Below are 144,179 nucleotides of genomic sequence, written 5' to 3'. Positions count from 1 at the left end.
GAGATACATGAGCACAAACTAGTGATCACAATCTCTAACCAATCTCAAATCAAATGTAAGCAAAAATGAACACCTAGGAAGATAACCAAGACCAAATCATAACCTGTATCGTGTCCTTCTACACACACATTTAGATGTAAACTATGCAAGTAAGATCTCTTCTATAAAACCCCAACCAAGAATCCTCAACAACACCCAAACCATACCATATAAATAATTATGGATGTAATACTCTCACAATAAGATCAAACTAATAAACCATTCCTAATCCAAGGAATATGTTTGGTACAAAACCATCTCCTAACTTAGCTAACATAAAAACATGTGCACATGGAGATAACCAATGCTAAAACATCTCTCAAATGAACCCTCCAGAACTAATTCATGTATTGTAGCTCAAGATCCATATACATGAAAAATAAGCATAAACATAATGCATCTGAGAGAAACAATGGGCTACACCTCTCAAGTAGAAAACTGTTGAGTAGAGTAAGAGTGGGGAATGAGAATTGTTCATCAAAATATCCAATTGTCCAACCAAGACTCGTCTAAGAACAATCTCCTCTCAATAGCATATCATGTGAATGCCCCTTAGACTTCTTACTGAAACCAAATAATTATCCTAACAAATAATTCTCTAATCCAAGAGAAATTAGCATCACCACCATCTCTAAGTATCCATGACCACTTGTAACCAATCAATTCATGCGAACTCCAAATGCAAAATAGCAATATCATGCAGTCTCCAACAAATGATCAATGTACTCAATACCAAGAAACTAAACCAAAATCAATTTCAAAGTTCCAACCATGGCCTTAGGAACATAAACATGACAACATGATCTTACCATCTCAACCAAAGAGATAACATGCTCCATATGAACACACCATGACATGTCAAAAAAATGCTAAACACATATCAAGAGTATACCATGACATCAAAATGAAACCATCCTACCACCAAGGATAACATGTCAAATGAAAGCATAAACCACACATTTTCCAAGAACCCTATGAGTCCTCTAGATGCAACCATCTCCACACACCATGAAGAAAAAACATCTCCACATACCATGAAGAACCATCTCCACACACCATAAAGATAACCAAGTGCACCATGCAAATATTAAAAATGCTTCTACCAATAGGATCTAAGACAAATCTCCAATATCTCCAAACACTCAATAAATATATCAATGTCAAAAAACTCTCACTCAACTGTGGTACCAAGTCACCTATGACATCATAAAATATATCTCCTACATGAAGATCCTCCAGGTCTACACTTACACAACCAAAGTGTCAACACTAAGTGAAACCAATATCTCCAAACCCAAGAAAATGCAAACCAAACCAAGAACTAATCTTGCACTACCACCTCATCACTATCACAAGCTCCCACTAAATTGTGTATCGAAGCTATCCATGACACCATGATGAAAAACCATCCTCTAACTATGAGAATCAACCAAGGCATTAAATCATCAAAGAACTCAAAGTGTACATCAGCTCCTCAAAAGAAACCAAATGACCATGATTCTCAATCAAGAAGATATACCACCATAACCAAATCAAAAATCCCAGCCAATGAACATCAACGATGTACCTGTATATCCAATCATATCATGCCAAAATCCATGGCATCATGATCACATCTATGAACCAAGCATATGACTCTCAATATGTCCAACCTGTCAACATAAAATAGTCAAACACAATCCTTCACCATGACTATACCTGGTAACAACATCTCATACCTTCCATATGAAGAAAATCAAAAAATCATGTGACTTAGGGCATAGACAACAAAAATCCAAGCCACTAATCTAAATATACATTAATAATGAAAGATCAATGGGCCAAGACAACCCATAACCAAGCTATAAATTTAACCTATAAGTACAAACCACTTACCACACTGCACAACTTGTAGACACAACAAGTCATCATACATATCAAAATCAAACATTGATAACCATATCATCATGAGACCAATCTGAAATATGAATTGAGTATACAATGATATCCAATCCAAATCTCCAAACATACAATGTCATAAACTCACAATGCTACCATAGTCAATATATACCATTAAATATTTAGATCAATATATCACCAAATAAACCATGTCAAACCTACACCAAATCTGAATCAATGTGTAGAGTTCTCCAAGAGCTTTCTGTTGACTACTCGAAGTCCAAAATCTGACTTTGTACGCCCAAGTTATACCCTAATCTATGCTCAAAATAAATAACATCTAATTTTTAAGCTCTTAAAACTTGACAAAATGTCAAAATCACATAACCAAACCTACACCAAGTTGTAGTGCTTTGAATTAGCTTTCCAATGCCTATAAGAAGTCTAAAAAGTGAAAGTTATGGTTGTTTTACTAAGACAATATTTTTACCATTTTCACTGCAATTTATTTTTTGTGACAAAAATTTTGACAGGATTAAATTTGATGGTCATCACGGGCTGAAACTAAAAACTCTTTCATTTTCTCTGAAACATGGCCAAGCTAGGGCATATTATATATCAAAACTTATGAAAATGTCAACCCGAATCTAATGGTGAAGTTTTTTTTTACTTAAGAGGTCATTTCTACAAGCTCCCCCTAAAACCCTCATTTAAATGAAACATCTGAAAAACCCTTTTGTCCAATAATTTCACATGGCCAAAAGCTACCAATATCCCATCATAACATCAAACTCAAAACCCTCAAATTTGCAATAAAAAAATCATCTATATTGCCCTTTCTTTTATCCTCTTATGCATTCTCATGGATTCAATCTAGGGTTACAATAATAAAACCATAGCTCTAATACCACTTGTAAGGAAACTTCCATCAAATAATATAACTATTTCCACACAACCCATAATAGATCTGAAATAAATATGCAATTAAAATCCACATGCAAGAGAATAGACAACATGCTCACAAACATTGTGATACAAGATATACCCTGGGAAACCCTCATTGAGAGAAAAAACCCAACCTCCAAAAGCATCCATAACCATGTATTATTTAGCAAAAATGTCATTGCAATACAACCATGGAAGTCTTCAAAGCCATAGCCACAACTAAACAATCTATGTGAACAAGCATGAATCCATACATCTCATGCCATGCTTTCAGCCTTCACAAATGCTCCCTTGGCTAACCTGTCAAGCCTTGTCCCATTCGACTCTTTCTCTTTTTCCCTTCTTCTTGTTCTCACCAATAACTATCCTTGTGGTTGCTTATATAGTAGCAAGTCCCACAAAACCACTAAGTAGTATTACATAAGCCATATTCTAAAACCATGTGCTACCTAACCATTGACCCCACATTTAATATTAGAAATTTAATTCTTTTTCCCAATATTAAATAATTACATGAAATATTATCACAATGTTACAATACAACGCATCAAGTATATCCCATGGGAATCTTTACATGTTGTGCGTCTAGTTAGGTGCAACATTACATAATAAAATAAAATAATACAATATAACAATATTATGTAATGTGTGCAACACCCACTATCTCAATAGGAAAAAAATCAAAGCTTCTATTGAGATAACTAGAAAAACATGTTCTAAGCCTTTTATGTAGCACCTCCATCTTAAGATCAAAATCCAACAAGTGAGTAGCTTGATCATATGTCTTTTCAATCTGTCATCAACCTTATCAATAACAATGGCACATAAGGCAGTGATATTGTTTTCTCTACTGATCCATTTATCCAAAATCTATCTTAAAGAACCTTGATAATACTCAATCTCACTCCAAATTCCTACTAGCTTTGACATTTCCAAATGAAATAAGGGCCAATTTATTCTAAAAACTAAGAACAAGATTGTATCCCTAACTCTATCCTCACATTGCAACTGCACATCTATCTGGGTTGCCTTAAGTTTAGCCTTCTCATTCAATTCATCTGTAGTATAGTGCTTTTGATGTTGAAGTGTATCTAGGTTATCAATAAAAGGCCCAGTGAGAGGAGGTGGAGTAGGGGATGTTGCAATCATAGGTTGACTTGGTCCTTCCAACATTTTCTTCTTCCCTTGTTACTTCTCTAATTTTTCAATGATTCACTCAATTTCATATATTTTCCTTCCCCTTTCATCATAGGCTTCTAGCGCCTTTTCAAACCTAGTTTTCAAATCAATGAATTTTTGCTTCTCTTTCCAAGCAACAACTAGGCTGAAATCAGATATTTCTTTGTTCATGAGTGCAAATTTTTTACCATCTACATCAGATTCTTTATACACTACAAGACTCCCTATATGAACTAAATCTAAGGCTTCTTAGAGTCTAGATTGGCCTCTCTTCTAAATTGACCACATTACAAGGGCATTATGATCATCACTATACTTTACCCCTTTATGGGCTTCCTTAACTACTTCCTCTGTATCAAACTCAATATATTTTCCCTCCTGATTACATCAAATGTCATTGCATTAGAAATATCCCATTCAAGGAGTATCAAAACGCCATCATCTTTAAGTAATTATCTTCCCCCTTCAGGGGTTATTTGATCAAAACTTTGGATCAACTCACTCTTAATCTCTTCCTCAATCTCAAAGTCATCTTTGTTAGGTTGCTCTGATTTTATTTTATTTTTATTTTTCCTCAAAATTGGAAATATTAGTTCTCCACCAAAATTTAATGAAGGCCCTAGACTTAACAAAATCATCATCATATGCAAATTTCTTAATAGCCTACTCTATGACAAGATCCATTTCTCTCCCTTTGTAATCCTCAATAGTGAGGTCTAAGAGTGGCATTAGGGGTTCTTGAGGCATTCCCTCTTCTATTTATGATGTTATCAAAACATCATCCTAATCTCCCATTTGTTTTAGTTGCTCCCTTAAAGAGTCCTCATTATCAAAATGTATGGGGGTCTAATAGGGTGAGTACCCTCCATCCTTGATGAAGATCCCACTTCTAACTATTGCTTCTTCATTGTTGGTTATGAAGATGGGCTTTCTGAATGCTGCCTTTGATAAACTGGCACTAGATGTGATCCTACATTTGTAGCAACTACATATCCAGCCTTTCTCTATAGGGTGTATTGTCCTAAACTGATAACAATTTTTCTTACTAGTCTTCTTTCCACCTCCTTGGCTTGATCTAGATATGCCTTTATTAATGCATATTTATTTTCATTCAATGTTTGCATTATTCCAGAAAAATGTGTCATCAATTTATTTACTTTGTCTCCCAAAAATTGTATATCACCCAAAGGATCATACTGACTATCTAATGCATTAATAAATTCAAGAACTCTACTAAAAAATCTCCATTTTTGCTTCTTTACTTCTTGTTCTTGTAAAGAAAACTCCTTTCTGATTATATCCTCATGATAGTAAAATATGTGATTATAAAATTTAGTCTTAGTTCTTTCCTTAAACATTTAATGAAGTCCCTTTGGGTCTATAAAATGAGAATGGGATTGAGCCATCAAATATCTATCCAAAAACTTACGTAGATGTCTCCATCCTCCCTTCATGATCACAAAATGGTGAGTGATTGTGAAGCTCAAATAATTGTTCCTCTGGATCTTCCCACCAATTATTTTTCTTCTAGCCCTCCAATTTTCCATATAAATTCAGCAACTCCTACCTTTAAGGGTACTTGGTAGGGAAAGACATCATGCTTCCCTTGGGATTCGTATACTCTAGAGACAATAGAGATAGAATATGGGATGATATCTCCCCAATTATGACTGACCTTTAGCATGATCTTTAGGTATGATCATCTCCAACAAAGGTTTAGGAATTTGAGGTTATCTTGAACTAATAGTGCTCTTATCTTTGATGCAAAGTATCGATCAAATCAAACAAAGCTAGCATCAGTAACTTCCCAAGTCATATTAGGAATCCATAATTGCGCTGGCATCTTTTCTCCGTCTCTCTCTTATTCCAATTTCATGTCTTTTCCAAAGATAGAAACACCTTTTAACAAGCACATGTACATGAGGAAAGAGTATTCGCTGAAGGGTTTGTCTACTGCCAAAAATTTTGTAGAGGGAAATATATAGAGCTTGTGCCCTAAGGTTGAAAAACTTCTTCATAAGGGGCTCTAGGGTAGAAGGTATCACTAGTGTCAGGTTCCTTACCTTTACAAAATACTCTTGCAATGGCCCTTCTCATAGATATACCCTTTGTGCATCATATTTGGCCTGCAAATCCTTGAAGTCACTCTTCTCATGCAGAGCGGTGTTAGGGTTTAACATTAAAACTTCTCTAATTTCTCCAGTTGTGACCTTATACAAATTATACCCAGAGTGCTTCTTTACTGTCCATAATATAGGGTCATATCTCTTGGCCATTGCAGTCAATAGGTTAACATCCATGAAAATTTTTGGTACAACCAGTTTCCCAACATCAAACTCCCATATGTTGTTGAGTGGTGTATCACGGTTCCTCTTTGAAAATCTTCTTTTGAAAATTTCTAACCCGTCATTAGATGTCTTTGCATCTCTTAACCAATTACCTCTATCATAGAAACCTTCCTCAATCTTCAATCTAGGGTCTTTTAGAACTAATTCCTTACCCTTTGCACTCTTGTTTGTTGAAGCATGCAAGTTCTCCTTTCTCCAAGAAATTTTCATGGACATTCCTATGTTGATAATCTATTTTCCTAGAAAAGTCCCCTCGAGGAGGCATTTTTACTACTTTAAAATTTTAAACAAAAAAAACTTTCTACAGAAATGTTCAATTACTTACTCGCAATCTTCGTACAACTTCTAATCACAGCGAATACCACCTTAATCACATCAATTCATAATTTGAAAACTTAGAACTCAAGCTTTGTGTGCTCTATCTCAATCTATCTTGCATTGTACCAAATGAGGAATGGCCTACACCTTTTATTATGAATTCATTTGCATGAGGAATGTCTTAATTCACCATTAATGTCTGCAATAGTTGAAGTGTGCATGCAACGCAAAAGAGTTTAAAACTTGGTCATTGATCTGAAAGAAATCTGATGGTTGTGATTCAAAACTGATCTTGAATCATCTTTTCATTTGGTGGGACACATGGAAGCTTCTTGTATTATCACAAGACTTAAAACTTGTGCATCTTAAATCAGCAAGATCGCAACAACCATTGATCACCAAATGATCAGACACTTAAGGATAACTATGATTCTTTTTGTATTTCTTCAGAGTGTGGGTCCACTAGGGACACATGTTGCAACGTTGTGTAGTCTCTAAGACTAAAATCCTTGCAACTTCAAATAGTGACATAATGATCACCATAGATTTACATTTGATCTTATGGATTCAAGAAAATAAATGCTCATACTAGCTTTGTATGGCCCACATGGACACCTATCTTCATCTCACTATATCATATATCTTAAAACATGAGCATATTTTTTCATTGCAACAAGATGACATCCATTTATCCATCTTTGATCTGATAGTCTAGAAGTATTTTAGTTGTCTCTTCACTATGACCCACCAAGACACGCATCACCATGTCGCATGGCTACTTTGGTTAATGGCCTTGCTACTCCTTAAGGTGACAAAGCAAGGATCATTAATCTCCCATTGAATCAATGGCTGGGAACAATTCCTAAAAAAATTCATAGAGTGAACCATGAGCAAACCATAATGTGCCACATGTTGCTTTCTGATGACATCATTACCTTTTAAAACTTGCAAGCCACATGGTCCCACCCTATCCATGTGTCATCCTGTTGCTTTCTTTTTTTTCTTAAATATCCTTCACCTTTCTTTCACGACTTAGCAACGAATGTAGATTTGTCTTTCATCTAACAGTTGATATTCCATACTGATATCATTGTACCCATGTAGACCCATTGTACACATTTCAAATGGTCATTTTGTCACATTATTTAAAAAGTATGCAGCATGAAATTGAGACAATACAATGATCATTGATCTTATTTCTGATCAATGGAAGAAGATTTTGCATATTTTACCATCCTTTTGGCACCTAGAGGAACACATGGAAGCTTCTGGTATTCTTGCATTGCTTAAAACCTAGGCACTTTTCAATGGCGAGAACATGACATCCGTGAATCTTCATCTGATCAATTGTCAAGAAAATATCTAAAAATTGCTCGGCCTAATTGATGAACCAACCATATCTTGACAATTTTCCTAAAATGACATGGTTTCCTTTGAAATTTTAGGGGCCTACCATATCCACATGTCATACGCTTGCTATGTCACAATAGTTAAAACATACAGTCGTCGAGCTCAGATGAATCAAAAGGTTGTAAAATAACTCGTCCCTTGGGCTATGAAAACACAATTTAACAAATACATAAACCAATTAGGACATAACCATGGGTAAAGTAAAACCAAGGAACTAAAAGGAATTGACCCCACCCTTCTTAAATTAAAACCTACAAAAGGAGCAACCTTAATGAAGGATTAAAATAATAAGAGGGTTTTCAAAACATTTACACCACATCTAGGGTTTATTTTAATCTTCCTACCCCAGACAATAAAGACATGACCATTGATTTTTTTAATTATTCAAAAAATCATGCTAAAACAAAGGGACTCAAAGAAAGGCTAACAGGTGTAAGGGAAATATTTCATCGCCCAAAAATGTATCTAGGGTATCTTGTCAATAAGGGTTATCTCGGTCTAGAGATGTTATTTTCGCATGCTTTTTTTTTTAGTTAGTTGGTCGTTGGAGCTCAAATTGTTTTAATTTATACCCTAGAGGTTCACTTTGGATATATTATCCTTCTTGTAAAGTTTCATTGCAAAATCAAGTCTAGTTTTGGATATATTTATAATTAAATGGTATAGATACCAGGGTACAAAAAGTTTGAAATTAGTTTGGAAGGCTTCAGAAGCTGCAAAAAGGGGGTCAAACCTCATCTAACTAAAGCTTACACCAATTAGACGGTTTTGAGAAGTTTGTTGAATTTCTGAAAATGGGTCATATTGGCCAATCAAATCAATTGGTGATGAGTTATGGCCTCCAAAAGTTGGGCTACCTGAAATGGAAGAAAAATAAATGTTTTTCAAAAAAATTTGAGTTTTGAGACTCATTGAGGCCCACTCTAATCTAATAACATGTAAATAGTAATATTTTATGATTGGTTGACCTCAAAGTTTAGGGTTATAATTTTTAGAACCTTCTTGGGTGGTTGTATAAGGCAGTCCTAAGGGATGTATATGGTGGCTCTCGCTTATAGAATATTGTAAGGAAAATTCTCATGTGGCTTTGCATGTCATGTTTTTAAATATTATAATTATATTCTAATGAAGAAAATAAGAAGCCAATTTTTGCTTCTTGAAATTTGTTGTTATTTCTCTATTTTTTATCTATTTGTGTTATTAAGGGGAGTACCCTTCATCGAGTGGTATTAGAGAAGTTCCTCAGTGTGTAGATTGGTTTTTGAATGTGAGATGGTTTGAACTAGGACTACGGTGGTGGGTTTGAGTGATAACTATGAAAATACCTCCAATAAGATATTGTGGTGGAAGATATGGAGGTGTGATAGAAGAGAGTTTCAGAGCCCTCCAAAGAAAATTGCAAGAGGATTTGTGTAAAGAAATGAATATTGTGGTGAGAGAATAGAGTGGTTCCAAAGAGCATGGTACACAATGAACTATCAGTCTTATCAGTATTGTATGATCTCCTTGGACAAATACCTCATTTATTGGTAAGGAACCTAGTACTGTTAGAAGAACAATGTTCTAGAGTGCAACGTGAACTACAGAGGCAATAAGTGCTACAGAAATTTTCTCAAAGGAGCCAATGAGACACAAAGGAGCGGTATACTTCATGACATAAAATGCCCAACCAAAAAAATAATTAATGCCCATAATCCCAAATAAAGACCCATGGAGATTAGAAGAAGAGGGAAGTAAGGGAGAAGTTCCATTACAGTGGGTTGTATGCATTACAAAGCAAGAGGAGAGTCATAATTGTCTAAGGGTACTTTGTGAGCTAGAATGAAGGAGTCAACCAAAGGAACCAATCTACTTTGAATCATAGGTGGAGAACTTGTTTGAAACTACCATAAGGGGAATAGAAACCTTGGCTATCTAAAAAGAACTAGAAACAAGGGATGAGTGGACAAACTCAAAAGCACTCACACAAAGAGAATATTGTTTAAGCCATGAAGGAAGCTCCACGTGAATAGAAGAAGAGGCACAAGGGAAGGGAGCATAAATAGCCTTGCCTATGGTAAATATACAAGGGAATACTTGATGGACTAGAATGGCCGAAATAGTAGAGAAATAAATACTTCTAAGATTTATAGGTGATGGGTGTGAGGATCTATCTTTTCATCGCAAGGCATGTATAACTAAATGGAAACAAAATAGATATAATGACCAGAATGAGTGGTTGAAAGCATTTTCAGCCACTCTGTGGGGGATTGATATCGATTGGTATACAAAGTTAGAGGATGACAAGAAAACATCATGGAAGGATCTTAGAACGTCTGTTGAAGAAGAATTTAGAATAAAATGGGATGATGATGAAATAGTCACATAAATACATAATGATATACAAGGAAAGAATGAATCATTACAAACCTACATTCAGAGACTAAAGGAATTAATATGCAAATTGGAGAATGAACTAGTTGATGGATTGAAAAAATGGTGGTTTATTGAAGGGATAACTCCATCCTTGTGGGAAAATATGAAGGTGGTACCACCATTCTCCTACACAAATGCTTGCACATGTGTCATAGACATTGAAAGTGAAAATAAGATTTCAAAGGGAAGAAAACATGGGAGCGACAATAACAGTACAGAAGGAGAGAATGGAGAAGAACCCAAGAAAATTAAAGCATTAAGAAGGGATGTGATGTGAATAATGAAGGAGATATCCATTGCCAAAGAAGGCACAAAAGAAGGAAAGGAACTCTGGTATACTAATTACCAGATGGAGGATCACACAAAGACCAACTATCTAAAGAAGACATTTTCTGACATATTCTTGGTACTAGAACATTCCATTAAGGAATGAACCTTAAAATTGAAGGAAAGAAGCACCAAGCTATTCTTCACTAAAGGCTAACAAGCCACGCCCCCTCCACACTACTAAGAAATACAAACATTGAGGCATTGCTAGGAGGATATTGCAACAATAGTTGAACGAGTAATAATAATAGCAATACCAATACACCAAGGAGCCACATTCAATATGATGCTTGGGGACACCTCATGATTCAATGTCAGATATGTAACAAATGGGATCATTTTGTATGTAATCGCCAAAGTGGAGGTCAAATTAGAGGGATCTTGTGCAAATGGTGTGGACATAAGAATCATGAAGATGCAAATTGTTGCAAACAGAAAAGCGTAAACATGATTAAGATTTTAGAACGAGGAAAGTATTAGCTATTACAAGAACACGAGATAGAAAAATCACATATCCATATGTGAGTATTGAGAAAGAGAAACTAAAGGAGACAAAAAAGACATCTTGGAAGCCATAACAAAAGAAGGGTGGATTGCAAACTCATTCCCAGTAAAGTCAACATCAGAAGCCAACATTATATCATACTAGTGAGGGTAGCAGATTTACTAGAAACCCTGCCACAAATAATTTTTTCTATTACAAAAGATGAAAGTAATGAGTTGGAGGATAAACCCAAGAGAGACTAAAAGAAGCAAATGAAGGGAGAAAAAGACATGAATACTCTATTCACAATAGTAGTGGGAAGGATACTTGTCATTGTAGAAATGGAAATAACATGCTTCAAATTAACAAACACTAATGTGGATGGAGGGTCTAGTGTGAACATCCTTCCTGAAGAGACTTGGAAACCCTTCAAAAAGCCAACCCTTTGGCCACCTACATTTCAGCTAGTCAGAGTAGATCAGCATGGAATCAAATCTTGTTGGAATGTTGATGGGACAGAAAATGGTGATTGGTACACAACAATTCTTCCTAGATTTTGTACTCATTGCTTTAGAAAAGAAAGGGTACAATGACCTTCTAGGGAGAGGATGGCTTATTATAGCCAAAGCTGGTCATAATTGGAAAATGAATACTCTGTCCATTGAAATAGAACGACAAGTGTATGTAATTGACATTTGAAGCCAAACTTCAAGCTAGGAGTTAGCCTCAAATTCAAAAGGTGAAGAATGGAACAAAAGTGAAGGAGTTGAACTTGATGAAGAAGGAATATTAAGATTTGAGAATCACTTGGAAGATGAAACTAGCTCCCTCAATGGGTTATTTCATTGGCAAATGGAAGATTGTGAGGTCTTCCAACCAGAATGCAATATGCTAAAAATTCATGAAATAGAAACTAAAGAAGCTTACCCTAGACATTATGAGCAGTACAAAGAAGGAACCACAAAAACAAATGACATTCTAGCCCGCAAATTTGAGAAGGACAAAGAAATGAAATATGAAGAACCTGATCTAAAATGAATGAACTTAGGGAAAGAAGACTATCCCAAATTAATCCTAGTTGGAGATTACTAGGACCCACTGTTAGAAGTAGCATTCAAAAAAAAAATGGAATGCAAGGTCATACTCACCTAGACTTATAAAGATCTAAAGGAGTACCACTAGAATTATGTGTCCACTAAACTCCCCTCAAACTAGAGCAAAGACAATACACAAAAAGTCATACCAAGTGAATAGAAACTACACAGCAAAGGTGCAAGAGGAGATTTTTAGGATATTGGATATTGACATCATCTATAAGGTACAAACTAGTGAAAGGATCTTACCTATTGTGATATCGTTGAAGAAAGAAGGTAATCAAATATGGATTTACGAAGATTTTAGATGCTCAAATGTTGTAACTAGGAAAGATCCCTTTCAGAATTCATTTAAAAATAGCATCTTGGAAGAAGTTGTGAGCCATGAAATTTACTCTTCCATGGATGGACTCTCGGGATATAACTATATTAGCATCATGTAAGAAGACCAGTTAAAAATAACATTTATCATGGATGATGGATTGTTAAATATTGTTTGGACTTTGTAACACACTAACCACATTACAAAGGATTATACTTGACATCTTGAATAATATGTGGATGGGGAACTTAAATATTTTTTGGATGATTGGTCAATCTATAGTGAGAAAGAGTGCCACCTCAAGGCCCTTAGAGAGTGCATGAAGTGATGTCAACAAACCAAGCTAGCACTAGATCCAAAAGAATGGTATTTCATGATACCATAAGGAAAACTATTGGGACATATAGTGTGCAAGGAAGGATTAAAAATGGCTCTAGATAAAACCAATGTCATCGTTCATATGGAGAGGCCTACAAATGTAACAAGTATCAAATAATTTTTGTGGCATGTGGGATACTACAAGATATTCATAAAAGGATTTACAGAGGTACCATTACCATTGGAAAGGCTAATAGGGAAAGGATAGTCATTCGCCTCACAAAAGGAGCGAGAGGAGGCATTCTACGAATTGAAGTCAAGGTTGGTAGGAGTTCCTATCTTCACATATCCAGACTAGAACAAAGAATTCCATGTCTCCTTAGATGCTTCCAACTATGTGATAGGGGCTACATTAGCACAAGTCGGGGTGGAAGTCTTGGATCATCTTATGTACTTTGCAAGCCGACTATTCTAAAAGAAAATAAAAATTACAATACTATGGAAAGACAGGCACTAGGTATGGCATATAATTAGGAAAACCTATGGAAGGGGGAGTAAATGAAGACTTTTTGGATGTACACCTATTTTGAATCACTGCAATACCCATGTGGTACGAGGAGATAGGCTAGTATTTGTCCACTTCCACTTTCCCAAGAAACATGTCAACTAATGAAAGGAGAATAGCATTGAAGAGTAAAGACTTCCAACTCATCAACAAACTATTGTATAAGATAGGACCAAATGATGGGCTAAGAAGATGTGTGATGCAATAAGTTCCAAGCATACTTAGATAATCCCATAAAGGACTGGTAAGAGGCCATATGGGGCCAGACACTACAACACATGGGGTCTTACTAGTTGGACTATGGGGGCAAACCTTACATACAGATGTTTGAGAATGGATATTAATTTTTCACACATACCAAAGAGTGGGAAAACCATTGAAGAGGGATCGTATGCATCTTTTTATGTCTTGACCACAAGAGTTAAATTGTGCAATGGTGATTGGAATGTATGGAAACTCTAAAGATGAGCAACATGTACAGATGCAAATACATAATAGTGGTGACAGAGTATCTTACAAAGTGGGCAGAACCTAGGGCTCTTCTAGATAATATGACACTAAGCATGGAAAGGTTTATGTATGAACAAATAGTAACTCATTTCATGATACCCATTCAGATTATCAGTGATAGGGGAGTACATTTTGTAAACCAGGTCATCTGAAAAATGACACTAGAGCTTAAGATATTTTTATAGGCTCTCTAGTTCATACTATCCATGGGCTAATGGACAAGCATAGGCCACAAGAAAAGTGTTGGTATCTATCTTTTTTAAGACATATGGGGTGGAACAAGATGATTGGGAAGAGAGACCATCGACGATGTTATGGGCATATTGTACCACTTATAAAGCCACAAAAACACAAAATCTATTCCAGTTAATGTACAAGAAGATCATAATGCTAGCCGAATACATTGTTCCAAACCTAAGGGTTGTAATTGGACATAGAGAGGGAGATGCAGAGATTGAAGGAGACACTCAATAAGATACAAAATCTTGATGAGAGACGGATGACATTACAATGGGCTACTAAGGTTATATAAAAGAGGTGAAATTTTTGGCATGACAAGCCCTTGCCAAGAATGAATTTTCAGCCGAGCCAATCGGTACTTAAATATAATGGTTGTAATGAACTCTGACCAGGAAAGTTCAGGGTTCGTTGATTGGGACCTTACATAATAAGGGAGGTCAGAGAAAATGCGGCATTAAAATTATCGGCACTAAATAGTAATCATTTAAGGAAAATAATATATAGATTGAAGCTAAAAATTTATAAAGAAAGACATCAAACTCTTCAAATTCATACATTGAAAGTACAAATGGGAAGTAGAGGACATGTTTCAAAGAAACAAAAGCAATTAGATAGGAAACGTTACATCATAAAGTACTTAAGGAAAATAAAAAGAAGAATAGAAAAAAGAGAGAAAAAAAAAAAGTGAAAATAATATAATACAAAAATTGAGGAAAAAATAGCTACACCCAAACATAGAAGAGCATTATAAAACCATACAAGGGCGAGCAAGCCGGCCCAGAAGAAATAGAAAAATGAGGATAATACAACAATAACATACACAAGGAAGCCTACAAAACCAACTGTACAAAACTTGTCATACGATCGAAAGGAGGAACTTATAGAACCAATTGTTCAAGACTTATCATAGAAGTGGAGGAATAGGAGGGATTGGTCGTACGAAAAAAGAAAGAAGAATAGTGTATGCATGATACCATACAATTGAAGAAGAATAGTGCTCATATGAAGGTCATACATCTATGAAAAGAGAAGTATGTCATATGATGAGAGGAAGAATATTTTGATCATACAAAAGGTTTTATGCAAAGAGGGAGTATGCAGCAACATACGATTGGACAAGTTATTGGAGTATTGAGTGGGATCACAAGAAAGAAAAGTATTATAGAAAGACACGTGGCTAAAAACCATTGGGAAGAGGAAACCATAAAAGCATCTAAAATATTTAAGAAGAGTAACAACATAGTGAAGACAAGTATGGGGAATCCAAGCAAAGGCACAATTACATACTTATAGCAAGAAAACGGAAATAATATGTTGCGGATAAAATACATGGCTTCCACCAAGAAGGGAAAGGGAATGGCAGTGAAGAAAGGATTGCAGTAGCAAGTATCACATTTGAGAGCCTCTCTGGAAGCATCATGCATGGTGAGAGAATTTCGAAGACAACCACGTGTTGAAGGATGTATTACGAAAAGTAAATGAAGACATAATCTTTTTCATGCCTAGTTATTAGTTGAAAGAATTTGAGCATGTGCTTAGAGAAATGATTATTAGGTATGATAAGAAAGGGCATAGGTCTATAAAATAATAATTGCAGAAAATGCTTACAATTTATTTTTCTCCAAAAGAAGTAAGCAAAGTATATGGAGTTCCAAATAGAGGGAAAGACACAGCTAAAACCCCATCTAAAATGTCAACAAAGGATAGAAAAAATGGATCTATTTGATTTATAGAGATGACCTTACAGAAAAAGAATGGGAAAGTATTTGGAGTAAGAATAATAGCATGGGTTTGAAAAAGGCTTCCATAGTTAATGCAAAGTGGAGATGCATTGTGGACTTCGTCAAGAGAAAAATCACAAATGGAAGTCAAGCCTCTAATATAGCCATATGGATGCTTCTCTAGGTAAATAGACTAATTATGGGAAGTATTTATAATTGTGCCCAACCTCTCTTTGAAAGAATGAAGGAATTTGTAGAACTAAGGCATAAGACCTTCTACATGACCCATCATGTTATAGCCATATTTTTAGAAGCTCTTCGTACACAAGTAGCTCCGGAGCATTAGGGGACATTCATTCCAACAAAAAAAGTAGAACTCTATAGATCAGCAATCAGTGACTAGTTGCATCTCAACACATTTGGTGCTAGGAGTGGGGAACCTAGGAAGAAAAGAATAAGGAAAGAAGTGTCTATGAACACACACAACATGGAGGAAGAAGAAGAAAGCTAAGAGGAAGAAGGGATAGTGGTAGAAGATATAGGTACAAAAGATACATCTTCAAGTTCAGAGGAAAATTAGTTTCGACTGTTGAATATCACAAGAAATGCTTTTAGAGGATCATCTAGAGATGTCACATTCTTACCAATTAAAGAGAGGCACCTACCAAGATTCGTGCCTAAACATGCAATGGAACTCAATAGAGAGAAGATTGTTCATCGTATAGAGGTAAGGGAGGAAGCTAGTTGTAGGGAAGATGACGTGGAGGAAGACCGTATGTTAGAAGGAAGGGAGGAACACAAGGTAGGAGGAGAGGATGGCATCCATACAAGAGATGATGCACATATAGCATTGGAAGGAGGCACTCATACAAAAGGATGCATCTATATGAAAGAATAAGGTAGCATCTGTACAGGAACCATGGAGAAAGGGATCTATAAAATAGCAAAAGCCATATGTATAACACATAGAATAGGACTAACATTCTCCAATTGGGGAGTGAAAAGGATTGCATTTTACGACATCATATATTTATTTAATAGCATAGTTAGTCCTCATGAAGTAGATATTGCATGCCAAGGTGATGGATATTAGACCACACTAAAAGGCACAATGCACCATCAAGATCACCACTTCATAGGGGATAGAAATAGATTAGCCTATTGCCCTTGTAGTTAAACCTGCATCGATGGAGACTAGTAGAAAAAGGACACAATAGGAGTGCCTACCATCCAGTAATCAAGAGAATAACTTTGGGCAAGGTGGTGAGGAGTGTACAATGGACGAAGCAGATATGTTATTGAAAATTCTCTAGATGGATGTAAAGGAAGTACCCCCATCCTCACCCACTCTAATGAAAATGGGAGACATAGGGAGGAGCTACCTTAGCAAACTAAGGGAATAGCAGCAGAAATCATACATCGAGAAAATAGGGAAGGGAAAATGATAGAAGGGGAAGTTATATCATTTGGAGATGAAGCAGAAAGGTTCTTAGTGGAACTAAATGTCATAACACAAGCTACCCAACAGATAATCAAAAAGGGAAAGGAGTCAAACATAGAAGTGGTAGTGCAGGCAACATAATCATTGATGAAATTTATGCAAAGTGGATGTCATAAGGAATTCAACACACTTTTTGGGGTTGGAGGAGAAGAAGAGAGGGAGAAGTGGAAGACAACCCAAGTAGTACAGACATACACCTCGATAGCACCTCCCATACGTATATAAGCACAGATAGAAGGGATAATCAGAACCACTATCATGGAGCTAGAACAAGTAAAGAGGGAATTGACAGAGATCAAAGATGAATGAGCCCTCCCAAAAATAAAACTACAAAAATTAGAAATAGAGTTGGAATTTGAGAAGTTTGCACATGCAAAAAAAACTAGTTGTAGCAGAGAAAGAGAAAATGGATGCTTTGAGATTACTGTTGATAGCTCGGACAAAGCAGCTAGCCACAGAAAAGGACTTGGAACTCCTAAAATAGTAACAATGAGCCACCATCCTAGGGACGTCCTAACACCCTTCTTGTTAGGAGAATTTGTAAATTGGCAAGTTCAATCTTGTCTTAGTCATCTATAAGACGACTACTTTTGGAGGGGAGGGAAGGGGGATAGTGCAGGTTGGTAATAAATCATTAGTATACATATTGTTAAAAGTTGTTAGGAGGGAGAGTTGGATAGTTAGTTGCAATGAAGGGATGTGTCTATTGGTTTACTTAACCAATAGTACAAAAGGACTAATTGAAGTGTTAAGGATATCATTATATGTATATTTGAATTCACAAATGTGATTTGGAATAGAACTTATTTAATTTCTATGTTTTTCAAGTTACTCTTTCAATGAATATACATATGATATAAAGAGACATGTCTCTTGTAAATAGCTCAACTCAAATTAGTTATTGGTTTAACATATATCACAAATAGTATTTGTTGTACGTATTATCATGATTATGGCTACACACACACACACACACAAAATAATTTATTATCAATAATAATAATAATAATGCTCTATGATGATGATAGTGAAGGATAGATATCAAATGTTTAAGACCAATAATCCATTCAAACATTTAATTTTTTATCAATTGGAATCATCTGACCGAAGCTACAACCATTTTCATTCCCTCTTAGCTAGGGAGGATTGTTTCTATCGAGATATTAACATAGTGTACTATTTTTACCTCACAATAACAATAGGAGTATGGTATGCCCAACAATATCAACCATAGCATAATCACCATATCTCTTCCCAATATCCACACTTACATCATTTCTCATTATGTCTACCAAAGAAGATATATGCTCATGGTCTCTCCATTGATACTATGTCTCAATATCTACACATGATTGATATATGCTTGTGGTTAACTTATAATCACAACAATTTGTATGTCTCGTCTAATAATTATTAATTCTTGCTAATATTATTTAATTGGTAAACATTATTACAAAGAACTAGTTATTCTCTTGATCAAACTTAAATCCGATTGAAGCTACAATGTAACACTTCCACTTAGCTAGGGAGGTTTTTGTAAGATGAATATATTGTACTCTCAAGTAATTTTGAATTAAAGAAAAAAACATAATTTAGATACTATCTTACGGTATCAATAAGTGTGATTCAACCAGGAATATCAACCATATGATATTTTTCATACTTATATTTTCATTGGTATGTGCACTGACATCAAATCTCATGATGTTTACCAAGAAAAATATATGTACATGGTGTCTCCAATACTATGTCTCATAGTATACAACATGTCATATCTCAATATGATAACTTCAAGAATTATCTATGAGAATATATACTATCATGATCTCCACATGCATTAACCGAATGATGTACATCATGATAGGAGGTTAAATTATTGTTAAGACCATCACCTTACAATAGTAACCATGTCAAAACATCAATAAAAGATTGTCACCTCTCATGATGTTTCCATAGAATCATGTAGTAACTCACATGATATCTTCCATGAAGCATATCAAAGGGTGAATCCACCATGGATATTCCCGAAGGGTGAAACAAGGGCTTTCACCTCAAACTTCTCTCTCACAGAGAAGAAAGCATTGCAAGAAATTTTACCTCGAACTTGTTCCTAATAGAGAAGAACTCATTAAGTAGATATCAATACGTCAACCTTTTCGTCCAAGATTGCTTATGATAAACTGTCAGACTCCTTGTGAATATGATATCAATCTTTTGATCTCTTGGTAGTAAGTTGTGTCATGCTCCTTGGCCCAACAAGTATCGATCTATCAAGGAATTTTATTGTCTAGATATTTGTATAAAGGTCTTCCAACCTATATATATGGAACTTCAGCTCATAAATCATAGCCCTCTAACTGCTACAGTTTCTTGATCACTAAAGAATTCATCTTGACATGATCTACTCCCTCTGAATCAATATGACCAAGATCCTCAAAAGTCAATTGAAGCATATCCTTTTATTTGCTCCCTCTATCACGAAAGCATACCTTGATTTATAGTAACATGAGTGAATGTACTAAACTATGGATTTATCCTCAGTTTTGACAACATGAAATATGAAGATAATGTGGTTCCCTTCTGAAGCTTCAAGTACATGCATCAACCTCGTAGCCTCTTTGTCCAAGGTTGCCTCTAATGAAATGGTAGGCTTCCTCTTGATATAAAAGGATACTCAACATCCTGATCATCTAAGATATCTTGTTTCAAAAGTCTCTTATTATGTGACAAGATTCATATGGGGTTGAAGGTGCTAGAGCCAATCCCACTTGGGAGCCACTATCATAAGATCAAGTCCTAGACCAAATAGTTATATGACCATCTCAACATTTGAACATAATCCCATAGCAATTTGCTCCCTCTCATTGGAAGATCCCCTTGTCTTGACTTAGTTCCATAATCCCAAATGTTATCACTCAAAAAAAAATGCCTCTGCAGCATTCTCAATGCCATTCTTCTCTTATTACAGGAACATCCTCAAGGAACAAAGAAAAGAACAAAGCAAATTGCTTGTATGGTACATATAGAAATACAAATAAGAGGTTGACTACAAAACAAATAAAGATAATATTGAAGGTATAATAATCATGAAATTTGTATCTCATTATTCAGGAGCAAACGCTTATCACCATCCTTCCTAATATAAGCTACTCCATTGACTGTCATATCAACTTGGAAACTTCAGACCAATCTAAAGTCACTTTCATTCATCTATAGTGGATGAATCCAATATAAGACATAATAACTAGTGACATGACAAAGGAAATTTGTGGCTTTGATCAAGAGGGCAACCTCAAGATGTCTTTATCCCTCTTAGTATTTTAGAATTTTCTTTTTTTTTAGTTCCATCCAATTTCAATGTTGTTGTTTGCACCTCACCCTTCAGGTTACGATTCTTGGTATCAAGAAGTTGAGTTCTTGGTATCAAGAAGTTGAGCTCTCCTTATAAGCTCTGTCATGGTCATTAAAGATGGCTCATCCTCACCTTTAGATGTATGCCACAAATAACGTTCAGTATCACAAAGGATCATAAAAGACCTTATAAGATCATCTTAAACCTAATTCACTATCATTGTCATAAATCCAAAAATAATCACTTTGCTTTTGTAGTTTGTTACATAGGTAGTTGTCCCATACAAGTTGACAAGTGTTTATATCGTACACTTTTGCACAAACAAACAAAAATGAGTATTAAATTGTATATTCACTACTCATTCAATAAGTTATGGATCTATTGATAATTTGCAATATCTGCAAGGTCCAATTTTGGGCTCTATCGGTAGAGGTACAAAATAGTAAAGGTTAAATCTTTTGCATCCATATACGATCCACTCCTACCTATACTGGATCCAATGCAATTTGACCAATCAGAATAGTTTCAGATAATAGTTACACAAGGTAGAGATTGCAATCATTCTACACGGCCCCAATCTAGAGTGGGCTAGTTTTGCAATTCCCTCGTGCACCCATCATGAATAAAGTCAAAACCACATCACAGTGGAAGATATATGTGAAGAATGTGACCTCAAAGCTCATTGACATCATAGATCAAATCTTCCAAATCAAGTGACACTCTTCCCCACCAGTGTGACTCTAACACACGCACATTACGGAATTGGGCTCAACCCCCATTGGTCCAACTGAAAGCCCAATGTGGAGTGAACATGACCCAACACAAAGTAAATAGAGCCTCGCTTGCATAGAGACAATGACTCGTCCATGCATCATTTAGCTCATTAAGCTACTAAACGATATGTTTGTTGTGGCCCACGCAATTCACAAGGTCTAAATACAATATCAGATGAAAGTCCTTGATGGTCTAACAGATACAGATGTCGTTCCAAAGGCTCCACTATCATATAGAATCTGGCCTTGCATCTACCAATGATTCCAAAGTCTTATTTTTTAGATAGATAGATAGATAAAATTTTAACGTCCACGAGGCTAAAAATAGCCTATAGGACAGCAAGACAACTCAAGCAGACTTAAGTAGCGTTGTTCGCCTCTTGTGTAGACTAATGATGAGCCCCCCCAATTGCTCAATGTACTCTTCGTTGAACAGGTTATGCCAAGAACTGTCACATATAGTATCCGCAAACTAGGTTATGAGACCGATTTGATCTATGGTGTTTTATTAGTGTCACATTTCACTAAGAGTTCCTACAGATCTCTTCAATGGATTTACTAGCCAATTGAGGAAAGTCTGTTGGAAACTAAGATGGTGAAAAGCACAATGATGGCAACTTTACTAATTCACCTAGTAGAGAATTTTTCCATTTGTGTACTCAATGAGGATATTAGATACCCAAGTAGTGAGCTTTGAGTTTCACAATGAACCGCCAATGGCTAGACATGTTACAGTTTCCTCCTCAAGACTTATTGATGGTTAAAGTTTGTGCTCATCTCAAACATCATATGTCTGATTATGGTGCTCACAACCTTCAACAATAACAAGTCACCACAAACACTCATCCTGCCACTCCACCAGATAAGGTATTTTACAACCTGAGCAAACAACACTTGCAATGTTGGCAATGTTTAGTATTCTTCAATGGCATGGCAAATTCAACAGAGGGTTTGCCTCAAACTTTGATGTTGTATTGCCCATCTCCAACAGTGTCATCTAGATGAAAAAGTGCATGAATATTAATATGATGTTTGTTTGACCAATGACATTATAGCCAACACACAAATATTAAGGGTGGAATATATTTGTTGTGAATTATTTCACCACAAATTTGAAGTACATATTACCCACAACAAATATTGTATACATATTTGTTGACTGGCAAAACCCAATAGATGGATCCAACCATTTAATCAAAATCTTAGGAAGTCAATACTATGATGCGTCTAAATAAACACAGTATCAATATAATTTAGGACCCACAAATATTAAGTGTCAATCTCTATAAGATGGTAGTTTCGAGCTTTCAATTTATTAAAGAGCCCTCTAATAATTATCGCAGTTATTTATGGAAACCGTTGACTAATTCAACTGTTTCTTGGATAATTGTTCCACGGCTTGTTTCACTTTTTGCGGCCAAAATATTTTTTTTAAAATTTAAAAAAAAAATTAGAAAATTGATAAATAAAATACTCAGAGTATCTTATCTTCCACACAAATAAGTTACTTCAAGATAACTTGGCTTTCTCAGAGCACATGGCACCTGTTGGTCCATCATGCTCCATACATAATCAACACATTCAAAGGCACCCCACTACACTCCCGACTCTTAAACATAATCTATTTGGGGGTCTTCCAATCTCTGTGGACCCATACTACAAAATTGATATGATATATATATATATATATATATATATATATATATATATATATATATATATATATATATATATATATATATGAATTAGTGTTCCACGGGGACGCGTCCCCTGTGGTTTTGCGGCCGCACCCGCCCCGGAAACGAAACGGGGACTATTGGCTGTCCCCTTTTTGGCAGGCAGTGGGCTAAAGGCAAAAAATCTCTTTTTTTTAATTTTTTGTTGTTTGCATGGGCCGCTAGTTGTCTTATTGATATGATATGAATGCCTAAGGTGAATAGTTTATTAATGTTATGGTATGCATATTTGAATTTTGTCTCTATATATAAGAAAATCCCTTTGTTTTGAATCACTGTCTCCTGAGGTTTCGTCCCCTAAATTTTAACTTCGACCCATACCCGTACCGGGAACAAGTCCCCGTCCCCTAAAACATCCCCATCCCAAAAAACTCCTAGAAACTCTGTGGAGCATATATATATATATATATATATATATATATATATATATATATATATATATATATATATATATATATATATATATATATATATATATATATATATATATATATATACCTACTTAATAATTTATTATCAATAATAATAATGGTCCATGATAATAATAGTGAAGAATAGATATCAAATGTTTAAGACTGATAATCCATTCAAACATCTGATTTCATCGATTGGAATCATCTGAAGCTACAATCATTAACAGGAAGTAATGTAAAGATAGATTATGTATGGACTATTTTGGAATCAATAGAACAAATCATTTCCTTTGCATTGCATGGTATTATGGTAATACATCTGTTGTATGTTGTAATTAATCCTGAGCATTGGTATGGTAGATATGTCATGCCCAATAAGTAAGGGGCAGTAACACACACTAAATTTTTATTTTTATTTTTGAGCAAAAGGAACTATAGTTAAATAAGATAACATGGGAGAGATAGTTTGGTGAACTTAACGTTTCTGAGACACTTAACTAGAGAAGTTAAACGACTAATCCCTTTTAAAATAAAGTCCAATCCCCCTTCAATTGTTTTAATGATTCTTTAATTTATCACCTTCTAAGGAAGACACTAGGTTATCACAACACTGAATCAATACGTTTAACTAACATGCTGACTGAATGACATCTATCTCTAAATGACATATTCTTGTTTTAACTATAATTTAACTATGAACAATATACCACCAACCTTATGATGAATTAATTAACTAGCCCCTTCTATATAACTTAATAATTGATCGCCATTACAATTTAGTCATTATCATTAAGACGAGTTGAAACTCTAAAAGATCAATTAAACTTAGCTACTCAATGCATACTATCTACGTTTTAATTTATAATACTCTCCAACCTACTTATAACATTCCAATTTATTAATCTATCGATTACAATTAAAATTGAAAACCTGAATCTATTCCAATTAAATCTATAAGTGCAACTAAACTTTATTCAATTATTACAAATTTAAGTCCACTATTTAAATGCCAATATTAAGATTTATCTAATCAACTCACAATAATAACAAAGACTAAATAATAATACGGAATAAGGTTCAACTATAACTAGAGGTGACCAAAAAAAAAATAACAAACTAATTTAGAATTAGCTTTATGATATTAACAAAACACAAACCACTACTACTAGCTTAATACTATCTTAAGTTAACACTAACATCTATACTAATGTCTATACTAACATAAAAACATTATACTAATTTCTAATAATATAAATTAACTATTGATCTCACATTAAACAAATCTATTACTAATTTAGCTTACAACTAAAACTAAACTATCTTAAATTTAAAATTATCGTGATACTAAACTAAGCTAACAACCTTTAACCCAAACTAAACTTACTTACTTAAGACTTAAAACATACAAGGTTGCTAATGTTCTTTTTAATTATCAACAATCATAGAAGCTAACCACTAAACTAGAACTAAAATCCTACTTAATACTAACTACCCCAAATATTGTGACTCTATGATCTAAGCACCTCATAAAAGATTGTCCCTAAAATTTGTATCTCTAAACTTTCATTAATGCCAACTATGCACTGTTCTCAACACAATATACTATTCTTCCCCCTTACCCAAACACCTATCCACCTTAACCCGCGTGCTAACAAACCTCCTTAACTTTTTCCCATGCGAAATTTGATCCCAAAACATGGTTTAGATTTAGCATTTTGTTATAAAGACTCTCACCTACTTCCAAGCTCGCACCCCATTCAAGATGGGACCTGACCCAAGGTTGGCGACTTAGGGGCAATGGTGACTAGACGCTTCCTGACCCATGTCAGGCTTAGACAACGCTAAATGCGCTTGGCAACTTGGGAGGCATGGGAGGAAATGATGGGGAGGTGGGTCCCCCATCCTCCCTCTTCCCATACAAGGTATTTAATAAACATGCATCATCTTGGTCGCCTAGTTTTCTAATAGGCAGCAACTTGATCAATGTTAGTTGTTTCTTTTTTTTTTGTTAAATATTTTATTGTTAAAAGTCCCATCCATATGCTGGCTCGACCTTCACTAGGAGAATTCATCATTAATTCTTTTTGACTCTAGATTGGAATGATAGTGAGTTGTACCTTAGGTGCTTACTTTAGATTGTTCATTTATGTTATGTCATACTTGTAAATTAGGTATTCTATTATTTTATTTAGAAGATACTACAGTATATTCTCTGATTATTATATTGGTCTGTATTAGTAGGTATTATTTCTACTTCTTCCATATAAAATCCAGAGAATAGTTTGTGTATCTACAACAAGCTTTAAGTTTTATACCTTATGACTTATCTATCCTCTATTTGTTTCTCTCTACTACCATAGTCTAAGGCATCACGATATCTATTGCAATGCTACATTAGAGAATCTTAAATTATGTTTGATAATCTAATTTTGATGATCTTTTTGCTCCATTTGGCCAATAGCCTCAACACTAACAACACATAAGAAGTCATGACAGAATTCTTATATGAAAGAGGTCTGACTATTCTCATCCAAGGATTTAGAAAATTGGAGATGCCTTATGTATATAGTTCACAAATTTTCAAATATCTTAACATTCAGAATAATATTCATAACATGACCATGAACCAGTTGCAAATTCATTATCTCAGCAATTTATTCTCTACAATAAAAAAAATTAACTCTTCACCTCTATACACTTATATTCAAGACATTGCAAACAACATTACCATTACATTGAATTTCTCTTACATGATACTCCTATAATACACCAAGGTGGTAAACTTAACATATCAATTAAAACCAATGGAAATACTTTTAACTACACTAGATTTCTTATAACCTTTCCATTGACAGTTAAACTATGCCATTAACATCTTCTCACAATACATATGCAAATTCTGAAAACACATAAGAGCATTACAAGGAGACTTTCATAATCAATTTCTTTCTCTATTATTCATCCTGGTTCAAGACTCCATCGGGAAAGAACCAATAAGAAAACCCGATGTCTTTGCCAGTACATCAAATTCAATTACAATTTACATAATATTACAATTCAAGGAGATTTCTTCAAGGGTTCCACAATAGAACTTTTATCAACTGACTTCATTGCATCAAGAGTAAACATGGAAGATACAAGAAACAACATGGAGATAATCATCACAAGGAGATAAGCAAAATGAACATACATTCCCACCCGGTTGCACAATAGGTCCAACAATGAACCAATATAAGGGAAAGGTAAATTTTCTCAATAGGAGAAGTCAATCACCATACCTTCACTTAGCCCTTTCGAGGCTTAAAACTTCAAGAATTCCCATTCTTTCTCAAGGCCCTTTCGAGGCTACATCCACAAGGATTTTCACTTTTTACCATATTCAAAAATTCTCAATAACAACAAGGTATGGGATGACAAGTAGGGGCCCATACACCCTACCCTTTCTCTCTCCTCTCTCCATGAGAGGAAACTCTACACTATTGAGGTCCAACTAATGCCCTTTCCCCAAGCATGGCCACTTCTTCCCTATCCAAAGGTGAGTGTTGCCAAATACATCCCCATGAAAATCTCTCAAAAAGCAATCAACACTCCAAGAAGGCATAAGAATAACATCAAAGAAAACAAGGTAAATCCCTCCCAATACCAGCCTCAACACACAAGCAAGGAATGCATATCTACACAATGTCTCCAACATGATTCAACAAGATTCAAAATATGAACACACACAAAGAACCATTCATGGAGTGAAGAACTCCTACCTTCATAAAAAGGTTATGGCAATGGTGGTTTGAGAAGAGCTTCCCTTTCTTCCTTCAATCTTCAAGACTTCCTCCAAAACTAAAGGATTGGGTGACAAAAAAAACTAAAGTTTCCCCAAAAGACCTCTAAGTATGGTCCTTAACCCCAATAGGATTCAAGTAACTCAAGATGGAGGTTGGTTTTACTAACCCAAGTAAAGGACAACCCATTTTCGAAATCAGCCTATAATAGGGGTTTTAAGAGACCCTAAGAGTCAACCTAGGAGGCTAGAGGGTTGGAAAGTACCCCCACCCATACCCTTATCCATAGGGGTGCCTAAATTTAATGTTGTTAAGCCTTTAAGGGCTCATTAGGAATAATTAAAAGTTAGTAGCACAGTAAGATCAAGTTACAACCTTTAAAGAATTACAATATAAAATTAGCACAAAATTAACAAGAAATTTAACTCCGTTTCTTCCATTGGGTTATCTTGGCTGATTTCTCTGCACACTCATTGCACACATCAGTAGGTCCAAAATCACGTGCATAATGTGAATTAACATGCTAAGGGAAATTATATATAATTTAAAGCATCTACTTCTTAATAAATAGTTGTTTATCTAATTCTACTCATATTTCTAGCCTTTCGACTTGCATAACCAAATGTGTTAGCTTGCATACATTTTCTTTCATCATTATACATATTTATAAGCATTAAATGGCAAAATCAACTAACTGAAGTAAGCATCACACATCGCAAAATAGCATAACAAAGTTCAGTGTATCCAATAATGTTCTGACATGTCAGCATGAGTATCAAAAATAACAATGTATCATAGGTGTTAGGATGGGTCGGGGTGAGGCTACACAAGATAGAAGTACTGGTAATAGTTACAGCAGACGTTCTTGGTATAACTCATCTAAACTGCCGTTGATTCAGCTGCTGAGAATTAATCTGTGAGGATTGATTGTTCACTTGTTGGTTCACAAGGAAGCTCTGTTCACTGACTCCATGGATACCACTTGCTTTGGGAGGATTCATACTCGTACTTTGTAAAGAACTCATGTCATTCCTAACTTGCTGTGTTCCATGTATTGCCAAATTCGCTGAACTATAAGCCCGATTACTGGCAGAAAAACCTGACATATTCTCAATATTTCGTAAAGATGGATTTAGCATTCCAACTGGACGCCCTCTACCTGGAGCCATATGTACTCGATCCCATGCTGTCTGGGTATTCACAGTCCCAGACCATATCTGATGTTCAATAATATTTCGAACACCAGGGAACTGTCCCATGCTGCCAACACCAGAGAGTGCATTGATATTAGTCAAATTAGGCATGACTCCCATGGATGCTGAAATGTTGTTTTTGCCTGTCATGGCCATACTCATTGTTCCACTCAGCCCAACCATATTATGATCATTCACAGGCATGCCAACACCACTCATGCTGTTGACACCTATATTCCCCACTCCAATAGTACCTAGGTTACTGCCCATGGTCCCCTGCAGAAACCCCTTCCTCTGCAATTGCTGCTTATGAAGCATCTGCATATTTATCTGATTTGCACTATTCCTGACTTTTGAATTCATTTGTTGATTTTGATTATAGCTTGCAGATTTTAACTGTGCCAGGTGATTGGGATTATTTGCAAGCTGCTGAAACCATTGTAGCTGTTGATGTGGATGTTGCTGCAGTTGGTGTTGTTGGTGCATATGATGCTGCTGGTGTTGCTGTTGTTGCATTGCTGCAAGCTCAGAAGCAGGATCAAGCTGTAGTGACTTTGACATACCCAATCCACTCTGCCAAAAACCTGAAAAAAGCTGCTGATTGGGAGTATTGCCTGGAGGAGGCATTTGGAGTGCAGCCAATGCATTACGAGATGATAGTGGCATTGAGCTTAGAGAAGGGATGCCACACACAGCAGCAGAACCTGCCATGTTCTGACTTGCCATTACATGAGGTAAAGATGGCAACTGATTCATATTGTTTCCCACTGTAGAAGCACCAGGAATCATGGACTGAGTAGTAGGAGATGCATTTTCAGGTAACACTTGTTGGTGCTGTTGAATGGGCTGAACTTGATCGTCAACCAATTTATACCCATCCTTCTCCATCTGGAATTGACAGATATAAAAGATGATATATCATAGAGAAGAATAATTCAAGATTTCATTAAAGAAAGGACAAATCAGTTGCCAAAATTACCAGAGCACTAAACTGCATAGCTAGCCTGTCCGCAAAATGCTGCACGATGCACACACCATGGAAGATATGAAGCAACATTTTTAATAAATCTTCAATGAATAAAATGTGAACAAGTTAGTTGCTACAAAATAACTATAAATATTTTAACTTACACTGTTCAACAACAAGGGTAAAACATCTTGAGGGCAAGAATTCAAAGATTCTTCATCTTGATCATCACCAAACTGCATGACAGCCTCCACCATTCCATCCTTAGTACATTCAGACATAAGTAATCTAACTCGACTTTTACGAATCAAAACTGGAACACTATTTCCTGCAGATAATAAAATACAGACAAATATTGAGTAAGCAATCAGACAAAGCATACAGAAACAGGTACAAATGAAAAAGAGTTTGAAAATAAGTCACAAATGAAAGAGAATTTGAAAATAGGTCCAACCGGGATAAATATGATCTGCAGATACAAAATTCATAGTTCGTGTTTTGGGAACATTTGCATCTCCCCAAACAAGTGAATTGGATAGATTTCTTTGTCCTTCAACATCTTTCTGATCTTCATTATTTGTAGCTTTATCAAGAGCCGCTACAAGCAACTGCCAAGAATGTGGATCCTTCTTTGGTTCATGCACTTCTTCCACACTGTTCTTTCTGATAGGAAGACCATGTCTAATTTTGCCAACATCAACAAAATAATCAGTGCTCCAAAAAACTCAGATAATAAATAGTTCCACATTTAAATTGAAAAAGTGTTCATCACTTTAACCATCAATCTGTAATATCCTGAGTAGTAACCAGGAAACAGTCTGATCCAGTAACGTAATTATGAAAAATAGTGTGTGCTGCTTGAGGGAAATGCAGCAGCAGATGAGTTAGCGTAAAATCCATTCTAACCACAGTGATACTATCCCTACCATAAAGTTTTTTTTTTTTTAATTAATGAAATTTGACTCCACAAGATCTGTGCAGTACTGTGACTTTTGCAACATGAGCTACATTCTATTTCCCACACTTTACTTCTATAATGTGCTATCAAAAAAAAAAGAACCCACCTTCTAATAGCATTTCACTCTATAAAGAAGAAATAAACAGAGCCCATACTTAAAAGGCCAGTTACAAATTACAATACTTAATTATTTCCACAAGATCTGTGCAGCACTGTGACTTTTGCAACATGAACCACATTCAGTTTCCCACACTTTACTCCTACAATGTGCTTTCAAAAAAAACAAATCTAAAATGGAACTTGCTCTAAAGAAAGTAAATCAGAAATAACAATTAGGAATATAAAAACTAAAGTGTGGCAATGCTATAGAAAAAACACATCCTTCCATATATTCCTCTAAAAAATGGATACAATGAAACACTATACCTATGAATCACTGACAGCAATGTTGATATAGTCTCAACCTGATTGCTTTGATCCTGGATGAAAGTAGAATGATCTGGCTTGGTTATTGAATTGGGCAAAGGTGCTATGCCAGTTGATGGACTGTTAACACAAGATGGTGTCATTAAATTTGTAACACTTCCTGGTGATGGAACTCCACTACAAGAGAGTTGCTTAGAAAGTGAGTTAGATTTGTGTCTGCTAAATGACACAGATTGCTGTGCCAATTGAAGTTGTGAATCAGTCTGAATTGAATTTACTGAAGTATCCGCATTCATAACAGTTGAGAGTCCTAGAGATTTCTCCTTCTCTTGTCCTGCAGATGCTTCCATATTGTTACATGATGGTCCAAGAGAGATACTGTTAACAGCTGTGGATTTCAGAGGTTGTGAAAACTCCCCAGATTTTGCCAATGATGGGTATTGAGGTACACTTCTCCCAACTCCTCCGATTTCCCTTGGACTTTGTACCAATTTCTTTTTAAGTAACAACTCATCCCTTTTATGATCATTTTCACTTGGTTGACCAAGAGGCTGCCATTGTAAAGATGGCTTAATGTGTTGCTTCTGTGAAAAGCCCTGAGAGGAAATTCGTGATGAACCTGACTGGTGATTATTTATTTCCATTAAATGCTGTGTCCCTTTATTTCTAGCAAAATCCTTGCTTTCTCTGTCAATACCAATCTCTGCCCGCTCAAATTCTAGGCATTCTTCATTAACCTTAAATACTAATGTACTCCTTGGATCTATATAAGATGAAAGGTTGGAATTTTGTGCAGACATTTCACCACCTGTAACTAATTGATCATCTGTTGTAACCTGTTGAGACAGACTATGGACAGACATGTCAGATATATGCATGCATTCATTGTTCTGATTTTGTTGCATGGGCATATCCTTTCTTTGTTGATCACTGGTAGGTTTTGTATCAAAATTTGGCCCAATATTCTGCTGTTGAAATTTGTCCATACAAGTCCGCTCTAGCTTTTGCTTTTTTAAATCTGGCTTGCCTGTTGAAGCTAAGTATTGTTCCCTCTTACCCAGCATGGGTACATACATTGAAGCTGATGCAAGGCTCACAGAAGTGACTGATGGAGACAGGTTTCCTGGACAAGGCAAAATTTTAGGACGATTAAATGCACCTTGCATTGGTAAAGAATTTGATGGTCCTTGTCCTCCAAGTCTGGACAAATTTTGCCCTGATTCTATGGGACATTTAATTCTTGATTGAGTTGCCATACTGCTAGAAATATCAGCTGTAGTAGGAGCAGAATTCTCTTGACTACAAGAAATACTGGAATCTTCAAATGCAGAAGTTGTTCCACCATTTCTTGTCTGAATTACTGCCTTCTCAATGTTTGCTTCAATAGAAACTGTTTTACTGTGAGAAAGATTGTTAGAAATTGCATTTACCAAAGGACAACCTCTCTGTTTTCTCTCACGTCGTGATGAAGGAAATCCCAAGTTGAGCTTCAAAACACAAACAAGAATCCAAAAAAACTATTAACTCTGCAATTGTGAGTCTTCAAGAAACCAAGACCCATAAAGAGCCATTTATGACTGGCAGATTATGACAACCACTACTAGTGGAATATTTTTTAAGTATATATGACTGCAGAATACAACATGGCATTAGAAGATATGAAAATGATGAACAGAATATCAGTGCACTAACACAAAATATTGATGCAAGATTTTACATTGTTTGGGTTGGAGTTCTCACATAGCCTCTCCAGCATTGGAGCAGGATCCAAACAAAGTTTTGGTTGCACTGCCTTTAATATCCGTGACTCTATTTCCTACAAGCACGAAACAAGGTTAAATAATAAGCAATAATAAGTTCTTCCCAAATGCTACACCTTCCAAATTCGATCCAAATATCAGAAAGAGTTTAAGCACTAACCATAAGATCATTGTAAGCCCAACTACAAGACTTTGCCATAGAAGAAATATCCTTTACAATATTCTCCATTGTAGGATGCAGAACAACTTTCTGAACTATTGGTAATCCTTCTAATGAAGAGACAGAACCACCTGAAGGTGGTGAAGCTTTGCGATAATCCCGGACCTGAACAAACAGAAACCGGTTGTTTTGAAATAATGAACGTGGAACTCATTCGATTTTTTTCTGTAGCAGCATAATAAAATATAGAAGACACAGTAAACAAAAGCATTAACACACAACAGACATGGTACAAATGCAGTTATTGCCAAGTTGCTGCAGCACTCAAAATCAAAAACCTAGAAAATACCCATTTCACAGAGATCTAATTTTAGCACTGAATCTAAAAGTTTGCAAAACACTCAAATACATGAGATGGCTGATCTAAGCACATTTCAATTTTAAGTCCATCTACACTTGTATCTCAAAAAAAACTTGCTGATGATTTGAACAACTAACAACAATGCAGAAATGTTAGCATAATGATTCCCCCAAAAGACAAGAGTTTAATACACAGTACTTAAACATCTATGCATTTGACTGGTTAAAGGAAGAGTTAATAACACAACGTTGTCTGTCTCATTTAAATTGAAAAATAGTTCACATTTTTAACATATTTGAAGCATCCTGGTGATGGATTATTGTATTCCAAAATGTTGATAAAAAAATTGACACAATTAGCTCCAGAAATCATCTTGAACATATTTGCAGCAGTTAGAATCTGACAATGTAGTTTTCATTTTACAGAACTAGTATAGAAAGCATAAAAACAGGTGTTGGAGTACTGTAGGTACAATAATTGTAATTTAAAATACATTTTCAATCCCTTGTCATCATGTTCTCGCATGGCTCTAAGGAAAAAATTTCAACGATAGCCTCCTCTCCATAGTAGTCTGCCTAAAATGTAAAAATGAAAGTAGAAATTTCAGAATGGTTATTTACAGGAAATTACATGAAGGAATTACATCTATTTCCAAGGACTTTCCAGCAGGAAATAACTGTTTCCTAAATATCTTTCTCTTTTTCTATTTTGATCATGCATGCATGCTGTGAATTAGGCTTTGACCTCATCATCTCTCAAGAGGGCAGATATTTTTTTCTCACACAGTTCTTGAAAGAACCAGCAGCACAGTCCATTTCCTTGCCTGGCATTCAAAGGTATCAAGAGCACTTTGATAAATCGTCATGAATTTCCCCCTGGCATAAAAATTATTCTCTCTTGAAAACAGAAGAATTCTCCTGTTTTTACATTTACTCTCAAAACTTCTATGGACAAACAATCAGAGAGAAATTATTAGGAGGAATTTAATTTTCATGAGTAAAGCTTCTAGGATTTTAATTAAGGAATCTACAAGCAAGGAAAAGGGGGTCTTTACATTCCCCTCCCTTTGCCATACCTTCTCATTCATGTTCTTTCAAGGTAAGATAAGATAAATTGATTAATGTCCAACAAGAGACCATAATGGTCTATGGGACTGAAAGTGTACAAAAAGGACAACTGCCAGCAGTGGGAGCACCAACCAGTGTCCACAAAAAAGAACAAAATAGGAAAGCAAAAGAACAAAACCAAGAGAGCCTAAATACTCATCACAAGCGAGAAGTAGTCCACAACCGAAGGGTACAGTCTAGGGCAAGGGTGTACCCTAGAGCATCTTGAGGAGCCGCTGGAGGTAGGGTGGTGCCACGTGTACCCTCTACAAGGCCTCATTGACCTGGTGTGGCCCAAGCATGGTAGAGGGACCGCTTCGACCCCCAGGCGAGAGACCTAGGGGCGAAGAAGGGAGTGACGAGCTAGTCTAAAGTCTGTGTTGATGGTAGTTGAATCTACAAAGTGTGGCCATGGAGCCAAAAAGCCTCCTAGAGATAAAGGGCAAGACACTATTGATCTGTGTATCCGAAGAAAAAAGAAAGAGACTTGCACTCTCTAAACATGCAGTAAAACCTCCCCCTGATCTCATAGAATATGGGACAACGGAAAATAAAATGGGTCTCAGAGTCAGTCTCCCCAAGCAGGTAGAGACGGCAAATCTTGTGCTCTCTATTGATCAGATGATCAGTTTGAATACATAACCGATGAGAACCCACTCTAAAAGAGCCCAAAGAGATGCAGAGGGCATGACTTTAGCAGCAAGTGAGGTACCAAGGGCACAAAATAAGCCCATCTTATATATCCATGTAGTGCTCAGCGTAGAAAGCCATCCTCGAGTGTAGCCCTCCTAGAGGATTACTCAATGTCATGATAATGTTCTACCTATAGATGTCAGTCCTGACATACTCATTCAAGTCTTGCTAAGAAGGAAGGAGGTAAGCGGGGGCATCAAGAGAGAATTGAAAGGGGGGATTGTTGGGTTTGAATATTCTACAAGTTGAGCACAAACTCATTAGCATATCAGACATTTGTCATTCTTTCTATGTAATCTTTACTACCAGTTGAGTTCTTATTGCTTATTACTATTCATGTTGGAATGAATTTCCCTCTTGGACATCAGTTATTGCCAATGCACTTACTTGCTACGAGGTATATGACTATAACTCTCAGGTTGCTATAATGACCAATATTCACGACAACTTAAGTTTGTTGGGTCTGTGGTTGCAATAACATCTCTCTCCAACCAAGATAATTGTTGGACAACTTGAGAGCCATACTCTACATCTAGCCGAGGAAGGTTAAGTGTGCATGTTGATCTAGTGGAGACTGCCAGCAGTGAGCCACGTGGGTTCGATAAGACATTCCGGCATCAGAAAGCACCAAGGAGACTTGCTTAGGGTAACACATGGTTACCACAAGGATAGCACCACTTATCAGAAATTGAACAGGTCTGACAGATATTTACTGTCATTACATAAAATCTTGATGTAGTCCAAACAATGATTTGCTTGTTGATAAGAGACAATTTACAAGATGTTTGACAAAATGCCCCTGGGGAATAAGAGAATGATTTAAACTAGTTATGTATATGCAAGTATTTAACAGATTGCCTCTGTTATGTATAGGGGAATTTGTGATATGAATTTGGGTCAAGAATAGAAGGGGACCTTCATTTTTGCCCTTTGATATATCAAGCTCTCTGAGAAATAGTTGCAGTCTAAATCAGCGAACTATTTAACAGATTCCTTGAAAGGAAGAGCGTTGTCATGGGGAAAATGCATGGCTTGGGAAAAATCAGAAAAGGTCTTGTTATGTTACAGCAGCAGACAGCTCAAAATTCCCAACCCGATAAAAGATCTAAAATACTCAACATGTATGATGAATATAACAAACGCCCTCCACAAGTTCAAAAAGATTTACCCTTCATTGATTAAATGGACTTTCATACAAGCTACAAAACAAGAAAAATATGATAAAGAAAAAGTACCATGAATTGGCCAAGGCACTTCTTGCAAAAGATAGGTGTAGAAATTTGTATGAGAAATTTTCAACAGAAAATAATCAGCGTAAAAGTGAGCCAAATTTCAAATAAGATTTAAAAGGCAAGGAAGACAAAAATACTACACAGGTTACAAGTGGTCTTGGAAAAGAGGAGCAATCAACTACCAATAATTTGTAACCTTCTCATGATCATGTAGAAGATGTTATATATGGCACACGTCTACCATTAGGTAGTATGGAGGTAGAAGTTTCTTGTGGAGCTGCCTACACTAGTGCTCTTGATGAGCAAGTTGGTAATGCATTGGAGAAGATGGTCCAATCAGTCAATGATGACAACTCTGCATCTATTTTGAGTGTTGATGTTGATTTTGATCCAGACTTAATGGTCTCCACATATGGTATAGATTCTTCTTTTGATGAATTTGTTCTTGAACATAATGTTGCTCCTAATTCCTCTCCATGGTTAGATATGAAAGATGACATTTACAACCTGGATATGTGCAATGAAACTCATTGTCCCACCACGTGCATTTGACTTCTCTCATACACCTACTAGCTCACTGAATTTGGAGTCAAATGAAAGTAACTGAAAATAAAATTGTTGCAGCTATGTCACATTTTGATAACATATATGAGACAGTTGAAAAGCATTTTTCGAGGGAACAATTAGAGAGAAGACAAAAATGACTCAAAGAGGAGTTCTCATATTTGTAGGTGATTAAGGAAGGGATGAAAACAATGAAATCAGATTTTCTACATCTTCTTTCAGATTATGAACATCTTCTTCGTCTCAATGAGATCTATTCTAAGGCGTCAAGAAATAAGGAAGAAGTGGATACCCTTACTTAATGAGCTCACAAATGGAAAGGACACCCTAGAGGCTACCTTAGTGACATTTCATGAAGCAGAAGATCAGATTATTGAGCTTAATCAAAAATTAAATGAGGCAGGCTCTACTTTAGCACAGCATTTAGTTATGGGTTGTGGAGGTTGTCAATGATTATAGCACAAGGGTTGATCAGGTTGAGCATGATCCATCTGTTGTAGTGGAGAGATTGTACTTTATGATGAGTCATTAACGGAGATTGGAGTTATTTATAGTGACTATATAGTGAGGAGTGCTCATTATTTTTCTTTTCATCCACTAATGGAGGTCTTGATGAGGCGCAGGAGTGGATTGGATCAGAGATTGCATCATCCATTGTGGGATGAAATTTTTTCATCTTCAAAAGATGGGATCCGAGGTTGCGAGTGCCTGGCTCAATTTTCCATCATAGCGATATGTATCTGAGCAAGTTGGTTAATTCTACATCACAAAGATCTCTTACAAATATAGGTTTACAGGGTGATTATAAAGTCACGCAAAGTTAGCACATACATGGGGGTCACACAAAGGTTGGATGTAGTTGTGAGGTTGCAGGTTCTTTCAGTGGTTTGCATCTCCTTATGTTTGATGGATGTGAGGGAAGTTCTCTTTGGGACCCACATATTGACAGAGTTAGCAATATAGCTTGGGTAGGTTCCACTTCTAGGTTGGTGAAGATGAGATCCGAGTTGAGCGACAAGAGTCTACTAATCTTCTTGGACCTATGTTGATTTTGATGGATTCCTCGTGTATGCAAGATTTGAATAGCTGGCATGGTATATACCACCCTTCTAAGATGAGTTGCTCTCTATTGAGATGTTCATCCCTATGACACAGACTATTGGATTATTCTTTATTCTAGCATTTGGCATGGAAATTGTATCAGTTGGGCAGGTATTATCATCTTCATTGGCATAGGTATTCCAAGAGTTAGTGCTCTTAGGGACATCACGCAAGTCTTCACTTGGGACCTGTTGATGTCAGTTTTTATACCACATAACATATTAGCAATTGAACATTTGATACGGAGTATCAAACACACAATTCCTCTCTTGAAAAGTTAATACTCATGGGACATGAGAATAACTCCAGTGTTCCTTACACCAGTGGATACTAACTCAGTATATCGATGTGATTTACTGGTAATCATGTAGGCGGCCTTACACTATTCATTCGAGGATGACTTGGGTTTTTGGTGAGATGGTGATGATTTTGTATGAGTGTCAGGTGATGTTGATGGTGACAGTGATGGTGGAGGGTGTAGCGCCAAATAATGTTGATTGCGCGAGGAGTCAATAATGCCTCTAATGACTTCTACCTTCCTAACTTTCTTAGAGTGAAATCCGACTACTCAACTACTTGCTATTCTACTCCTGCTCCTATGAATCGAAAGATTAGCAAATGGACGGGGATCGAATCTAATGAAAGCTAACCAGCGACTCCACCTCCATAGATGCAATGATTCAAAAGAAAAGAGAACTAGTTTACCACACAAGGCTCCTTAACTAGCGGCTAAGATGCTAGTGGCCTAGTTGTCAAACATTCACTAATCACCACCATACAATTAGCCATCTACTTCTACTCTAACAACATGAAATGAAATCCTACTTTAATTTGAGAGATGAGAAGAACCATGCAATACACCAAAATGATCATGTATATCCACCATGCAAGCCACAACAATGAATAGAGAACAATTTTGATAGTATCTTCGCAACAATTCTCCAACATAACTCCCCCACAAATGACAGCAAAATGGCGTTATATAGAAGCTCCAAAATACAATGAATAGCCGAGATTGAGAGGCAAAATCAAGGGCCAAGATTATATCTTACAAACCCTAATTAGGGTTACCATGATTCAACCAATTACATGAGGGCACCAACTTTGTGGGCCAATGAGAAAATTACAATAATTTGTCAACCAATGAGAACATAGGACACTTGGCATGATTTGATTGCATGCACATGAAAGTACCACCTCATCAACCTTATCTTATAAATCTATTCAATCCTTGAGACAAGGTGAAGCCTTGGATGCTCGAGCTTGTCCTTAGAAACTTTCTCATCACCACTTGAACTTGCTTGTACTTGATGTCCGGACTCTGAAAGGATGAGGTCTTCATGCACTTGGGGTAATCTTGCCTTGGCCTCGATGGCTTTCCTAGATGTGAACTTCTTTGCAACTTGAAAGCCTTACTCTTGGGCACTACCTTGAAACCAAACTTAATCTCCCCCATTATCCTTGCCTTCCTGGTCTTTCAACCTTCCATTCGAATTTGGTTTGCATAAATAGCAAAGCCTTGCCTAGCCTCAAATATTTTCAAATCACTTCCTTTGAATTTGCTCTTCTTTGAAATTCACTCTTCCTTGAGATTGCGAGGCTTCTTGAATCTCAATCTTCAATCAAATTCGCCCTTCACCCAATTTCATTCTTCACCAAAGCTCGCACTTCAACCTTTACCAGCTTGCAATCAACTAGAAAGGCTAGGACCCCATGTGGAATTGCTTCTAGTTTTGCACTGCACTAAGTTGTAATTCTAGATTTTAACTTATAATTCTAGCGCAATCAATTTTGCCCCTTCCATTTGCATACCTCCGGCTGAAAAGCACAATGAGATCTCCATACTCTGATTTGAAGTTTGCCACTGTAAGCTTTGATGACTTAGTTATGCCCTTCTTTCCCTTGTATAGCCAATCCTACTTTAGATGTGTGAATAGGCCTCCTGGTTATCTTGAAACGATTTGGCTACCGAACCCATCATCACTACTGTCATGCTCTTGTAATGGGGAATGTTAAATGTTTCTTTGATCGCTTCTCTGCGAATATTGGCCAACACCCTCTTCCCTTCATCAAAGATGATGGATTTACTGATCAGATCAAACCTAGATGCGCATTCCATAACCAAATCTGGACACGACAATGTAGGAGGAAAAGTTGTTGCGTGTACGATTCCGCTTCTATATATTTTCTTTGCCAAGGGGGATTATCCTTCACCGACATTGTATCGGTTATTCGCCTTATTTTCAAAAAGAAAGTTGTTTTGGGCATCATATCCTCTTTGTCTTTCTTAGTGTTTGTTCCCTTAGGGTTCTTGCTTGCATTAACATCTACCATCTTGTTAACCTATGATGCAATGGTGAAGTGGTGAATGATGAATGCGAGAAGAACCAAGGGAGACAATGTCTAGAGAAGAACGAAAGAGAGAAATCCGCTTTAGGACCCCTTTCAACTCTAAATGATTTGAAACTACCTTTACCAATAGCCGGGTCTTCTTCTTGGAATTTAGGATCAGACTTGAGAATTTCAAATCCCTTGCAAACCTTGATGCTCTAGCTGGAAAAATCAGAATTTTGTTCTCTCGGAATTGTCCATGCATGTGCCCAAAAAAATCAGATCTTTGATCACAATAACCTCCTCCAAATAAAATTGCCCAAATTAGGGCAGAAAACGCAGCTCTTTGGCAAAAACAGATTTTACAAAAAATCGCCTAACAATGGAAAGTTTCAAATCTGCCCTAGAGAAGCTGCCATGCATGAGAACTTTGCCCTTTAATCATGAAAAAATGCCAATATAAAGTGCAGATCTGCTCCACAAAGAAAATTGTTAAGCATAGGAGATCTCTACCATGAAGAAAAATCACCAAAAAGAATACCAATCTGCCCTTTCAAAATCGCTTAGAGGAGGCGAAAATCTGCCCTTAGTCAAACATCGCTTAAGCACCAAAGAGGAGTGAGGAATGAAGAAATAAAAGGGAAGAGCTTCCTCTTATACTCCACTTGCCTCTCCTTCCTAGCTGGCCAACTAGAACCCTAGGAGCAAAAAAATATTAATTAGAACACCAAAATTGGCCCCCAATTAAATGCTTAGCCAAAAATTAATTTTGCCAAGATGAAATTTACTTTTAAAAATTGCCAATTAAACCAAAATTGCAAAAAAAAGTAAATAATGCCCTAGACGTGCTAAATGTTTCCATTTAATGATGATTTAGCAATTAATATGTCATTAAAATCGGATTTTGGCTAGCCAAAAGCCATTTTTTCAATATTAAATTACCAATTTTATTAAAGGCTTAAAATTTTTCAAGGCAAATTTAATCCATTTAATGCCAATTTTTTGCAATTCAATTCAAATCGATTTTGCCAAGCAATTTCTAAAATCGATTTCGCAATTTCTAAAATCCATTTAATGCCAATTTTTTGCAATTCAATAAATTCATTTCTAGAGTCTAAAATCGATTTCGCAATTTGATTTCACCTTCACAAAAGAAAATTTTTCTCAACAAAGAAATTCAAGATTTTCCAAAAACCTAAATCTAACAAAATTTCACCTTTTGAAAATTATATAAATTTACACAATTATATCCAAATTGTCTAAGTGCAAAATCTACAATTTTATCCTACCTAAAGATGAAATTGGTTGTTCCGGAAAATCAAGTTGAAACCGAGTGAAATTAAATCTAACCTCTCTCTACTGGCCTGAAGGTGTCCAAGGTGTGAAATGTTCAAATTTGAAACCTCTGGACGGAAAAATTGCTAAGGCAACCAATACAAAAAGGGGGTCCCCAAAATTTTGGGCCGATGGTGTGAAAACCTCATAATAAGACCCAACTGGAGCATTCACATGGGTTATGGATCAGGGGCTTAGGAGTGATTTGTTGTGTTCCTTTCTTGATAGAGGTTGGTATACTATTGAACTTTTGTCACCTCTTAATCTAGTCTGAGATACTCAGTTGGGTAGAGAGCATTTTCTTTTATGATAACAATGCATGCAAGATGTCTTGGTTGAGTATACACCCGAGATATTTTGGCATCTTGGCACAAATTCCTTTTCAACCAATGACTTAGAGAATATCAAACATTATAACCATTATTTACAAACTAGTGCCAGAATGGAAAAAGAACTTGAGTGTGAAAGGACAGCTATTATGGAATTCAAGCACATGATTACACCAAGTGTCTGTGTCGATAACCTAGGAATGTTGATGTCCAAATTCTTTGCATTTAAATAAAGGAATCAAACATAGCCTATTCTAGGCAAAGGGCCATTAAATGCTTAGTGGGAATCTTGTCTCATTTAAGGGTGGACTTGGCCCACTCTCCTACTAGTGGGTGAACCATCTTATCACTGGTCCATGTGGACTACTTTATGGAAGGGAATCTCTCGATGGAAAAAAACTAATCACAGTCGATGTGGCAAAGTTTGGGTCATTAATTACGTTTTGATCTTAGTCATTCATTGTAGTTTGAAACTCTCCTCATTTGTAATAGAGGGAACTTTAGGTTTGTTTCTATAAGCTACTAGAATAAAAAAGTACCTCATTGAAGTTTGGTGATTACTTGCATTCTTGTTCCTCGATAGATTAGATTTGTTTCTGAGAAATTAGATGAATGAGATTGACAATATAGTTACGATGAAGTTGTTTACTCGTACCTTTTGCAATTAGATGATTTCTATGGGAAATCATCTAATTTTCATCTGAGGCTTTTATGTGTATGTTAAACTTTGATTATCAGATGTGCATTGTTTTTTTGATGGCATTCATTTGTTGTGTAGAAGTTCTTAGCACAACCTTTGATGACTGTGCATCCTCTATAGCAACGCAAATTGTGGTAGACTTCACCTAAGGAATCATTGTCTTTCAAGTTCTTAGGACTAGAATAGAATCCCTCAACCATCATGCTCTTTATTTTTAGTATATTTTCTTGAAACATCTTGAAGTACTCTCTTCATTGCCAAATCATTTGTGTTAAGTTGTAGCTTCTGTCGGATTGAATTGTCTTAGAGTTAATCCTTTCTATGGTTATTGTTAATCATTAATTATACATACTCTAATAGAGATATATATATATATATATATATATATATATATATATATATATATATATATATATATATATATATATTGTATGCTATATATTATATATAATATATTACTATATAATATAGATATTTTATAATTAATAATGTTTTAATTAATGATTAATTAACATATATAACCATAGAGACATGCCTCTTGAAGATATATTTATATATCTTGGAAATCTGCAATTGAAACACATAGAATTACAACAATGTTATTACATTTGCAGAGATCCTAAAACTAACATGGTATCAGAGCTAGACTGCAAATGATGAAGTTACTTATCTGTGTCGATATGTCTGGCAATGGTATATTATGTAGCCGTGTGTAACTTTAATTTTTACGTCGAAAAGGTTATTCGTCCATGTTGATTTTTGACTAGAATAACTAATAGTGGGCAGTGGAATGTTTTATTTCTAATGCATGCTGATATCTGAAAGCGAAGACTCTAGTTCAAGGTATTAAAATTTTAATGAAGTGGCTTAATAGCAGCAAAAGCTGACATGAAGTTTGGATGCCCAAACACGTCCTCTGTCTTGTTGCTAGTAAGAGTCTCTAGTCAGGAGACATAGCATTGACCACTCCATATTCTCTTATGGTTACGCTGAAGTGAGTACTAGAAACTGATTCGATTGGGAGGAGAACTCAGTGTCAGTGTCCATTACTACTTAAAGTTCTCTTGGAGATATACAGTAATTGCATGAATCGTGAAGCCTTTGTACACTTCCATGAATAATCTGTGTAGGGACTATACATAATTTTGTCATTGGTGGAAGATATAACAATGTTGATATGACAACAATATATATTCAGTAGTTACATTGAAGATTAGACATGTAAACAAAGAAAATGATATCATCAACTATAAGATGGAGGTAAATTTTATGGTGGTCAACATTGAGGAGAAGTGGAAGTGCGAAAAGTCCTCTAAATGCTACGTTGTGTAGTCCGATTGGAAGACCCATTCCAAAACATGCAGAACCAGAGAATACATCTACAATTGCAAAACCCTCTTCTCTAGGAGGGATAGCTTTATAACACATCGAGCCTTCTGTGATGCTCTTGCGAAGGAAAGTGTCCAAGAAAATATTAAATCCTCAAACATGGACAGGATGATTCATTCGGTGGGTGGACGAACTCATCTTGTCCTAACTCTGTACCAGATGTGAAGATTTCTTGCTTAAATCCAATACATGTGTGCCCAATTCCTTTAGCTGTGGCCACTATTAAGGAAATCTCATAATTAGAAGAGCGTAATAGGATAGATACAGAAAAGGGAGATACAGATAGTATGCCAAACAACCCTAAGAGAAACATTGATTACATTTACTATTCAATCCGAACTACAGTCTACAACCAGCAAAACATGAATTGAAGGGGCAAGGACCGATTGATATTACACTCTTTCCAGAATCATTATAAAGCGGGATGTATCACATCAACCATTTAAATAATAGGGAGAAGAGTGTGAAGATTAAAAGGAAGGAATTCTACCAGGCAATGCAAGTACATTATGGAGAAGTGCTATTTACTCATGGAAAATTATGGAGGAAAATAAGTCAAAGGTCATGCTTGGTTTGACTCACCAGTGTATAAAATCACAACTGGAATATATGTAAACAAAGGCATCCACATGTATGCGCAATATTTATAAATTCTACTAGCTATTCCAAAGGTAAGTTAAGGTAAAATTACATTTAAAACTTTCTTTTATATTATTGAGGTGAGGTAAATGAATATATATATAAATATACATAAATCTCATGTGAGGTTCCTCAATATTATTAAGTTTATGAATATATAATATGCCTCGTATTGAATAATGAGAATATATGAAACAAGTATATAAATACATATATAATATATATATATATGTGTGTGTGTGTGTGTGTGTGTGTGTGTATTTTTATATGTATGATTGCATTTGATGATAGTGGATATTTGATATAATGATTGTGAGAATAATATAGAGTATGAAAGGTTAAGTATTATGCGTTCTTACTTCTATTATTAAAATTATAAAATAAATATTACAATCATTTATGTTATTATTAGTACTAGGCAGGAGTTAAATTCTAATAGCCTAGTTAACATTTTTTATACTTCCTACGAGCTATATACCTTGATCTTTTCCTCCAAGAATGTTCTTGTAGGAAAAAAAGGGAGATTAAGATTCACTGGGAGCCTAACATCTCATTTGAGACAACCTTGAAAGAGAGGGTGTAAACCACGTTGTGCTGGATTCACCAATGATAGGAATACATAGATTGTAAGATATTCATTCATGTGACACAACCATACTAAATCAAGATATTGGTATATTGTGGACAAGCTTGAGAAAATGGAAGGACGTGTTTGATTCTAATGTTAAGCTAAATGAATGTTTGGGCCTTAAATGATCAAAAGAGCAAGTTGGAAATAAATTATCATAATTAATTCTAAATTTTTTAACAATATAAGAATGAGTGGAAATTTTACATTGAAAGGGGAATAAATAGGCAATGTTCCATTCCCACTTGATCCTTATTTAGAAAGGAAAAGTTCCAATCTCTAAAGACAATTCTTGAATCTTCATGTGCAGATAAGTAATCTTATATTAGTTTAACTTCTTGAACTCTCTCCCTTATTTGTAGTTCTAGATGTACTATATGAGCTAATTCCCTTGATCTTTTCCTTTCTAGATGATCTTGCAGGAAAAGTAGGATGGTACATTAGGCATATTGTGCAGACTCAATCTTATGAAGTAACTCCAAAGAAGTTGTGATCTACAATTCATTAGTCTTATGATGATCAAGTTGGATAATGTGAGGATCTTGAAACAAATATTCATAATGATTGAGATTATGAGTATCCTTCTTTATTAAGAGGGAGTCTAACATTTCTTCTAAGAGAACGTTTGAGCTCAAAAGATTTATAATCAGAGGGAGTCTAGAAATACATGTATATGACTTCGTGATTTTGATGGGCCTACTTCTATGTACATCATGAGGAAGTATTGACTTATCACCTGAAGGTTGAAAAGATTAAGACATTCAAAAGAAGTTCAAAAGTTTATATGGGTAACAAAATGATTTTAATGAGCCACACCTTGTGAACATCACAAGAAAATGAAAAGATCCTTAAATAACTTGCATGATCATACACTAAGTACTGAGTACGTAAAATTGTTTGATGATATAAAGGTTGGAATTTCACATTGTGGGGGGTAAATTTAATAAACAATGTTCAAATTCCCACTTGAAACCATCTTTAGAGAGGAGATTTAATGATTTGACATTTATGGATTGTCATAGAAAGATAAGTAATTCTTACTCTTGAGTATTATAGTTATCTACGGTTATAAACTTATATGTACTATAACAGTTAAATTGCATTGATCTTTTCCTTTATATCTTCAGATGTTCTTGTAGAAAAAGAAAGTTGGTACGTTTGCTACCAGGATTATTGTGCAGGCTCTAGAAGTGAACATCTTTATGATTAAGATTATGAAGAGGAAATTTGGCATTGCTTCAAATTAAGAGGGAGCAAATAAGAACATGATTCTATCAAATTTTTATTCAGAGGGAGTAGATCATATCACTTCAGAGGTAAACTTGACATTATTGTTTCTTATGCACTTATTGACTAACATCATATGGTTGATGATTATATGCATACAGTGATAAATCTACTCTTGTAGAAAATGCTCCATGTCATGTGACCTTGTGATACTGGTGCATTTATCACAAGGATGAGTTATATTAGTACAAATGAGCAAAGTGCTGATATTTTTACCAAGCCTCTTGCAAAGTTGAAATTGTGTACTTCAGAGGTAAAATTGATATGACTTTGTTGTAAATGCATTTATTAATATATATATATATTCATGAATATAAAATTATTTTTGCTTGCAAGCTTGTATTGTGAAAAGTGACGACTTTTCTTGTGAAAGGTGACGAACTTTCGTGTGTTTTGATCCTATTATAAAGTGACGACTTTATTTTAGTTGATCTATTTTCAAACAATGGTTGAATTTGGTGTTATCTTTCAGGCCGGATTTTGCCGAACACATTGATAACCTTCATGGGTCTTTTGGGCGATAGCCAGACACCATGAAAACCCATTGTTTTGAAAGTTTGGGTTATCTTTGTTCTTTGGGCTGGATCTTGCCGGACACATTGATAACCTTCATGGGTCTTTTGGGCGATAGCCGGACACCATGAAAATCCATTATGTTTTTCTTCCTCTCTCTTAGTTTAAAACATAATGATGATTACACCTTATTGTGCAAGTTAAACTTATTTCAATTTCCCTTTGCTTAAGAGGGAGTATTGAGGATTCTAGCCTCTTAGTGTGTTGAAGTAAATTCCATATGTTAATTTTACATATGTGTGTTGCTGAATTCATATTGTTATGATCATAATGAGATGATATCTCCTTATACTCAAGAACATAGTATGTTATATATCAATCTTCCCAAATAAAGAGAGAGTGTTGAGATAGCTTCGATTGTATCTAAGTCATAGCTATGGTAGAAAACAATTGATATACATATCATTGTTAGAATTAGATATTGTTGGCATGTTTGTTCTGACACATTTCGTGAAGCAATGCCTAATATAAAAAGATCTCACCTATGATATAGACTTCTTATTGAGACTTATATTATCAAAGGATAATGTATCTAGTGTGATATATATATTAAGGTCTTTAATATGACATTCTAAGATTATTGTGATAATGTATTCTATTACAATCCTCCTGAGCTAAGAGGGAGTGTTAAATTGCAGCTTCTGTCGGATTGAACTGTCTTAGAGCCAATCCTTTCTATGGTTATTGTTAATCATTAATTATACATACTCTAATAGTTCTATATATATATATATATATATATATATATATATATATATATATATATATATATATATATATATATAATGCTATATATATTATATATAATATATTTCTATATAATATAGATATGTTATAATTAATAATGTTTTAATTAATAATTAATTAACATATATAACCATAGAGACATGTCTCTTCACAAGACATGCCTCTTGAAGATATATTTATATATCTTGGAAATCTACAATTGAAACAAATGGAATTACAACAATGTTATTACATTTGCAGAGATCCTAAAACTAACAGTTTGATTAGTCAACAAAGCTAAAGTTGTCAAAGTCATCTTGAAAGACTTATGTAAGTCCCCCTTGAATTATCAACATACTGTTGTGAGGTTCTCACATCATCGCCCCAAAATTTTGCTGACCCCCTTTTTTTGGTCGCCTTGGCAAATTTTTTGAAGTTGTCCAAAAAAATTTGATTTGATTTTTGAAAATCTTAAGTCTTGGACACTTTCAGGCCAGCAAGGAGAGGGTTAGATTTATTTTCACCCAATTCCAATTTGATTTTCCAGAACAACCAATTTCATCCTTAGGCCGGACAAATTTTTTTTTCCTTTTTTTTTGAAGAAAGGGGTAAAAATTTATTCAGAAAAAACCAAATTACAAAGGCCTTAGGCCCAATCCATCAAACCAATACCCAAAAACTATTAAGTTCTATCTTTTTCCATTAAATGCTCAAAAATCCCCACATAATCAGCAGGAAGATCATCCCTATCGGAAATATCCCAGCCAGCTCCTTTCTCCGAAGCCCATTTAGCCAAGACATCAACAACCCCATTCCATTCCCTGGGAATATGACAAAATGAGATCTCATCTACAAAGCTACTCAAGTGAAGAATCTCTCTAACAAGAGAGGCAATAAGCCAGTTACAGTCCTCAATTCTCTAGTTACTTATCATGTCCACAACAATCTGAGAGTCTGATTCACACACTATTCTCCTCCATCCAAGAGAGCAAGCGCGCTCCATAGCTACCTTAATGGCTAAGGCTTCTATCACGTTATTGGAATGAACTCTTTTGTGAACCGAGAATATGAAACAAACCTTGCCATCTACATCTCTGCCAATCCCTCCCACACCAACCTGTCCAGGATTCCCACGGTCAAGCCGAACAAATTTCAAAGATAAACACTTGGCAAGATAAAATTGTAAATCTTGTACTTAAGACGATTTTTGTGAAAATTCGTATATAATTGTATAACTTTGAATAATTTTCAAAAAATGAAATTTTTGTTAGATTTGGGTTTTTTTGGAAAATCTTGAATTAATTTTTGGTGAAAAAGTTAATTTTGTGATGATGAAATCAGCTAAGAAAATCGATTTTAGACTCTAGAGAAATGATTTATTTTTGTCAAAAAAATTAAAATTGCATAGCAAAATCGAGTTGGATTAAATTGCAAAAATTGGCTTTAAATGAATTAAATTTGCCTTGAAGATTTTAAAATATTAAAGAAATTAGTAATTTAAAATTGAAAAGATCAATTTTGGCTAGCCAAAATCCGATCTTTAATGATATATTAATTACTAAATCATCATTAAATGAAAGCATTTAGCATCTCCAAGGCTTTTTTTACTTTATTTTTGCAATCTTGGTCTAACCGGCAATTTAAAAAAGTAAATTTCATCTTGGCAAAATTAATTTTTGGCTAAGCATTTAATTGGGGTCTAGATTTGCGTTCTAATTAATATTTTTTTTGCTCCCAGAATCCCAGTCGGCCAGCTAAGGAGTACAAGCAAATGGGGTATATGAGGAAGCCCTTTCCCCTTATCTCCTCACACCTTCTCTTCATGGTGCTTCGCGATTTAGACTAAAGAGCAGATTTTCTTGTGTTTGGGCGATTTTGAAAGGGCAGAATGGCAATATTTTTGGCAATTTTCTTCATGGTAGAAATCTCTCATGCTTGGCGATTTTCTTTGTGGGGCAGATCTGCACTCCATATTAGCAATTTCTCATGATTAAAAGCAAAATTCCCATGCTTGGCGATTTTCTCTAGAACGGATCAAACTTCCCATTCTTGGTGATTTGTTTTGGCAAAGGGGAACATTTTTAGAATTGCAAAGTTGGAGGGCAAATTTGTTATTGTTCGAGTCTGATTTTATATTTGCTAGAGGATTGCGATTTTTTTTCCTTGCCCTAGCCGATTTTTGAGGTCTGATTTTTCTAGCAAAGAGGCTGCAATTTCTCCCAAGGTTGGACAATTTTTGGTTGAAGAAGATAACAAGTGATGAAATCTGATTTGTAGCATGTGCATGGACAATTTCAAGTGGGCCAAATTCTAATTTTTCTAGCTAGGGCATCAAGATTTGCAAGGGATTTGAAATTCTTAAAATTGATCCTAAATTCCAAAAAAAGACCCAGCCATTGGTAAAGGTAAGTTCAATTCATTTAGAGTCGAAAGGGGTCCTTAAGCAAATTTCGCTCTTTTGCTCTTGTCTAGTTTAGTTTCCTTTGGATCTTCTTGCATTCATCATCCACCACTTCATCATCTCATCTTAGGTTGAAGATTGAAGATTGATAAGGGTAGAATCCATGATAGGACATTTGAAGGGGCAGAAATAAGCTAGACCACCCCAAGTTGAAGTTGCGAGATATAAATGTAGTCCATCCTAAGGTGATAGCGAGGCAGAAATAAGTGTTAGTCCCACCCAAGGTTGAAGATTGGAGATTGATAAATGTAGTGATAGGACTTGGCGAGTAATAAATAAGTGTAAATTCCATCGATAAAAAGAAGATTGGAGATCGATAAAGGTAGTTCATATCACTTAGAATGAAGGGGCAAAAATAAGTGTTTAAAATGGTAGATGTTAGTGCAAGCAAGAACTCTAAGGGAACAAATACTAAGAAAAACAAAGAGGATATGATGCCCAAAACAACTTTATTCTCGAAAATGAAGCGAATAACCGATACCAATGTCGATACAATAAATATGATATAGGTAAAAAACAAAGTAAAGGAAGGACAATCCCCCTTTGGCAAAGAAGATATACAGGAGTGGAATTGTACACGCAGCAGCTTTTCCTCTTACCATACCTTGTCCAAAGTTGGTTATGGAGTGCGCATCCAAGTTTGATCTAATCAATAAATCCATAATTTTTTATGAAAGGAAGAGGGTGTTGGCCAATATTGCCAGACAAGCAATCGAAGAAGCATTTAACATTCCCCAATACAAGAGCATGACAGTGGTGATGATGAATCAAACAGCCAAATCATTTCAGGATAACCAGGAAGCTTATTTTAGACATCTAAAGTAGGATTGACTACACAAGGGAAAGAAAGGAGTAACCAGATCATTGAGGCTCACAGTGGCAAATTTCAAATCAGACTATGGCGATCTCATTGTACTTCTCAACCGGATCATGGGCCTAGCTCAAGGTATGCAATTCGAAAACTAGATATACTTCTTTATTGATGAAATTGAAAAAGGAAAAAGAAGATTTGATTGAGCTAGGATCATAAGTGAGAATCTAGAGTTGCAACTTAGAACCGTACAAAACCAAAAACAATTCTACATGGGATCCTATCTATTTTACCTAATTGCTAGATTGTATAAAAGTCTATGACTTAAGGCCTTAGGAGAAATTGGCAGTGGACCAGGGCAATATTTGGTGCATAAATACTATCCACAGCTTCATTTGCACAACAAGGATTACAAAATGTTCTGTGATGCCTTTGCCATGAAGACAGTGAGGGTATTACAAGGGACGCTTGCTAAGAGACTCTCATCAAAAGCGGAAGCAGAGATATAGAAATATGGGAGTTGGTTTATCCAATTTTCGCAATTCACCTACATTAGAGTAGCAGGAAGCACAATTTGTCCTAAGAGGCTTCCAAGATACCCACCCGACAAGGTAGTTCTGATGGAATTGGCTAGGCAACTTGAGCATTATGATAAAACAATGAGAAACGAAGGTAAGATAGGGATTACTTTCTCATTCGGAATTGGCAATGATAGTTGGCCCAATCAGGTCGCCTTTGCAGCTACAGAGAAGAAATTGGAATGGTATCATCTAGGATGGTACAGAGCAAGGCAGGGATTCGATTCTAATGGTCTTATCAAGGTATCTCATGGAAATGTATTTAAACATGTTCCCACTAGAGAGGACTTTTGGGCCAATGCCAAGGACGACTTTCATGTGAGAAAGTTAGCTTTCTCAAGATTGTCGGTGAACATAATGAGAGATATCAAATGGAGAGGCCTTGATATTCCTGATCAACTTGAAAATGATGGAAATGTGTTGAGAGAAGATTATGATACAGTAGAAGGAACAGAGTTGAATCCAATCGATTGGGGTGATCATCAGGATCCTTCCTTGGAGGCAGTTACAAAAGCAGTTGATTTGCATACTGACTAATGGAACAATGAAAGATTAAGGAAGCAACAAAGTCAAAGGATTCCCCTTACTTATGAGAAGATGAAGCCAAAAGGAGGTCCAACAGAATCAGTCGAACAGAAGGGTGAAGGAAGTAGCTGGCAACAAAAAACAATTAGCGGCAAGAAGAGAGCTTTGGAAGTTGAAAAAAACAAAGAACATCCGAAACCTCTAGCGAACAGGTAGCAAGCAACATGATGAAATCGGCTGAGCTCAAGGTAAAACATACACCTTGCCCTCCCATGGAGGAAGTCAACAAAAGGCTAGCTAGGTTCATTGCCTTAGCTAAAAGAATGAAAGAAAAAGGGAGATTTATATCAAAAGATCATTTGATGTAAGCCCAAGTGGCAATTTCTCTTTCTTCTAGGGTAGGACAAGTGTCTAATTCTGATTGGCCACCATTTTGGTGCCTTCTCATTGGTTTGTACTTTTTCACGTTTTCTATTGGTCCATTGACGAGGTGGCATCTTCTCATTGACTGATGAGGTGGCAACTCTAATTAGGGTTTCTTGGATTCAATCTAGATCATCTGTTTTGCCTCTTTATCTCTGTCGTCGGTTGTACATTTTGGCCTCTATATAAGGCCATTTGCTCTCATTTGTAATGGTTGGAGAAAATTGTTGCAAAGATAATGCCAAAAATTCGACTTTCTTTCTCATTGTTGTGACTTGCATGGTGATTAAGAGCCTTTGGTATTGTTGCATGTTTTCTACTTTGAAATAGTTAGAATAAAAAAAAAATTCAAGTTGTTAAAGTGGATTGCATCTCACGTTGTTAAGTAAAGAGCAAAGTAGATGAATAGTTGCATGGTAGAATTGGTGGATATTTGATAGAGATCAATACTAGGCCACTAGCATCTTAGCGGCTTGTTGGGAAGCCTTGTGTGGTAAACTAGTTTTTTTTCCTTTGAATTATTGCATCTATGGAGGTGGAGCCGCTAGTTAACTTTCATTAGGTTCGATCCTTGTCCATTTGCTTATCTTTCATTCATAGGAGTAGGAGTAGAATAGCAAATAGTTTAGGAGTTAGAATTTTGAAGAAGAGAGTTAGAAAGGCCCAAGTCATAAGAACCATTCATCCTCCATCACCATCACCTTCTCCACCAACATCATCTAGCATTCATACCTAATCACCATCACCATCATTCCATCAAAGTCTAAGTCATCCTCAAACAAACAGCATAAGGCCGCCTACGTGATTACCAACAAATCACATCGATATACTGAGTTAGTATCCACAGGTGTAAGGAACATTGGAGTTATTCTCATGTCTTCATGAGTACTAACTTTTCAAGAGAGGAATTGAGGACTTGATATTCCATATCAAGTGTTTAATTGCTAATATGTTATGTGGTATAAAAACTGACATCAACACATACATCAAACCAAATGAGCTCATATCCATCATAAAGTTGCATGTTCACAGTAGGAACCCTGGAGTCACCTCTCCAATCTTTGCAATCTTAGTATAAAAGGGGTCTTTGTTCAAGAGAGAATAGGATGTCCATTGTCACTTTATTTTGTGTTGGTTTGGTCATAAAACACCCATCAACAATGGCCCAATTCCTTAATATTTGACACTATGTAACAGGTTTACTTTCTTGTTCCCTCAAGACAGTTCTTCACCTTAAACTTATGCTCCTATTATTTGGGAAGGATCATTTCTTTCCTTGCTTTTGTTAACCTCCACTTGATGGTTTTTGATGCTCCACTAAACCAATAGTTAACACGTTCTAGTATGAACAATCACAAACATATGTTGGAATCCTTACACTACATTTTCCATAATATTTGCTAAAACTATTCTTCTTTGTCCTTTAGTTTTTCATTTTGAGCATCAAACTCTCATATTCACAGTTTGTGCTTTGTAAGAATTTGCCTAAAGGCAAAATTCACCCAGGAACTAAGAACTCAAACACAAGCACACAGTAGACCAAAGAGAGAAAGTATGATCAGAATGACAATGTATTCAATATGTCATGATTAAGAGTACACTAGGAGTGCCTGTATATAAAGGCCTCTCGAGAAGCACCTAGAATGTCTCTAGAAACAACCAGAAAATAAAACAACTAAGCACCTTATCCAACATTCTAGATGAATGGATAAGAATGACAAAGTGTCATATGTGTGTAGAAGATTCCTGTGTTGTAAACAACATGTGCTTAAAAGAGGTGCGGACCCCCTGTGATGTCAACATGACAACTCACAAGAGTGCCCAAACTCCTAAGTGTCTCACTAATAAAATAATGCAAAATAAATAAATAATGCATTAACCTAAGTAAACTTAAGTGTAATAAGTAAATACTTATTTACACCAACATGCTTTCTTATCAAAAAAAATCTTTACTAATGTATAATTTCTTCCAATTACATTCAATTTCTTTTCATTGCCATTTTTGTAAAGTTTCTACAAAATTCTGATTTGAATCAAACTCAGATAATACCTTCTAAATGCTGGTTGTAGATAATCTTCAATGTTCAGTCTTGAATGAATTGAGAGATATAAATCTAGAAATGTTTTTCACTTCTGCAAGTCGCCTTAGGACAATATTGATTAAGGAGCAAACTTTATTGTTTCTTGTGTGTCCTTAGACTTCAACCACACCCTTATTAAATATATAGATCAAGGAGCATGTCCTTACAAAGGAAATGTTCCTTCCAAAGTCTCCTTTGAATCATCTTTTTGAAGTCGGCAATTTCATGCAAATATTAGTTTAGAATCTAAACTAACCAAGGGTGATCAGTATGTCTTCAAACTAGTACTCCATGATAGGTGCTGATATCCTAAGAGGATAATACAATAACTTCAAACCTATTTAATGCAAGAGCAGATCAGTATGCTCTGTACTCAGACCAGCATGATTGAAAGTTATGGATTTAAAACTCCCTCTTAACTTGATAATCATACTGAGAGATATCATATCTGGCAACATCAATTAAGATGAACAAACAAGGATTGATACTCTATATCTATCTGAATCTTCTTATCATGTGGTATCATTGAACACATGATACAATGTCATATTACTAAACCTGTGATATGACATATCACTGATACTAGTGATAATAGTATTGCAAAGAATACAATATACAAGATAAATCCAGAGAGTAATTAATTTCTTCATTTATCCAAGTTGTGACTCATAGGTACTGGTATTCCTATTTCACAACATAATCTTGAGTTTAAGATCTACCAAAACACAAGATAAACTCCGAAGAATAATAAAATTCTTCTTTTATCCAAATTACGATTTATGAACATAGCAATGTCCTCTTCACAATGTGATCTTGAACTCATTTGGATCTTACAGTAGAACTCTACTGTTTAGCACATTATCTAAGAAATCATCATCTCTCATCATGTCATTCATACAAGTGTTCATTATCTCAAAGATCATCGCCTCTAAAATAATGAATACAAATGGTGGAGCCCATAACAGTCAGTAGCCTGACAATAAAATTATTCTATTAATAATTTAAAGAATACAAATGAATTACAATTCAACCATACCAAGTCTTTTCCTAAAGTGATCTATCTTGACTCTAGAGAGAGGTTTGGTGAGAATATCTACTATCTGATCTGCAGTGCAAATGTATTCTAATTTTACAGTATTCTTGTCTACCATATCTCTTACATAATGATAAGGAATTTCGATATGCTTGGACTTGTCATGGAAAACTAGATTCTTCGAAAGTTTGATGGAACTCTGATTATCACAATGAATAATCATAAGATTGATGCCTTGACCAAATAATCACACAAGTAACTTTCTAAGCCAAACTGCTTCCCGAGAGGCCATCGCTGCTACAATGTATTCAGCTTCTATGGAACTTTGTGCTACTGAAGACTGTTTTCTACATATCCAAAATATCATTGCTAATCCTAAACTGAAACAGCATCTTGAAGTACTTTTTCTATCCATAACACTTCCACTCCAATCTGAGTCAATGAATCCATATAAATCCAAGTCAACTTTCTCATATTTGAGCCTAAGGTTAAGAGTGCCTTGTAAGTATCTCATAATGTGTTTGACTGCAACTAGGTGAATCTCCTTTGGCTCACACATAAACTAACTTAAGGCATTAACAGCATAGCATATATCAGGTCTTGTATTTACCAACTACATAAGGGACCCAATCATTTGTCTGTAGAGACTAGAATCTATGGAAGATGATTCTGCTGCTACTTCTTTAAGTTTATGTAGATTAGTCTCCATTGGAGAAAACACAGACTTGCAATTCCACATTCAAAATCTCTTCAAAATATCTAATGTATACTTCCTTTGATTAAGTATAATGCTGTCAAAATTATGTCATACTTCCAGTCCTACGAAGTAATGAAGGGGTCCCAAGTCTTTCATCTTGAATTCTCTAATTAGTTCTTGCTTGCATTGATCTATGAGATGATCATCACCTATTATTAATAAATCATCAACATACAGTATCAAAATTACCATATCATCTTTATCCCTTTTATAATATAGATTTGGATAGGCTTCATTTTTAGAAAATCCTAAGCTGGTGAGATACTTATCAATTATTTCATGCCAAACTTTTGGAGCCTATTTAAACACATAGAGAGCTTTCTTGACCCAACAAACAAAAATGTTAGAATTATGAGTTTCAAATCCTTCAGGTTGCTCTAAATATACCTTTTCTGTAATCTTTCCATTCAAAAATGTTGTTTTTACATCTATCTAATGTACTTTCCATCCCTTCAATGCTTCAATAGCTAGGACTGCTCTTACAGAGGTGTATCTGGCAACAGAAGAAAAGGTTTCTTCATAATCAATCCCTTCTTTCTAACAGAATCCCCGGGCTACAAATCCACTTGGAAGAGACAACAGATTTTCCTTCAGGCTAGGAAATATTTTCCAAACATCATTCTTCATAATGGATTGGTATTCTTCCGTCATAGCACCCTTCCAAGATGTATGTTTAATAGCATTTGAAACATTGGTTGGTTCTGTCTAGACAAATCATTCATATTTGTTGTACAACTAGAAAATCTTTTGGGTCTTTTGCTTTCTCTGATTGTTCCGGATGGTGCAGTGAAGTCTTGTGCTTCCTCTACTGTCTTAATGGCCCAAAGTTGTCTTTTCTTAGAATTTTGAGTTTCTTCAAGGTTAAGATTTTGAATTTCCTCTTCAATTTAGTCAATGTTCTCCCTTTGAAGCTCAAATTCAATATTTCTTTCAGAATTAGGTAAAGGAGAGGGTTCTTCAGAACTTAGGGCTCTTTTGAATGCTAAATCTTCTTCAAAAATTATATCCCTACCAAGTTCAATATTTTTCTGACCAGGTATGAAAATCCTATATGCTTTAGATGTTTCACTATACTCTACAAAAATACCTTTCCTCCTTGAGGGTTCTAACTTAGTTCTTTTTTCTTTTGGAACATGAATATATACCGGGCACCCAAAAATCCTAAGATGACTTATATTGGGTTTAACCTTAGTAAAGACTTCTTCGGGAGTTTTATCTATAAGGTAGGAGTGAGGACTTCTGTTTTGAATATAGACAACAGTACAAGAGGCTTCTACCCAAAGATAATATTCTAGAGTTTGATCAAATATCATAGCTCTTGCAGCTTCTATAATTCTTCTATTCTTCCTTTCTGCTACCCCGTTTTGTTGCAGGTTATAAGAAATAGTATACTCCATCTTAATTCATGTTTCTTTACAAAACCTTTTAAACAAATCTGAGGTGTATTCCCCTCCATTATCAGTCCGAAGAGTTTTAATTTTATGTCCTAATAAGTTTTCAATTAAGGTTTTAAATTCTTTAAATCTCTTTAGGATTTCTTCTAATTCTTTGCATTTTAAGAAGTAAATCCAAGTTTTCCTAGAGAAATCATCTATAAAAAGTATATAGTACCAAAATCCTCCAAGAGAAGGAACAAACATAGATCCACATAAATCTGAGTGTATTAATTCCAAAACATAAATCTGAGTGTATTAATTCCAAAACATTGTTAATTTTTCTAGTGCTATCATGAAATGGACTTTTGGTGTTCTTACCCAAAGCGCATCCTTTGCATATGCTTGAGTGATCTTTATTTAGTTTAGGTAAACCAGTAACCATCTTCTCCATAGTTGATAAGGTTTTGAAATTTAGATGTCCTAAACTTCTGTGTCATATTTCATTTATATCAGCAGCTTCATGAATTAAGGCAAAGGCATGAATAGGTCAACTAGGTTATGAATTTAATTCATACAAAAACCCTTTTCTTTGACCAATTAATTTTGCTTTCTTAAATGAGTTCTTAGCCCAAGTTATGACTTTACCGTCCATGAATGCAACATTATGTCCATCATCTTCAAGTGTTGTGACTGAGATTAGATTCATTTTTATTCCTGGTACATAGAGCACCCCTTTGAGAAGAAGAAAACTATCCGACTTAAGTTTCAAGGTGCAATTTCCAATTCCTTTGACGAAATGTGTTGAATTATTACCGATGGTGACTTCGCCATTAACTTTTTCTAATATAGAATCTAATGCTTCTTTGTATCTTGTAATATGTCAAGATGATCCACTATTAACCACCCATGCTTTACTTGAGACTTCATTTGATAGAGCTGAATACAATACACGATTCTTAGAATCATGGTGATCTTCTTCCCTAGTAATGTTTCTACAGTTCACTTGCTGTTTAGAATTCTCAGGGCAATTAGATCTGTAGTGTCCAAACTTTTCGCATATGAAGCATTTTATTTTGAGTAGATCTTTCTTAGATTCGTCATTCTTTTGATTACCCATTTTCTTCTTAAAATGCTTCTTCTTGCCTTTATAGGAATTTGTATTAAGAACATGAAGTTCTTCATCTTTTGTTTTCAATTTTCCTCCTTTCTTAAGTTTTCTAGATTCTTCCTGAAGACAATCTCCCTTACGTCTATTGAAGTCAGGAAGATTATCTTTGGCACTTACTCCTTGTGCAAATATTTCCCATGAATCTGGTAATCCACCTATAGCCATCAATGTTAGTTTCGTGTCATTAATGGTTCCTATACTTACAAGTTCATCTCTTAGGCTGGCAACCCTTAGAAAGTAAGAATTCATTGATTCTCCCTTCTTTATTTACATGTGATTTAGTTGCCTTTTTAGTGCAAGAACTCTAGTTGCATTGTTAACCTCATATGCATTTAATAATGCATTCATCATATCAAATGTTGTTTGATGTTTCGTTAGCAAGGGTACAATATCATTTTGCACTCCATCTAATATGATCTAAATGGCTTTTCTATTTCCTTCACTCCAAATAGTTTTATGAGGTTCAACAGTAGGTTGTTTGGATGCTGAATCAACAAATTGTTTTACATCATTTTCTTCAAGAATCATCGTGATTCTGAATTTCCAAGCATCAAAGTATTCTTTACCCTCTAAGTGTATGCTATTGAAGATAGGAGAATGATGCTAGATATATATATCGAGTCTGATTAAATAATTTTTAGAGCCTAGGTTTGACTACTAGAGCTCTAATACCATGTAAAGTTTCTGCAAAATTCTGATTTGAATCAAACTTAGATTATACCTTCTAAATGCTTGCTGTAGATAATCTTCAATGTTCAATCTTCAATGAATTGAGAGATATAAATCTAGAAATGTTTTTCACTTCTGCAAGTCGTCTTAGGGAAGTATTGGTTAAGGAGCAATCTGTATCGTTTCTTGTGTGTCCTTAGATTTCAACCACACCCTTATTAAATATATAGGTCAAGGGGCATGTCCTTACAAAGGACATGTCCCTTCCAAAGTCTCCTTTGAATCATCTTCTTGAAGTTGGCGACTTTTCATGCAAATATTAGTTTAAAATCTAAACTAACCAAGGGTGATTAGTAAGTCTTCAAACTAGTATTCCATGATAGGCGCCGATATCCTAAGAGGATAATACAATAACTTCAGACCTATTTAATGCAAGATCAGATCAGTATGATCTGTACTCAGACCAACATGATTGAAAGTTATGGATTTAACAATTTTATTTCTGAAAAGTAACTCTGTTCTAAAATCGACTTTCTTTGATAGTCAGTCTTAGTATTTTTATAATGAGCACTAGTTTCTTTATCTATTTTCCATAATCCATTTGCAGAATATTACCATTTTAAAATTTTAACTTCATCTGCAAAAGTGTTATCTAACAATTGAACCACATCCAGCATTCCCCTGTTGCCATTTATAATAGTCTTCTTTCCATTATTTATTACTGGTTAGTTCTCTCAAATTTTGGGCATCCATATGCCATTTGTTTCTTTCTTTTGTAAATGCAAATTCTAATTTTTCAAATGCAACTTTCTATATGCCAATTTTGATCTTTGGACCAATCCAACCACTTGATTGCACACTTCTGTTAAGTCACAAGTTCTAGGTTTGCCTCATCTTCTGTAATGTCAGTCTTAAATGGTATTCCCCATTCAGACAATGTGGGATTCAGTTGCAGTTCAGTTCACCACCAAAACTAGCTGGTTTGGAAATCAAATATATAAATGAGTGCAATCTTTCAATGTTGGCAGTTTTCTATTAACCACTACAGTTCCACTGATCCATGTTGTATTTTACCTTGATTGTGTAGACGATCAGTTCCAAATCCTTCTTGGCAACTTATGTCGCTTCCTCCTCAACCTCTAATTATGCTTTCCACACTTCTCTATGATCTTATGACAAGTTTATCTCAGCTAAAATGGAGATACAGCCTTTACCAATATCGGCTTGATGTTCTCTTCTCCGGAACCTCAACTAACTTCTTAGGTTTCTTACCCTCTGCTTGGTTGTTTGCCTATGCTAAGATGATATATCACTGCCTTGAGACTTAGAATTACTGTTTGAAATTGAAAATATAAATTTCTTTATGCTGCTATGGCAGGTTCCATCAATGTTAACATACATATACCTTGAGTGTCTGAAAGCTAAGAGAATTGAAAAGAGAGAGGATATTACTTCATTTTCAAATTGTCAACTTTTGCCCACATAAAAAGAAACCAAAGGAAAAAATTTACACCAAAGATGCTCTGCCACTCAGTCTTGATCATTGAGATAACATGGTTTCTGCCTACCACAAATAATATTTTACCTGCTAGTGGATGGTAATAAGTCTCCCTTTCAAGTAAGCAATCTAATTTGACCACCAGCTTCAAAGATCTTAAACTGATAATGAAAGTAAGAACATCTTACAAAAAAGATCAACATACTAAGAACACTGCCCTTCATCTAAACTAACCGGTTTGATCAACTTTCTGAAAATCAAAACATCTCTACCTAACAACCAGTCTAATTGAACCATCAGATTCAAGACACTAAATATAAAATACTTGGAGAAATCAAATGCCCATTAACTCAGTCCAGAGCTAGCTCAACACTGTTCATTACCTCGCACATAACGCTGCCATTAACATACTTGCATGGTATTTCTTCAAGAATATCCTCAGGTAGCCAACCATCAGTGATTGCCTGGAAAATTTGAGAACCATTATGTCCTAGATTAACATTAGTAGAAGAATATAAGCATAAACTATAGCTACACAAGAGAAACAGTTTTAATTTAGTATGTTGAAAAGAATTAAAAAGAGACCCATAAAGAAATATGTTTGTATGCCCAGTGCCATCGCTGTGCTCTTAAACTAGAATTTATCAAATAATGAACCAAGCATATGTATGTCTTTGCAATTAGCAAGCTTCTGTGTAATTTTAAATAGACCATAACTTCATACATTATCAAAAAGAATCATGGGTAAATCAACTTTATAATTCTTGCTCAATATCAACATAATGAATGAAACTGCTAATATTGGTACAACATTTCAATAATTTACAAAAGGGAAGGCAGCATCTAATGATGTTTAAAGAGCCAATTATGGATGTACATGAACATATAGCATTAGCATTTGACCACTCTCACATTAAAGTTTTTCTCAGATGTACATGAACATCTATAACATCAGCATTTGACCACTCTCACATTAAAGTCTTTCTGATATGCAGAGAAAGTTATTCAAAATGCCATGTAGATCATTATGCAAAGCCTGGAATCAGTGGGGCCTCATAGTTCTTCTTAGTGAGAGAGGTGTCTCTTACGTAACCTAGAATCAACACTATCAAACTCAGCCAACTCAATTGACACAACTGATGGAGGCGAAATAGGCATATGTCCTTCGTTACACATCAATGCAAAGAGAAGAAAGTTTTCCACATTGAACATGCTCAAGAAGTGAATATGGGAAATAATCAACAAAGTATTTCAAGAGAGTCGTGCTAAATGAAAACAAAAAATTGTCAATCCAGTATCTCTTCTCACGTGATACAGCATACATCGGAAGTAGAGTAGATTTTACATCTTAGTCGGAAAGTTTAATACAGCAATATAACAACTACAAATGAATTGAACTAATAACCTGTTCTAGCTTGACAACCACCTAAAATGCAATGTGAGTATGTGTAGATAAGGTTAGCCTCAAGGATAGCAACATTAGGTGTCTTTTCAATATAGCAGCTAAGCAAGAATATGTTAAGCAGCTTATTTAAATCCAGTTTACTTGGTGCTATGACTAAATACACCCACATACTGCTTAAAATATAGCTCCCACAAACAGGGCAGGAACCTGACTGTTGAAGCAAAACATTTTCTTAGGAATAACATAGCAAACCAAAATATAAAGAATGTAATTCATTTCTACATTTAAAGCCAAATTAATAGCATAGAGTGTGAGTGTGCACACGTGTGCATGTGTATGTGTGTGATAGAGAGACATGTACACAATGAATTTTGCAATATAAGCTTCTCCATTAAATTTGGCAATACCAATTACAGTGCATACTGAATACTGCAGAGTATATGACTACATAGTTCGACTTTGAAGCCAAACCTGAAAATCAATTTGAACTATACAAAATCAACTTACAAACTATAAATCAACACAAAGTGGATGGGGACAATGAAGCTAGCTGCTATGAAATTTGACTCACTGGAAAGCTGCAGCTCATGAAGATGAAGGTCTAGCATTCACATTTGTGCTTATATGATTAGGGCATACAAAAGCTTTAAAAATCTAAGTTACCAGTTCCGGTATGGGTGTGAAAACCCAATATGTGGGTATGTGAAAATTGTTTTTAGGGGTTTAGTTACATATGGGTTTGTGTGTGTAAGCATTATATACACAAAAATAAGAGAAATATACAAAATTGTAAAACTAAATCATTTTATAGTATGATGCTTTATCATTGATCAATGCCAAATGCCAAAGATACCTAGTTTTACATATCACCTAACATGTAATACCTAGTTTTACATATCACCTAACTCGTGATATGAGGAATTACCTAACATGTGATACCCAGTTTTAGCTATCATCTCAATATGATATCAGAGATATGGCTTGACCAAGAATATCAAGTCTCATAATATTCACCATAACTCAAAATTGCTCAAAAGTAATGTGCAAATACCATATGAACATTCATAATCTATTGTGATCGGTTTCAGCCATCACACGATGTTTATCACAATCTAGAAGGTCATGATCTGTTTAAGGCACTGAATCCACCATGCTAGAAATCAACTATCCTGATTTATTCCAGCTGTCGCATCCCAAATTTTGCCCTAATTTTTAAATTTGATCATAAACGTTGGTTTAACGAATTTCCTTTTTCCTGATCATGTGAAACAAGTTAGTTAATTATATACGTTGTATCAATTGTTAACAAATTATTTCTTTCTTGACCATGTGAAACAACTTAGTTAATTATATACATTGTACCAATTGATAACGAATTATTTCTTTCATGATCATGTGAAATGAATTAGTTATTATAAAAGATGAAAATAATCAAGTAACCTATAACTGTCATTAGATGATTGACAATTGTTTGATTGGAATTAATGATCAATATATTTTTGAATTAATGTCTTGGCGAGAATGTTTTGCTTCGGTGATTGCAGAAAGAAGATTGAAGAGAGGGGAAGCATTGCTAAATGGGATCATCGAAAGGGGATGGTCGATTGGTTCAGTCATTAGGATCGGCAGGTATGACCTAAGACTACTTTGGAAAAGATACAAAGACTTGACCACAAGTTACATTATGGGACCGCGTGAGCTATTAGGAAAACAATACTATAAAAAAAACTTAAAATAATTTAAATTAAATACAATTCATACCTTTCAAGATTTATTATTGAATTTTCTTATTTAATCATTATTATAAACCCTTAAATATGAACACATTTATAAAAATGAAGTGGCACCAATAAATTATAATTATATAATCTAATGATGTCACCTCATCCATGTACATATATGAACATACATAAGAGCATATAATAATAATAAAATAAAATTTAAAATCTTCAACTTTTTATTTCTTTTCACTCTTTATTCTTTCCTTTTTAAATTCAAATTTATGAAAGTATCCGAATAGCCTTCTTGATAACCGATGGTAGCCAAAAGGTCACAGTTGACCATTAAAAAGAACATCTTGAATCGATTTGAGACACCCCTTCTTCCTTTCTACATTTTCTCTATTCTCTCCCCAATCTGCTACGTCTTGATATCAAGCCCAGTGAACAATGTTTTCAACATATAACCATTCCTAGCTCCAAAACCCAATTCCATTTCCGATTTTCCTCTAATTCCAACTGCGTTAGGATTTCCAAACAGAGCAATATACAGCAGAAGGTCAAGAATACCCGCCAGCGAAAAAAGACACCCGAGCCAGCATTCAGGTCATGTGAATTCCTTCTTGTCTAAGTTCAGTCGGCTTTCATACTTTTTATTCTGAATATCAGCAGTGCTTTGTAGGAATCGTTTACCATTAAATTACTTCTTGTTGTTGAATATTATGAACAGAGAACTGTATAGAAGGTGTAGTGGGATACATAACTCCCATCCATAATCAGTTATATAAACAGACCGATATCTTGTTTCTTTGTTTAAAATCGAATAACATTGAGATTACTTCAATTTTGGATTTAGAAGGTAGAGAACTCACTTGAGTTGCAATATTTACGCATGTGAATATCATCTTTTTTCCAAACATTCTTCAGAGGTGAAAATAATATCATAATGATTAAACACCAAGGAATTCACCGACGAAGAAGCCATGAAGGGTGAAGAAGTGTAAATAAAATAGAAAGGATAAGACCTTTCAAGCACCTAGGATTCACCAACAAAGAAGCCATGAATGGTGAAGAGGTGGAAGTAACCTGCAAGAACCAAGAACAAAATCAGAGTTATATATAACTAAGTAATGAAAACACATAATAGCTCATGCATGTCCTGATAATGAAATGTGTTGTCAAGTCGAGTGGTGGAGATCTGGTTTACAAACCCAATTTGAAATCCTTGGTCAAAGTAGTTACAGGCATATGAGCCAATCATGAGATCTTTTTTGTTTGTCCATAAGCTTCAGTTATTTAGGAAACACTGATGGGGCACACAAACCACCAGGTAACTCGGATGGATGGACTTAAGAACATACCAAGCCTGATCCCGAGGTAGGGAGGGCCATTCTATTAAGTTAGGATGTGTGGCGATAAGTATGGTCCAAGGTTGGGAGGTTAAGTCTATGTCAATGTTTCTCCTCTCACCAGTGTCGAGGCTTGAACAACACGACAAAGGGATTCCTCCAATATTTCCATATGTTTCAGAGTTGCATGGACACGAGTACAGTATCGGATACGGGTACGGTATCGGGTACAAGTACGGCCAGTTTTTGAGACCTCTTATTTGGTAACGACAAATACAACATTCTTAAAACATATATATATATAATTATATATACAAACAAATTTTCAAAGTCATTAATGAAGTTTTTCATTATAATGAAAGCAATATGAACACATAATTGCGACATAATCCAAAATACTATAGTTAGATATAGTTTTATTATTAAAACGAAATTCAAATAGAGAAATAGTTTGGTAGAATCACGTGCTATCAAAAATATCATCACTATTCTCTTGAAACTCAAAATCTAGATCATCAAGATTCTCTAAAGAGTTAGGATAGTTGGATTGAGTACAACCACCACCTAGACTCTCAAAACCCATTGACGATTCAGCAAAGGGTCCTCTGACCATGTCAGAATTCTCAACATTGAGGTTGAGATGTGTCAATGCATTTATGGATACATCATTGTCACTTATCTCAAGTTGTACATTCCATAGTCTATTAGGTCCTTTGATGTAGTCTGTGGAGGAATGTGACAATAGACAAAGATTAGAGTGCACATAGACAAGGTCCTCTGCTTTGCTGGCTGCCAACCTATTTCATTTCACACAATGGATAAAGCCATATGTACTCGAAATCCTCTCAAATGCATAAGAACTAGAAACCTACAATAAAAGAGTTTTATATTATAATTTATAAGTTACAATTACAAAGACAAACAATCAAAAACATTTAAAATAAGAAATAATTCTTCTTAGAATGATCAGTATAAAATCAAACTTGTGATAGAAGCTTGATTGCTAGCTTTTGCAAATGTGTAGTCATGGCACCATGGAAGTTCCACCACTTTATAGGATCCATTTCTTTTTTATCTGCCATTGCATCAACATCTGCATAAGTTCCATCAGAGGAAGCAAATGTCCCAAACTCATCTCGAATCTCCACAGCAACTCTAGGATCTATAAACATTTTCATGAAAGCTTTTTTATATCCTTCAACAACCTCAACATCCCTATTTGGTGCTGTCCTATTTGGCAATGCTAACATATCAGCAGGGTAGTTCTTAGGATTTAAAGCATATGCAAAAATTTGCAATGGAGTTGTCATTTTATCCCATCTTTTTTTTATTACATCATATATTTGCTTATAAAAAAATTCAGAGGGATCTTGCTCTTTTTCTATAATAATATCTCTAACTTGCTCCACCATTGTATCTATGCAATCATAGATGTCGCCTAATATTGGCTTATCAGTATCACACCGACGGATCAAGGTGTATATTGGCTCAGTGAAAGTAAATAATCTATTTGAGCCCACCAATCCTCATCAAGAATTAACCTCCTGACATTATTTGCTCTATCTGTTTGTGATTGTCTCCATATTGCCCAAATATCACTAATCACCATACTTTTCAAAGCTTGTTTGACATCAACAAGCCTTTTGAGAACAATGTAGTGTGTGGTAAAGCGTGTCTCAACCACCTTCAATAAATTTAAAAAAAACATTTTAAAACCTTATAAATCTTAAATACATTTCAATAAAAAAACAAATTGAATATTTTTGAGACAAGACATTTACCCTTAACAACTCTAGCTTAGCGAATTGTCTGTAAATGGCCTATGCCATGTGATGATTACAAATAAACATCTAAATCTCTTTGGCTTCTTCATAAATCTTTTGTATCCCAATATGCCTGCCACATTCACCATCAAGACTTGATCCTCTGAATATATTTTCCACACTCTGCTCCATCCAACCACCATGTTAATACCTTTCCCGTGATTGGAGTCCTTGTGGAGTGTTCATTATGAGAGTTTAATTTCTTCCGCCTTTCCTATTTTTTTTATAGGAAATCATTATATTTTTTCTAAAATCCTCATTCATTGATATGCTTCTGAGGTCGAGATCGGGATTTTCTTGCTCAAGTGTGTGTGCTAGATCGATGTCGATTAATCTCACTCACCAATGTATGCCACCAATGCTCGTATGCCCACTCTCTGATATCTTTTCAAGAAATGCAATATAGTGGCACAAGTCAACAACTGTCAAAGGTGATGAGTCAAATCACACTCAAAGATAGAACCCATGTGCTAGTTGGATCAAATCAGTCACACAGATCTTATTAGTGTTGTGGAAATGGAGGCGCAAAAGAGCTTGCAACACACATAGAGAAAACGAGTTGGAAGGGCCCGAGTCAGATCTAAGAGCTCAGTTGCTTGAAGATCACAAAGGATCACATAGATCAGAGCTCACACTAATCGGATTGTGAGTTGATCGGCTTGGTGTCACTGAAAAATGGCAGTCTATGGATTCAATTACTGCAATTTGAAAGTATTTGATTTGTCTTTTCATTTTCTCCTTCATATTGTCGATGTTGAGAACACTTCTGAATTGTTGCGTAACTATACACACATTCGCAGCCTGGCTCTGATACCATGTTAATGTTTTCCAAATCTGCTGCAAATGTAATAGTACTACCATTGTATTTGGTATGTACTTTCCAAATGGCAGCCATCTCTCTAATATAGGATGGAGTATGGATAGACATGTCTCTTCACGAGACATGTCTATTCATTAGAATGTAATTAATATAATAAATATCTCATATGTTTAATATATATATATATATATATATCTCACACTTATATATAATATATATAATATATGTTTGCACTATAGTTTATCCAACTAAAGCTACCAATTATTAACACTATGAGCGACACGAATGTTTCCTCCTACATCAAAAAATCGTCGTTGAACCCAAGCAAAAACAGCATCTTGAAGTACTCTTCCTATCAAACACACACCCAGCCCACAATTTGAATTAGAGAACTCATGTAAATTCGTCTCAACATCTAAAGAATAATTTAAACCATAGCCCACTGTACCGCGAACATATCTCAAAATATGTTTGTCTTCCATAAGATGAATCTATCTTGGTTCACACAAAAACTGACTCAATGTATTTACACATAACATAAATCAAGTCTTGGTGTTAACTAAATACATTGAAGAACCAATTAGCTGCCTATATAGAGTAGGATCGACCAAATATGAAACAATTGCATCCTCATGTAATTTTTTCAGATTGCTTCCATAGGAGGGACTATAGATTTACAATCTAGCATACCAAAACTTTTCAAGATATCTATCAGATATTTTCCTTGACTTAAAATAATTTCATGTAATCTCTGCCATACCTCAAGCCCAAAAAAATAATGCAACAATCCAAAATCTTTCATTTCAAATTCTGAAGTAAGCTAATTCTTACACTTAACAATAAGATCATCATCACTAGTTAGAAATAAATCGTCAACATAGCACAAGGATCAGCACTTTCTTTTATCGTTTACCTTAAAGATTTGGATTTCTGTCATTGTTTTGAAAGCATAAACTTAGAAGATAGTTATCAATTCTCTCATACCAAGCATGAGGGGCTTTCTAAAGACCATACAAAGCCTTTTTCAGCTTGTACACGACTTTCTGTCATAAATTGCAAGCCCTTCAAGCTGGCCAGAAAACTATCTCTTCAATTACTCCATTTAAGGATGTTGTTTTTACATCCATTTGATGAAGTTTTCAACCCTTCACAATTGTGATACCAATGATTGTCCTAATAGAAGTACAACGTGCTATAGGTGCAAAAGTTTCTTCATAATCTATACCCTTTTTTTGTGAGAAACTTCTTGCTACAAATATGGCCTTATATTTCTCTATACTACCATCAATGGCATGTTTAATCTTAAATAACCATTTGGAAGAAACCACATGTTTACCTTTGGTCTTGGAACAATATCTCATACATCATTTGAAGGATAGATTGATACTCTTCCATCATTGCATCCTTCTGCACTTGCTAATTTGAAGCTTCTTCAACACTGGTAGGTTCAAATGCAATTATGTAACTCATTAATGCAACATAACCAGCAAACTTTGAGGCCTTTTTACTTTATTTGAAATTACCATGATTATCTGAATCTGCATTCTCCCTTCAAATCTCTGAAGGTGGATCTGGATTAGTCATTATTGAATTTTAAGGATGCACAAAAATTTAATCATTCTTTTCAACATTAGATTCTTTGGATAACTTGCAAGCTACATCTTCATCAAATGTATCATCCATACTGATTTCAATTCATTTATGCCCTAGCATATATATTCTATATGCTTTCGAAGAATCCCTATAATCAACAAAGATGCCTTTCTTTCCTAAAAGATCCACTTTTTCTCTTTTGGAATGTGAATATAAATTGGACATCAACAAATTCTGAAGTAACTAATGTCAGATTTGATACCTGAAAATGCTTCTTTTGATGTCATGTTGTCAAGAATTTGATGAGGACTACGAGTTTGAATGTGGATTGTTGTCCTACAAGATTCAGCCCCATAGAAATGTTTGAAGGCTATGATCATGAATCATTGCCTTCGCCACCTTAACAACTGTCTTATTTTTTCTTTCAGCCACACCGTTTTGTTGAGTATTATAGGGAACACAGAAGTATTATAGGGAACACAGAACTCCCTCTTAATCCTAGATTCAACAAAATAATTATGAAAAATGTTGAATGAATATCCTCCATCATTATCAGATCTTGAAATCTTAATCCTTTTGTTAGACAAATTTTCAAACAATGCTTTGAATTCTTTAAAACAGTACAGCAACTCACCAGATTCCTTAGATTTAAGAAAATATATCCAACACTCACTGAAAAAATCAGATATGGATGTAATAACATACCAAAAACCACTAAGAGATGCAACAGACAAGGGACCACATAAATCTGAATGAATTGATTCTATTATATCTTTAGCTCTAGATTCCCTACCATGAAAAGTGCTCTCAATATTCTTACATCGAGCACATCCCTTGCAAACTCCTCCATGATTCTGATTCAGCTTTGGAAGATCAACTACAACCTTCTCCATAGTGGCTAAAGTTCTGAAATTTGAATGCCCAAACCTCTTGTGCCATAGTTCATTCAAATCTGAACTAGCATGAGTAAGTGTATGGATAGGATGAGCTGAAAGCCCAATTTCACGAGTTGATTGAAAATCATAATTCTTTTTCCATGTCAAGACTATAACATCAGCAAAGGCAACATGATAGCCTCTCTTCTCAAGCTGATATAAAAATCAGATTTCTTTATGCTAGATACATATAATACATCACTTAAGTGCAAGGGAATACCAAAATCCAATTTGAAAGATATAGAACCAGCACCATTCACTGAGGTAACTTGCATCATAACCAATAATGTCTTGTAAATGTGAATTGTTTTCCTTCAAATTAAATAAATGTTCTTTGTACCCAGTAATGTGACAAGACGCACCACTATCAACAACCATATATCTCATCTCTATTTGTGGCAACACTGCTAGAAGTGCAAAGATGAATAGGATTCCTTCAAAATTATCACTAGACTCTCTTTGACGAGAAGAATTCTCAACCTTTAGAACAGCAGCAACATAAGGCTTGGCTTGCAAAATGACCAGATTTATCACATTTGAAACACTAATCTCGAGAGAGGTCTCTACTCTTTTTCTTGAAGTCAAGTACTGACTAAAGCTCGTCTCTGAACCTCTTAAAGTTCGCCTTCTTCCCCTTTTCTTTGGTAGTATGAACTGCAAATACGTGATCATCCTCATAATGATTTCTTTAACCATTCCCTCTTGCTTCCAATCTGCACTCTTCTTGAACACAATCTGCCCTTAATCTATCAAATTTTGGACACTCGTCTATTTCATCAACACCCTGAATGAAGGATTCTCAAGAATGGGTTAGTCCATTCATAGCAAGCATAACTAAATCTTTGTCTAAAATTGTTTCACCTAATGCACTAAGTTAATCCTTCAACTCTATAATATTCATTAAGAATGAAACTAAAGATTCACTCATTGCGATCTTCACATGCAGTTGTTGACATCTCAAATCAAGAACTCTAGTGGTATTATTAAACTCATCCAAATCCTTGAAAGTCTTGAGCGACAGGAATCAAATGATCCTTGATTGAATTGATCATAATATTTTTAGCCATAATCATGTTCTTCCACTGACTTTTTCTAACATCATTAGATGGCTTTGCAGCATCAAAATTTGCATCATCCAAAAGATCATTCTCTTCCAAAACATTGGGCTTCCATAAAGCAAAATTTTTTAAGTCAACTAATTTATCTTCAATTTTCAAGCCATTCACCATCTTCACACACTAAGAATGCTAATTGAAAGAGAAACAAAGAACACAAATGTAGAATACTTCTGGTTCTGGATCAAATTTTTTCAGACCTGCTCTCATACCATGTTAAACTTTTAACTAGAAGTATAGTAATCAAAATTAATACAAATTCAAAGCAAATAAATCACACATTAGAAGACAATTATCCTGGGAAAAACCCTCCTCAGCGAGGGAAACAACCCAGCACACCAAAAATTGAAACTTTATTGCAATCTTCAAATCAAAATTACAAAGTCTCTGCTCAAAACAAAAATTGGTCCACTCTCAATGATCATATATTGATCAAAGATTAATTACCCATTACACAGATATACTGCTCATACACAATCATCAAAGTAACAAATGCCTTACAAAACTAAGAAAATATCTTTGAATCTGAATCCAAATAGAGAACAATAGAATGTTTTGATTAAGTAAAAGCAAGTTTTAAAGGACCCGAAACCTTTTTACAAAAAGTCTACCTCGATACAGAGAGAGCAGTTAAAAGCAAACACGAAACAGACCTCCAAGAAGAACAAAGAAGAGATCTCAAAGAGATCTACCAAAAACGACAGCAAAAAAATAGCAAAAAGGTAGCAAAAGAGATAGCAAAGAGCCAGCTAAGTAGCCTTGATCAGGTCCAACGCTTGGTCCGCCAGAATCTACATGTTTTCAACCACTACCTTCACCTCGTCCTTTTTGCCCGTGTCCTCAATCTTCTTACAGTGAGCCCTAGTACGTTTGTTGGAACCTTGACTGTCAATAGCCTGAGGATAGTCCTGACCTTTCACCATCTCCAATTTCTTCAGCAAAGTACTCACATTCTCAGCCATTTGTTTAATCAATTTCTCTAGGTTGCTCATCTTGGTTTCCATCTTTGTGATCTTTCCTTGGTTGGCAGTAGAATCTTTGTCCATTGCCCTATTCTTACCCTCCAGCTACGGGATCTTCTGCATTAGGTTTTTAACATCTTCAGCACTCCCGACCACCTCCATTAATCTATCAATATGTTGCCCAAAAGTGCGTTCTCTGCAAGCAATTCTGCTGGCATGCCCAACTTCCATCCTTAAAGCTTGCATATCCCTACCAAGCGTCTGAATTTGATTTTTCATAACCCCAATTTCTTTCAGGATAGCCCCAGGGTTACCATACATCCTTTTTAAAGCCCTTGGAGTACCAACATACTTCTCACCAAAATCAAGGTGGATCCCCTGTTCTTGAGAATCCTCATCTCCCGACTCTCCTTTATATCCAAAATACTTCTCCAGCCATCTTGAAGGAAATCTTTTCCTTTCCAACCTGCAAGCTAAGGTCTCATCATCCGAGGGTGAAGAAGCCCTCCCGAATGAATTGCCCTTAATCTGCTTACCCTTAATCTCACTTTTTGATTTATAATCCCTCACCAATTCTTCTACAAAATTACTCTCCTTCTCTGAATCAGAGTGAACAACCCCTCTTTTCCTCTTCTTTGAACTGCCCCCAGTGCCCTTTTTCATATTTTCCTCACCCCCTTCAGCTTCATCCTGGGTTGCAGTGTCATAACCCTTCTCCTGGATGCTCCCTTCCATTTCATAATCAGCATCCTTAATGTGGCCTCTACTCCTTACTATCCTCTTAGACTTTAAAACATTCATGATGAGAACCATGAGACCCTCATCGCAAACATGTTCGCCATTCGGGTCTTTCTGAATGGCTTGAACAGAAATACTAAGAGACTGCTTCAAATAGTAAGGAAAATTAATCTCCACACTGTGCCTAAACTGGTTGTCCAGCATAAAATGATACCCATAACATTTCGTAAATCTCCCATCCAAGGTCAAATACTATATAATCACAAACAAAACAAAGCGCCATGGGCGCAAGACAGAGGCCGAATTGATATAGGACTTACCAATTTTAACCAGGCAACTCTTCTCATGTTCGGATTCCATGAATTCCTCAATAGCTCTGTCAAAAAGTTTCCGCTCCCTATAGAAATTGATACCCTCGAGCTCCAAGCCCGTGGCCTCCGAAATCTCCATACGTTGGTTGCCTACCATAACAGAACCCTTCTTCCAAGTTTTGATAAACTATTGCGTAATGGTCGGGTTATTGCCGTTAAGCCTCTCCATATATTCAGTAAAATTACCCCGCCTCAGAATATCCCACACCTCATCCTCCTTCATCCACTCCATACAACTCACTAGTTCCACCCTTTTCCTCTTTCCTCTCATTTTCCTATCACCAAAAGACCAAAGCTTCTTCGTCTACAACCCCCAAACGAAAAGAGTCTCCCAAAAAAAAAAGAGAAGAATGGCACAAAAGACCTAGAATCCGTACGAAACAAAGCACAAATCAGTGGAAATAAAAGCCCAAATCCCACAGCCACTTAACTCCACATAATAACCCAGTACTGGCCCTGTCATAATTAAAAAACCTTTTGCAGAGACCTCCATTTATCATGATTAAAAAGTTGGCGACCATCCAGAGGTAATGGATCATGAGTTCCCCAAATGATAGTGTGATCATTTCTACATGCCACATTCGCTGCCCAGTCAACAGCACCATTAGCTTCTCTAAAAATATGAGTAATAATACAAGTATCAAAGGAATTTATGATATGGATAGCCTCATTAATAATATTACTAATTGTCCATGAAGGTATAGTTACTTTGTTAAGACAATTAATACTATTGAATGAATCCCCCTCCACCCAAATATTATTCAATTTCATTTTCTTAGCATAAATAAGACCATGAAGAGCAACCGAGGCTTCAGCAACATGATTGGTTTGATTTCCAATTGGTATAGCCATACTTCTCATATTATCTCCATTGGAATTTCTTATCACAATACCACACCCTGCTTTGCCCAAGTTTCCTTTCGAGGCCCCATCAAAGTTTATCTTAAACCAATTGTCAAGAGGACAATCCCATCTTGCATGTTCTCTAGGATTAGGTCTATGAACACCCATACTCATACTTTTCAAATTCTAATTATGAAGAACATTGTCTTCCCAATCATTACAAGGTTGCTATTCAGATCCCAAAGTTTTAATATTCTCTATCACAAGAATCTTTATCTTATGGAAGACTTGAGTCGGACTGGATTCCACATCTCTAAAGACCCTATCATTACGCTCCTTCCAAATACCCCAACCCACATACGGAAGAATGAAGTCCCACAATTTAACAATCAGAGTATTCCTTGAAGGAGCCTTCCAACTGGTAAAGAATAGCTGAATAGTGGAAGGGAACACCCATTCAACATTCAATAAGCAGCATATTTTATCCCAAATCTTCTTAGAGAAAGGACAATGCAAAGTGATGTGATCAACCAATTCCCCATCATTCTTGCAGAGAACACATCTATTAATAATAATAATCCCTCTCTTTTTAAGATTATCCAGAGTGAGAACTTTATTCTGCAACAGGATCCAAAAGAAAATATTGACTTTGGGAGTCATAACCTTCATCCAAGCCTTAGCCCAACATGGTTCTTCAACAACATCAAAGGAATCAACATAGGCTAAAGCAATAGAAAAAACACCACTGGAATCATTTTTCCAAATCAGCTCATCCTCATTTTGGTTTAAGAAGAAAGCATTTAGGCACTTACTGAGTTCAACCAAGTTGGAATCCACTCTATTGAGGTTCACCCATTCATCCTCTTTCCAGTAATCCACCACAAGAGTTCCAAACTGAGTCTTACAAAGCTCCATATACTTGTTCCATCTTGGGTCATCCCACAGAGGGTGATCCAAAATCCAAATGTCCTCCCAAAAAAGAACTCTCCTACCATTACCAACCTTCCATTTAACCCCTTTTCTAATTATATGTTTAAGTTTCTGAAAATTCTTCCGAATCATAGATCCCCCTTGATCCATATTACTATTAAGGAAGTGGTAAAACTCAAAGGTATCTATGTTATATTTATCAATCCAAATAATCTTCCATTCCCCAACCTCTTTATGCCATCTCCATAAAAGTTTTGCCATTAATAAATCATTCATACAAGTAACCCTTCGTAAACCAAGCCCTCCCTTCTTTTGAGGCATACAAACATTTTCCCAAGCAATGAAAGGGAATTTTTTTTTATTCTCCATACGCGTCCACAAGAAAGTTTTCTAGATCTTTTCAATAGCAAAAGCATATTTTCTAGAAATTTTGAAAAGTGTCAACGCATAAAGCGGGACACTTTGCAAGATAGATTTCAAAACAACCAACTTACCTACCTAACTAAAAAGGGATCCTTTCCAGCCCACAAGTTTCGAATGGATTTTATCAATCAATGAGTTCCAGAAACTATTAGGAGGGGATAACCCCAAAGGTAAACCCAGATAAGAACCAGGCAAAGATCCAATCTCACAGCCAACAATCTTTTTAATCTTCAATTGTCTTGCAATGCTGACATTCATAAAATAGATCAGACTTTTATTCCAATTAATAATTTGACCAGTAGCATTACCATAGTCCACCAGAGCCTTCTTAATTTTCCTAGCATTCTTCACTGAAGCTTCTCCCATAACAATAGTCATCAACAAATTGTTGGTGAGAACATACTAGAGCCAACGAGGAAGGATTAAGGCCCACAAAGTCCCCTTTGTGAACCATATTATCTACAAAACTCCCCAAACATTCAGCCAAAATGATAAAAAGAATGGGAGAAATAGGGTCAACTTGTCTGAGGCCCTTGGAAGCCTTGAAAAAAGAGGTAGGAGAACCATTCACCAACACCGAAAAAGACACTGACAACACCAACATAAAGATAAGATCCCGAAATCTCTTATTAAAGCCAAAAGCTTCAAGGACACGGAGAAGAAAGTGCCAGTGCACTCTTTCATAAGCTTTAGAGAGGTCAAGCTTGAGCAAAAAACCTTCCTTTTTAGACACCGAGAGAGAACGAAGATTTTCATGCACAGTAATAATGGAGCCCACAATCTGTCTGCCAGGGACAAACCCGTTTTGCTGACTAGAAATAATGAGAGGAAGAAGAGACAGAATCCTAAGGGTAAGAACCTTAGAAAAAATCTTATGGAACGAATTACACAAACTGATAGGCCTGAACAAATCCATACCGTCCACACCTGGCTTTTTAGGAATAAGAGCAAGGAAGGTACCATTCAGCTCTTTAAGGATGTTCCTAGACCCAAAAAATTCAATAGAATGTTGTTTTCAATTACAAGACAATATTCAACTAAGAAATAACCACTCTCAATGATCATATTTTGATCAGAGATTTATTACCCAATACACAGATATACTACTCACAAACAATCATCAAAGTAACAAATGCCTTACAAAACTGAGAAAATATCTTTGAATCTAAATCCAAACAAAGAACAACAAAATGTTGTTTTCAATACAAGAAGTCAATCTTCAACTGAGAAATAACCACACAAATCTCAAAGGTCTGAAAGAAGATTTTAATGACGCATACAGCCAATAATATGTCCTTCCTTTCAAACTAGACAAATAAAATAATGTAGACTTAATATATAGGACTATTCGATTAATATGACTCTTCAATGTTCTAAAGCTCAATCAACTAGCGCCTTTATTAAAACCAAACCATAGAAAATAATATTATTGATGATAAACGAACGACAGCCCAAAATGGGAAGTGAAGAAGTTTGCAAAGCAATGAATGGAATAAGTGCAAGTAAAGCTTTTAGAAACTGATAACCATTAAACCAAAGATCATTGGTTATAAATGACACGAGCCCAATAACTTTGGCATACAATCACACGATAACGGAGATGCTAGGTCAGCGTTCTATTTGGTAGTAGCTGACAACGAATGAACATGTCAAGAGAAGCTACATAACAAATAAAGAGTACTAGCAATAATACTTACATTAAAGATGCCATGTCCAATAACAAGAGCGAATTCTAGTACGAGCACAAAAAGATAAATATCAGCGGAAGGGTAGATATAAAATCAAAGATAAATAGATTATAGAGTAGTGAAGCTTCTCATGACATAAATACAGATGATATCGGGTAAGCAAGATCTCTTTCACAGCTACATATTTCAAACCTAAAAATTTAAATACATTAATCTATGTTCCAATTCTAATGAAAATGATTACATTGAACTACTTAATTACAAAATGAGAATGTAGTTCATGACAATGTTCAAAGTTCATCAATCATCATAGGGATCATCAAAGCAATCGTCATCTATGCGATTTTCAGCGGCTACAAGTTGATCTTCATCGTCATTAGAACCCAAAGTGGTTCCACTAGCACTAGATGCACCATGTGTTACATCATCATCATCACCATCCACATCAACCATAATGGTTCTAGCAAGATCCTGAATGGTTGCATCCAAGTCAATACACTTGGGTGCTACATCCCAAAACTTCTTTGCCACCTTCTTGCATTGTGGATCCTTACTTGACAGGAGATGCAAATTAGTATGAATATACACCAAGTCTTCAACTTTTTTTTTCAGCCCACTGGTTACAACTCACTAAGTAGATAAACGAGTATGTACTCTAATTTTGCTTTGTAGTAGAAGAGCTTGCAACCTAGAGAGAAAACCAACAAAATTCAAAATTCAAATTACAAGACATTCAAGAATGTTATGTATTAAATTCAACAATACAAGTGGCCAAAGAAAAATTGTGAGAGAATCTTGATTGCAACACACTAGAGGTACATATAATCTTGACAATAGAGGTACCACCATGTAATAACATCCATTTTGATTTGGTCATTGATAGGACAAAGGGAAAGATTTTTTCCTAAGATAATCCAAATTCTTTTGCAACACTTGACTCCACATTTGGATCACTTAAGAGTCTACTAAATGTCCTCTTTCACCCATTAGCAATGTCAAAATCTCTATATGATGGCACTCTACAAGGGATAGAAAGTACTTGTGAGCTATTACTTGGATGATAAAGCATATGCAAGGAGGTGCAACGGTGTGGTCATCTTGTTCCAATGATGTAGAACAATGGCTTCCACTCTTCTGAAATTCTTCCCTCAAGATCATTCTCTCTCATGTGTATTACCAATTTTATTTTCTCCAACATTATGTCCATGTTATAGTAGATATCCCCAAAGCATGGTTCATCTGGATCAACAAACCGAAAGCATAGACATGAAAGGTTCAATGAATTCCAATATATATTCCACACAAATGTAATATCCCCAATCGATATTATACCAATTTTTTCCTCAAACAATTTTCAAAATATAAACATATATCTTATGCAAATAAACCAACACAATAAACCAGCAAATAACCATTAAATAACCAACAAATGCTCTTTTAAACTTCAGAACACATTATTGCATTATACATCAACAATACAATAACAATCAAGTCCAATCTTAAATACAAAAATACAATCAAATTGGAAGTAAACAATAAAATGTACCTAAAAGCCCAATGTGAATTCTCATGTGAATCCACCACAAAGATGAATTGAGACTACGTCCAATCCACCCAAGAAGAGCTCAAAGGTTTCCGTCTTCAAGATCCTCAACAAGAGAAAGCTATCAACTTCCCAAAGTTCTCCAAAGAGCAACCCGATAATCAATCTCAAATCCAAGCATAGCCGAAAATGAACAAGACTCCCTCTTTTAATGCTCAACGATGACTCTTCAACTGCCTTCTGTCGTTTTGTCTTATTTGCTTTGTCACCTTTAGCCCCACATTATAATATTAATTTAGTCATTTTATAAATTTGCATTAAGCTCCCTTAAGCCAAAATTAATATTTTATGGATTGAACTTAGGATTTCTAATGTCCCAAAAAGGGGACATTACAAGCCCTCCATCCTCGAGATTGCTTTTCGTCAAGCAATTGGTACTAGGATCCTATATAAATCTACAAGTGGCTCTGTAGCCCATCCTAAAAACATATCCTGAAACATGGTGAAACAAAGTATCCAACTCCAACTCTTTAGCCAATAAATTCCTAGATCCCAAGTCAACCCCTAATACTCCGTTGTGTTCGTAGGCTACGTGACTTTGATCATAAACCTCCCATAATGCAAAGCACACCTTGTGTTGACCCCTAGGTCCCAAACCAACCTATCAACATGATCCTAGGTGTAAAAATAGATGATGAAGAATTCCAAACCTCCTAAATCAGCCAACTAGATAAATAGATGCCCATCACACTGCCCATGTACAAGGAAACCAATTCAACATGACTCAAGATGTCACTATCATAACTCGGATCAGCATCACGAATGATAATGCTATCACCAATATGTCGTGAAACTAGAAGGCTAAACACCTCATATGGAATATATTGCAACATGTGTAGTTCCCATTCATCTGCAAGCAACTCACTAACCCCTATAGGCCAAGCCAGATCTGAAAATATAGTAATAGTCCAAGCAGGACAGCCACTGATAACCAAGGTTTGCATGAAGATAAAATTACCAATCAATAAGTAGGCAGCTACCATATCATAAGAATTTGGTGATAAATCTCTATGTAAACTGTAAAAACCCTCAGGGCACACTAAGGAAAACTCTGAATTCTCTGCTTCACCATAAGTATCATCGCTAAAATAAAAATCTCCATCAATAAAATGATCACTTCCACACATAGTTTTTGAAATGAAGTCACATGATTGATCTTCTACTTCATGATATGGAGAGATCATGTTACTGTTGTTGTGAAAATCAGAATGTATGTATTTGACTTTTTGCTGATCCTTATGGTCTTCATTAGCAAAATGTGCCTCATTAGGATGGGGAATGGTGGAAATATTGTTTTGGTTTTTATGCCCACAATGATACTGATACCTTTAGCAATTTCTGCTCTCCATTGTTATATGTTTAAGTTCATCTTCCTTGTGAATGGCTGCAATAGAGATTTGGTTTTCAGCCTGGTATAAGGAGTAATTGTCATACTTAGCTGAAGACAAAGTTCATCTACCTCCTTTTCTTTATCTTCTGCATGTTTGATGGCTATGTCTCTATCTTTTAGCAATTTCAAGTAATCTGATTTGATCATTTCCAATGCCTTCTTCAGTGTATGCAATAGTCCACTATTAACTCTATTCATTGTCCCTTTTCCCTTTCCTCCATTTGAACTTCCCACAACGCCTCTCCAATGCTCTTATTGGTGTTATCAAAGTGCACTGAGGCTGCAATAACCATATCATCTGATACTTTCAGCTTATCCTCCAAATTATATGCTCTGCAATCATCAACTAGAATTGGGATTTATGATTGGTTCTTCAAATCAGCCCCTATGGTAACATCAAATTGCTCTGGTTCTTGGATACTAGATTCATTTTCAGCTGCACCAATTTTGGGATTGTTATCCATCTCAAGATTTATTGGCTCATAACCTATGATATTATGGATTTCAAAAAGTTCATTCTCATGGAGAGGTTCATTTTCATTTTTCAAAATATATTGTACATAGACAATCTCACGAAAAGGCTTGTCAATAAACACTTCCAATTCACCAAATAAAATGCTCGTATAATCCTTACCATTATCCATAGTTGGTTTTCTCTCATGGTTTTCATCATGTTGAAGTTGGACTATGGAGTTCTCAACTTCCTCAATGCTGATCTAAACTTCTTGAGCTGACTCTTCCTCCTTGTTACCCTCACAAGTGTGACCAAGTGACCAAAATTGTCTACAAGTAAAACAGATCTGCTCTTTCCTCATTTGGTTCTTGCTCAATTTATGATATTCTATAACCTGTAATTCCCTTGCCTTTGGTTCTTGTTTAGCCCGTTGTTGTTTGTACTTCTTAATTTTTTGGCTAACATTGTTTTGAGCACCTTGTTGGCCAGCTTATAAGCACTTTGGGAAGCCTTTTGTTTTCAATCTGAAATTGCTAACAACATTTGAAGTAGTGGCTGGAAATGAGCATCACTCTCATTAATTGTTATAAACATAATGTTTTCCATGGCTGCAATTACATCTGCATCATGTTCTTTCGTGATTGTGCCCTAATAGATTTTGAAACATGGTATGTATTAAATTATACAATCCCATGTCAAGCATAAGATTGCATAACCTGATTTCTACAAATGACTTCAGTATAGCAGCCCTTTTAGGAAAATGATGACTACTACTATCCCCAAGATCTTGAAAACTATCAACAATGAGTTGTACTACCTTCTTTATGATGTCTTCTTCATAAGGTTCTTGCAGTGCCAAAATTCTCATAACCTCCACCAAACAAGAAGTAACCAACAAGCCTACTTCATTGTTTGACTGCTTCAGCCATTTGTGTGGAATCAATGCACTCACTATAGGAGTAAGAGTGATTTGCAGTAATTCAGAGGATGGTTGGTCGACCATGCTTAAGCACCTCTCCAATTTAATCAAGGTGATGAGAATATGTTCATTTGTTTGTGATTCCCACTCCAACTTGCTACCAATTTCATAAAGTATTTTTGCCAACCCTCTTTTTGATGCCATTTTTTGGAACTTGTGAATTTGCTAGTGCTAGAATAGTTCAGCCTGTACTTGTTTCAGGATAGGCATTAACTGTCCTCTTCTTATGTTGTACCACTGAAAACTCTATATTGCAATCATTCTCTAATTCTCAACGACCAATTGGTGGTAACAACTCCCAATCCCCGGATACTTGAAGCACCCAGCAGTCAAGAAAAAAATGGTTGCCAAAGGTATATTGTTATTGCCTGTGAAATGCTTCCAGAGTATACAGAAATTTCTGCAACTTCACCATAGGACTTCTAATCTTTCTTATTGCCCGTGCAGTACTGCATTCTTCACCTATGACCCAACCATCTAAAAATTGACAAAACTATGTGTACTACTTTCAATTCACCAAGGCCTCGATACACGGTGGAGTTTCACACTGCATGTATATCTGCTAATATTTTTCATGCCCTATTGCTTACCAACCCACCTTGACAGCCTCAAGTCACCAGGCTACTAACTGAATCTTCCATCTGGAGATTTGGCCAGTTTGAACTTGCTAACTTCAGAATATTCGATTCCAATATTTTCTATCATTCTCTTTTAATTTTTTGAAGAGCACACGAATATACTAAGAGGGGGGGGGTGAATCAATATATTAATGGTTTTTGCCAATTTTAAAACTTTTATCCAAATAATTATTTTAGATACAGAAATCAACAATTATGCACTTGAACACAATAACACAATTTTACGTGGAAACCCAATGCAAGAGAAAACCATGGAAAATAATTGCTTTTATATAACTTTGAATCTTTTTACAATATGATTGTAAGCTCCGACCTACAAGAGACTCCAACCTCGATTTTATGAGCACCAACCCACTGCAAATTACAACTCACACAGTTCGTAGGTTTAACCCACTGGAAGCACCTACTCCCACTTCTGATGTTAAATCTGAGACTCTGCCTTTTATATGGTTGCTTGCTCAACCTATTGATGGATATAATTTGTTTCTTAATTCTGAAAACATACTCCCCCTTTTGTCAGCCTTTAACTCTGCAAAAATGTCTTATTTTATATCCCTCTTACTGCCTTAGTATTCTGATATATATATTTCAGATTTAAAAATCTGAATCTATATTTCTTTCTTTAGGCACTTACTTCTTATTCAATCTGCTGACTTACTTTTCACAAATGAAATAACTCATATATATACCCTGTCTTGCTAGAAGACATGACTCTTCATAATGAAAGGTCATTATTCCTTCCTCTTTTTATTTTAAAATAAATGATGCCCTTTTTAATATAATAGCACCATAATATTAATTAAAGAGAACAAATTTCCACAATCCATTATATTGTACTAGTATGTTTCTGGATTCGATTGTGTTAAGATTTATACCATCAACGTTTCTCCTCTCCGTCTGCCTTGTTGGTGGTGGTTGTACCTTTGGGTCTCTTCTTTTCTCGTTGGCTCTTGCTTTTAGCTTGGCTCTCTTTGACCATGTGGGGTAGTCTTTTTGAGGCGTCCTGGTCCTAATGGGCGTAGAGCAGCAGCCTTAGATCCTAGGGGTACACTTCTCATTCACCACCTTTCGGTGGGCTTGGGGCAGGGGTGTTCTACTGGGGTCTTAGTCTCTTTTGTTGGTGTTCCCTTCTGGCTTGTTTCTTTCTTTTCTTGTCCTCCTCGTCTCTCCTTTCCTCATCCTTGTCCCTTTGTGGTGGTCCTTTTTCAGCTTGGGTTTTCTTGTCTTTAGTGGCGTTCACTTGCATATAAGCAGTCTTATATATATATCCACGTCTGCACATTTATTTCCTATTTCTTACCTAATTTATTTAGCTGATTCTTTTACTTTCGTAGATACCATATATATATATATATATATATATATATATATCCACTCCCGCACATATTTATTCCTCATTTATATATTTTTTAGTTGGTTTATTTATAATTTTTGCTTTATATTGATTCTTGTATATGTATATATATTCACATACTCTTTCGCACACACTCATAGTTATATAATAATGCATTGTTTATATATATATATATAGTCGACCCTTTCAATATTCAAACACACACATTGGCACAATAAATCTTACACACTCCTATTGGTTTGGCCTCTCTTCTATACATTTTGTCACATAGTTATCAGCTAGAGCGTATTTCTTCCTCGACCATTACTTGTCTCTTACTTATGTTATTCTGATTGTTCTCTTTTTTATTCCCGTCATATTGAGTCCTAATTTTGAGGCGCGCTCTTAGTCTTTTCATATTTGGGGGTTCCCTCTATTTCCTTTCTTTTCTCTTCCCGTGTCTTTTCTCACCATTCTTTCCTTTATTCCTTTGTCGCCTTTATTTATCTTCTAATCTATCCTCGGGAGTCTTCCCTTATTGACCCCCTTGTCCTTCGGTCCTTTCCCCCCCCCCCTTTTTTAATGTTTCTTTTATTTTATTTATATTTATATTTTATTTATTTTCTTTCTTCAACCTCGGAGAGTGTGCTATCTTTCTTGGCCTATTCCCTTTATATCTTTCTTGAGTCATCCATTATCTGCAATATACTTTTGTGCTTCTCTCGCTCTTCATCCTGATGATGGATCACGTAGTGTGATTCGAAACGTTCATGGTATAAATCTTAACACAATCGAATCCAGAAACATACTAGTACACCATAATATTAGTTTAGGACTTATGCTTTGTTTTAATTATTTGAAACTAACTTATCGTGGCTTTAAGCATAGCATGTCTCTCCCCTTTTTATTATCAAGACAAGCATCTCACTTGTAATGCCTTCTATATTACTCCCGAATATCTTCATGGTATATAAATCCATAACTGATATGAAAGTCTTTATTAATGTTGCACTATCTGCCTTCACCATCTCCCGGTCTTGCCCGATACTCAGAGATGTATTTTTGTTTTGATTTTCTTTAGATTGTTTGTACATGTTGACATGCTCTTGCCATCTCCCATAGACACCTACGTTTCTAATGTCTGAACGCTGGTCCAGGTTTGACTATTGTTTATGATTGCCAGTTTGTTATACATGGCTTCGCATTTCACCGAGACATGTTTATTCTCGAATTCGATGCCCTTGGATAATACAAATTGTGCTTTGTAGTATGCATCAAAGTTTTTGCTCTCATAATTAGTTATTGATCTCAGACTTCTATAAGGTTTGAATGGATAATTTTGCATCATTTCCTTACACAATTCAACTGCACCTGTACAACTTCCCGTCAATCCTTACGGATTTATCACTGCTTGCATATTACTCCATCAGGTCCTCCCTAAGATATGATCGCTGTATGACATAGAACTGCCTTTTGATGTTGGACACTTCCTTAAGTCATATTGACCAACATGTTGAATCCACCGTGACTCCTTGATAACCGCTCGCTGCTTTCTTTCTTCTTGTCCCTGATTTCTCCAAGACTGGGCTTCTCATCACCATCTTCCAATACTTTGAAAGTTTTTATTATATTTGTCTGTTCTCGGATGCAGCCGGCATACTTATGATTGCCGTCTAAAGATGTGAAATATCTTTGCAACTTAGAATCCATTTGATTTTTTAATCTTCCAGTAACAAGCTCCTGAATATGTTAATTTGTGAATTCACTGTCAGATTATATTTGCTGACTTTTATTCCTTCTATAGTATTGATGCCGCTATCTTATTAAGTTACTGAATGCTATCATTGCTTGTAACTTTATCAAATAAGGATCGCAGGCTTGTGTGGTTTGGGCTTTGCTGTATAAACTTTTGAACATTCATATGCTTATTTTTTTCTGATATAATAGCATACCAGTATGTAGCACTATTCTGGCTAATGTCAAAAAATATAAGGATATGTCATGAAATATAATCATAGTCCTTTGTTTTATGTGTCTTTACTATATGTCAACCACAAATATTTGTGCTGCTATCATAATTGACTTGCTGCTGGAAATATTATTTCCAGAGTTACCGGAAATGCAACCCCCCAACCTCTGACACGCATATTGCCATATCCGATACAGATACGGAGACGAAACGGAGCAAATAAAAGGGAAAATCATTTCCGCCTGTTTTTGGAAAGATGCCATTTTTAAACCTGTGCCAAAAACGGTGAAAACAGATTTCCAAAAAATTGGAGCTGAATTTCTTATAGAATGTCATTTTTTCATGTTGATTTAAAGAAATATCCACCAAACTGCAGTTAGACTGACGTAAGCACTGGAAAAAATCAAAAAATATGCCATAATCGCCGGGAAAAATCAAAAACTATGCAGTTATAAATAAACCCCTCAGGCCTCAAGCAATTGATAGATCAAACGTTCAAATGACTTTCTGATTATGGGCATTTTGTGTCTGCTCCAGCTTGATTTCTCCTGCGCGTGGCCTCCATCATTCTTAGCACTGTTCATCGCAATACATCAATACAAAATCCGTAACTCGTAATTGTTTTAAGTTTGATTTTTTTTAATGTTTGTTCAATGTTTATATGTTAATGATTTTTTTTATATAGTTCAAATTAAATTTACTAAAAGGACATTAGGTGGATGGAAGGCTTTCTACGCTCTTCAGAATAGGTGCCGTGAAGCGGAGTTGTGGGATTGGAAAACTATTCAAACCTTGTTTGGTCTTCTTGTGCTGCCAGTTGTTCTTTATGGGTGTGAATTATGGGCCAGCAGCACTACTATAGCACAATGGAAACAAATCGAAGGAATCCAAAAGCGCTTGATTACAAGCAAGTTTAAAATTAAAAGCACTGTTCCATATGACATCATGCTAAGTGAAATGGGGGCTGCGCCTATTGAGGCACTTGCTATGGTTCGCCTTTTAAGCTATCTAAAAAGAATCGAAAAAATGGAAGAGGATAGATGGCCGAAAGTTGTCTTTAGTGACACACTATGTAAGCGAAAAAGGACATGGATGCAACAAAACATCAAGTGGATGAGTAAATGGAATATTCATTTCAATATGTGCCCCACAAGTAATAAAGAAATAAAGGTCTTTGTTATGGAGAAATTCTATAAGAGAAATTGGGGAAGCGAGATTGGGAGGAAGAAACTATATTATATAAATGAGTTCAACCCCACTTGTGATCAACTCGAAAAAGTGTACATAGGAGCCAACATTTCTTGGAGAGCTAAAATTCTTATTGCTCAGCTGAGAACCAACTCTCACCAACTTCGTTGTGAGACTGGGCGTTGGAAGAGGCCAAAGGAGGCTTGGGAAGAGAGAATTTGCAGATTTTGCAATTCTGGGAAAGTGGAAACTGAACAGCACTTTATTCTAGAATGTGAGGCCTACAAGGATAGCAGGGATAAGTTTGCGGATACTATATGTGACAGTTCTTGGCATAACCTGTTCAACGAAGAGTACATTGAGCAATTGGGGGGGCTCATCATTAGTCTACACAAGAGGCGAACAACACTACTTAAGTTTGCTTGAGTTGTCTTGCTGTCCCATAGGCTATTTTTGGCCTCGTGGACGTTAAAATTTTATCTGTCTATTTCTAAGATTTATTTTACAAATATCAAGAAAATTGAATAAATAAATATAAAATTTAATAGTTTAACTTTAATAAATTAATATTATTTAGTTTTTAAAATAAATTATAATTACAATTATAATTATTAAAGTTTAAACTAATTTTATATTTTTTTTTATTTTTTATTTTTTTTAATTTAAACTTTGTAAAAATTAATAAATATTAAATAGTATTATCAATTATAGTGATAATATTTAATAATTCATAAAACCTAATAATTGTTTTAGACTGTAGAGTTACCATTAGAATATTAAATTTATATTTCGATGAAATTAATTAATATTATGAGTATATTTAATTTATTTTTAATTAATAAATAATTTAGATTTAAGTTTCAAACTTATATTCTTGTAGAATTACATTTGAAATAAAAATTATTGCACATATATTTAATTTAATCATTATAAATTATTATATTAATTTTAAATTTGTGCTTTATAGCTTAATGTAAATTTGTTTTGATTTCATAATTTTACTAATTTTTTATTTTTTTTAGCAACCTAATCATGGCATCACTGCTAGCAGATGTTAGAGCATCAGAAAATGACAAGTGGATCAAACCAAATGCTAAATATCCATTATGGAAACATGTAACCATCATCGAGAAATTTCAAGGCGGTGGAGGTTTTAAATGGAGGTGTCATGAGTGTCTGATTGATTATAATGGTTCTTATACTAGGGTTCATGGACAACTCTTGTCACATAAAAGGTACAAGATGTGAAGTGTGTCCTAGTCCAAAGGTTGATGGTCAACTAGGGAAGGGATTGTCACGTGAGAAGATTGCAAAGTACCAAAAAGAAGAGGATGAAACTAAGAGTCAAGTTCTAAAGTCAACACAAAGGTCAAGTCTCAATAGAGCTCCTTTGCATCCAACTTCAAGAACATTTGCTGGTGACAAGAGGCGTAATTTAGGACCTCTTGAAAAGGCATTTAATTTGCAAAGTCGAGAGGATACAGATCAGAGTATTGCACATTGTCTATATGTGAATGGAATTTCATTTAATGTGGTTCGCTCGCCATATTGACAAAAGATGGTTAGGTCTATTAATGAAGCTCCAAAAGGATACAAAAGCATAAGGTATGAGAAGGTTCATACTACTCTTTTGATTAAAGAAAAAGAGATTATTGATAGACAATTGCAAGTGATTCAAGATTCATGGAAAATTTCAGGAGTTTCCATCATTTGTGACGGATGGAAGGATGCAAGAAATAGGCCACTAATCAATGTGGTTGCAATGAGCCCAAAGGGGGCAATGTTTTCCAGAGCAGTGGAATGCAATACTGAAGAGAAAGATACACAGTTTATTGCCAACATTCTAATTGAAGCAATTGAATCTATGGGGCCAGAAAGTGTTGTTCAAGTGATCACAGATAATGCAGAAGTATGCAAAGCAGTTGGGTTGGTCGTGGAGGCAAGATATCCAAAAATTTGATGGACTCCTTGTGTAGTTCATTCTTTGAATTTGATGCTACAAAAAATTGGCAACATTCAATGGATACAATAGATTTATGAAGAAGCCAAAGAGATTTAGATGTTTATTTGCAATCATCACATGTCACAGGCCATTTACAGACAATTTGTTAAGCTAGAGTTGTTAAGGGTAAATGTCTTGTCTCAAAAATATTCAATTTGTTTTTTTATTGAAATGTATTTAAGATTTATATGGTTTTAAAATGTTTTGTTTTTTTATTGAAGGTGGTTGAGACATGCTTTGCCACACACAACATTGTTCTCAAAAGGCTTGTTGATGTCAAACAAGCTTTGAAAAGTATGGTGATCAGTGACATTTGGGCAGTATGGAGACAATCACAAACAGATAGAGCAAATAATGCCAGGAGGTTAATTCTTGATGAGGATTGGTTGGCTCAAATAGATTATTTACAATCTTTCACTGAGCCAATATACACCCTGATTTGTCGATGTGATACTAATAAGCCAATATTAGGTGACATCTATCATTGCATAGATACAATGATGGAGCAAGTTAAGAGATATTATTATAAAAAAAAGCAAGATCCCTCTGAATTTTTTTATAAGCAAATATATGATGCAATAAAAAAATGATGGGATAAAATGACAACTCCATTGCGACTTTTGGCATATGCTTTAAACCCTAAGTAATACCATGCTGATATGTTAGCATTGCCAAATAGGACAGCACCAAATAGGGATGTTGAGGTTGTTGAAGGATATAAAAAAGCTTTCCAGAAAATGTTTACAGATCCTAGAGTTGTTGCGGAGATTCAAGATGAGTTTGGGACATTTGCTTCCTCTGATGGAACTTATGCAGATGTTGATGCAATGGCAAATAAAAAAGAAATGGATCCTATAGAGTGGAACTTCCATGGTGCCATGAATACACATTTGCAAAAGCTAGCAATCAAGCTTCTACCATAGGTTTGATTTTATACTGATTATTCTAATAAGAATTATTTCTTATTTCAAATGTTTTTGATTGTTTGTCTTTGTAATTGTGACTTATAAATTATAATATAAAACTCTTTTATTGCAGGTTTCTAATACCTCTGCATCTGAGAGGAATTGGAGTACATATGGCTTTATCCATTCTGTGAAACGAAATAGGTTGGCAGCCAGCAAAGCAGAGGACCTTGTCTATGTGCAATCTAATCTTTGTCTATTGTCACATTCCTCCACAGACTACATCAAAGGACCTAATAGACTTTGGAATGTACAACCTGAGATAAGTGACATTGATGTATCCATAAATGCATTGACACATCTCAACCTCAATGTTGAGAATTCTGACATGGTCAAAGGACCCTTTGCTAAATCGTCAATGGGTTCTGAGAGTCTGGGTGGTGGTCATATTCAATCCAGCTATCGTAACTCTTTAGAGAATCTTGATGATCTAGATCTCGAGTTTTTGGAGAACAGTGATGATATTTTTGATAGCATGTAATTCTACCAAACTATTTCTATATTTGAATTTCGTTTTAATAATAAAACTATATTTAACTATAGTATTTTGGAATATGTCGCAATTATGTGTTCATATTGCTTTCATTATAATGAAAAACTTCTTTAATGACTCTGAAAATTTGTTTATATATATATATATATATGTTTTAAGAATGTTGTATTTGTCGTTCCCAAATAAGATGTCTCAAAAACTGGTCGTAACCGTACCCATATCCGATACCATACCTGTGTCCATGCAACTCTGATTATTTCAGATGTTCTAAACCAAAACATGCTAGCATACCGACATCAATGACAAATATTCATCATTTTTCTCACAGAGCAATTTGTCAGATAGATTGCAAAAAGGTATTTATGTCTAATAACAATATTCAAACGATCTAGCAATCATGCACAGATGTAAACCAGATGGCACATTTGCTTAGTCCCAAATTCCAAGCAAGGGATCAATATTCGATCAGACACAGTTGTTGTAGGTTAACTCACAATTATATATATACTATAGCAAAGAACTATCCTTCTCTATACCACAATCTGCACTACTTCCATCAATAGAGCTATGGTGAGCAATTTACCAACCCATTGTCGAGTATGGCGGTTGTATATTTCTTTGCACCTGTATGTTTGACCATTATGCAGATAAGTGCTATAAGTCTAAAATGTGGAGCCTGTAAATACTTTTGTTTCTTAGCGATTGGTTGCTTATTGAGACCTAGTCTCAGCAGATTTGATGGTGATTATCACTGCCAGATACATGAATATGGTACCTGATAGTCCTTGAATTTGTACAACCAAAAGTATTATGCCAGGATGCCTATTTAACCAAACTTGATATGGGGTGTGTCCCATGTAGTCGACATGTGCTAAAGAATCAACTCCAGTGTTCATGCCAAGTATGAACATTCAGGAAACACTTCACGCAAAATTCTTCTGCAATACTAGTTGCAATTTCCGTGTAATATCTATTTAAAATAGAAGTGTAGGAAATGATATTTACCTGCCCTATATGATTCTGGATGCAAAAAGAAACTTCTACAACTTTATCTACAGGTCACTTATTTGATGGAATGTTTTGGTTTATTGGGAAACCTGTTGAAATAAGTAAACAAATGGAAGCATCGAATATCCAACTGCTCTAATGGCTGTCTACAAGTAATAGATTAATGTAATGCCCTTCTGACAAACTATCGGCAATAGGTAACTGGTGTCTGTTACACTATTATTTCTATACAGCACAGTCGGTAACTTGCATCCAGATAAATCCCTTGCACTAGCAATTATATCTCCCAGACTGAAACTCTTGCATTGAACCCTGATGGCTCACTATCATTGTCGTTGTCGTTACCAAGTCCAAATAAAAATATCTTCTTGAACTATAGTCTCCTACTATATTCCGCTTCAAATTTCTACCTCAACAATGGCTCGACTTGTGAGAAGAATCATTATGAATATTTAATCTCTCATACAATAGTCCCCACAAATTAAAATATTAATTTTAATACTGTTGGACAATGTTATTGGTATGGTAGATTAATACAATCACTTACTCCACTTTATAACCTTCAAAAATATTCGGACGACTTTTAATTTTTCCAACAAATAATAACTCCCAATAACCACATATGGGCCGCATGAAATATAAAAGGATTTCACCTTGTAATATTCTTGAAGTTGTAACTATTATCTGGCTTGAAGAAAAATTTATTTAGGCCAAAATGACCCCACAAACCTTCATGAAAAAGAATTATATAAGTATCAATTTGTTTTAATATTTAAACCAACGACAATTGGAAACAAAGCCACTGTTTGATTTTAGGAAATGCTATCAACCCCGTTTGATTAATTTGAACTCCTTCGTGGCCGATTTAAAACACCAACGCTTCCAAACTTTAGCTTGAGATATATCACCTATTACAATATAAACATTCATTCACCAGACTAAGGCATAATAAAATTTACGATGAGCGTTGGGAATATTTTTGCTCCTTATAATATTTCGGCCCCTGTGAACACCAAACTGCAAAAAATTTAAACCAGTCAAATTCACGACTCACTCCTAAGACGGATTGATTCAATCAATTTATATTGCACATACTTCTCAATTTCGGTTTCACCAGACACAACCTGACGATATATTAGCAGAGCTTGGAAAATATTTGCTTGCCCAAATAAATGCTACTTCTGTAGTCTCCAATAGTATTATTAAGACCGATGAAAATATTTCCCAGTCTATAACAATGCCAAAACTTAGCAGAAATACCTTGTTGCTTCCTCACCAAACTTTTATTTGCCACCAGACTAAAGCCTTAATAGCTGTGACTGCAGAAAAATATTTCCATTATTTGAAAACTCACCAGCTCTTACAATATTCCTAGAATTATCCATCCAAAAATAAACAATTGTGTAAGTATTCTATGTGCAGAAAATACATTTTTGGGATTCTCCAACTTTAATAGAAATTTCAGAACTACAAATACCTTCACTCCATTTGTATATCTGCAACTATGTTCTAATCGAACCTTTGACTATACCCAACAAGATGGCAAGTTCGATATATTGATACCACTGTAATATCCCTAATGGTGCATCATACAGTAGCAGTACAACAACAATCAAGTCCAATCTTAAATATAGAAATACAATTACATTGGAAGTAAACAATAAAATGCACCTAAAAGCCCAAAGATGAATTGGGGCTACGTCCAATCCACCCAAGAAGAGCCCGAAGGTTTCCGTCCTCAAGAGCCTCAACAAGAGAAAGTTAGTGGCTTCCCAAAGTTCTCCAAAGAGAAACCAGAAATTCAATCTCAAATCGAAGCATAGCCGAAAATGAATAAGACTCCCTCTTTTAATGCCCAACGGTGACTCTTCAACTGCCTTCTGTCTTTTTGTCTTATTTTCTTTGTCATCTTTAACCCCACTTTATAATATTAATTTGGCCATTTTCTAAATTTGCATTAAGCTCCCTTAAGCCAAAATTAATATTTTATAGATTGGACTTAGGATTTCTAAAGTCCCAAAAAGGGGACATTACAACAAACCCTCTAATCATCATCCAATATCAATGCCTTCACCTTTTGGACCCTATCTGAATTTGATTGCTTCGTAGTACCCTATTGGTTGCTAATAACCATCTAACCCAATGCCTCTTTCATCTTCACAAGTCTTCTAAAAACAATTGTGTGAGATGTCAATCAGATCTCGACAACCTAAGAACATGTTAATAGTAAGTTAATAACACATTTAAAATATGTCATTCAATTTTTTTTAAACATGACAAAATGAAAAATGAAACTAAATAAATTAAATTTTAAAGTTTACCTTCATTAACTCCAAATTTGAAAAGTTGTAAAAATTGCTTGTGACATATGATGGATTCTCACAAAGACCTGCATCTCCTCAGACTTCAAGTATATCTCTTTCATCCACTTTATTTGGGTGTTTGCATCACCATATTGAGCAAGTGTACAGTGCATAGCGTCCAAAGGATGTAATCATACCTAGCCTCTACCAAAGCACATGCAACCCTACAAACCCTTTTGCATTGTCCGTAATTACTTGGACAACATTATCATGACCCACCATCTCTATGGCATCAATGAGAACCCTGAAAATGAACTCTACATCTTTCACTTCACCTTTGTAGTCAACCACCCCAACATTGCACCCTTCAAGTACACTACAATAATATTTATCAATGAACAATTTCTGAAATCTTTCCATCCATCTAAGGCAATAGATACAAAACCCAAGAATCTCTAATTGGTTTTAGTTGGGCCTCAACAAATTTTCTCTTTTGGCAATAAAATGCTACACACCTTTCAAATTCAAGACATCTCCCTCTAATATACAATTGTAGGCAGCAATATGCCATGAATAGTTGACAAGACTTTTGTTGGTTAATAAAACATTGTTTCAAGGGGTGTCAATTGTGTGTCAGTTGATGACTGTTGGAGACTTAACCAATTGTATCAAGTCTATTTGGATGGAATCGAGAACAAGTGAGGGGGTGATGAATGTTGGTATGGATGTTGGACTTTGGTACAATCCATAAAGTAATATTCTGCCATTCTTGTGTGTTGTCCATGATATTGTTATTATTTATATTGTTCCTTTGTTAATTATAGATTTGTTACATTAGTACATAGTCACATTGATAATACTACTTCCATATCTGGCATGTAACAATGTCACTTCCATATCCGGCACATGTTTATGGCATCGTTACCTAGTATGAACCTAGAGGTCTCAAGGTGATAGGTGAAAGGATGGAGGTCTAATGGGTCGTCCTATTGACCAGCAAGTATTAATAATGAACAGTGACATCAAGGAGGAAGTGACCTGAGAGGATCAACTAACAGAGGACCTCGTACAGGCATGGGATATCGCAGTAGACTAGTAAGTACAGCAAGAGGCAAAGCAAAGGGCTGTCCCCACTGGTATAAGATGGGTCGAATTCACAGTGAACAAAGCAGTGTATGATCTCCTTGGTAGCCTTCTAAGGATATTGGCACGTAGGTTGTTGTTAGTAGGAGAGCAAGAGGTTGTCCAAAGAGAACAGCTAAGGCAACAAATACAATGATACGAGGAAAGGAACTAGCAAGAGGAGGAAACCCGCGACACAAACAAGCGCAATATGTTCAATATTCCAACAATTAATGTCTCTCTTGCCAAATAAGGACAGAAGACATCATAAGAAGGAGATACAACTGGAGGAAAACAAAGCAAGAGTGACACAATCCCTACAAATCCAGCGGCAAATAGAAAGACAATGAAGGTTGCAACATCTTTCTGAAGGGTACCTCAACCCTAACAAACCAAGTGAGAACCATAAAGAGGAGTTGTCATTTAGTATTGCTCCCAAGGAAAAATTGCTATTAGGTACTACCCTAAACGAGGGAGACACAAATAGTTAGGGAAGTAACACCACAGAAGCTAGTGATGAAGAAAGAAATGGGAAGGAGATTTAGCCGACCTATTCGAGAATACGGTACACCGTATAAAAGGACTGGCCATATTTGACGAAGTAAGAATAGGGCAAATAGAGCTAAAGAACTCGAGGAGGGAGTATCAGTACCACCAAGGTATATGCGGCGAAGGTCAGAGAAGGGAAGACTCAGGGGAAAGTATCGAGGGGGGGGGGGGGGGGGCATGGAGAAATAGCCAACCCACTTAGCTTCTAGAATGCACAAGGTACCAATCAAAGGAGAAAGATGTCAAACCCCTCGGACATATAGAAACTTCCCAAGTTTATTGGTGATGGGACGGCAGATTTGGCAAGGCATTGCAAGAAATGTGTGACTATTTGGGAGGCAATTGGGAAGGAAGACGAGGATTATTGGTTGAAGGCCTTTCTAGACACCCTACGAGGTATGGCGATTGATTGGTACACTAACATTCCAGCCACCAAGAGGACAACGTGGAACAATTTGAAAAGAGCCTTTGAGATAGAGTTCAGGCTGTTACGAGATGACAACAAGGTAGTAGTCAAAATATACAATACACACCAAGGAAAGAACCAGATTGTCTAGGCCTACCATCATAGGCTGAAGGAGTTGCTATGAAAGTTGGAAAATCAAACAATGGATGGATTAAAAAAGAGACAGTTCATAGACCGTCTAACTCCTTTCATTCGAAAGAAAATGAATGTGTCTCCCTCCACATACAAGGAGGTCTGTGATTAGGCAATGGATATTGAAAGTGAGAACAAAATGTCAAGAAATAAAAAGAAAGCAACAATAGTAGCAATGAAAATAAGGAAGAGGAATCCTGAACAATCCAAGCACTATGCAAAGACACAATGTGGATGAAGAACTAGGGGGGAAATACAGGTCAAAGAAAACAAAGTATTATGGTGTACAAAATGCAGAAATGAGGAGCATACAAGAGCCAATTGTCTAAAAAATCATTTTGCGACATCTATCAAGGACTAGGACACTCACTCAAAGAGTGCCCACACAATTTAAAAGTAAGGAGTACTCAACTAACAATCGAACAAACCAACCCCACCTAACACACCACCAAGAGCTTCCACCTCAAATGCCTCCCCAAGAGGCTACCAAAACAATAGGCGTGGAGGCAACAACACAACATTACGCCGTGAAGCCGCATCAAGAACGATGCAAAGGGGGGCCAATGATACAATGCAAGAGATGTAATGAATGGGGTCACTTCGCACAGGAATGTCAAAGCAAGGCAGTATGTTGTTGAAATGGTGTGTTGGCGAACCTAAAGATACTGATTGTCCTAAGGGGAAGATCATGAACGTGATAGCAGTAACAAATCCGATGGAGGAAGCTTTAGCAATCACTAGATCCCAATGTGGAGGAAAGGTTGAAGGAAGCTAGAAGGGAAATGGAGATGGCAATGCGAAAAGAACACGGACAAACTCAAGAGGCCACAAGTACCCCGACTCGGTCAACATCTGAGACTAACATCATAAAATAAATATCTCAAGCCGTTGTACCAGTACAGGTAGCAGACCTACTAGAAACATTGAAGCAATTAAAAGTGGCAATCGCCAACATGGAAGACACCAAAGCAGCCAAGGGAAGGACAAGAACACGGATGACAGAAGTGGGAGGAGAAACACCCAAGAGGGCCCCATACTGACGGAACCAATATTGCTCACAATTGGTTGTAGGAAGGATCCCTGTTGTAGTCGAAATGGAGATCATGGGACACACTCACCAATACCATTATAGATGGAAGATTGGGAGTAAATGTACTCACCGAAGAGACATGGAAGGTACAGAGAAAACTGACACTTTGGCCACCAACATTGCAATTAGTAGGAGCAAACCAACATGAAATAGAGCCACTAGGGACACGCATGGCACAAAAAGTGATCGTGACACAACAATCTTTTCTTGACTTTGTGGAGATTACTGTGGAGAAGAAGGGATACAATGCGTTGGTCAATAGAGGTTGGCTCATCACGGCAAAAGTCAACCATAAATTAAAAAATAACACACTATCTATTAAGAGTGAGGGGAAGAAATACATCATTAACCTTAGAAGCAAGACAGTAAGCCAACAGTTGGCATCCAATTCTAAATCAAGGAAGGGAGAGTACGGCAAGAATGGAGGTATAGAGCTAGATGACAAAGGCATCCTAGGATTGGGAAGCTACTTCAAAGATGAAACCAATTCGCTTAACAGGTTATTCTACTAGTGGATGGAGGATTGTGAGGTATTCCAACCCAGTTGCCAAATGCTAGAAATAACGAAGAAAGAGGGGCATGAGCATACACACCCAACCGATTAAGGAGTACAAAGGAGTGGCCAATGTGGATGACACCTTGCCTATTGATTCGGAAAGGATGAGAAAGTGAAATATGCGAAACCAAGTATAAGAAAACTAAACTTGGAAAAAACAGGAAAACTCAAAGGTGATCCTAGTGGGGGATGAGGGAGACCCTGTACAGAAGGCTAGGGCATTTAAGATAACCCTACTAAAAGGATATAAAGAACTCGCACGAGAGATCGAAAAGATGTATAACACTTCCACAAGGATTGGTACAAAGGATAAAGGAGATCAACCAAGCAAGGAGACAGTAAACAGCACAACTTGTACCAGAGACCAAAAGAAGTCAATATCAAGTCGTATGACCTAAATGGAAACCCTCACCAAGTTTGCATAGTCTATACAACCAGTGCACAAAAAGGAGTATACATACAAGGGCGAAGGTATTTGTGCAAGGATGGATGTATCCATATGAGGGTACAGAGGAAGGATCCATGCGAGGGCTCCTACGAACGAGAAGACCTAACATACAAGTGTTTCATGTATGACATCTAGGTGGAGTTCATACACGTACAGTACAAACAAAGACAACACATACAGTACAGAATCTTCCACAAATCCTTATGGCACAAAGAAAGACAACAGCGTGCACAATAGGAATAGATACAAGTCTATATGTCTGGTGCAGTATGTACAAAGGAAAGGAATGCTAATACCGCTGAAATCACTCGTACAACAAGAGGAGAAATCTGTATGCTCAAGAGGGAAGTCCAACAATTAACAGAATCGGTTGGCACGTTTAAAAAGAAGCTAAGGTAGAAAGTAGTACAGATGGGAGTTGTACAAAGCAAAAAGATGGCAGGACGTAGTCGGATGAATTTTGACAAAGGAGAGATGGCATCAGAAAAAAATCAATTAAATGATGTGCATTGCCCCTCAATCATCCAACGGGTGCAGCCCCAAAACCCTGCAAGGGACACAACCCCTTGAACCTGAACCCTTTGGAGGTGTTTCCCCTAGACCCCCTTTTTTAACTTTTGAACTACACTACAACTATAAGTTTATCCACCACAAGCCTATATCTACACTTTTGTCATTGGTCCTCTTGGATATTACTTGATATATACTTGTCTAGAAGACGACTTTTTCTTTTTGGGGGGATAATATAGGCGGCAATTATGCCATGAATAGTTAATAAGACTTTTGTTAGTTAATAAAACATTGTTCTAAAGGGGTGTCAAGTGTGTCGTCAGTTGGTGACAGGTGGAGACTTAACCAACCATGTTGAGTCTATTTGTATGAAATCAAGAACAAGTGAGGGGGTCATGAATGTTGGTATAAAAGTTAATGTAAGACTTTGGTAGAATCCATAAAGTAATATTTTACCTTTGTCGTGTGTTCTCCATGATATTGTTATTTATATTGTTCCTCTATTAATCATAGCTTTGGTGCATTAGTACATAGTCACACTGATAATACTACTTCCATAACTAGCATGTAACAACATCTCTTCCATATCTGGCACATAACAACAATCTCGCCAATTTGAATAAAAGACCATTCGCAATTTTTTCAATAACAATATTTCTTGCCACATATTTAAATGCCTTCTCTAATGGACCTCTCTTGCAGGTGGAAGTTTGTGGTTCTACATCTTCATCCTTTGCTAAGGCATAAGAAGGGATGTCTAGAGGCCATAACTGGTTGAGAAGGTGGTGTTACTATTTTTTTTCCCAAAACTATAACCACTTTGTTTTCATTTTGCAACCAATTTGTCAACATCTTCTTGTACTTTTATTAGTGTTATTTGTGCAATTGACACCCCGTTCTTATTTAGCCTTATGCCCTCACAAATATTAATCCCTTTACCCCCACAGTGCAAAAAGAATAAGTTTCAATTTGTAATAGGAGATATTATGTACATTGCAAAAATTACATTTCCAAAGAACTCCAAGAAGTTGTGAAATTCATGTAGTATGTCTCATAAGGAGACCCTTCAAATATTTCAGAAGTGCATTCTTTCCCATTATCTGATCTTAGAATCTTAATTTTCCTTTATGAGTTTTCAATGATAGTTTTGAATTTTTTTAATTTAGAAAGAATTTCTTCAGATTCTTTACACTTAAGGAAGTATATCCATGTCTTCCTTGAAAAATCATCAAAAAATATCTCACAATACAAGAACCCTCCTATGGATGGTGTAGATATGGGTCCGCATAGGTCTAAGTGCACTAGTTCTAACGCATTTTTAGTTTTGCTCAAACTATGAGGAAATGACTTTTTTGTGATTTTCCCCAAGGCACAACCTTTGTAGGATTCATTTTGAATTTGACTTAATTTGGGCATACCAATTACCAACTTCCCCATAGTGTTAAGAGCACGAGAGTTGATATGGCCTAATCTTATATGCCAGATTTCATTTGAATCTAAAGTCTCATGAACAAGTGCAAGACTAGTCTTAATGCAAAGCTCATATAATAGCCCTTGTCTTACTCCTATTGTTTGGGCCTTCTTTATGGTTGAATTCTTTGCCCATGCCAACACTTTGCCTTCCATGAAAGTAATTCTATAACCATCATCTTCAAATAGTGATATAGATATTAAATTTCTTTTAATACCTAGTACATATAAAACTCCAGAAAGCTTAATAGATTTTCCGGATTTTAATTTGATGGTGCAAGTCCCAATTCCTTTTACAGAATGTGTAGAATCATCCCCAATTGTAACTTCTTCATTTGTTTCTATTTGCATGCTTTGTTAGGTTATCTTGATATCCAGTGATGTGTCTTGAAGATCTGCTATTAACTATCCAAGTGTTGGACTTGGTTGATATTTGACTAGACAAGGCTAAGAAGAAGGCATATTTCTCAGAATCTTGATCTTCAATTGATTTATCAATTGAAGCAAATGATGCTTGAAGTTTTGATCGATCAGGACAATTTAGTGCATAATGTCCATATTGATCACATCTAAAACATTGAATTTTAGAAAAGTCTTTCTTTTGTTTTGATTGTCCTTTTCCATGAAAGTTTCTTTTCCTCTTTGTGTTCTTCTTCTTACCCTTTTTATAAGAATTGGTGTTAAGAACATGAATGTCTTCATCTAAGGTTTTATGTCTTCCTTTAGTCATTAATCTTGACTCTTCTTGAAGACAATCAGATCTTAATCAGTCTAGTTTTGGAATTTTAGATCTTGCACTTATACTTTGTACAAATGACTTCCGAGAATTCGGTAGTGCTCCTAATGCTATAGGGAAAATTCTTGGTTGTCAATCTCATAACTGACAAAAGATAATTGATCTCTCAATTCTATGATTCTCATGAAGAAGGCATTTACTGCTTCTCCTTTATTTATGCTAATGTTATTCATTTGTCTTTTAAGAGCAAGTTTTCTACCAATGTTATTTACTATGAATACATTTTCAAGAGTTTTAAAGATGTGATATGTTGTTGCATGTTTTGTCACAATAGGCACTATGTGATCTGAAACAACATCCACTATTATTTCCATGGCCTTCTCATTATTCTCAATCCATAGAGTTTTCTCTGGATCATCTTTAGGTTCTTCCTTTTCTTCTTTTACAAAGGAATCTAATTTGTTCTCTTTTAATAGCATCATTATACGAAGTTTCCAGGATTCGAAATTGTCAGCACTTGTAAGGTGGTGTTCGAATCTAAACATGTTTGTCATTGTAAAGAATAATGAGTGACTACAACTTAATGTGAAATCTGATCTCTTAAACTTAATGAGATCTCTCGTTAACAAGGCTCTGATACCATGTAAAGTTTCTTACTAGATTTCAATATGAGGTTGACTAATGCACAACTCTGATTGTAGGTTTGACCACTGATGTCAATGAATTTGATTTGCTCCAGAATTTGTATATGTTAGTACAGAAATAACAAAGATAACAAAGATGTTCTTGAACTTGAGATGCTAACAATCCTTTGATATGCTTGCATTAATTGATTTTGATGCCTTGCAATATCGGGCAGATTGAATGTATATAAAACAAGGAGGGGTGTGAGAGTGAATGGGCATGTCTCCGAATAGAGACATGTCCATTCACTATCACACCTATTTGGAGTTTGTTACCATACCCATTCAGGGTGGGTTAGACTTAACACAAGTCTAATCATATATTACTGATCACAATGAACTCGATTCATATGCAGCCTGATAATGATATTTATTCAAATCGATTATGATCTTAAATCAAAGGGATCGAATAATCTTACGATCATGAAACAGATATGATCTCATATAAAATATATATATGTTCAATCGGTTTCAACTACAACGATCATTTGCAGAATGACAGTTCAAGATGTATGTATGTATGTATGTATGTATAACAGTATGTAAATCATACTGGTATATATATATATATATATATATATATATATATATATCTTGAACACAATCATTGTCAAACAGAAGCTACATGCTTTAACAATATCATATCAGAAAATTGCAATGTAATCGGTTAAATTTGAAATATTTTTCTTTTATACGAATTATATTGATCAAAGTGTGTGTTCACCATTTTTAACAAAATGTCACGATTTCTTGAAAAAAATTGCCAAGCATAACAAGTAGAGATTTCTTGTGATCAATCAATGCCAAAACAATTTATGATTCTATACTATCAACTAGCACCAATGTCGATTAATTTTTCCATCCCTGACCTGCTCAACACTTTGTTCTTCATTGCATCAGCATTCATGTGTGTGACAGATCATGTGTAATGATCTTCACCATTCTAAATCTTAATCATCTTGAGGGAAATACTCCTTGAGTAAATTTGTTATTGTTGCTTCTCTTTCAATGCTACTCTACTATTATTGTCACTTCTCTCTCCAATGCCTCGAGATCTTGAGCAGTATGCATTAAATATAAACAACATTTTCCAGGGACATGTCGCTGGGAGTTTTTTGCCACATGCCTAATGTTGGGTACATACAGAGGATGCAAGGTCAACTCAGTAACAATCCCAATCAAAAAAGTTTCCCAAGTCAACCCAGAAACGTGGGGACTGCACATGGACAGCTGGGCCTCCCTAATATATCTAGGGATGTCAATGATGTGACTTATCTGTCCTAGAGATGGCTGGCCATCCCCACATGTTTATGTTTATTTTTTCTTTTTCACAAAATACCCAGAATCAACTAAAAAATCTTTAATGGGTTTTAACTGTCAGTGTTTCAGCAGATTCAGTCATTCCAAGGCAAAATATCAACTGTTATTAATGTAGTCATATCAGTGAATTCGCAGAGGTATTTTCGTATTTGTTTCTGAAATAAATATTGGACAGCAGCATTCCTTGCATTAGATTCGTGACAGACGTATAAGGGTTTACTCATCAATTTCATAACTTCATTAAAAAAAACAGCAGCTCTTCATATATCCTAGAGTTTCAAAGATGCAATTTCATTTTCAAATTGTCACTACTCCAACAATTTTAGTGCTAGGTACTCAAAAAAAACTGGTAAAGGACATGTCAAAGTGCAAGAATTGGAATTGGAGGAAAAAATAAAAATGTGTAACATAGTCAAGTTACCAGTCCTCGCACTGGTTCAGGTTCAGGTTTGAGGGTTCAGTTCGCAGGTTCAGTCAAAAAATATTCCAAGGTTCATTTTATCCATGCAAAAACATACAAAAATCAGAAATATATACATATTTGCAGCAGTAGTTAAGTTCAAAATACAACACACATAGTATCTTATATTATATAATAAATAAAAGCACCAAATTAAGAGCCAAAATTTAGTCCGACTCGAGTCTAGTGATATATATTGAAGTTAAAAAAATAAAGTCAAGCGTCAACAATACACCATCAATGATCAAAAATCATATGGATTTTCAAACATCAAGATATAAAAAGGAAAGTTGACAAGAAAAGTCATAACTTGACATTTGTAAAGACAGATGCCTCACCTGGAAAAGAGTCTCACTTGTACGGTTATAGGGGTGCAGAGAGCACATTAACTCTTTTGCTGATGGTGCTTGCTTTCCTTGCTAAATAATAGAATGTAACAAAGAAATAAGATTCACAGCTAAATCAGTCATTTGCAAATTATCCATTATAGATGCACACAAACAATTGTACAATCACCCATTGTTTGTTTGCAAACCTCTGTGGGCTTTCCAACAGAAAATCCATCATGGAACAGATTTACAGAAAAAGAAGCCTCTTGCTCTGCCAAAGAACAATCAAATGGACAAATAAATTTTCTGCACAAATTAAAGCCTCAAACCTATCAACTTACAATTAACAAGACATGATATTGATTATGCAATGGCAACCTAAACAAGGTGATCATGGCTCAACCCACCAGATGTTTTTGGAGAGCCTTTGGAGGTGGTTGATAAAATTGAATGTGTTTTGTGATTGGCGTGGATCTTTGGCAAAGCAACCTGCACAAGTACATAATTTTGGCATCCCGTCAAAATTAGTGATCACAAGGGAAATACAATTTGATACAACTACAATTCCTTTTAGATACAAAATAGTAAAATAGAAGACAGGACAACAATCTTACACATGTCACGAATGAGCAAAGTGGATTCATTAGCCTTGAAAGCACAGCAAGTTATAATAACAAATAGGATCTATAATGGAACTTCAAGATTGGAAAAAGTAATTAACACAAACAATACAAGGCAAACTGATGGCGACATCTCAAAAATTCGAAAAAGATAAAGCCATTTAATTCAAGTAAACATAGCCATATGAAAGAAAGTTCAATGAACAAGCAGAGGGAATTGACAGAGACATTAGGGGAGATCTAAGTTGTCTCTAGTTTGTATCAAAGTTCAAAGTTAAAGGGCTGATAACTTCTCCATCTGCTGCTGTACACAGGACAAAATAGGATCTAATGATGCCCATAGAAGGAAATGATGGGCTAAGAGAGGCTGTGTAGACAATCCTACAAAGCAGAGTACTACACCTAGTTCCTTTCACAACATCCATTATTAACAATCCTCCAAAAGTAGAGATAAATAGTAGCAACTTCAACTTATAACCTAGATTATAAGCAATAAAACGTAAATGCCCTTGATGCTGAGGAGTGCTGTGACCTTTTCACACAATTGCCCCATTACAAATGGAGACCCCAATTTTTTGCTCCTAGTCGTTAGGCTTCGAGTTCGACACTTTAAGTGACAAAAGGATTAAGTGTGGTTGAGTAATCAAGTTGTCAAGTTACAAATACAAATTGGAATGTTCAGATTAAGGTTTAAATCAAGTTGCAATGGGTTGGGATAAAAATTCTAAGTGCAAAATAATTTTGGCTGGTCAAATAGTCCAAATATATTATAAATGCATTTTTTATGCACAAGGGCCTTAAAACCCTTAAGAAAGTTGATTTCCCATTCTTAAAATTTGTAAAATCCTAAATAAAATCAGTTTTAACTTCTTCTTTTTTATAAAATGCGTAAAATCTGGAAGGAAATAGAATTTCCCCACTTAAATGACAAAAGTTGATTTTCCACTTGGACTTAGAAAATTTTAAGGCAATTACTTTGTCCAAATGGGTATGGATTTCAACTTTGTCTAGATGAAGATAATTTTCCCCCTTTTCAACACTTCAAAAATTTTGAGCTTGAATTACAGGAAATCTGGATCAAGAATGAGATCCTCCTTTGTCCAGAATGAAATCCTCCTTTGTCCAGATGAACATAGAAATCCCCCAAATCCATATGAAGGTTAATTCTCCACTTGAAGGCTAATGAAGATAAGTGAAAAATTCCCAAGTAAGTAGATTATTAATATCCAGATGAGGGTCAATTGCCCACACATGGTTAATTGAGGTGAAACGAATGGAAATCCTTATGGGGATCGAATTTCTCCTTTTACAGACAAATCAAGATTAAAATGACAAAGTATAAAATTGGGAACTTATCCTTACGGGGATCGAATTTCCCCGCTTAAACAAGGAAAGTAAATGAGGATGAATCCCAATGTGGTTCAAATTTGCCCCTTTAAGGATGGTAGAGAGTTGACTTAGGAATTAAAAATTTATGTATGCAACCTTTATGAGTCAATTTCCCTTAGAAGAATACAATATAAGGGAAATAGATTAAATGATGGTTGCATAAAATTTCAATGTTAATTGTTTTAGTCACAAATTGGTTGTGTGGGTGAAACTACTATAATATTTTTTGTATCCTAGGTTCTTGCTATATTTAGCTCATTCTATTAAAACCTTAGTTAATAGTCACTTAGGCTTTCTTTTGAGTTCTCTTAAGCAATTCTATTTTTAAACGTTGTCTTTATTTAGAGAACTTTGCATTTTACTTTGCACTATTTATAGCCTTTGTAAACTCTATTTAGGAATGTGTATTGATAATCAAATCTAATCCGTTTTTAAAAGTTTCATGATATCAAGTGAATTTTCAAGGAGATTAATTTTTATGTAATTCGTGTTTGGAAAAAACATGAGGAAAAGTAAATTAGAATTTATCTATGTGAGCAATATTTGTTTGAGGAAGCCCATGCCTACAGTTTGCTTAAAATCCAAAGTTCATCTAGTCTATTTTGTTTCTTAAGTTTCAGCCTTTCCAGCATGTTTTTTATTGCAATTTGTGCAAAATTTACCTCAGTTTTCGTGTCTTCACAAGGTTGATCAGCAACCTTCATTCCAATGATGGCATCTTTGACCAGCATTATGCTGGAAGGGAATCAACAGTCTAATGGCCACAATTATAACATCTAGAAGCAGAGTGCATGATGATGATATTTAAATATCATTGTCTTGTTAAGATAGTTCAGGTATAGAGGCACATCCTACTCAAGCTCAATCAGATCAGGATAAATGGGATGAACGTAATAGAAAGGTTGTCATACTGATCAAACTTTCACTTACAATTACAAATGATGAACACCCTCAGGTGCCTTCTGCCAAATCAGCTCAAGAAACCTAGGACATCTCGAAGAATCTCCATGAGACATCTAACAAAAGAAGTGCTTTCTTTCGAAAGAATATGCTATTTTCTATCATGGTGGATGAGAAGGCATCTCTCCAAACACTTCTTACGAAAATCAAGGACCTACGTTACTAGTTAGAGGATGTTGGTCACTAGATAAAGGAAGAAGTCATGGTAGTGATCATGTGGAAAAGCCGACCTCAATCCTACGAGCATGTCATAGAGATGCTCAATATTACTTCTACTAGTGTTTCTCTAAAGTTCTCTAATCTCTACATCAAGCTTTTGTAGCAATATAGATGGAAGCAATAATTTGAAAGTTATGCAAGTTCCTCCTCTTCTGAACAAGCAGCCTTCCCAGCGCAAGCCTCAAACAAAACAAGGTACACCTTATTTCTCCCATCAAAAAATAATTAGGTCAACCTCCAGCATCTTCAAAGAAGAAGAGTGTTCAATGCAATTATTGTCACAAGCTTGGTTACATGAAAAAAGATTGCAAGAAACAATTAGCAATGGCGAAATCTTCACAAAACGGGTCATAGTAGAAGGCCCCAGTTGCTCTGCATTTAGATGAAGAGTTTGCCTCCTATAAATTCTGATAAGATCATCTTATAGGAGGGTTTTTATTTTTTGCTCAAAAATTATTTGCTAGGTTTGGATAACTTTTCCTCAAAAATTATCAGTTGGATTTTAATAGTTTTTCCTCAAAAATTGTTCGTTGCATTTTAAAAAAGAAATTCCTCAAAATCATTTGGCTCATATCCTCCAATCTGTGTCTCGCATTCTATGTCTGATTTTGATCAAATTTTCACCTCAAAAATTGTGTTTGGTTTTGATCAATTTTCACCTCAAAATTTGTTTTTCGTTTTGATCAATTTTTCACCTCAAAAATTGTGCTTGGTTTTGATCAATTTTTCTCCTCATTATTCATTTCTGGTTTCTATAGTTACTAATTTGCAAAGTTCACATGAGATTTTATGTTAGGTGTTCCTGTTTCTAGGGTTTCTACTTTTTTCCACACAAATGATGCTTTGTAGACTTCAAATCATGGTATCTTGCAATCAATGTTGGGGTATCATCTGCAATAGTTTGAAGGGATTGTCAATTTTTCGAATTTTCCTCAAAATCATGACAACTGTTCTTAGAGTGGATCCTTGTTTCCAGGGAAGGACAATTCAATTATCCAACACCAGGTTGGACATTTTTTGGATGCTTTCAACTTAGAGTTTTTGTAGATTCTAGAAGAGTTTGTGACAGACTCATGTCAATGGCGTCTTGGTGGCAAAGTCAATGGCAGGTTCTTGGCTCTTGTTGCAGACCATTCTGAAGAAGATAACCTTCTTTCTTTTTTTTCTGGGCTACTCTTGGTTATTGACATTCTGCAGGTCCAGGGAGGGTCTCAACAATAGCAAAATGTTCTTAAGGATTTGTAACTACTAGACATCTATTGTCTTTTGTAGGGTATTTGATAGAATGACCACAAATGGAGGATATTAGAATATTGTAATAGCCTAGGTTCTTGCTATGTTTAGCAAGTTCTTCTATAACCTTAGTTAATGGTCAATTTAGGCTTTCTTTGGACTTCCCTTAATCAGTTCTATTTTTAGGTGGTATTTATTTAGCTTTGCTTTTTACTTAACATTTTTTATAGCATCTTTATATTCTATTTAAGTGTGTATTGTTAATAAAATATATTTCATTTTTTGTTTCAGAAACACCACTCAAAATTACTTTAAAAGGGAATGCAACAGCAATATAAGAATGCAAATGGTCAAAAAATCGCCTTAGGCTAGGAGGGTCAAAAAAATTAACCAAGGAGTGGAGAGAAGCACGACAATATTAAGATTTTAAAGTCCGAGAATTAATCCATGAAGGTCGATTTTGGCAGTAAACCTGGAAATTTTCCCAATTCACCAAACCATATCAGATTTGATTGCAGGGATTTTGGAAACAAAAAATTAAATTTTGAGACCATTAGGTATCAAAGGGGCTGTAGGTGAGGAATCTGCAGACCAAGTCTCTGAATTCTTCCATGAAGTCAGTTTTGGCAAAATCCCTAAGTTTATTTCATTAACCAAATCAAGTAAACTTGGTTGCAGATTGATTAATAGGCAATTTCTGATTTTTTGTGCCCAATTTGGACGCAAGAAAGGGATGTAGGAGAGAGATCTGCACACAAATTCCAGAAATACTCTGTGGTGCGATTATTTTGTAAAATCATAGAAAAATCACAAGCAAGAAAATCCATCCAAGTTTGATTACAGGTTGTTTGGGAAGCAAGAACTTGGATTTGAAGACCAAATTGAGGCATCCAAAGGACTGAAATGAGTTGGTTTTTAAACTATGTCTGAAAATTTTGTCAAAAACTTCAATATTTATTGGAGAATTTCTAGGATATTTGTGATTATTAAATCTGATCCACATTATTGGCAAACCTTATTGATCAATTATGTACAATTTGCAAGGTCGCTCAAGGGACTGAAAATACTTTCGTCTTCAGACTTTTTAAAACTTCCTAGGCGGGGCTGATTTTTGGGAAAACCACAATAAATTCATAGCTTGCCCGATCATCCTAATGATTACTGCTCAGTATTGGGAAAATATTCTTGCACAAAAAATACCAAGTTGGAGGGTTAAACTCATCCTAAAAAGGAAAGTTTCAGATTTGCCCCTCAAAAGGTAAAAGTCAGTTTGCCTTCATATTGGGTTTTTTTATCTGATCTCTTATTCGTATTAAAACATTATCATGATGAGCAAGAAATGGTGGAGCGGCGGAGGAAACCGGGGTTTGCAGACTATGTCAGTAGACAGTGATTGCAGCTTGGCAGGGGCTCTCGAAGTGGGGTTCAGCTTCCTTGGAAGCCCCCACGCAACCAACCAAGACCCTGGGGAGGGTTTGTGGAGTGGAATCGGCAAGGAGTGTATCGGAATAGGGTTGAGGATTTTGCACCTCGAAGAGATGAACAAGCTATCCCTCAAGATAGAGCGGCTAGTAATAACCAAAAATGGGTTAGGCATGAGAAGGAGCGCCAGTTGAATGTGGCCTCTCTCACGAAGGACTTCCCGACGACCATGGATAACAATGCGATTAATATCCGAGTAGATTCGAAAGAATGGAAGGCTACGGTGTCATTGTTGAGGGATAGGGCTCTCTTCATGAAATGGGGGGGAGGATGGTCTTCCCTGATCAAAATGAGAAGGTGGGTTGAAGATAACTAGGGGCCGAAACCCACAATCAAAACTTTAACAAATGGTTTTTTTTCCTAATCATAATGGACTCAAAACAGGAAAAAACAAAGGTAATGTTTAACAGACCTTTTCTAATGGATGGAATGGGATTCTAAATTAAAGATTGGGTTCCAAACTTTAACCCTAAACAAATCAAGGTGGAAGAGGTTCCTATATGGATCAGGTTGTAAAATCGTCCTCATGCATACTGGAATAAGGACATTTTAAAGATGATAGGTGATAAACTAGGGCAGTTTATCAAGGCAAATGAAGCAATAGAAAAGAAAGATTTCAATCAATATGCAAGGATTTGCATTATGTGGAAGCCACATCCCTTGCTTCCACATGCAATAGAGATAAGAACAGCTGAGGGATATTGGTGGCAGGAGATAGAGGTTGAGGAATCTATTAGTTGTAAAAACTGCAAAATTTGGGGGCACACATCGAAGGACTGTACTGTGAAAAATAAGGGCAAGGAAAAGGTTGTGGATGGAGGTTGTGAAAATTTTTGGGATTCAGGACCATCAAAAACTGTAGTTACAGAGGTACCCATGGCAGATGGAGGAAATACTGGGATCAGTATGGACTTTCAACTGGCAACTATCACGGAGCCCCCTCAGGGAAAGGAAGATGAAAATAGAGTTGACACTTCAGAGGAGGACCCTAATAGCCTCGACCACCAAGACTATAGCAAGGGATTATAGTTACGGCAACAAAAGAGAATCTCAAAAGGGCATTGGAGGGCAAGGTAGAAGATACCAGTGAATTCATAAAGGGACTACATGCAAGATACTTGGGAAATGATTTTATGAGGGAGTTAAAGATAACAAAACAACAAAAGCACCATGAAGAAGAGGAAGGGGAAGTTGACCTTCCTGCATCTCCCTTAAAATTGATGGTTTCTTACTTGGGGGGGATTCCAGAGATAAAGGAACTACTAGAAGATTGTGTATGAGTTGAAGAGGATGGGATTGGAATCCCAGATCAACGCACTATCTCCCAAACAAAGTCAAATAAGGAAAAAAAGAAAAAACAAGAAGGATCACAAAAGACAAGAGGAAGGAAATTTAAGAAGAAATTGCTATAGGACACGGGAAACATGCAAGGTCAAACCCATTTGAGATCTGGGAGGGACATCGTCCCTCCTGGGCAGCTATGAAGTTCCTTACATGGAATGTCAGGGGCTACAATGCCCCTGACAAAAGGCACTTGATTGAGAGAACTCTTGATCAAGCGAAAGCAGAAGTAGTTTGCATTCAGGAAACCAAGATGGAAGTTGAGGAAGTAGCAAAGGTTTTAGGTGTTAGGTAGAGATGGTCATTTTTTTTGTGGAGGTTGTAGGGGTTTCGAGAGGGTTGGGTAGTTATAGAACCCAAGGCTCCTCAAGGGTGAGACCATCATTAAGAAAAGGTACTGGCAAGCTCTTCATTTCTCTTCTTTAACAGTAAATTTCTCAGGGGTTCTGATTAATGTGCATGGACCCACTAAATTTGAAGAGAAAAAGGTTATCTGGGGTGAGATATCTTCCTTATTAGCCTCGTTGGGGAACGAATTAAAGGTGATTATAGAAGATTTCAACGCCACTCTGAATACGGCAGATAAGAGGGGGGGAGTCCGTTCCCTAGGCACTGTTTAGACGGATTTCCAACACTTTGTACAGAATAACCTACTTTGGGAAGTGCCTACCAAGGGAGGCCACTTCATGTGGACAAATAGGAGGAAGGGATTCTCTCATATTGAGGAGAAATTAGACAAGATTTTTCTAGCAGGAGAGTGGCAATGTTTACCTGTCCTCTTTGAAGGAAGAATATTGGCACTATCAGGCTTCAACCACTTTCCAGCTTCCTTGGTGGTTCAGCAAGATGGAATCCCAATTAGGTGTCCTTTTAAATTTGAAATGATGTGGTTCAGGGAGGAACGGTTCTAGGAAAAGGTGACGGACTGGTGGAATAATGCGCTAGTAGTAAACAGTAATGAAGCTTTTCTGTTTTTTTCAAAACTTAAGCATCTCAAACAAAAGCTTAAGGAGTGGAATAAATTCCACTTTGGGACTATCTTCCAATTGAAAGTTGGGTTAGAGGCAGACCTTGCTACACTAAATAACAAAGTTTTGGAGCATGGGATGGATGGGCTAAACTTTCAAACTGAGCAAGACTTGATGGGGAAGTACATGGAAGTTTTAAAGAGGAAAGAGATTTTTTCAAGCAGAAATCAAGAGAGAATTGGTTGAAGGTTGGTGATAGGAACACAATTTTTCCACAGTTCGATGAAAATTAGGCACAATGTTAACTGTATCTTGTCTATTGAGAACAAAAATGGAGTTCATGCAGAGGACATGGACAGCATAAACAAAGAAGCAGTGGAGTTTTTCTCTAGACTATGGCAGGAGGAATAGGTGGACAGGAGAAAGGCTCAAGATAAGATCTTGGGATTTATTACACGCATTGTTACAGAAGAGGACAACAAAATGTTCTTAGAAACTATTAAGATGAGTGAACTCAAGATAGCAATGTTTGGCTTGGGTGGTGACAATGCTCCAGGGCTGGATGGATTCCAAGCTTTCTTCTATCAGAAATTCTAGGAGCTCCTGAAGTAGGACTTGCTGAAAGTGGTGGAAGAATCAAGGAGAGAGAGCTTTATCCCAAAGAAAGAACATCCGTCAAGGTATGAGGAATTTAGATCTATCTCTCTCTACAATATAGTTTATAAAATTATTACAAAGATTGCCACAAATAGGTTGAAAGTTCCGCTAGACTCAATTATTTCTCCAAAACAAAGTGATTTTATGTCTAATAGAAGTATAGTAGATGGCATCATTGTAGCACATGAGGCAATACATACAACCAGTAAGAGAAAAGATAGAAAAATGATGCTTAAATTGGATATTTGTAAAGCTTATGATAGGATTGATAGGGGCTTCTTGATAGAAGTGATGAGGAAATTTGGTTTTGGGGAAGGGTGGCTGAAGTGGATCAAGAGCATAACTTCTGATTTCAGTGCATCAGTGCTAGTGAATGGTAGTCCTCAGGGTTTTTTTAGTACAAGCAAAGGCATCAAGCAAGGAGACCCCGTATCGCCATTCCTGTTCATCATCTTGGCAGAGGTGCTGGGTAGATCAATTTCAAGAAAGAGAGTATTGGGGTCATGGAAAGGCATCTTGATTGCGAACAAGATTGAAGCTTCCACTCACTCTCAATTTGCAAATGAAACTTGTCTCTTAAGGGAGGCTTCGATGGCTGAGGCAAAAGTCATGAAGCATGTCTTGGATGATTACAGCATGGCTTCTGGACAGTCAGTCAATTGGGACAAGTCTGAAATTTATTTTTTCAAAACAGAAGTGGGATCGCAAAGGATGATAACCAATTTTTTTGGGGTAAGAATCGGAAAACTCCCAAGTAGATTCCTTGGTACACCACTGTATGGAGCAAGGAAAGGCCCCATATGGAGAAACTTGGTAGAGGACTGCAGAAAAGGGATGGATAGCTAGAAAGGACAGTGGCTCACATTGGCAAGTAGGATAGCAATGCTTCGTGCAGTCATATCGGCTCTGCCAATCTACTCCATGGCATGCTTCAAAATACCAAAGAAAGAAATTCAATTAATCCAATGAAGCACTGTGGAATGGCTCGCAGGAGGGGGATAAGAATTGGATACTACTAAATATGGCCCTTGGTGCCAAATTAGTTTGGCAGGTGTTCAACGCATAGAATCAAAGATGGGTAAAGATCCTTAGAGCCAAATATTTAAACAGCATGCAGTATGAACGCATATTGACCATGGCTGGCCCTCCTCAGGGATTGCCAATTTGGAACTTTATGGTGAGCTGCAGAGACTTAATTTCAAATCACTTGACCTAGAAGATTGCGGATGGTGACAAGGCAAATTTCTGGAGAGACTCATGGGATGGGGGTTAGCAGTTGGATAAATTAGGGGTCTCTAAAAATCTAATTACAACAACGTAGCAGCAATGGGGTTTCAAAGTGAGAGATTATATTAAAAAGGTGAATTTTGTAAGAGGCATTCCAGGAAAATGGAAAAAGACCTCTACCCTAAATTTGAATGCTAAAGATAAGGCAAGAATAGAATAGATACTGAAGGAACGAATGTTAGTTTCTTCTGATACCAGGGACCAATTGATTTGGAGTGGATCCAAAAGTGGAAATTACATCGTTAAGATTGGCTATCAACTCCTGGAGGGTATCCATTATAAAGTATTGTGGGAGCAGAATCTGTGTTGGGATAGTTCGTGCTTACCTAAGGCAGGAGCATTCACTTGGCTGGCAAGCAATGGTAAAATTTTGACTAGGCAAAGATTGAAAAAGATGGGCTTTCAGGGACCCTTCAGATGCCCTCTGTGCAGAAATGGGGAAGAAACTATAGAAGATCTTCTACTCCACTACAGTTTTTCTCAAGAGGTATGGGGGATGATTAGAACAAAAGTAGGATGGGCCAGCCCACTAACAGAAACATTGCAGGGTTGGCTGAAAGCGTGGCCAGCTAAGAAAAACAAACATGGTTTTGCATCTGCATGGAGGGTAATACCGACAATAACACTTTGTGAGCTTTGAAAAGAAAGGAACAAGAGAATTTTCCAGGACAAGGAGGAATGGTCGTGCTTTGGACAGCAACTAGAATGAGCCATTGCAGAAGCAATATTATCTACATCATTCTCAACAAGCTCTCAGAATGCAAAATTTACAAGGCAAGTCTCCCAAATATAGTCAAGCTTCCCAACTATCAAATTTTGGCCCATTAATGGGTCTTTAAGGGTTAATCCTAAACAGAAAAAGGAAAAGGTGTGTTGGCTACCACCAAAGGAAGGATGGGTAAAAATCAACTTTGATGGGGTAGCTCGAGGAAATCCGAGGGTCTTTGGTTGTGGATGTATAGCAAGAGATCACCAAGGCAATACCCTTGCTTTTGTGGTCAAATGGCTAAGGGACGAAACGAATAATGTGACAGAATGTGAAACGGCTAAAGAGGCTTTAGTTTTAGGTGTTAAATTGGACATCTGTTGAGTGCATCTGGAAGGAGATTCAGAGATTATCACTAACGGAATTACGAAAGCGAAGTTGGATGTGTGGCATCTTGACAAGCACATAAAGTAGATTAGATGCCTGTTACTGGAGTTTGAGGACTATAAGGTTTCCCATGTATATAGAGAAGCAAATAAGGTGGCAGACAAACTAGATAACATGGGTGCAAATGCAGCTTTGGGGATTCAGAACGAAGTTTTTGAACACCTTAGGCTTCTCAACTCAAAGTAAAGATTGGAAAACAAAAATGAAGGGACCAAAAAAGTGTTTTATCCGTTTATTATGGGAGTACAGCTCAATCATAAATTAATACTCCTGGCAACATTCAGGAAATACCAATCCCTCGCACGTGACAAAGATTGTAATCACTAAATGGCACCGCGTAGAGAGAGCTTCCACACTATTCAACTGTGTGATTTTAAGGAGGAAGGGAAGGGCATTTCACAGGGTTTTCAGCAAAGAGACAAATATGGAGGCTAACTTTGCGCTTGAATCAAACAACGAAACGCAATCATATGAAGGGACGATTACAATAAGACGCATGAAGAACATTTTCTTGTTTGAAGACCAAGAGTTCTTGGATGGCATTCAGCAAATGTATGGAATGGAATATCTAGAATCCTATTGGAGGAGACGCTCCAATTTGGACGTTGCTTAACTCTTTGTGATGTTGGCTCTGCTAGTTGGCAAGACCAAGGAGGAAGTCTGTAGGGTTGTGGCAGCATGCGTTGACCTACATTGGCTGCGGGGGCTAAAGGATATTGTGGACAGAGTTGTCTTGGGTGTGGGTTTGGAAATGGGACAAGAACCATGGAGGTTGATCAAGGGAGGGGATTCCTCGGTTCAACCCCTGATTGTTTGGTCATCGGCAAATCCACAAGGGGTGCAAGTACCACAGACAGCAAAAGGGTGGAAGAAGATTGTCAAATGTTCGCAAGAGAAGATCTAGGTTTCGATCAAGGAGAGGCGGGGATTCATGAAGACGGTGCCTCGTAAGAGTGTGACGACACCAGGTTTTCTCTTGCGACCCCAAATTGAGAGGGGAGTTTAGAATGATGTTGGGGATTCCACGGTGAAAGGAATGTGGCTGGACATCTCATTGATCGAAGAGGCGGGCAAAAGTGAAATGGGCAAAAAGCATCGCCAAGGAACCAAGCCTCTCGGTATGCAAAGGTCAATTCAGGACGACCATGCCATTCCAAATTTCATGAGGGAGGATGCAACACAATGGTTTAGGGATTAAGCAAAGGTGGTTGTTGGTGATTGATTGTGTCATTATTTTTGGCATCTACTACTTCTCTTTTTTGTGGGATGGGGTGGTGTTGTTTTTTGATTGGGTGTTAATGCCCTTTCCTTTTTAATATCTATATATGTCTGTGGGGTAGAGAAGATAGAAGTTTGTAAAGCTTTTGGCCATCTTATGCAAATGGCAATCCAATGTAACACCTCTTTTATTATTAATCAAAAATCAAAAATGTTACCAATCAAAAAAAACACTGGATCATGATTCAAAATGAATTTAACAAAGCGAGACTGATTTGAAGATGTTTTCAAACTAACCATAGTTAGTTCTATACTTCCATGGCAAGGCCTGATTTTTTTCATTCTAATGGGTAATTTTGACCATTTAAGAGAGTACTTGCAAAGACTAGAAGTCAGGCCATACATGGTTGCATACTCAATCTGAAAACTAAGTTCTCAAACTTAGTTTTCAGACTTTGTCATTAGAATTTAAGGAATTCAAAGCCTGTTTTTTATAAAATCAATGCATCTAAGGTTAAAATACTCATTTTGGACTTCAAGCTTTGAGCAGGGATATGACGGAAGGCAAAGGGATAGCAACAAGGAAAGTGCTGATAAGGAAGTTGTCAAAGGGGTTCTATCCTAAGTCCTGAATGGTCTCAAAGTGGAAGAAGATTGCAGATACAAACACACAACACCTAGACATGAGGAGAATGAAGAGAAGGATGTTCAAAGCAAAGGATCATTCAACTCGAGACATGGCAGCCAATATAATGAGAAGTGGTCTCTATCATGTTGCTAGATTTCCATCTGCTATTCAGTGCAATGCACTTCTACTGGAATGTCCAAGGAATTCTGATTCAGAGAGCAAGACAATAAAAGCTAAAGGGAGAGTGTTGGCATTCGTAAATGAGGAGGCAGTCAGAGGTCTTTTGTTGGACATTAATATATTTATCTTATCTAAGGATGAGACTCAACTTTGTATAAGACGAGCACATGGATATCATCTACAAGAATTGGACTAGTGAACGATGGAAGCACCAATCCAAATCACCTAAGAAGCTTGTGAGGATTTCAGAGATGAGTACAGTTATATGATTTTCATGTTGAACTTGATCGAGGGAACAGCCCAAGGAGCTTTCTTTGGCACCTGGATGTTTTACTTCATTGAGTAAATAGCTTCAAGAACTATGATGATGAACTAGGCCAAGAAGATCAGTACCAATCTGGATACCCAACTCAGGAACTTAGCAAAAATAAGGACATTTTATATGAGTTCCTGTATGATCTCTCTGCTTGCAAGGAACATTAAGTATCCAGATATTATATGCAAAGGCATGAGAAGAAATGATACGTGTAATGCCCCTCTAACCCTGGCAGATTATTAGTGATGCTTTAAGTCATAATTAGAACACTTGGTAGGTTCTCGTTGGTTTAACTTGATAGTGATTTTATGAAGGAAAGATAATGTGACACTATAAGATTAATTATATGATCACTGTTTAAGACCTTCAAACATTCTTAACACAAAGAATGATACCTATCAACTTGGTACCCTTCTGAAAGTATTTATAGGGTCCTATGATTTGATTAGAGACTAGAACATCATTTAGCTAGTAATCCCATATTCTTATAATATACATGTTAATATTTAGGCACATCACTATCCATAATTCCACTCGTACTACACAAGTATGTGATTAGAATCTGCATATGATGTTTGAATTCTTCTTTTGTATCATGCTTTATACAACACTTATTTGATGTTCTAATGATAATCTCCGAAGATTAAACATTTTGCTTAGATTTTTAATATGGATCTGTTGGTTTCTAGGATTGCTGCAAATGTACTAACAATTGCCATTGTATTGATTGTGTTCCAAATGCAAATGAAGGCTTATAAAGAAGAGAGGAGACATGTCTCTACAATTAATCATCACTAGTTAACATATTAATATATTAGTAATATAAATAACCATATATATAATATATTATTATATAATATGAATTATATTATATTATATATATTATATTACATATATAATATATATTATATATAAGATATTTATCTTAATGATGATTTATCAACAAAGTATCTCATGGTAAAATCAATCCAACTGAAGCTACAACCTTAACACTCCCTCTTAGCTAAGGAGGATTTGTAGAACACATTATGCTCTCAAGTATATGAAGAGATATCATCTCACCTTTCATAACACACAATTGAAACAATTTCCATAACTTTAATATAAGCTTAAACACCACCTTACGTGTGGTCTATGTGTGGTCTACAATAGTAACTATGTCATGGTGTCTGGCAAAATTTGGACCAAAGAACCATAACAAGTTGGTTATCATGGTGTTCGGCAAAATCCAGCCCAAAGAACCATGATGAGTTGATTATCATGGTCTTCGGCAAAATCCAGCCCAAAGAACCATGATAAGTTGGTTATCATGGTGTCCAGCAAAATTTGGCCCAAAGAACCATGATAACACTTGCTCCTAGACATCCAACACTCTAGGACAACAACTTGAAGTTTGTCATGATAGCAGGTCTACCATTTATAAGATCGTCACCTTACAATGGCTACCTTCTATTTATATATGTCAATGAAAGATCGTCACCTTTCGTTACATATCAAATAGTAACCACCATGAACCAAGTCAGAGGGTGGTACAAACTACAAAGGCTTTCCCATCAATTCTCTCTTAAAGAGAAGAATGCATTATAAGGAATTTTACTTAGAACTTCTACTCATAGAGAAGATATCATTCTCAAAGGATTGCACCTCAAAATTCTCCCTCTGAACAATAATCCTTGGAAGTCAGGTCCAGTAGTTACTCCCTTTGATACTCTAGTCACCCAAGGATGTCTGTCGAATTCCCTCTGAATCTAATATTAATCTTTCAACCTTCCGATGACAAGTTATTACTTCTTCGTGATGTACATATGAGCAGGCCCATCACAATCATGTAGTCATACACAGGTATATTAGACTTCGTCTAAGTATCAATCTTTTGAGCTCCTTGTATGCAATTGTCTCTGATGAAGTATTGAACTCTCTCTTGATATGAAAGGATACCCATAATCTCAATCGTCAAAGATATTCGCTTCTTGAGCCTCACTTTAACCAGCCAAATCATATGACTAATGAATAACTTCTTTAGAGTTGTTGCCATAAGATTGAGCCTACACTATATTTGGTAAAGTACCAACCTTCTTTTCCTACAAGAGCATCCTCAGACACAAAGGAAAAGATCAAGACAATTAACTCTTATAGTATGTGTAGAATTACAAATAACAAGCAAGTAAATATAGCAATCAAAGATAATGAATATTTATCTGCAAATTAACGTTCTTGATACAAGTTGCTCCAATGAAGGTCCATATACATCAAACAAGAAAATGCTTCCAATGGGGAATGAAACATTGGTTAAGGTAATCATTCACCCCCCCACAATGTAGAATTCCCACATACTTCATTCTTAATTTGAACCATAAAATAGTCTAGTTCACTTCCACTTGTAGATGAATTATAACCATATTCAGTCTTCTTAGGATGATCCTTGTGTGTGTGTGTCAATCTCCCTCTTTTTCCTCTTACTTGACTCTATAATATGAATCAAAAAGGATTATATTTAGTATAGAGATGCACTATATAAGGGTTTCTATTCTTCATATGTTTATCTATTTGAGATCTCATTTCAGATCCGAGTAATACCATAAGTGATAGTTGATCTGAATTCTTATATTATAGTCTCTGAGATATGTTCCTTATGCTTACTAAAGGTTCTCAATTCGATACTTGTTGCCATCATAATTAATAAACCCTTTGCAATGATGTGATCGCAAACTCTATAATCTCTATATTGTCTCCGATTTCTTATTGATTTTTATTTTCTAAAGTATATCCTCTTTGATATATAGTATGCACAAAATAAATTATGTGTCTAGATATATTTCATTTGTGCCCTGATTTTTATCCTTAGCTATTAAATCTCCAATCAATTTTCTGATACTTGTACGTCCTCTACAGCATAATATTATTTCGTGATCAGAATTTTTTTTCTCCCTTTAAATTGGTGATTTTGAAACTCAACATGACAATTCTCATGCTGGCATAAGACTGAGTCATGCCTCTTCATAAGCCATTGAATTCACAGAAGACTCGAAATATCCAATATAAACTTATTATCAACTCAAGTTCAAGGATATAATCAGTCCGTTCATCTTAGAATTACTGCTAATCAGTTCTCAGATCTCCATGCCCAGGCACTATTTATTTTCTTGCAAGGGATAATGAAACTTACGACAATGAGACCTGCGAATTATTTGCTTATTCATATCATGCACTTTGAGTTTATTTCCTCATCCATTAGGTTCCAGAATATTCCACCAGACCTCGAATAAAATGTTTGATTCAACTGATAATGTTTGTCGTGAATTTTCTCACACCATTCATGGATGGTCCCTCTGACTTCCTTCACACATGAGCTCGAGCATGGAAGAGCAATCGAAACTTGCAAGTTGAAAGAAAAAAAATTAGAATACCACCCGCACATATATATGTTAATCAAAAACCGATCAACCATATTTATAAATTTCTGAGCATGCAGTATGAAGTTTGATGTGTGTGAAGCGAATTGTATGCCTTTGTCACTATGTAGCATTGCCTATGAAATTTTAATTAGATTATGCATGCTTCATATTATGTAGGAACAAATTTCACTTTACATGCACAAAAATAGAATGTCTTTGTCTGCAAGGGCATAAGCTGCAGATTATGAAGAGAGCAGGTCGGACTTTTAATACATCTTGTATCTACTTGGCTCTCTATCGCTAATTGTATTAACCAGATTGTCTTAGCTTTATCCATGATCTTTTCTTTTAGACATCGTATTTCTTCCAACCAATCTGCAAATTGTTTAGAATAGATGATCGATAATAAATCTTTATTTGCTGAAGTCGTGGCTGAGTAAAAAGGGAAGAAACTCGCTTTTACGTGGTTGTTGGTTCTCACCTTACAAGTTGCTAGTTTCAATTAACTGAGCATTCACAATGCTGATTTGGATGACAGTACTTTTGTTCCCATAAGGGCGTTGCTTGCTATGACAGTTCTGATGTATCATGATCCAGATCACTATACGTGTTCTTATATATATCACTCCTTGCTCGTTCCTCCACTTCGTGTCACAACTCTTCTATTTTATTGACTTTTACTAATTATAGATTGCAAGTGACTTGTTCTCTATGCCATGTAGCAGACTAAGTATCTTCTCCGCTAAGTCAGACCTCTGGTTCCTCGCTGCTATCATAAAGAACAAACTTCCAAACATGGATATTGATTCTTTAAGCATATTCTTTATCTATGCAAGTTTAGGATCTATCTCTTTACAATATTCCATCTTCCCTCTTTTCGTTGATTGTATTATTCTCCATATCTTAGATATCTGATAATCAATGATCTTCCTGATTGGATTATGATGCAGACCTTCTTTACAGTCCTCAATATATGATGTGTTGGTTTGTCTACCAACCATTGTTGAGTGTAATAAGCATTATCAAAGCCAATGAAAGAGAATGCTGCATTATTGTTCATGTTGAAGAGTGAATACTCAGATTTCTCCATGCTAAGTTATTTGGCAAATGGTCATGGCAGTATGTTTGCCATGGCAGTATGCGGACAATATGAAGTCGACATCTTTAGAAAACATATATTTTGTTGGCTTCCTCTTTTATGGATCATGTTTACCAATTATATCCTCGTTGTTTCTGCAATTGGATGGGATTGTTGGCTCATGTTGTGGCATCTTTCATCTGACTGCTACAATTCCTCTATGGTCTGCACTAGATGCTGACGGTCTTCACTTTGTTGATCTGTAATCTCTATTTTATTATTCAACTCTTAGTCTCTTTCTCAACTCCTGCATGTTTTTCCTGCAATTCTTAATACAATTGCTTCCCATGATAAATCATATTCTGCCATGGTTATCTCCTAAAATCCTCTGACAGTCTGATTTGTGAGTCTGACCTGATCATGAAATCTATCTATCAAGGTTCCCTTTTGATAGTTCCATAACTGAAAGACTCCACTGTGAAGACAGGCAAGGCTGATCCATAGTCTTTTGGGATGAAAGCTTAGCCCAAGCTCTGACATAAATCTACCTTTAAATCTTTTATTACTTTCATATATAGGACTGAAAGTGTATTTCTGATATTTTATCTTTTCTTACATTTGCAACCAAGACCTACCCAAGGTGGTTAAACCTGACAAAAAGAACTTGGCTCTAATTCCGTGTTGGTTTCTAGGATCGCTACAAATGTACTAACAATTGCGATTGTATTGATTGTGTTCCAAATACAAATGAATGCTTATAAATAAGAGGAGGAGACATGTCTCTACTGTTAATCATCACTAGTTAACATATTAATATATTAGTAATATAAATAACCATATATATAATAATATATTATTATATAATATAACATTATATAATATATATTATATATATTATATTATGTATATAATATATATTATATATATAAGATATTTATCTTAATGACAATTTATCAACGAAGTATCTCATGGTAAAATCAATCCAACTAAAGCTACAACCTTAACAGGATCATGTGTTATATGTTTCTTATACTTCTATTTCAGTATCATGCTTTCAATACCTTGGTTGACATAGTGTTTATAGTTTCTTTAAATTCATAATTATGATTTGATTTTAAGCTAACCCATCATGTCCTATGTGTATGTGTGCGCCCTTTCTTCTAGATGAGGGGAGGCAATCCTAGTCACTTCTACAAGAGATCTACATGATGCCACACTCTTTCCTTGTCTGTCACTAGTTGTATATATATGTATATGTATTGTATCTTGTTGCTTGGTGATGCAAGTGTTTGCAGGTACCAGGGATCGACTCCTCCTCACTACACAAGTCTGAGCATGCCTTGAATCCTCGAGCTAGTTGTTGTTGAAAAGGAGATGGCACCATGATCCATATAGGCCCTCATGTAACCCTAGCATTCTGATAGAGAGTTAAGTCACCTGGTCTAGGGAATTATGTGTTATCATTTCATTTGACAGTTGATTAGTGAAAGTTAGTGTCTAGAATTATGTGCTATCATATTTGGGTTTTCGTATGAGTTTTATATGCCTCTTTTCTTATGATTTTAATGATTGTACATGTATGATATTCTACCTTGATCTTTCTAGTATATTTATACGAGCATATATGGGTGCACACATTCTATATAAATATACATATTGGCATATTTTAACTATTTAATTATCTGTGTATGTTTGTAAAATGTATGTGAGCAATTAATTAATAGCCTTAGGTAATTAAGAGAGATCTAATAGAATATAAAAATAAATAAAATAAAAGGGGTAAAATAAAAAGCATAAGCATTTAAAAGAGTAAAAAACTAATACCTAATTAAGCTCTTGTTGGGACTTAAATCTTTGCAAAAATTTGAAATTGCCCTAATATACAAAGGATGATTATAACATGAATTCAAGAGCAAAAGGTATAAGTAAAATCTGTTACCCATGTGGAATAATATGAAACCAGAACATTAAAATGGGTTATAAAGCCCCAAAGAGGGTATTTACATCATTTATGGACCATGTATCCATTATGTACCCTAAAATAGCCTTAATATACCTCTAATATGCCTAGACAACTTGTAAAATGGTAGTTATTTACATAATCTAAGGCAATTTCAGGACTTAGAATTATTTTTATTTAAAGGGGTGGTGTCTTTTCACCTAAAGGGGTATGAAAACTATTCAACCACATATATATGTGGTGTACATGTAAATACGAGGGGGGAATGGAAAGCCATTTACTCTTTAGAAAAATGAAATAAAAAAATTTAAGTATTATGAAGAAATAAAAATATAGAATCAAAATCTTTTCTCAATGATAATAATATTTTTGAAGAATTTGGGAGGTTTGGCAGCAAGGGGATGAACAAAGGGTGAGTTACGCTTCAGGAAAGGATATTTACAAGAGTCCAAGTAAGATCTGAAACCAAGAGGACTTAAATATATATGTTTGCAATTTTGTGTGTCAGTGATTATAATGATAAATTTAGTTAGTAATTTATATGATTGTGAAATATGAATACCTATATAGAAAGAAAATTAATCATGTCTAAATAATAAAGTAAAGGAATGAAATTTAACATGCCTGCAATTTGAGCATATAAATGTAATTTGGTTTATAAGTTGGTAATATTATTGCCTATGCATATTGCATGAGTGTTATCTTTTCTGGATGATTAGTTGGCAGGAGTGTTATCTAATTCTTGGTACATATTATTGTGATTTTGTACTTCTATTTTGGGTCACAATAGGCATTTTATTTTCTTGAGATGCATTGCATGTATGTTAATGATTTCGTTCTTGCTTTCAAAATGTCTGTTACATGTTGTTTACGTTTTATTGCTTAGGTGATGACTTAGGGTTTAGCAAATTGATCTAGGGGCATGGGACCCTAGGAATGTGCCCTAAACTTGTTTATGCTTGTGATTTTGTGAGTACGGTTAGATACCCCTAGGTGAGTGGCTCACCATAGATGTTGGGACTCAGAAGTGGTCACTGGAGGATCCTTTGTGTTAGAGACCAAGGCCTTGTGTGGGTTGGCTCTACATGAGAGTTTTGTAATCAAGTGAAAACATTAAGAAAATGAACGGATTATGTGGGTTCAGGTTAACACATTATTTGAGCCACACTTGTACTATTGGAGTATTGGGGCCATATGTCGTTCAACATAAGGCCTTGATGCGGCAAGATGCCATTGGTTCAGGAGGTTGATCCTAACATTACAGAAAGTGTGATGAGTATGCATATGCCTTGTGGAGTACTCGGACCATATGTCATTCTATATAAGGCCTAGATGTGGCAGAGTGATAGTGGTTCAAGAGGTTGATCCCAAAATTTGAGGGGTATGCGATGTCACTCACCTAGAAGTATCCTAAGCCCCCCTGCTTGCGTTCGTACTTTGCCTCTAATTGTCCTTATGTTGTGTACTCTTGTTGATTAAGATGTGTTCTCATGTCAGTCATGTGACTTTCTCATGATGCTATGTGTTTATTGGGAAAGACAAACCCTAGCCTTAAATTGTCTTAGAACCTATGTGGATCATGGTCTTATCTCTTGACTCGAGGGAGTGGATCATTTATCGTTCCACATGGTTGGACGGTAAATTATTTTCGAGGTATTGGTTGTGTTTCATGGATGGCTTTGTATGGATCCTTATTGAGTAGTTCTTGAAGAATATCTCTTGAATCTTGATTCTTGAAGTCCTAATGCTACATTGCTATGGGAAAGAATTTATGCAATGTTTTGTAATGTGAACTCTTGAAAGGAGTCTTAAGATCATTAGTATTTGTATCATGAATTCAAAAGCAAACGTAATAGGGAGAAGGGAATCAAGAGGAGAAATTAAGGGAAAAGAAAATATGTTGAATTGTTTTCAAAGAACTTAATGATGTAATAATGGCGTTATAACATGTATTTCCTTATTTTTATGATTTTGATGTTGTTAATAATGATTATATGTTGTGTTGTGTATAAGATCTTGCTACTTCACTAAAATCTAATGAGATGTTCTAAAATGCATGGTAAGTCAATGTAATTATCGAATAAAACATGGTTAGTAAACATGTGAAGCCAAAGACTTAAATTTACTTAATGTTTCATTAAAATGGATCAATACAAGTGAAGTAGGTAGTAAATGCTTTTGATGTACTAAATCTTGTACCTTAGCTTCTAATTGGAAATGTTTAAAGTAATTGTTTGTTATGAGTTGAAGTTATAGCTATCACACGCAATTAGTAAGTGAAATAAATAGGGAACATTATCTAGATGTTAGGTTTCTTACCCTGACTCCTATAAAGCTGACTATGTGGTTTATCTTAAATGAAAATGACCAAGTTTTACTTGAGATCTAAGTTAGAAAGTGGTTGTTCTTACCCTAAACTATTATGATAAGATGAATAGATATAGAAGTAAACAATGAACAAAGTAAGAAAAGATAACTAGATATGAATTTAAATAATGTTTTAGTTTAAGTGTCCCTTCTTTCATAAGTGATGAAATTGTAATGTTTAAAGGGAAAATAAGTAAATTAAGATTCAAGCCGCTTACAAACTAGAGGTTACTTGTTAATTGGAAAGCTCGTATAATCATAACTTAAGAATTGAAAACTAAGTAATGTTGCTAAAGAACAATCTTAGGGAGTTTGTTAGGACTCTTACATCTAGAGTTAGGTAATTAAAGGGAGTAAAAGCAATTTTTTTAAAAAAATTAAAAATATTCACTAAACTTAGTAACATTTACTCTTGTCCTTTCAGGTTCCCTAGCAAGGTGTTACAATACAGGACACTTCAAGGTATATGAGTGTTATGCTAAGTTACAACTGCATGGAGGGGCTAGTTGTAGGAAAGTCAATGATATTTATCGCCATTAACATCACGCACACACTCCAAGGTGAAACACATAAGAGGTTATCTAGGAAGGCCATGGCATTGATTGAAAAATATGGATATTGTTACATCTAGTTCCCCACTTCTACTTACTCGAGAACCTCAAATTTTCTTCAAAATCTTACAAGCTTCCTAAGTATCCTACAGATACGATGATCTTGCTAGTAGTGGTTGAGCAATTGTTAAGAGTTCAATTACATGCAAGAATATAAGTATAAACTAGGAATGCCTTCCTCTATCACATTGAAGAAGATGCTTGAGACATGTCCTTCACTACGGGTGGTAGAGATAGTCAATGCAAAGTTATAGTTCTATCAGCTTGAGGCATACAAGGCAAGGAAGGAATTTGATCCATTTTAGGAAATCCATACTTGTAAGGGAAGGAACTATAGACATAAGATAGATATTGAAGACTACTGGGCAAATCTAGTGAACAAATGTGCTATAAGAAGAAAGATGTGGTCTAGGATGTCATTGGACTTCATGTGGAAGTGTAACATTCTCCCTATTCCTAATCAAGTAAGAGATGATGCAAATCAAATTGATCCCCACTATAATCATGAGAAAGACAAGTCAATCCATCCCCACCTAATTGGTCACAAATTGGTGTGCTTACAGATTTGGGCATCTTAATGAGGTAGGTGGTAAACAGATCAAGAACATGGGTTGACAAGCAAACATAAAGGTTAAGGAAAGACAAGTCAATTCATCCACCTAACTAGTCACAGATTGATGTGCTTATAGATTTGGGCATCTTGATGAGCTAGGTGGTAGACAAATCAAAAACATGGGTTGACAAGCAATTAAGGAAGCAAGGTGTTACTGCCTGTTGGTTCCCAAAACCACAGATTGGAATCCTATGAGCCTTGCCTACTCAATGCTGGGATATCCAACCGGTTAAGGCCAACTTGACGGGATTGATCAATGCGATCCAAATCCCCTGCGCTTCCGGCTCTGCAAAACAGAGGCAGGTGTACCTGATCCTAGACAACAACCTTAAATCCAAGATGCTTATAGCAGATAAATTAGAATGTGAATGCAATGAGAGCTTTTCAAAACAGCAAGAATAAAAAGCTTTTATCGTGCAAATTATAAATTGAGAATAAAAATAAATGATTGTATAAATGTGATAATGTTTTAAATAAAGAATGAATGCAACAAATGACTATAGTAATTCCTCAATGGAAAGAAATGAAACAATTGCCAGCATATGGATTATGAATCAAGAGTAAAAGACCAGTGCTTAATTACATGGGCAATCAAAGTCAATATTATAAGTTGAGACGTACAACTTTCTAAAGTTCAATATATTTTAACTATAAACAATTTTAACAATTAAGATGCGATGGATCAATAATATAAACGCAATTTTAAACTAATCTAAAATGCACTTTAACTCCTGTGATATGGAGACAAACTAGACATAAATACGGAAATAATTAAATATTTCGAAATATCTATGTTTATTAAATTTAAAATGCAACAACGACCCAATCCACTTATCCAAATATTAAAATATTTATAGAAATTAATAAAAAACATTTATAGAGGACACAGCTTAATAATAATTTAAAACTCTGAAATATAAAATAAATAACTATGTCGGAAATAAAGTCGCAATAAAGACACTCCTTACAAATGATCTATTTACTGCAATTCAATTCCGGAATCACATATAAATTTGCTCTGTAATTCAATCCACGAGCTTTGCTCAAAACTTCATTTCTCCGCCAATAAAAGAACATAATCTATCATAGTACATCATAATATATAAAATTTTAGAATATCAATATAAATCCCTCCCTTTGTTATTTTACATCTCCCCTATTTATAAAGGAGTAAGGGACATCGGTTTCTTTTCAAAAAATTGCACCCCTTCATAATATATAACCGATCATTGTTAAATGGTAATATAGCCTATGCAAAATACTTAATATAATTTAATTTTTCCACAATTCAACCAGCGGTGCCTATGGTTTCCAATTTTTTGATTCACGAGTGCAAGAAATACATAGACGGCACAACTTCAATAAATATATCATTGCATTGCTGAAATTTCATTCATTTCACTGGAGGTATTGTCGACGCATCTTCCTTCTTCCTTCCGCACAGGCTCTACTTCGTTCGAACTCCATACTTTGCCTTTGAAAATCTCATCCTCTGTTCCCTATCCTCGATGGCTTCACCTTCCAACATGTAATTCCAAATGCTTAAAACGTCTACTGGGAATACCAACGCTGCAAACTCTAGATGAACCTCGTGAGGCGCTCAGGTTTGGACTCGATAAAATCGAGAGCAATGTTTTACTACTACATTTCCATGTTTCTCAAATCTGAAACAAATACAAAGAAACATTAGATGTTATCAAAACAAGATAAGTAATTAATAATTAATCACACTCTCTGACTGCTGTTCATGGCGTCCATTAACTCTACATATACAGGTGACTGGCTGGAAGACTCAAATTGCACACTAAAGGGCCAATATTCATGTGTGGCAGGATGATTTTGCTATATTTTATTTCGTTTAACACATGATAGACGGCATATTGAACCCAATCAGGTGCATGATTACTTCACCATAGTTGGGTAAATACTATCTCTGTGACTGAACGTCCTATTTTCAACATCCTTGGTATCAATATTCTGATTAATCTCCCTGATTGGGCTGCGATATCTTCTGTAATTTCAAGCAATTCGAGCCTGCTACCTGGATGATGCTCTTCTGTTCTTTGATGGGATTGCATGTTCGTTGCCACTGTCTCTATTTATGCTTTCAATGATTCAGGAATACAATAGTGAGATCTTTAGTTTCAAATCCGGAGATGGATAGGTTCATTCACTCAACTTCAGCAAAGCTGCAAGTGTAGCTAGATACACCAAAGAGTTTGCCAGTCAAAATTTGACTAACGGTGGAGGATAGAATATGGAAGAAAGTGCTGAATAATGTGAACATTTCATGCTATTGCAGAAGATGTTCTAGAGTGCGTCATATTTGTATTAGAATTTAGAATGCAAATCTGGAAATCCTCATTCAGCAAGCAACAGGGTGGAAATGAATTCAGAGTCTAATACAACAATAATGATTGCTTCAATACTGTATCCTAACAAGAGTAATTTTCAGTGGACAGTAAGCATTGTCTTTTATTGCTCACTTATGTTGAATTTCGTTGTTCCAATCTGAACTCACTGTTTTTATTTCTATTTATTAACTTGAGTAATAATTGAATCTAAGTAACTACATGTATCGTAGGAGCATCCCTGATAATCTGAATACACTACTCATTCATTCCTCATGAGTTTGGTATACATAAAGATGAAATAGTTTTAAAATATCTCCCTGATGTAGTTGCTTGCATAATTCTACTTCAATCCTCTAGCACTATAAATCAATGACAAAAAACCTCCACGTCACAATAAGCCTAATATGCTCCTCATAAAAGCCCAATGTAAGATCCTTTGCCGCAACAATTCTCTTCATCTTACCCAACATGTTGTCAATAGTCTCATAGATCTCTCCTAAACTAGGAGCATCAGTATCAGCATATCTAATGACATCAACAATGGGTGCTATGACAAAGCAAATGTATCTGCAAGATCAAAATGCCAACAAAAAAAAAAATCAGAATTAGAATTTTAAGAATTTTAAGATTATTAGTAGGAAAATCAGAAAGCAAAAGACTAATAGTAAATTTAAAAACCAACAACTTACTTCATTGTGGACCACCAACTCTCATCAAGGATCCTTTGCCTCACCGCTTTTCCTTCAGTGGACTTAGAATGAGACCATCGTCCCCACTTTGGATTCACCACCATCAATTGAAGGGCCTCATAAACCTCAATCATCCTCTCCATCAAGATGAAATATGTGCAATACCTATAGCAACAATTAAAAATTTAAAATTTAAACTTAAACATTAATGATTAAAATTTAAAACAAAAAGCATCACATGTAAGTAAACTTATAAATAATTTTTTTAAATAACTTAAAGATAAAACAAACTAAAAGTAAACTATAATTATAATTGACATACCTTGTCTCGGCTAGTTTGAGGAACTCCTTAAAGAAGGACCTGAATAGAGCAAGTGAAGTGTGGTGGTTGCAAATAAACATTTGCACTTCTCTAGCTTCTAGCACCGCTTTCTTCACCCATTCAATCTTCCCTATGTCCTTCAATGCATTGTTCAAGGAATGAACACAGCAAGGGTTCCAAAATATGTGCCTATAAGCACCCTCTATCATCAAACCTGCCGATTTGCACACAGGTGCAGAATCTGTGATAACCTGTACAACATTAGAGGGCCCAATCTCCTCTATGGCATCTCGCAAAATGGTGAACTGAAAATTTGCATCCTTCTTCTTTCTTAAGCAATCTATGGCTCTCAAAAAATAAGAGCCAGCAGGGGATGTGACAATGATATTGATGAGTGGCCGATGTCTAACATCGATCCACCCATCCATTACAATAGAGCAGCCTGTCCTAACCCAAGTGCGTCTCATATCCTCAAATAATAAAGCAACCTTTGAGTACTCTTCATTTAGGATAGTGGTTCATAGCTTATGCTCATCGGGGGGCACAAATGAAGAATTCATGCTCATAATATCTTTCACCATTTGTTTATAATAAGTGGAACGGGTTGCATTATATGGGATACCATTAGCAACAAAGAATCTACCAATGGATGCCTCACACTTCTCCTTTGCCTGTGCATTAAACATACTTTCCACCGAGCCCTTCTCACTACTACTTATCTTTCTCTTCCCTCTAGACCCACTAGGGCTGCCACTAGTACCAATGGCGGATGAAATATGCCTAGATGATTGTGAGGGAATGGATAGTGATGTCACTGTCAAATTTTGTCCCTCCATTTCAGCCTCTAAGTGCAATCTTTGACATTCTAATTTTTGTTCATCGGTTAGGTTAGGACAAGCTTGGACTCCTTGGCATGTAACACCTAAAAAATGTGACTTCACTCTTGTATAGCTGCCCCTAAAATCATCAAGACAAACATGACAATCCCACACCCTAATCCCTCCCGAATTCTTTTTATCTTTTGGCCTAGGTGTGACATATTGGAGAAGAGGTTTTTTCTTATTGAAAGGACCCTTTGCAAAATTCTTCATAATGTGGGAAGGGCATTTAAACAAATCAGCTTTAAAATTGGGTTTTTGCCTAGTGTCACTACTAACAACATCAACCTCTACATTTTTTTCTTCACTACTACTACTTGTACTCCCACTGCTGCTCATTGTGTTTAAATATGCAATTGAATAGATATATGAGCTGAAACAATGAAAAAATTAAAAAAAATCGGACTTTGCAAGCTACAAATATATTAAAAAAATGATAAATGAAAGCACAAAGAGTTTTATACTTACTTGGTAGACAAAATAGAAGATCAAACCCTTGGTCAACCTCTTGGAAGCAAAACTATTACCTCCTCTACTTACAAAATGAAAACTTCGGCCGGCTGCAACATAAAATGAAAACCAAAAAATGGTTAAAACAATTTAAATGTGTTGAGTTATATACATTTTATGGTTTTTGGAGGAGTGGGGCCCACTAGCCAACCAAAAAAGACACAACAAATGTTTTTTTTATTTTTATTTTTTAATGTTTTGAGCTTGCAAAAAAGGGGGACGGCCGACCGTACCCGGTACGGTCAGGGGATGGCTAGACGTCCCCTTTCTGTACTGAGGACAGCTTGTCCCCCTCACATCCCCAAGTTTTAGGGACGTCCCCTGCAAAAAAAAGGGAATTTGGGGATGGCTGGGGGACGTCCCATACCAGTCCCCCCGTCCCCGAAACGAGGGGTTTTAGGCCGGGTACGCGTCCTCGGGTAACATAGCTATTTATGGTTGCCCTTATTCGAATTTCTAATGTATTGATCTAGGCCATTGATTTTATTTTAATCTGTCATTCATTGTAATTGAGGCTCTTATTTGAACCCCATTATCTCATTTGTGTTTTGATTCTTGTGTTTTTCATGGTGAATAATTGTGATCTATTTAGAGTATTGTATGGTGATCTACTTTGCTCACTAAGAATAGATTTGATTTCAAGTGTTAAGTTAGAATTTGCTTTGAGTAGTTTAGTGGGATAAGAGTGATTGTGAATGCATCCTTGTTTGGCTCGATCATTGACCAAACTGCTAGCTACTTACAAATTGTGAGTCTTGCCTTGCATGGCCAAATGACATATTTACGAACTTTATTTCAATCCTTAACTTGCTCTTTGATTTGCATCTATAAGATGGGATGAATAAAATGGTATTGATTTGAACATAATTTAAACACACTTTAGAAGATTGCACTAAGTGATGGAGTCCTCGATAACAAGACTGCATTTGATAAGAGTCCAAGGATATTCAATCCTTGCATCATTTTGTAAGAGTAGCTTAGATTTGCAAGTTTACATTTAACTACATTCATAAGCTGGAAATCAAAATATATTTTCATTGCACATTGTGAAGCCATATCATTCGTATTCAAGTTGAAACTTGGTGAACAACATAAGTGCCCTCATGATAACAGCACATCACATTTTCACTAAGTGAGAGTATCCACTATTAAGAAGGAACCTTGGAGTCACCTTTATGATCTTTGATTGCAATATTTAGCATAAGTGGTGTTTTTATTCGAGAGGATTCAATATTTATTGTTTCATTCTAAAACACTGAGTGTTCTATTGTGCATGTTGTAAGGTAATAAAACTCACATCAACACAAATTTGCAGTAGAAGAAAGGCCTTTTCAAGTTCACTTATTAGTTGTCAATAATTGAAGATGGTGTAATATGGAGATTTCCTAACACCAAGAATCAAGAAGAAATTGGGAATCATATTGAGACAACAACATCCTAACATTTCATTCCCTTGCTTGGACTCAAAGGAGAAACAACCTTAAGTACTTACAAGTTGTTGATATACAAGACAAAGAAGAAGAAAAAGCTCAAAGGATTGTAAGAGAAGTTCAAGAAAGATTGGACCACGAGAAACAAATTGAGAAGAAAATCTAAGATGGTGATGCCCCATTATGCTTACTATCCTACTATGCAACCAAGTTTAGACGTGAGTGTAAGAGAAGAAGATATCATTTAAGGTTTGGGAGCTTTCGTTTGGAATGAGAGAAGGGATGACATACAGTGTCCAAATGCTCAAGCTATCTTGGAATGAGAAGAAGAAGAAGATGGAAATGAACAAGAAAGAGAAAGGCTTAGAATTGAAAGGCAGATTCAAGAAAGGATTGAGTGCAAGAAAGCAGAAAGGATCTAGTGTGAAAGAGAACTTTCTAGGCAACACCAATGAAGAAGAGAAGACAGATTAGCCCAAGCGAACCCAAGGAAGAAAATCAGAATTAAGTCCAAGTTGGAGAAGAGGATTGGATATTTTTCACCAGAGAGATTCGAAAGGCCACAGTAAAAAAGAAGACAAGTGTTGAGATCAACTTCAAAACAAGAAGAGTTAATAGAATTGCAATTCCACAAGGGTATAAAACTCACATCAATAAAGAGGACTTGGACCATCATATTCATTATAAGAATAAGAGCGGAGACAGTATCTCCTTATTCTATCTCCATTTATATTTGAAACGCTAAATCTAAAGCTTGAATTACCTTTGAACATCTAAAATGGGCTAAAAGGAGATTAGGCTTAATGTCCGACGGACAAGCTCCCAAAGGAGAAGACTCAAACACCCATTGTTGACAAGATGGAAGGATGTGCTTCAGGAATCTTCCAAGTCCCAATCCAAACAGTGACATCTTTGTCATAATCATAGTAGACAGGGAATTGAAATAAAGCAATTCAAGATCTTCTTCGAAAGAATAAAGAATGGATACGTCATAAATGTCAAATGGTGTCATAAACATTTAATAACAAAAGAGACTTACCATAAAAAAACAACTTGTCCGTGAAGCTACCATGGAAAAATCCTAATAGACACAAGTGAACCCCTTGCAAGTTATACACTATATCTATTTCCACTTGGCAACTCTTGCAAGAAATAATGTGAATGCACATCTTCAAAATTCACAGGCAAAGCCTTATATGGTTTACTACAATCAACTTCTAGAAAAGCAAAACCCTGCATTTTAAAACACATTACTAACCCAAAACTAACCTTACAAAAAGTAAGGATATCCTATAATTATTCTGATCCGTATCAACTAATTACAATTAGAAACAGACACTGCTAACAAATATCCCAAATTTTTCAAACCCGTAATTGCCACAACAAATTAGATTTGCATATCATAAAATTAACATAAATTGTAAGTATTATCTAACCAGCACTAAATTTGCAAACTCTATGTATACCTGAAATGTAACAAATGAATATTGGATACCCACAAGTGAACTTATTAATTAGAAATATGCATTGCCTGAAACTTTTCAAAGCCGACAAGTGATCCATCAATAGTCAACTACAGTTACCAAAAAAGTATTGATGAAATACCCACAAATTCACAAAACTCATTTCAGGCCTATAATTAGTTAGTTCAACTAATCCTACATTTTATGCAGAAGGCCCTTGATTTTCAAAACTCAAAATAAAAGGCCCAGAATAAGCTAACTACAGTTTACCTAGCAGACTTGCAGAGAATTTCTAGAGCTTCAGCACCCAATAAGTGACCCATCACTAGTTAACTACAATTATCAAAACCATCAATTTTCAAACCCTCACTTTAGCTGTTGTCTTTTATAGTCCAGAAGAGCGGCAAGTCATGCAGTTATATAAAAAAAAAGCTTACCTCGGTTCTTCTCCTCTTGTGTTGATGTACTTCTGGAGGTTTCTCTGCATTATCTGATGAAGAAAGGCATCTGCTCGAAATGGGTCTTTTTTTATTTTCAGGGGAGCTATACTTGATCCCTATCTTGGCAATCTTGAATGAGACCCCCACCATTATAAATCACTAGCACTTGCAACTTTATGAGGTGTAAGGGATGTGGCAATAGGAAATGTAAGGGAATACTATTATCATCTTCTACCTGCATCCAACCATTATTTTATTCATCCCTATTTCCTTCAAGAGATTTCCCCAAATACTTTGTTACGCCTGAAATATAAGCACATGCAGCTACAGAATAATTAGATAGGAACAACAAAATACCGTTCACTGTCATTTTGTAATGAAATACCAGTTACGTTAACATATCAAAATATTACACACCCAAAAAAATTTAAAATGACTATACCTACATCTAGATAATATGAAAATGTTCATTAGTTATTTGACAAGCCATTCCAAGTCACGATCGTTTCAATCAACATAATACTTTTGACTAGAAACATGAGAAAACAAAACCAACAGAGCTAACTAAAAAACCAGTCAAGTAGGCTCACATTTAATATAACTAACTGTGCACGGGCCCTTTAATTTAATTGCTTGCCACTTCTACTAAATTTGAAATCCTGAATCTTTCTTGAAATAGAATCCATACAGAAAGTTCCTAAATGTCACAAGAAGAAACACAACGATCTCAACAACTTAGACGTCACTCATGTACCCTAAACATCTTCTTCGCGCGTGCGAATCGAATTTCAATTATCTTAATTTTGTGAAGTGCTGGAAGCAATGAGAGCTTTAAGAAATTGCTATCAATTACAAACGCTTCAAATCGAGATTAATAGCGTTGATTGTTTTCAAAATTTCAAGAGCAATCTATCATGATTCCTTTTATGTCCTTCTCAAAGTTGATCTCAACGAATTGACCGCTGCATACGAATAAGCAGAGTTCAGTTGTATAAATTCGCCTAAATTCGCCTTTTAGGAGGGTTTTCCAAACTGGGAAAAAACAATTCAAATACGATTTTTTCGAAGTTTCCCTCGCTGCTTTTTAGGTTATGTGTAAAATGTTTCTTTTTTTAAATATTCGACTCATTTTTCAATATGTTCGAAATTCAATGTGTGGAAGACGTGTGGTCTATCAAGTTAATAAATGTTTTGTTAGTCCCTCTCTATATTTAGGCATGAATGTTCCTGGATGCACATCACAATTAATTTTTCAAATCAAAATCCCTCAACTTCTAAGGTTAGAAAATCATTTTATTTTTTAATTAATTTTTAATCAATAATTTCTTCTTTTAGATTGGCTAATACCATTTTTACCAGGGGTTAATTTGATTTATTGCCACAAAAAAATTTAGAAAATAAATATTTGGAAGCTTCTTCCATATATTTTCGTCAATTATAAATTATAAAGTATCTAAATAACTCCTCCCTCAAAAACTTTAGAAGACTCCAGAATAGACTCCAGAACTACATATGGAAGTGTCTCTAGAAACAGTTGCCTCCATCAAATTATCATTGCAGGGGAGGCAATGACATACAAGTTCGTTGTTGATGCCATGGCAGGTAGCCAAAAAAGGGTATGGCTATGCTAAGACTTAGCATACTCAAACCCCTGCTATATTCTCTTACATGAAAGATTAGCAGCAAGCACTGTTCTCTTATTTGTTACAATCTAACTCAATTTTATATCTTCCATCAATTTCCTCCAAATCTATCCCTCTTTTCCCACCTCGTTGAAGATAAATCATCTTCATTAGCATCCACATCTTCGAGATTAATGATATCAGTATGGACAGGAGATTGAGGAAACTGCCCTGGAATCTGCCTGCATAAGGAATTCCCCACACGAACTTGGAGAAGATGGGTTTACTATCGCATTGCAAATCAACAAACCAAATTAAATCCCAACAATTATGAGTCTCCATGCTACCATCATGCTGATAATTATTTGGAAAGGCCTCATCAGAATCATTAAAAATAGAGAAACAATTTGCATAGAATTTTTCAAAGTTGCCCGGTGAAGAAGAGATGAGATTGTAAAGCTATGGGTTATATGTGGAAGTCCATCGAATGGAGCACATGTCTTGCCACAAACTCTCCTGGCTTGAAATGGAACAAAACTATGAAGAAATGCAATGGAGCACAACTTGGAACAAAACTGTGAAGAAATTGAACTCTCCTGGCTTGTGAAGAAACTCATGCTGCTTTTGCTATCCACATGACCCATGTGATCAGCAAAGTGCAGATGAAACGACAATAACTCCTAAAACATCAAAGAGATTTCAGAGGTCTATAAACATAAACCCTAAGCCTGGCAAGACATGGGCTACAAACATACCCATGGAAATGGAAGTAGAGATTAATAGGGCCATAGGCTAGGAGTTCCCGTTTTTCGAAAAAGGCATATCGATGTTTGACATGTTTCAATAAATAAATGACTTAGATTCTAATTTGAGCCACGTATAGGCATACATTGATATGTAATCGATGGATTTCAGCGTACAGGACATACATTTCCAAGTTGTCTGTTGGCCTAACCAAATAAATGTTTTACCATGTCTTTTCTAAAATGGAGTTATGCATTGTTTATCAACCTAATCTCATTATTGCATTTCTTAAAATCCTATTCAACTTATTAGGCTAATTTCATTTCATTGTTTATATTTCCAAATTCCTCTAAAATCATTCAAATACATCATATTATATTTTATTTTTTATAAGATTTAATTTAATTTTTTATTATTAGTCCCTACCTTATTATAAGGTAGGGAACTATGTTCCTGATAGACCCCACGAGTGATTGTTAATTAGTTTATGTCAAACAAAGCTAATGTGTATTGGTAGATTTCTAAGGTTTGATTTTTTATATGAATTGTTTTACAGAAATTTTAGTTTTCTGATTAGCTGGAGACCATTTTCCTAGGGATATATCATAATTTTTAGTTTTCTGATTGGCTGGAGACCATTTTCCTGGGGATATATCATAATTTTTTTAGTTAAAAAAACAAAGAAAAATAGGCTCTGTAGGACTGTATTTCATATTTTAAAGAAATAATGTGGGAAGTCTTTTTCGGCAACAACATTTCGGCGTGGAAACATGTAGTGACATTTATTCACATTTTTTTTTTTTTTAGACTACAGGAATCGGTGCAGCACGGCCCCCCTATAAACTGCAGTGCGCCTGGTAAACTTTTTAACGTGACCGGTAGTGCTGGCGCGACACGCCCATCATACCACGAGGACGGGGGAGACTAGAACCCGTGACCAACCCCCTGCAACAGGGAAGATTTAGCCAACCGAGCTAGGGCCCTCGCCCTTTATTCACATATTATTTGTCAGTAATCAATTCAAATAATTTACCTTGCACAAGACGGAATGTATTCTTAGAAAAAGAACATTTAAAGGTGTATGTTCGAATTTTTAGAAGTAATAGGTACCAACTTTGAAGGAATCTATTTTTAATATTATTTTGTTAGTTTATATTTCAATATTTATTTTTATGAATGAGAGAATAATCATGATTATTATTTACTTATGTTTGATATTGATATTTTATTATTATTTTTAGATTATTTTGTTATTTTATTATTTTAAATAGATATTTTATTTTATTTTCATTACATTAAAAAATAAAATACTAAAATATCTTCAAACATAACAATAATCATTGTTTTTAATAATCATTTTATACTTCATAAAGGGGGAAAAAAATCATCCTTCAAATTTAAAACTTTCATTTAGAACTTTAGTGCACCTATGTATTCAATATTTAATTCAAATATTAGTAGAAGTTGTAAATTCCAAAATAAAATGTTGATCTCATTCCTATATTGCTATAATCAACTTTAATTTGATGATATCAATGATATTTTACTTAATTATTATGTTTATTTTTCAATAGATCAAAATATTCATACATACTCTTTAAATACATTAAAGAGAGTGCATAACTAAAATTGGGGTGTGCGCACTAGTGTCTTATCTGATAAGTATTGTTTCACCAAGTGCTCTAGTTGAGCTACTTATTGTACATGGGAATGACAATACATGTATTCATTCACAAGTAGATGTATTGATTCGCAAGTAGATGTATAGATTCATAAGTGGACATCTAAATTAGTTGCAATGGACTACAAATTAGTAGTATTTGAGGGCTTCAATGTATTCTATTGATGCAGGAGCATCTTGCATGGAAAAATTATTGAAAAAAAAAAAAAAAAAATTGTGGAGGAGAGAGAAAGTGACAAAAATTAGAGGAGAAATAAATAAAAAATTTAAAAAGAGGAAAAAGGAGAAAAGAAAGAAAAAGAGGATTTTTATTTTTGAGGTGCATAAGTGGCATAATAGAAAAAATAAAAAATAAATGGTTGTCATTCCATTTATCGAAGTGTGTTGGTGGAATTCTAGAAAGTTATGGATATTGTAGAAAGTTGTGGATATTGTAGAAGGTTATGGAAGTTGTAGAAGGTTGTGGAGGAATTCTAGAAGGTTGTAGATAAGTCATGCATGGGGTGGTAAGTGCCTATTTAAGCAAGGCATATGAGCATTTCTAATCAAGCTCAAGGAGAAGTTTGATAAGAAGGTAAAAGCTCAAGGAGAAGCTTGAGAAGTGGAAGCTTGAGAAGGAGAAGCTCAAGGAGTAGAAGCTCAAGAAGGATCTTGAGAAGTGGAAGCTTGAGGAGGAGTAGCTCGAGAAGGAGTAGCTCAAGAAGTAGAAGCTTTGGAAGGAAAGCTTGGAAGGCTTCAAGGTGTCAAATAGAAAGAGGAAGTGAAGAGTGATTTTTCCTGAGTCTGTGGACAGAGCGCCGAATGTGAGGCAGTTTACAGCAGGATTGTGATGGACTTGTGAGTGTGTAGACAGAGCGCCGAATGTGAGGCAGTTTACACTTGGATCTTAGATAGAGTTTGTGAGAAGAGCTAGTGACTGCGGTTTAGAAACAAGCAGGTTGCTTGGTGGCTTGCGAGCACAAGTTGAGACCTTGGAGGTTTCTACCAGAGTGTGGATCTGGACTAGCTAAGGGTGGTGTGGTCCTTCGTCAGTGGTATCAAAGCGTACCTTTATCATCTACACACATAGACAATGACCAAAAGTGTTTTCTTAAATATAAATTCATATGTCAACTCTTTTATCTTTCTTCCTTCAATTTTCACTTAGGCAAGGACTCAAGCTCTCCTAAAGCTCTTGTTCTAAAATGTATTTATTACTGATAGGCTTTCACTTGTGGGAGAGAGCCCCTAGAATTTCCTCATGTTGTAGCTTCCAAACTGAAAATTTGTCATCGAAATGTTTGTTTTCGATCAATGCTAGTGGAACTCATTTTTTGAATCAATGGCCTAGGCTTCTCTGAAGGTGTACAAGACAATGGCCAACATCATGGCCGTTGACTCCATGCTAGCTTCTTGCCTGCCTACCATTTAGGAGAACACAAAGGCCACTGAGCCACTCGGTTTGGCACAGAGAAGGTTTTGAGATTGCAACGACAAGAAGGGATTTCACCATGTCACGCCAAGTAATGAGTTGCATGTTGTGCCATAGAGGGGTTTATCTATTTGGAACGAGAAGAGTTGGTTGCCACTATTGACAGTTGACTCGGCCCCCTATATAAAGTGTAGTTGTTGTTCTTGCAGAAAAATCTTTGAATTTGGCTGCAAAAGCCTCTGGCTTAAACATTGGATTTACTTGAAATGTCGATTTTGAATTTGGGCTCTTAGGTATGTGTCGATTTAATTTGTAGCTTCATTTAGGGCTTCTTTCTAAACTTACCTGCTTCTCTTTTGTGCATTTGAATTCCTAATGTGCTTTAGGATTCATTAGTTTTCCCAGTCGTTGTTAACTTGTTCGTATCAGGGATGTAGTAATTTTCTTTTTTCATTTCACAGTTTCTAGATTGAATAGGAGGAAATCAATTTTTTACCATTTGCATTATTCATTGAGAGATAGTTTTCACATCCAAGTTATTGTTCTTTCTAAAAAAACACATGGAATCAGATGTCACATCCAATCTACTATTCTTTCTTAAAAACACATTCACAATCAGTTGATTATTCTAGCATCCTCACTTCTAGAACATCATCTATATTTCACGATTGATGAATTGAGTATTTCATAGTGGCTAGCACTACTTCCCACTAGTTCATGAATTTATCAAAATTTTGACAAATATGAAATCAACATTTTTGTATCAGGTGAAATTCAAGAGCTAATTAAGAAGATTGAGCTTTTCTTAATTTGAGATAAATTATTAATCACCCTCGTGATTCACTTTGCATAGGCAGTTTATTAGCTTTTGATTAAATAGGTGCATTATGGTAGTTTCATTGTAGGTTAAGCAAGGCTAGCTCCTTAGCTTAATAAGAAAGGCTCTATATGTTATTTTATTCATCTCAATACTATTTATGTTTTAGGCAATTATCTTGGAACTTGCAATCAAGATCTGATTTATCACTCCAAATGGCTCCTGTCCCTCAAATATAGGCACTTTGGAAACCTATCAATTTTTTTCAGCCATCACCATTCATCTTTTCATTTTGCAAAGCCTATGATGTTCCAAATTAATATATGCCCACATAATATGTATGAGGCAACTTCAAAAAAAATCCCATCTTTTTGTTTGAAGATTGATTAAATTCTTTTTAAATTGGTCTGTGTCGAAGAGTAAGATTTGGTGTCTAGATATATGAGATTTGGCTAGTACAAAATTTTATAGGATAATCCTTATCGGTATTTTCATCATTTTAATAGTCTATTCAAACCAGAATTGTTTATACTTTTAACTACATGATTTAATAAATAGTCATAGAGCAATTTTTAGTTTTAGATATTCAGTGAATCTATTATTACAACTATTTCTAAATCTATTAAGATCTATTAGGAACAAAGAAAGAACAAGTTAAATATAAATATAAAAGATAGAAGTTAAATATAAATATGAAACAATAGAAAGTGTTGAAATAATATTTTCTAGCTATTGCACATCTTAATTTTTGAACATATTTTGAACTGTTAAGGTTATTAAAATTAAGTTGCTTCTTGTTGAAGGTTATAAATATGTATATAATTTTAATAATACTTACCTTCCATAAAAATGATGAACACATTTCTATTCTATACAAGTATATCCCCTTTATTTTCTTGAATTTTTGTTACTGTTGGGACTCAAAATTGAAGCCCCAATTTTGAGTACCATTGAAAAATCAAGTCCTATAAATGCTTTCTAATGCAAGTGTACCCGACTATCCATTTGAAGCCTAAGATGTGTTTAATGCTTCTAACACCATGCATTCAGTATATCCACTCGTCCTATGATGATAAATTGTCATTCCGAGCCATTCCGTGAAGTCTCGTTTTGACCAATTTCCAATTCTGCATTTTTGCCTATGTCAAACAATGATAGGAGCCTATGTTTGCAATTGAATATCTCACACCCAGTAATGTTTCATGACTCGCTACTTTGGGAGCGTTTAGTGTCCATATCAGAGAGCCTATGTTTTAGATTTTGAGTCATTTTGAATTCGTTTGACTAGGTTTTGAATCCCTCAAAGTTGGTCATTTATTGTTGTCATATTGATGTAATTTGTTATGAATTCTGGGAGGCCCTGTTTGACTTGCCATAACTTTGACCCAGGTGATCGAAATGCTAAAATTCCTTTTGCGATGCATTGTAGAGGTCAGATACTTGATACTTTTCAATTTTGAGCTTATGATGAATCCATTTGATCAGTTTTCAAACGCGATTCCAATTGCAATTTATAAAGTTTTACTAGTGTTAGCAAATACAGATTTGTCAGTACCCCTATTTGTGATGTTATATCTCAAAATTTGTGATAGGTGAGATTGAATGGATTGTACCACCGTGTTCTCCTCTGAAAATACTTCAAGTGTGCTAATTTTCAAATCTTGATGAATATGTCTGCACATTTCCCAGGTCATTCCATTTGCAAAAAACCACTGTCTGCTAGTGCTTC

General features: G+C 35.6%; 1 protein-coding gene across 3 annotated transcripts; it reads right to left on the bottom strand.

Annotated features, from left to right (window-relative positions):
- Positions 1–28,388: 28,388 nt before the first annotated feature.
- Positions 28,389–137,159, bottom strand: LOC149572196 (protein PHYTOCHROME-DEPENDENT LATE-FLOWERING-like). 3 transcript variants are annotated; one of them, XM_089813460.1, is made up of 13 exons: positions 136,766–137,159; positions 136,173–136,410; positions 104,822–104,903; positions 104,621–104,685; positions 104,424–104,504; positions 61,889–61,969; positions 33,132–33,296; positions 32,929–33,027; positions 31,212–32,698; positions 30,282–30,508; positions 29,992–30,155; positions 29,840–29,878; positions 28,389–29,748 (listed from the first exon to the last, which is right to left on the bottom strand). In XM_089813460.1, exons 2-13 carry the CDS (start codon positions 136,323–136,325, stop codon positions 28,543–28,545), a joined length of 3,849 nt encoding a protein of 1,282 aa, XP_089669586.1. In that variant the 5' UTR covers positions 136,326–136,410; positions 136,766–137,159; the 3' UTR covers positions 28,389–28,542. The 3 variants fall into 3 exon arrangements, with proteins under 3 accessions (XP_089669586.1, XP_089669585.1, XP_089669587.1); XM_089813459.1 differs by having other exon boundaries at positions 136,173–136,478; positions 136,766–137,156; XM_089813461.1 differs by lacking the exons at positions 136,173–136,410; positions 136,766–137,159 and adding exons at positions 130,907–131,010; positions 131,133–131,385.
- Between the last annotated feature and the right edge of the window lie 7,020 nt (positions 137,160–144,179).

This window comes from Cupressus sempervirens, chromosome 2, assembly GCF_028749045.1.
Source record: "Cupressus sempervirens isolate cs-2001-9-10 chromosome 2, ASM2874904v1, whole genome shotgun sequence".
NCBI lineage: Eukaryota > Viridiplantae > Streptophyta > Pinopsida > Cupressales > Cupressaceae > Cupressus > Cupressus sempervirens.
This window is presented reverse-complemented; position numbering and strand designations above follow the sequence as displayed.

Excerpts from the sequence above, each read along its gene's own strand:
- LOC149572196 (XM_089813460.1), bottom strand. The coding sequence starts at position 136,325 with ATGGTGGGGGTCTCATTCAAGATTGCCAAGATAGGGATCAAGTATAGC. Across the intron at positions 104,904-136,172 it reads ACAAGAGGAGAAGAACCGAG|GTTGCTTTGCCAAAGATCCA; the intron begins GTAAGCTTTTTT and ends GTACTTGTGCAG. Across the intron at positions 29,879-29,991 it reads TACCCTTGTTGTTGAACAGT|CATTTTGCGGACAGGCTAGC; the intron begins GTAAGTTAAAAT and ends TGCATCGTGCAG.